The sequence below is a fragment of the Microcebus murinus genome, chromosome 14, assembly GCF_040939455.1.
Source record: "Microcebus murinus isolate Inina chromosome 14, M.murinus_Inina_mat1.0, whole genome shotgun sequence".
Classification (NCBI taxonomy): domain Eukaryota; kingdom Metazoa; phylum Chordata; class Mammalia; order Primates; family Cheirogaleidae; genus Microcebus; species Microcebus murinus.
Genome location: NC_134117.1, coordinates 8,200,675 through 8,341,706, shown reverse-complemented (window position 1 = coordinate 8,341,706; position 141,032 = coordinate 8,200,675). Strand labels below are relative to the sequence as shown.

The 141,032-nt window shown below is 52.6% G+C and overlaps 3 protein-coding genes across 4 annotated transcripts in view; 2 read left to right on the top strand and 1 right to left on the bottom strand.

Moving 5' to 3' along the window:
* The window catches only part of HTRA1 (HtrA serine peptidase 1), a 49,644-nt gene extending 11,550 nt beyond the window's left edge, over positions 1-38,094 (top strand). The window contains exons 2-9 of one of the 2 annotated variants that reach the window (XM_076009728.1): positions 14,388-14,487; positions 14,917-15,121; positions 31,619-31,813; positions 32,306-32,338; positions 33,507-33,621; positions 34,395-34,452; positions 35,856-35,954; positions 37,378-38,094. In XM_076009728.1, the coding sequence (XP_075865843.1) occupies positions 14,388-14,487; positions 14,917-15,121; positions 31,619-31,813; positions 32,306-32,338; positions 33,507-33,621; positions 34,395-34,452; positions 35,856-35,954; positions 37,378-37,546 (974 nt within the window). In that variant the 3' untranslated portion in view covers positions 37,547-38,094. The remainder of the gene's footprint in view (positions 1-14,387; positions 14,488-14,916; positions 15,122-31,618; positions 31,814-32,305; positions 32,339-33,506; positions 33,622-34,394; positions 34,453-35,855; positions 35,955-37,377) is intronic. The other variant, XM_020280748.2, reaches the window with a different exon arrangement.
* On the bottom strand, positions 8,618-9,718 carry LOC105880333 (leucine-rich repeat-containing protein 34-like). Its single transcript, XM_012781290.3, has one exon. The coding sequence runs from the start codon at positions 9,643-9,645 to the stop codon at positions 8,704-8,706; it is 942 nt and encodes a 313-aa protein (XP_012636744.2). The 5' UTR covers positions 9,646-9,718; the 3' UTR covers positions 8,618-8,703.
* A 37,025-nt stretch (positions 38,095-75,119) lies between the features above and the next one.
* LOC105880334 (scavenger receptor cysteine-rich domain-containing protein DMBT1) lies at positions 75,120-131,360 on the top strand. The gene is given in 24 exon segments (XM_076009646.1): positions 75,120-75,180; positions 76,647-76,764; positions 80,407-80,744; positions 82,943-83,207; positions 83,209-83,264; positions 88,040-88,404; positions 90,659-90,683; positions 92,454-92,777; positions 95,980-95,987; positions 96,615-96,642; positions 96,807-97,271; positions 101,715-102,044; positions 102,998-103,042; positions 105,011-105,400; positions 109,348-109,782; positions 112,286-112,663; positions 117,336-117,489; positions 117,922-118,124; positions 118,592-118,957; positions 120,674-120,824; positions 122,064-122,272; positions 123,123-123,307; positions 127,813-128,201; positions 131,042-131,360. Coding segments are annotated over 24 exon segments (5,607 nt in total).
* Positions 131,361-141,032: the final 9,672 nt, after the last annotated feature.

Below are 141,032 nucleotides of genomic sequence, written 5' to 3'. Positions count from 1 at the left end.
ACAGAAGTATAGCAGGAGCCACATATAAAATTCAGTTTTCTAGTAGTCACATTAGAAAGTAAAAAGAAATGAGTGGCATTATTCTTTTTCTTTTTTTTTTATAGTTTTATTGAGATATAATTTACATACTATAAAATTTACCCTTTTAAAGTATACAATTCAGTGTTTTTGTATATTCACAATTGTGCTCCTATCACCACTAATTCTGAAAGATTTTCATCACCCTAAAAGGAAACCCAGTACCCATTAGCAGCCATTCCATACTTCCCCTCTGCTCAGCCCCAGGCAAATGCCAATCTCTTTTCTGTTTCTATGATTTTTGCCTATTCTGGACATTTCATATAAATGGAATCAAACAGTATGTGACTGGTTTCTGCCACTTAGCACGATATTTTCAAGCTTCATCCACATTATAGCATGCTCAGTACTTCCTTCCATTTTATGGCTGAAAAATATCCCTTTGTATGGATGTAGGAAGACCAGACTTTTATTTTTTCTTCACTCTGTGATGGGAAATCCTAAACCCAGCCGGGAAAATCACTTTGCAAGTCTGACTGCTGAAGCAAACCTGATAGGTTCTGTTGGAAGAACCTGGGCCACATGACTCAGGAAGCCGGCGCTAAAATGAGAATGTTCTATACGGATGGGAATCACACACTGAAAGGAAAACATCGGGAAAAGCATCAGATTTATTAAACCATATGGCTTTTCTGGGAGCTGGAGAGGATGTTGGAAACAGTCTAGCCTCCCCGATCTTCTCACCAGTGAGGTAACTGAGGCCCAGAAAGGGGTCCACCTTTCACTTCTTACTTGAGCCAAAGTTTCCTTCTGGCGTCTGTCTCCATTTTAACAAGTTCCTCTCCTTCTCCTCCTCATACCTTGAGATAGCAGTTCATCAGCACGGGGTGCTGGGTACCGCTCGGGAAGCGCTGCCCTCACCTGCTCACCCACCTCTCCCCGCCTTGGATCTGCCTCTCCTTCCCGAAGCCCCAGGCCCTCCTGGGGCTGCCAGACAGACAGACAGACAGACAGACAGGGGCGCAGGCTGCCAGACAGACAGATAGGGGCGCAGGCTGCCGGCCCCTGCTGGAAGCTGGAGGGCTCAGGAGGCTGAGCGGCCCGACAGCTCCAGACATAACAACCAGAGGAGTCGGAGCAGGAAGACAGCCTGGCTGAGAATTCTGCGAAGGTCAGGACCGGAGCCAGATGCTTATCAAGAGGAAAGTTAATAGTGTTTTTGTGAACTGAGCAGTCAGCTGTTTCCCTGAAGATAATAATAGACACATCATGTTGAACCTTCAGGAGACTTCTGGAAAAAAAAATTGTGCAGTGGAATTGATTGGCAACTTTTTTCCTAATATATAAGATAGGCCAGAAAAGACGATCAAATGCAACGAAATGGACCAAACCCAAGCATTCACCACAGGTGTGCAAGAAAGGATTTTTTTCAGTGACAGGCACCTTTAGACATAGACATATTGTTCCAGAAAAGGCACCTTTTCCCAGTAAAACCAAAGCTACAGAACCAGGCTGTGCTTGGGATGGACAGCACAGTTAGGGGTTCGCAGCCAGCTGCCCAGGTGCCCCCTAAAAGCTCGTTCCTAATTCGCTCTATTTGAGAGAGACTGTCTTCGACTTGTTTGTGAGAATCTCCCTCCTTCACTTCACCTGCCGCGGTCTTTTCCAGGCCCCATCAGCTGCAGCCTTGGCCCAGTCCCTGCAAACAGTTACCGCTCGGAGCGCAAGGCTGCGCGGGCTGAGTTAGCAGCCTGAGGTCTGGCGCAGGGCGAGCTTTTCCCACTCGGAGCCGTCTGGGAGACTGTGCCGGAAAGAGAGGGGCTGCCAGCGCTTGGAAGTGCCAATGTGGGCTGGAAATCAAGGCCAGGCTCCCGGCTCCACCGCCTCTTCCTCCTTTATTCATTAAAAGGAAAGAAAGGTCACACGAAATGCTCCTCAATTACATCTCTTTATTTCGATGCAAAAAGACAGAAAGTGTGGTCATCCATCATTCAATTTTTAACCTTTTTTTTTTTTAAAAAAAAACAGCAATGACTCCTTGTGAATTCAGTGCATTTTAACAAGAGCAGGTCTGAGGGCCACTGCTCATGGGAAGTTTGACAAGGGCTGTGTCTTTCCCATTTTGTTCTTCCCTAGACTTGCAGACAGCGCCCCTGACGCTGCACAGAATTTTCAGGTTTACTTTAAACCTCAGGTGGCTGCCCTGGCCACAACTCCGCAATGCCTCTGCCCTCCCCGAGTATTTTCTCTGTAGGGTTCCAAGGAGCCCAGTGGGGCCGTGGCCCTGCACCCATGCCCCCCGGCGCCCGGGAATTTGCAGCTGCAGCAGCGATTAGAATGGGGGTCTGGTTTCCTGGAATGTGCAAGATCTCGCTTCTGTTTCTGCCGCCTCCACACCCTGGACCAGCGCTGAGCCAGACGTTAGGCTAGAGGCGTCGCCGACTAGGTTCCTTGGAATTTAATGGAGTGGGGCAGACAGAATGCAGCCACTCAAACTGAAAACATGGAGAAAATGAGTCTTGCGGGGCATCTTTGCTGCATTCCCTGGGTTTTTTTTTTTTTTTTTTTTTCTTTCCCCCTGGCAACCCTCTTGTCAATAGGTGGCCGCATCCCTTCTCGCTGTATGCCTCATTAGCCGTCAGGAACCAGTGTAAATTGATTTCTCTCCGGACCCTCAGGACGAGAGCGTAATCCAAGTTGCTGGGAGAGGTGGCAGCCTGCAGTTTCCCTGCAGTTCTCGGCTCCTCTAGATGTGGGTACCTGCCTCTCTTCCTCCCTGCTCGGCTCACCTGGCCGTCTCCACTTGTGCTTCTCACGGGTGTTCTCAAAGTCAGCAAGAAACCTCACAAAGGGAATTTTCTTAGGGAAAAATCATTCCCCTTGCCCTCCCTACATGTGGACCCGCACCTCTCCCTGGCTGCGCGGATCAGGTTAGTTAACCGCCTGGCTCCAGGTCCTGTCTGGACGTGCCTACCCACACCTGGGCAGGTGTCCAACTTGGGCCCCAGGTGCCCGTGCTTAGCTAGAGGAGGTGGAGCCAGATTCCAATCCTGACATTGAAGGTCTGGAGTGGGGACCCCACATTCAGCATAAAGATCAAATCCCAGGTCCTCCCTGCCTGTCCTCCCAGCCCCTGGGGGGCTGGCCAGCTGCAGGCACTCGGTGTCGCTGACCTGGGCCCACAGTCCCCAGATTCTCCTGCTCTTTGTCTCTCTGTCATTGTGCCACTGGCCCACCAGAAGTGCGGGCGGGGACCTCCTGCTGGGACAGTGCCATGCTGGGCAGTGGAGGAAGCTTGGAGGAAGGGGGGGCGTCGGATCCAGCCCTGACCCCACCTCTCTAAGGGTGCTGAGCCGTGTGTGGAACAGAGCAGATGAGGTGCCTGGGCTGCCGTTTCCCCTTGAGGGTCCCGTCTGGATTTGGGCCTGCATTTATTTATCTAGCAAGTAGCCTCTTTGTAGTGACCTTTAATGTAGCCACGCTAGGGGCTGAAAGGAATGCCAGGGCAATGGGAAACATGGCCCTGGGACTCCTGGCAAAGATGAGGAAGAGGAGGGCCTCCAGCATACACCCCCTGGCAGCAGTCACGGGCGGTTACTTCTCCTCGCTGTCAGGTGGTTAGGAGGTGGCTTCCTGGCCCTTCCAGGGAGGATGGGAATGAGCTTTCCATTGGCCTTCATTGGCGACCTCTGCTCTGTGCATTTCATGCCCTTGCCTTGGGGAGAGCTCGTATTGCTCCCGTTACTCGCGCCTGGGCCACATGGGAGGGAGGAGGGCGAGCTGCTCCTGACCGCTGCGCCAACCCTCAGCTCATCCCTGCCTCCATCCTGATGAGCAGAGCCTGGCCGAATCCAGCCGTCTTTCTGGCCACGTTTCTTTCTTCATGTCTCCTCCTTCCTCCTGGTGATGGTTGCAACCGGGCTGTGTTCTTATTTGTAGTCTTTAAAGTGTGAATATCTTTGCCAATATTTAAAGTTGAAGAAATGAGGTGAAAAATCACAAATGACCTGAGAGCCAGGAGGGACCTCAGAAGCCACCTGGTTGAGCCCCTTATTGTACGGTTGAGGGATGTTCAGCGTGAAGGGCTTGCCTGGGGCTGCACTGCGGCCCACCGCGGGTGGGCGCCTGGCCTCCGCGCAGGTGGGGCACTGCGTCAGCTCCCGCAGACGGCCCGTGGGCTCCCGAGAGTAAGGCAGCATCTCAGGCAGCACCCAAGCAGCTCCTGAGATGCTTTTTGGTACTTACTCTGGATTTGGGGTTTTAAATCAAATGAATTTGAAATGCAGGCTGGGTGGGCCCCACGGGCATGGCCCTGTGCACTCACACAGTGCCTGTGTTGAGAAGGTCCTGCACCTGTTTTAATGCTCTGCTGTTGCTGTCTTGAGATTCTCAGTAACTTTTGAATAAGAGGCCCTGCATTTTCATTTTGCATTGGGCTCTGAAAATTATTTAGCCGGTCCTGAATGTAGGACAGTGCATTAAAATGCCATTGATTTATTTGATCAATTCACTCTTGCAACTGATTTGAATTTTGGGAACATGCTGTTCCCTGCGAATAAAGGAGGATTCATTTCTTTTCCCTCGAATACACAGTGTTCTGTTTTCCAAATTAGCTTTCCTGATCAGCTCTGCTGAGGAATTGGAAGGCGGGATTGTTCTTGCTGGAAGGGAAAGCAGGGCTGTTAATCCTGCATGCTGGCCCTGATCTCCAGGGTACGAAGTGTGAGGCATGTTCCCACAGTTGTGTGAGCTGCGGGGGGCTGGAGGCTGGCGGAGAGGGCAGGCACCAGGAGGCCGCAGATGCAGAGCCCAGAGCCCAGCTTGGGCGCCAGACAGATGGGGTAGCCTCTTGCCTCAGCAACTTGTCAGCACTGAGGCTTTGCGCAATGTGCTTTATGTCTCTGATCCTCCGTTTTCTCATCTTTCTATAGACAGGGGATAAGATCTAGCCTGCAGGCTTGCAGGAGTAATTACAGATAACATCTGTGCCTAGCACTGTGCTTGACACACAGTGATGCTCTGTAATAAATAAAAGACTATTATTATTCTTATTGGTGTTATGCTATTATTGCCAACATTGAAGGTTGGGTGGGATTTGACTAGCTATGGGGGAGGAGAATGGAGTCTTCCAGGCAGGAAGGAAAATAGTGTGAATGCCAGAGGATGGGGTGCAGGGTAGGATTTTAGAAGCTGGGGGAGGGGTCTACAGGGCTGCGAGTGTGTGCTGAGGAGTCCTGGGAGAGACTTGGGGACTCAGAGTCACGTGATGGAGGACGCTGTGGGCCAGATGGAGATGGCCACGGGGTCCTGCAGGAAGTTCATGCACCCCCACAGTGGCACTGTCAGTTTTGGGGGGATGCAGAAAACAGAAGCCAGATCTGCCTGCGATAGAATGTAGAATGGGATCCTCAGAATCCTCAGAAGTGTGAGAGGAGCCACTTGGAGGTGTTGAAATGCACTCGGGAGGGCCGACCAGGGGCTGGGCTGGGAGCTGGGGGACGATAGCCCAGGAGGGCTCGGCCTGGAGGGCCGGACGTGGGTCGAGTCTTTCTGTGCATTGTTGCACTGTGGTGTTATCTATCTCATGCTACAGAAGGGGAGACTGAGGCTTGAGTAGGGACAGTCACTCCCTGAAGTCACACAGCTGCAGAGGCCAGGTCTGGCTCTGCAGACACTGTGGCGTTAACTAGGAGCCACAATCCACGACCTTTCTCACCCTGGTGGACCCCCGGGAGCATACATGGTTGGAGTTCAATTCAGCATTCCTGTCCATCCCTGCCAATACGAGTTTGTGAACCAGAGTTGCCTGGCAGGGTGGAAGACAGGGTGGGACAGACAGCTCTGCAGGGAGAAGGGGCATGGGATGGAGTCAAGAACGGGGGCGAGCGTCTGGGATCCTATGCAGGGACGACTGTGGGGAAGGGGCCAGCCTAGGAGTCTCCCTGGCTGTCCCGGGAGGGCCACCGCAGTCCGGAGCCCTCTCCTGCTGGCCACGGTGTGCTGGTGACTGAGGGTTCCCACTGGCTGGCTGGCCGAGGCAGTGTGACCTGCCGGTGTGGCTCAGGTGGCAGAGCGGCAGTGGGCCCTGCTACCTGGGCAGGAATTGGTACCTTCCCACTGGCAGGTCCAGGTTTTATGGGATCTGAAACCTGTAACTCGAAATTATGATTATAACCTTAGGTATGAAATGATTATTTATTTAGATTGAAAAAAAAAAGAACTGCCCCAAATTACAAGCTTCAGAAAGTGGGCAAATACCACAACCATCACAAACTCCAGAAAAATAGGATGTTTTTAAAATTAACTGCCAGATACACCTTCACCTTTAAAATACTTTCCCCCCTTATATATTCTGGCCATGGACTCTTTGTTCACCTTTTCATGTGACAATGCTTTTGTATTATTTCCTGTAGAGAAAATAGAATGATTTATTATCATTTTTATTATTTTTATATTATTCTTATGATCAATCCAGCCTTTCTTCTGGCGTATTTCTCCCCTGCCCACATACTCGCCGTCTTCTGTACAAGCTCTGGCCTGCACCAGGGAGTGTGTGGGGTGGGCAGAGGGTGTCCCTGGAAACACACGTGTCTGTGCCAGGACAGGTACAGCAACTCACCTGGACGTGGAAGTGACTTCAGAGCACACAAATGTATCTCATTGAACCCAGACACAACGATTGCCCGGTTTTACTTTCCCCTTAGCTGCATCTCTAAATGCCTGCAGCCACCTGGGCAGGACAGGCAGGTGTGTGACAGAGAGAAGGAGACTGTGGCCTCCACCGGCTGCAGCTGAACTACTTCTCTTCTACAAATTCTCCAAAAGCACCTGACGACAGCGCTTTGCCGAGGCTCCTGGCAAGTGCACGTGGAGGGCTCTAAGCCGAAGCTTTTTGGCCTTCTCTGTAGGTAAATCCACCTCTGCTCTGGATTCTTGCACCTGCGCAGGGATTCAGGCTTCGCCGCTGGAGAGAGCCCAGGGGACATCAGGCAGAGGTCCTCAAACTTTCATGGCTGGTGCACCCTTAGTTAGTGTTGCAGTAATTTTTTCTTGGCACCCCATAAGCCAAAACATTACCCAGTAGTTTCATTTATTAAGTAGTTGGGTCCAAAACAACTTAGTATTTGTGTCCTTACAACATGGGCTTTGAAAAAAGAAAAGAAAAGGAAAAAAAAAGATGTTTTAATTAAATTATTCAATAAGCACAATTATGAATGGTATGTGTGCACCTGTTGGTTGCCACATGACCTTTCAAATCTTGGGATCAGATTGGACACCGCCACCCTTGTTTCCCGTTCAACGTTGATTTTTGTGGTATTTTCTTTTTATCATAACAACTGCCAGAAACCCAGCTTCACAAAGACAAGGACTCACCCAGAGGAATGTAATGTGATCTGATTTTGAAACTGTGAACTGTTCAGAGCTAGTTTACAAGGTGTGCAACAGATATCGAGTATTTCCCCCCAGAAAACTTGAAATACCCTGTGAGTTTGCTGTGGCACTTTGGGGTGCCTTGGGACTATGAGAACCACAGCATTAGGACTATATGGAATTCGACTCCCCTTCTTCTTGCCTCAGATCTAATCTTTACCTGGCATTGTTGCCTTAAAGATGAAAGAAACGCACATTTTGATGTATTTAAAGCACACATTCAATTTTGTGCATATTCTTTGTGAGAAACACATATAAAAAAAATCCATCCTTTGGTTCATACTCCCCTTATAGTGATTTTCATTCTCACTGCAACAGATTTTCTTAAATATGGTAATCATGTCAAATACTTACCCTACCTTGCTGTTTTTGGTAAACGCCATATAATGAATAATAATTATTAAAACTTATCAACACTGTGTGTCTCTCTCCTTCCTCCTAGAAGGAAGTTGTTGAAAGTAGTAAGAAGTATTAGTTGTAAAACTCCAGGGATGATGTGCTCCAAGGAACATTTATGAAGCTGTGCTTGACTAGAAGTTTATACAGAGGAGACATGAGTCATTTGTTATCTTGGGATCGAATCCTGGCAATTTACAAACTCATAAAGTTACAGGAAATGTTGGCTGCTCTTCATGGGCTATTTGTTGTGTTAAAAATCTTTAATGATAAATATTTATTAGGTAAAGTGGAAAGATCCATCTCTGTGAATTGTTGTAACTCATCATTCTACTAAGTGTAGTTATTCAGAATCTTTCTGCTTAAAAACGAAATCACATAGTGTTGTATAAATCATTCACTTTTTTTTTTACCATAGAATGTTATACAAAGTTTAATATAGTCATTATCTTTTACACATTTGAAAAAAGTAACTTGTTTTAATTTATGAAAGAAAACATTTAGTAAGCTTTAATAGGCAAATTTAATTTAAATATTAATCTCTGAAAATAATAAGATAAATGTATGAAAATATCTTAAAGCTTCTTTTTCACATATGTTGACCTACTTGAGTAAGAGCAAAACCTGCATTAGATGAGGGACCATAAGCTTCTCCGTAAGCTGGTGTCCAATAATAATGCTTTTTAAGGCCATTGGAGACCTCTGCAAGATGCACGTGTCCATCCACCACAAAAGGCTCCACATCTGTATTATTTGGTTTTAGACGGCCCATTTGAATCAAGTCTGAATATGCTACACATGTAGCCTCATCAAATTTGTTTCCCCAAATATAGATATGAGAAAATATGGGATTTGTTTTCATTGCTTGTGAAAGTGCAATAAGTCCTCTCCCTCTATTCTGTTGCTCACTACTGACAACGCTTTCAGACTCCTGTTGTGTGAAGTAAGAGTTTCACTGAGATAGTTTGCTCCTGCATTTTCTATTCTGTTAAAAGAAAGATCTATTACTTCCAAGGTAGTGTTGCTTTTCAATACATCAGCCAAATACTCTATTCCATCACGAATTATTTTATTGCAGCTGACATCAAGGTAACGTAGACTAGTGTTCACATACAGTGCATTACATAACCGTTGAAAGCCACAGTTTTTGATACCATGTTTACACATGTGTAGTTCAATAAGATAGTGATTTTCTTTCAACAGATGGCCTAGATGGACTGTGGACTCTTCCTGTTCTCCATATAGTAGAGGTCGGTTAAGGTTTATTCCCTTAATTTCTTGGTTTTGGGTTAGTACTGTAGCAAATGCTATCACACTTTGCATCCCCAGATCACAATCACCCAGATCTAATTTCTGTAAGGATGAATTAATTTGCAGCATTGCAGCAAAAAACATTCCACCCTTATTTTCAATCTTGTTTCCAGTCATTCTTAGGTATTTCAGAGTTGTATTTGTATGTAGTGCTTTAGCAATCAATTTTCCACCTTCGGGCTCAATATCATTAAACATAAGGTTTAAATAAACGAGATTAGGTTGCTTCTGAAGCAGTTTCGCAGCATAGTATGCACCAACATCCTTTAGGAGGTTATATCTAACATCCAAACCATTAATATATAGATGATTCTTTAAAATTTTGGAAACAATCCAAAAATCTTCACCTGTTACTCTTTCTACTGGCACTAAGCGATTGTTACCACCAATGTTTAATGTTATTCCTCCTTCCAGTCCCTTTTGAACTTGTTCATCCACTTCTTGGAGTATATGCAATATAAAAGGATTAACATTCTGGGATTTTTCCATACACAAATTATAATAATCTTCCTGGAGACCAGCAATAGATTCTGGAGCGCGCTCGTCCTCTAGGGTTGGGGCCGGAGAGGGGGGCCCGGCCGGGGCAGGGGCCGGGGCAGGGCCCGCCTTCTCGCTGCTGCCATGGCGACCGCATGCCCAAAAATCATTCACTTTTTATTTTTTGCAGAATTATTTGGGATATTCTAGGCTTTTCACTTTAGCACATACCTTTTAGAAATAGCTTATCCATTTCTACAAAAAATCCTGCTGGGATCTTTCACTTGGAGTATGTTTACAGGTCAATTTGGGAAGAATTTGTAGCTTAACAATAGTGAGTCTTCTCATCTACAACTATGGTACATCTCTCCGTTTCTTTAGGTCTTCTTTATTAGGACTGTGTTTTGTACCTTCCAGTGTACAAGTCTTGCACCTACTTTGTAAAATATTTGATATTTTTAGTGCTATTATAATTGATATTTAAAATTTTTAATTCTACTTGTTGCTAATACATAGAACTACAAATGTGTATATTGACCTGTTCTCCTATGAATTTATAAACTCACTTACTTTAGTAGTGTATTGTAGATTCCTAAGAGTTTCCTATATAGACCATCATATATATCATCTGCAGATAAAGACGGTTTTACGTTTTCCCTTCCGATCTCCCTGCCTTTTCTTTCTTTCCTGTGCCTCATCGTGTGGGGTGTCATTGAGCTGCAGCCAATGCCAGCTTTCTGTACGGTAACGGAGCAGCTATGGGGGCCAGGACTTGACCTTGCACAGGGCTTCCCGTCCTCATTGCTGATTGCTGCCTTGGTTCTAGCCTCTGATATCAGCCCAGGGAGGATGCGAGATCCCTGCCTCCCAGGGGCGTTATGTTTGCTGCCTCCTGGTTGGTTGTGTCCTGGGGTTGAGAGCTCAGCTGGGCTGCGGCTCAGGCTAGATTACCTGCTGCTGGCCCTGCCCCGGCTCCCTTCTTCAGTGGCCATGAGGTAGCCCTGCAAGCTGGGGACAGAGGTCCAGGTTAAGGCCAGAAAAACCGGCCAGCCACACAGCCTCCCCTCGATCGTGCCTCTGCAGTGGTGCCCACGGCGACACTGCTAGGAGGAGCCCGGGTGGGTGAGTGGGTCTGCAGGCACCTCCACCTGTCCCTTAACCGCCGTGATGTGTGAAGTGCTCACACCTGTGCAGAGCTGCCCCCGAGCAGCACCTGGCCAATCCTTTGGGGTTTTTTACTATTTAAATTGTATGCCATGGTTCGATCAAGTTGTTCATATATAGTACAAACGTGCTCATGAGATCAGCATAGAAAACACATTGAAGTAGTGCTTTTATTATTGCATTATGTATGGACTAGGGGCTAAGACTTGGAGGAGTCAGGTGACATATCTAAGGCCACACAGCTAGTGAGCAGCGGGCTGAGCATCACACTGTGGTCCATCTGAGGCCAGAGCCTGTGTCTAGCATTGTCCCCATGCGGAGTGGCCTGGACACTTGCCCTCTGTCCCTCTGTATCCCTGAGAGAGTGGGCTGTGCCAGAGCCGGCCTGGGCTCATCTCTGGGATTCTCCACCCAGATTGGCCACTCTGGGAGGAAGACGATTGACCAGCAGAGGAGATGAGAGCAAACGGGGCCAGCCAGGGCTTCTAGAGACCATCAGGCGGCAGCAGCCCCTCTAGTTTGATGGACAAGCCTTTTAAGCAGAACAGGAATCTGACACTGAGCCAAGCTGCTTTTAGACACACTGTTATTCCTCATTTTGAAGTTACATTTGGACAAACCAAGCATTTCTTCTTCTTTCGTTTTGTCCACTTTGAATGGTTCGTGGATGGTCCTTATGTGTAGTTGTTTCTGCTCTGTTTAATTTGCCTGTTGCCGCTGGTCCACCCGGAGATGGTAACAGAGGTCACTGGTTGCTTTTTCATCTCAGCTGCACAAGGGAGCCTTGCCAGCTGGGCTTCTCACTGTGGTCCATCCTCTGCGTTTCTTTCTGCTCATTCATCTGCCGAACGAGGAGAGTCCTGGGCTCGACCTCAGGTTTCACATGCTCCTTACCTTGCTGCAGCGTGTCGGGGTGAGAGGGAGAGAGAGGGATTAGATCGCAGAATGTTGGAGCTGGAACAGACTTGGAAGCTCATTCTAGAAGCAGTTCATTCCATTGTACAGATGAGGAAATGGAGGCTACTCGGTGGCCCAAGGATGGAGCTGGTCCTTCTAGTGGCCAGACCAGACCCCTCCCTGAGCTCCTGCATTGTTTTTTTTGGTGGACAGGCCCTGGAGCCGCTTTCTCTGGTCCATGGGAGAGACAACTGCTTCTCTTAGCCAGAAAAACCTGTGTTCATTTTCACCCCAATGTGGGCAAATTCTCACACACCTAATCTGGGAAGCCAAAAAGAGGAATGAGTTACTGATCCTTGGTGGCGAGACGCTAGTAATCATCCTTGTGAGGGTCTCAGACGCACCACGCTCTGTCTGGGCTTGCTGGCCTTGCGGGAGTTAAACCTGCTCTTGGCCTCAGCCCAGGAAGCTGGTCCAAGGAGGCCCAGATGCGTTTGTTTACGGCTGTCACTGTCACTGGTGATGTTTGCTAGGCTCTGTGTTCGGGAGTTTCCAGCCCCTTTCTTCTGTCTCGCACTGGAGTGCGATTAATTGGAGTCCCAATTAATCACAGCTACCTGGGAACCCGGGAGGGTGGCAGGTCCATATAGGGCCGGTATTAACGCGGAAAAGTTGTAGATTTGGTGAAACTGTGGGCTTGGGAGGGCTTGCCAAGATTTACCTGTTATTTACACTCTATTAAAAAAAATTAGCGTCCATGGAGAAGTCACTTAAAGTCGGTGAGCCTCTGTTTCCACCAATATAATATGGGAACAATATCTGATTTTCCTATTCCGCAGGAAAGTAGGAAAAACAATAAGATCAGGTAGCATGTGAAAGGGTTTTGAAAACAAAATAATAAAATGGTGCTATCATGAATGTGTTAAATTAGTTTATTTTCCCTAGTAGTTGCAGATCTTTTTCTGCACGTTAGAAAATCATGCTATGAGAAAGAGTTGAGATGCCAATGTTTACATAAAGCAGCGCTCAGGAGCCAGGACAGAGGGGCCCTTTGTCCGTAGGTGCTCTCTCACTTCTGAGAAGGACAGCTTCGGAGAGGCAGGCTGGTCCTTGAGATGTCCCTGTGCCCGTGCTATTGAGAGGGTTACTGTAGTCCCTGGTGGCACAGCAAGGCAGGGACTGAGGGAACAATCCACAGATGCTCTGGTGCCACCAGGGAGTGTGGCTGTGTGGCTGTGATGGGGCTCAGGAGGGCTGGGAAGTCTCACAGCTTCTACGTACAGCCGAGAGCCTGGGAGCTGGGGAGGGAGGTGTGTGTGTGTGTGTGTGTGTGTGTGTATCTGTGTGTATGCATGTGGATGTGTATGTGCATACCCATGAGTGTGAGCACACGTGAATGTGTATGGATGGTGTATATATGTGAATGTGTGTGTTTGTGTGCACATGTGCCTCTGTGAGCATGTGTCCACGTGTGTGTATGTGTTGGGGCGGGCACACAGGCCCTTTGGTAAATAAGAGGCTGGTTTGCAGGTCAGTGGTTTCCTTTTAAACTGCAAACTCCAGCTGCAAACCGCATTGGGCTGTCATGGGGATTGAGAGGTGAGGGGGATACACTGGTGCGTCCTGGGCCAGCTGTGGTGAAGGAACAGGTTCCTTTTCCTTTTATCCATCATGGACCGGTTTTTGTAAAATATGCTAGAAATGAATTACTACCAAAATGCAATAAAAATGACCCAAAATATAACCCCCAATTCATTTTGCTAGAAATGAATTACATGGATCGGTTTTTGTAAAATATGCTAGAAATGAATTACTACCAAAATGCAATAAAAATGACCCAAAATATAACCCCCAATTTTGTTTTATTTTAGTAGATTTAGGGATACAAGTGGTTTTGGTTACATGGTTGAATTGTATAGTGGTGATGTCCAGGTATTTAGTATACTTGTCACCTGAACAGTGCACATTGCACCTAATAGGAAGTTTCTCTTCCATCGTATCACTCTGCATGCCCCCGCATACCTGAAGCTTAGCTCCCACTTATAAGTATTTGGTGTTCCCTTCCTGTCTTCCTTCACTTAGGATAATGGCCTCCAGTTCCATCCAAGTTGCTGCAAAGGCGTTATTTCATTCCTTTCTTTTTATGGCTGAGTAGTATTCCATGGTGTATGTAGTCCATATTTTCTTTATCTACTCCTCAGTTGATGACAAGCCCCAATTTTTAATTTTTCGATGTAAGAGGCATAAGTGTTCTGTGTGAAATTGCTATAAAGGTTTCCAAACACTTCCTGTCAGTTTGTCCCGAGCAGCTGGCAGGGCAGTCCTGGTCCCTGGAGCCCACTTGTGTGACACTGAACCAGCCTGCCCTGAGAAGGGACACAGGCAGAGGGTGATGCCATGGCAAAGTGGCCCCCGGGGTGGCCAGCTTCGTGCAAAGGCTGGTGGCAGGCTGAGGCATTTGCTGGTGCCTCTGCTCAGTGTTTTTGTGGTGAAAGTGTTGAGAGGAGAGCACCCAGGCTAAGAGGTCTTCATTGGAGCTCACCGCCTTCCCTGGGAGCCGGGAGAACCTTTGCTGCCTCCAGACGTCCAGAGACCGCGTGTGCCCTCTGGCTCCCCCGACCGTACCTTTCTCCAGGTGATCACAGCACAAAGCCCAGGGTCCTTAAATCTCTTTTCTTTGCTTTTGTTCTCAGGGCAGGAAGATCCCAACAGTTTGCGCCATAAATACAACTTTATTGCTGACGTGGTGGAGAAGATCGCCCCGGCCGTGGTTCACATTGAATTGTTTCGCAAGTAAAGAGAGCTTCCTTCTTTCCGTCACCTCTGACCCTTTCACCAGTAAACACCGCCATTCACAAATCATCAGAGCCATTTTTGAGACACATTAAAGTGTCATCGAATATGTTCCTACATTAAGATGAGCATTTCTCCCTTACAATGTTTTCCCCTTTCACTATATAAATCTACCTTCTTAACCCTTCTAGATGTTTTAAGAGCCTCTGGCCCTGAAGAGATTCCCAAAGATGCCCAAAAACATTCCCTACGTGGAATGTTTTGATGCATGCAAAAATTGGCATACGTTTAGATTTTTAAGTGTTAAACCCAATATGTAAAGTAACCATTGCCAGGTGTGTGTCATTACTGCAGAGCCAATTGGTCCAGGTGTTGAAATGTTCACTTTAAGGTGTTTCGGGCTGAAGTGTGCACTCCTTTGGGTTCCAGGCTTCCTTTTTCTAAACGCGAGGTGCCAGTGGCTAGCGGGTCCGGTTTTATCGTGTCGGAAGACGGGCTGATCGTGACCAATGCCCACGTGGTGACCAACAAGCACCGGGTCAAAGTTGAGTTGAAGAACGGTGCCACCTACGAAGCCAAAATCAAGGACGTGGATGAGAAAGCAGACATTGCACTTATCAAAATTGACCACCAGGTGAGCGGGTCCCCCAGTCCCGTCTAAGTGTGCTCCTGCCTGTAGGTGCCCTGGGAAAAACCGTGGTAAAACCTAGAAATGGCACAGGCAGCAGAGCTTTGTGATGTCGTGAGAGTCCCAGGGAGTGTGCCAAGCTGGCCCTAACCAGTCAAGTCTGCACCAAACGAGGGCTCTGATGGCATGCTGAGTGTGGCCGGGGGTTGGGGAGGGGGAGGGGCTCAGGGAGGCCTCTAAGAAGCCAGGCTGTCAGATCAGAGAGTTTTAATTAATAAAATAGTGTTTTAAATGCTTATAAAAGAAATCAATAGGTTTGTAAAGAAATTGGTAGGTAAGCGGTGAAAACTGAGTCTTCCTCCCATCCCTGATCCTGAGGCAACTGTTGTTGCAGATTTTTATTCATCCTCCATAGACAGGTCAACTGTTCACAATGTATACAGTATTTATCGAGTTGCAGATCGAGCCATCCTTATCATGTAAGTAGCTGCTTTGAAAACAAAGCAGGTCTTCCAAATCAGGGATTTTGTAGGATTATTAGATGTGTTTTAAAACAATGTCCCATACTCAGAAAGTTTTGGAAAACTTGAATTAAAACAAAGCTAATGGATTTCTTCTTTACAGAACTTGTCGGAGCCTTTAATGTGCTAATGTGCACAAGGAATGCCTACAAATGGGTGTGGTCTCACCACTATTTGCTTAAATTATAATGATCTGAGCAATAAGTTTTTTTAGGTGGGAGGGGCAGAACTGAGAGTGAGCTCAGTTTGGGAAATGCTGTATTTGAAAATGCTTTCTATTTAAATATTCTTCTCATAATCATTTTTGCTCTGTTGATTTGTTTGGCAAAGTCTACATGGTTGGAATGAAATATGGTTCTTATGGGCTCAGAAAAAATCCCCGTTCCTTGGCACATTGATCACGGAGGCTCGGCTTGCTGCGTGGCGTATGCAATAGGAACGAGCCGTGTTTTCTGGATTCTTCACATTCTTATAATTTTCTAGACTTCAGATGGAGGGAAGAATCAGGGTAGGTTGGAATCCTGTGTCTGGCCAAGGAAGAGACCAGACACTGAGCCAGGCGAGGTCTCTTGTCCAGGTCTCTGCCTGCCTCACTTTACCTGGAGATGGCTGTGAGGTCAGACAAGGGGGCACATTGTGTGCTACTGGACAGAACGCTAGATACACCTGCTTCTGGAAACAGCCCTGCATGGACTGCTTGGGCAGTAGAATTCTGGGTTCTGGATTCTGGATCTTCTTCTCCTTCTCCTTCTTCTTTCTGTAATAGCACCAAGTTGCTGCCTGAGCCCAGGCTCCCTCATAGCCAGCATTTTGGAAAACCACCGGCTCACACACCGCCTCCCCTCCTTCCCCGATGTTCCTGTACCCTCTCTGTGGCTCTGTCGCCAGGCACCGGCCGAAGACGCCCAGGGTAGATACGGGCTCTGTGCCTGGTGTGGGCTTTAGTGAGGTCGCAGGTGCGTGTTATTTCTGTTAGGTTACCGTGGAATTTCTAGCAACAGCTAATCTTTTGAAATGTGTTTATTGGTTACAAGATAATTGGGCTGGGCCTTGCCCTCATCTCTAACTTTCACCCAATCTGCAAGATAGCTGTGTTATCCCCATTTTAGAGAGGAAGAAATAGGGGCTCAGAGAACGCTGCTAATCTGTGTGAGGCCGTGCAGCTACACCTCATTCCTCCAGCCCCCCGAGCGAGCCGGGCTGCTGCTGCCCAGGTGCCCAAACCCACGGCCATTGCTGGAGGGGTGTGATGGGACAGCTTGACCTTAAATAGCCCCTGGGAAGGCTGGCACGTCCCCGTTTGGGAACACTCTGCTAGAAAGGTGTCCAGGATGTGGTAGGCTCGCCGGAAGGAGGCCAGCCAGAATAGCACAGCTGTGGCCACACGTGGGGACTTGCCAGCCCCTTGGAGCCCTTGGGAGGCAGCCCGCAGCGGGGACCACGGCCGCGTGTGGCTGGGCGCCGGGCTGGGTCCTGCATGAGCTGCTCCCTCTGAGCAATCCCGCGTCTGGAATGTGTGGGTGCATACCGTGCAACTGCTTCTGGCCCCGGGGTATCCTTTTCCGATTTTGAGCCAAGGTGGAGACTGTCTCCTGGTGTCATCCCTGACATGTCCAGGCAAGATGTGAATGATCTCAGTGGACAAGAAGTTTCGTGGAGTGAGTCTGACGTGGCTCTTGCCTGTCCGGGAGCCTAGCTGTTCAGCCAGCAACATGCTGTTTGACATGTGTTTCGAGCCTGAAGAAAAGGGGGCTTGAAAAGTTGAAATTCACCCCATGTGGCTTTTCAAAATGGAACCGGAAATGAAAGGATATTAAATTGCAGGCACCCGCACAAAAGACTGTTTTTCCACTGACTAAACTGCTTTTTTTTTTTTTTTTTTTTTTTTTGCTGATAGTAGTTGGAAGTAGGCAGAGTGAAAACATCTCTTCCAGCTCTTTCTCCTTTGTTCCCTTGCTTTGGTGACAGGTTATTTGTGGGGAGGGTCCAGTTTGTAACGAGGCTCAGCTTGGACGGAGCCTGCCACCTCGGGAATGGGAGCGTAAAGTCGCCGCTCAGCATGCGATTGAATACGTGTGTCGGGGGCAGTGGCTGGGTATGAGCGTGCCTTGCCCTGTGTCAGCTTGGGACAAGAAAAAGGAAAAAACAGATCAGGAACACTTAAGAGAAGGCAGAACAGAACCAACCAGAACCAGGCGTGAGGCAGGAAAGTCACTCCATATGGGGCCTTGTCATGTGAGACCATGGCCCAGCCACCCCCTGCCCAGGGCCATTTAGGGATAATCTGGGAAGCCGGTGACATTGCCGACCGTGCCCAAGGACCCAGGGACTAAGCTGGTGGCTCCTAATCTGGGCCCAGTTCCTCCCCGGCATCACAGTTCCCCCTGCAGGGTTCTCCGTGAGGCAGACTGCCATTGTCCTGCCTGAATGTGGCATTCTTGACGCTTTTACTGAAGTGGACATGAGCGTGGACATCTGCTGGCGTGTCCGCTTGACATCCGCCTCCCCCTTTGCTGGGAGCAGCAGCACCAGCGTTTCCGTCGGGCATCTATCTCTTTCCCCACCCTCTGAGGACAAGCAGAGGCTCCTGTTGGAGTCACAGGCTGCAGCTGGCGTCACCCCCAGAAAGACTAACCTGGGTGAGGCTGCCGCAGCCCCTGCTGCCACCGAGACCCCGCGCTGCCCGACGCCTGCGCTCTCTGAGCCCAGCGTTGTCTGCTTTTTCTCCCATTCTTGGAGCTCCTCTCCCGTCTCCAGTGGCTTGAGGTTGCCAGAGATGTTTCTGGGCTTGTGACCAAAGGACTCTTCTAGCTTTTCACTGCTGAGCAGACACGTGTGCACGCACTGGGCCTGCTGAATTTTGAGACCCGGAAGAACTTCTGGGAGAAGACGCAGAGAGCAGCCCCCTTGCGGGTTCTGCAGGCCCATCCCTCCAACCCTTTCCTGTGCTTCTGTCCGAATCAGAAACTCCTCTTCCTCTGGCACCCAGGACTGGGGCCGGCCTGGCCTGGGGAGGGGATGGCAGCTGCAGAAAGTCGGGGCCCCGTGCATGTAAACGTTTTAATAGAAAGCAGCTTGGACGCAGACTGTTTCCAAATGTGTTTAACATGAGCCACTGGCTGTGTGCAGAATATTTTTAACTTTTATCCAATGGCAGCATTTTCTCTGTGCAGTTTTTTTTTTTTTTTTCTTGAACAGTTCAGGGAGTGTAGGGAGGGAGAGGGAGAGAGGAAAGTAAAGAGAGAGCTGTTTGGTTCCTGTGGGCCAGAGTTCGGCAGAAATAATGGCATGTATTGAAGAAGGTAGGAGGGGAAGTTCCTTTTGATACAGCTGTTTTTCCAGCTGTGCTGATTAGGAAACATCTTAGAGAAAAGCATCTTTCAGATCATGTCCTTCCCATCCCATACAAAACCCTTTACAAATTCCACAGTTTGTGCAGAGAGATCTGGAAGGCCTGGCCTGATTGGGCCCCCTCCCTCCTGGCCTCCCCTGCCCTGCTGCCCCCCACCCTCCCTGCTCAGTGTCCCCCACACCCTGCCTGCTTCCCTCGTGGCCCTGCCAGGGCGACACTGGGACTGTGGTCCGTGGTAGCTCAAAGCGCTGGTGAGGCAGTGAGGTTTCCTGTGGGTGCTTTTCCCTGACGCCAACAACCAGGTAAATATTTGCAGACGGTCTTGTCGAGGCTTGTGAGATGGTTTTCTTTCCTCCCTGCCCCCAGCAGGCCTGTGCCAATCCCTGGCCACCTTGGGGCAGAGGACACCCGCAGACCTGTTTGAAGTGGCCAGAGAGCGGAACCTCTGGGTGCTGGGGCTGCTTTGTTTGCAGAGGGTCCTTTTACTGCTGAGCTTGCTGGAGGGGCAGGAAGGCTGACACCCCCATCTCCATGAAGTTCAGAGCAGGGTCACTTGGGGGTGCGCCCCGGCGCCTTTCATGTGCATTGTCCCAGAAGCTGCCAAGCAGCCCCTGGTCCGCTCCCAGCCCGTCTCAGAATTTGGCCCTGCACGCAGCAGCGGGTCTGCACTGAGTTATCTGGGCGAGGAGGGTCGGGGAGGGGAGAGGAGTGGTGCTCGGGGTGACTCATGCCGGTTCTCCTGAGGCAACCTAATCGTCAGCCTGCTAAGTTGCATGAGCTTGTCCAAAAGCAGATCAGATAACGCAGAGCCTTTGCTGCCCGTCCTCCTCTGGAGTCTGTCACTCATCCCTGCACAGCGACCAGGAGCCTGGAGTGCAGATTGCAGTGCCCTGGCTACCCTCTGATTTTGTTTCTGTGTTTTTCCATTTTGGATTCTTGCCCCTCTCCCTCTGTACTGCTCTTTCTGTGGTCTCCCTTCTTCTTCCCCCAGAACGCAGGGGGCTACCGTTACGCTTGCGAAAGACGCCGCAGACCCCGTGGCCGCGATGAGGCTTCCATTACCGTATTGATCTGTACCGTTTTTAGCGGGGTGGGAATCGATATTCCATTAGGGAATGTGCACGCAGACGGTGAAGTCGAAGCTGCCTTTTATGCGGTGCCAGCCTCCGCGCAGAGGGGTGGGGACGTGGCTCCTCCCTGCTCCGACTGCAGCTCCCTCTGGCATGAGAAGTATTTCAGTTCCCCAAACTCTCAAGCCTGGAGCCCTTGTGTGTTCTCTGGCCCCGTTTCAAGAATTAGTAGATTGTTAAGGAAATTCTTTGGCTATGTTTTTATCTTAATATGGTAATGCCTTTTTTCACTTTGGCACTCCATTTTCAGGGAATTAGATCAAGGCTATTATTTATGGTTCTGACAAAGCAATTCCCAAGTCATTGGGACTGAGTTTGTGGATGCCCCATTGGGAATGTCTCCTGTTCTCTTCACTGGGGATGGCAAGGGGTGGGTGGGAGGCAGGGGAGGGACATACATTGGTTCTATCTGACAGTTTAGTTTGCAACAGTGTTTAGAGGCCAGGGTTGGCCAGCTACAGCCTGTGGTCCAAATCTGGCCCTCCATCTGTTGTTGCTAAATAAAGTTTTATTGGAACATAGTCAAGCATTCATTTCGGTAGCGTGTATGGCTGCTTTTGCCCTGCAGTAGCAGACCTGAATAGTTGGGATGGAGAGGACCGTATGACCTGTGAAGCCAAAAACATTTGCTTTCTGGCCCTTTGCAGAAAAAGTTTGCCAGCCCCAGTGGTAGGTGCCTGACATCTTGTCCTGAAGAAGTGCAGAGTGGCTGGGAGGTGGATTTGCTCACAAGAACCCAGCGAGGCCAAGTGCTACGTGGCCAAGGGAAGGCAGAGAAGCTGGTTTTGTTTGCGCTTTCTCCTGAGGGAGGTTGTGTTTCTTCCCTGAAGATAAAGCTTCAGTCTTGCTGGAGTGAGCAGCCGGAGGCCTTATTTTTGCCCATTTCTCTGTGATACTGATGGAAAGGAGTTTGCTCGACTTCCAAGATGTTTTATAAATTGCTATCCAATTTTGAGAACCTCATAGACCTTTTAAGGTCTGGTTTGTTCATTCCCAGTTATTCCTTATTCACTCCCCCGTCTATACATGTGCACTGGGCACCTGTCTTGGCCAAACACTGTGTTAGGTGCTGAGGATGCCGTGGCCGTGGGCAGACGTGGGCCTGAGATCTATCAGGAGTGGGGGGTGTGGAAAGTGGACTAAATTCAGTGGTTTAAGTACAGCGCGGGAAGCAAACAGAAGGAGTAAAAGGCTCTGGGGGTCTGAAGACCTCTGCAGTCAGGGTAGGCAGGGAAGCTTATCCGAGGAGGTGACTTCCGAGCTGAGATGGAAGGACAGAGACAGCCAGCGGAGGGGACAAGCGGGAGAATGAGCCTTGCAGGTGGAGTTACCCAGTTTCCCATTTCTGCCCAGCCAGGAGGACCTGAATCTTGGACTCAGTGCAGACTTTCATTTTCCAGGGAGTTTATGAGAACCTTCCAGAACACAAGCCAATGTTTCTGGTTAGCTTGTTTCTCTGTGTACTGTCTACCTTTCTTATAGGCCTTGGTTCTTTGGGGTTCCCGCTCATACTGTGGAAAGCTCCGATGTCTTAAGTAGTCAATCTCCTGAGAGTCCGAAAGTACAAAAGTCCATCATGATCTGGTTACCTCTCATTCACAGCGAGATAGATGTAGAAAACCATAACTGGTTTTCTAAAATCATCCAGACCTGTTTCTATGGCAAGGGAGAAATAAGACCTACTTGTGAATTGAGGACTGATTATTCTAATAAATGTGCTAATTTAACAAGTCACTTTGGTTAAACAAAACACCAGAATCTGATAACAGGAACATGGGACTCGTGGTATTTCCCTCTTTGCTTTATCTACCAGGCAGCTCACAGAAACCATTGGCCCTCCCTTCATCCCTACTTTATGTCATGAATATATATTTAAGTAATGTATTATAATACGCCTCTAGTGGTTGACCATACCGGCTTATTTTTATATAGAGGAAGGTATACATCTTTTAACAATTACTAAATAAATTTTTAAAAAATCCTATCTCCTGGGTAGCTTTAGCTGCATGTGGGGCTCACACCAGCTCTAAGTGGTCTTAGGTAATGAGGACCCAGTGTCTTCAGTCCAGTTCAGCGGACACTGAGCAACCCCTGCGTGCTGCATGCTGAGCCCAGCAAGCAGACCGGGACCACAGCCGTGCCCACCACTGGGAGCCGGTCGATGTGAGCAGCCCTTCCCCTCCCTGAGCCTACAACCTTGCCGACAGCTGCAAACCAGGCCACCTCCAGAGTCACTTACCCAAACTGAAATGCCAGGCCTAGCTAGCCCCAATCATTACCCAGTTTTAAGATCCTGAGGGAGAGTGTTCATTCTTTCATTTCTTCACGTAGTCATTTATTGATTTTGTAAATATTTATTAAGCGTCTGCCATGGCCAGACACAGTATGGCCTCATCTGCCACACCGAGGTCGGTGGATAAAAGGGGACGGATCAGAGCGGCGGGCCTATGGAGAAGACTTGACCCAGACCGTGATTTTTCCCCTCTGAATGCCGCAGGTTATATACAGTCACTGGTCCTTGGGCTCTCATATAGAATTGTTGACATTTTGTGGTTGAAACAACAAGAGTAAGGGAATGCCTGAGACGGCAAACATTTCTTGATACAGCTTAAAGGAGACTAAATATTGTGGTGGTGTTCATAAACAGTGAGGAGGAAGGTGGTTTCCTCTCTTCATTTGTGCGTGCTCTTTTGCTCTCTCTCTGTTTTTGAACAACCGTCCTCTGTTCTCTTTCTCCTTCTCTGTCTCCCCTTTTGTCTCCCACCTAAACCTCTCCCACCCTGCCACCGTCCCATTCGTGCTGTCTCTTCTACTCCCCTCCCTAGACAGCAATGACAACCTGGCAGGTGGGGAAACAGATGATGGCAACTCTGCGCTCACACCCATGTTCTGAGTCTGTGTATGTTGGGATCTTAGTGCCCATGTAGCAGATCCTTCCTGTCCTAACCTTTTGGCTCCTTGCTCTCACCCCTCCACTCACCCTTGACCTTGTCAAGGTCCTATCCTTGCTCTTGTCATCACTGATAACTTTCACCCTCTCTAGCCCGGATCCCAAGCATCTCACTCTAGGGCTACACCCTCCTCCCCTGGTGGGACCGGCTTTACGGGTGTGTGACTTGCATACTCACAGGCCTTCTGCTCCAAGGTCACTGTCCTGATTTTTATCCTTGAATTTCTGTTTTGTAAGTGAAGTTTGATGATATAATGGAACCTGCTCAGGGGGCTGGGAGGCTTAGATCCATCCTCCTACTGTCTTCTCACTCCCTGGTCCCGTAGGACCCCTGGCCCTGCCTGATCTTCCCCACCCTGTCTCTGTGCAGTGGTCGTTGCTACCCTCCATCCCTGGAAGGGGTGCGGGATGCCCGCCCCACAGCATCGTGGTGGTGTGGTGTGTGGCGCAGGGCTTGGGCTGGGCTGATGATGCCATGGGCAGTCTGTGAGTCAGTGGGTGGGGGCAAGCCTCTCCCACCCTGATCCAGGTAACTAATGCGTCTTGGCACAGGGTCATCAATGCCCTGAGGGCCACCCATCCTCCGTGGGTTGGGGTGGTGGGCCCTTAGAAAGGGAGAGACCTGGCCAGACTTCCCCACCTTCAACCAGAGCACAATGCATGGTCTTGTTAGAGTGGGAGGCTGGGAGACACGGCTGAGACTGGGTGCAGGCACTTGCAGGGTGGGTGCAGGTGTTAAAGTCCAACGGAAGGCGGTCGATAACCACAGACAAGAACTGGCTTCAACCGGCTTGCCAGCTGTCTAGCTCACCTTACATGAACCTTGGTTAATTACGATATCATTTGCATTGTGGTTTTTAAATTTCTCCGCCCTTGAAATCACCATGACAGTTCTGAAACACCTATATAAAGTATGAAAATGGGCGGGGGCCCAATTCTAGGAATTACTACCCAAATTCTTAGTAAAAGCCACTCCTTAGTCTTGAATAGTCCTCCCCTCAATTAGTGAGACTTCAAAAGGCCCCAAATCACATCCTCCTGGTGCCACTGCTCTTTTCCAGCCAGCCGCTCCCTCTTGCTGTAGAGAGTGTACTTTTACTTTCAGTGAAAGCTGCTTGCTTTGGCTTACCTGATGCACCCTGAAATTCTTTTCTTCTGACCTGCACCAAGAACCTGAAAGAAGCTCCACTTGGAGGCCGGTAACAGTCTGGAAGAACACAGAGCTGCGAGGCCCCTGGGTGTCTGCACTGACCACGACAATAACTAGCAAATAAAAAACATCATGGCAGGTGGAGAGAGAGCGTGTGGAAGAAAGGAAAAAGCCTTATGTTTTAGTACCTTTCACTGCACTTTTTATCTGCTTTATGAACAAGGGGCCTGCGTTTATATTTCACACTGGCCCCCTGCACGTTGTGTAGCTGGTCCTGCCACCCTAGTGGCAAGTCAGCAAATCTTTGGTTTGTCTGGGTGCCCAGTCCACAGATCTGTCTGTCAACTTTCCACTGCCCTGCTCACGGGCTCACGTGCTTCCTCACCCAGGTGGGGTCACTCTCTCTAGCAGGTCCTTAGGTGGTGACATCCCCATGAACGACTCCTCTTTGGCCTGGCTTCGTTTTCCTCAGGAATCCTGCAAGTTCTACGGCTCTGCTTCTTGCTGGGTTGGGGGATGTGCCATTTTCTCCGTTGCATATTGTTTAAAGAAGATGAAAGCTTAGCATAACTGTTTCCAGAAGGCACACTGAGTCACTCAGTTGAGTCACAGCCAGTTGCTGCAACATTAGCCTTTGCAGCAAACTTCACCCATGGCAGGGCCGGCCTGGGAGCCCCTGCCCAGAACTGAGGGTGCTGGGCAGCCGCGGGTACAGTGGATTGTGCAGATTCAGCAGCAAAACCATTTTTGTAACTTGGGAGCACTTTGTACTTTTCAGAGGAGAGAAAGAAGTCATTGACTTGGCTCATTAGGCTGAAAAACAGTTGCCAATTTTTCGTTTAGTTTTGGTTTTGTTGGTTTGTTTTAATTCTCTTCTCTCCAAGCTTTAGGAAATGAGGTTGACTGAGGTGAGCGCCCGAGGGCTGTTGGGCAAAACCCCTGAACGGAAGCTGAAATACTGATGGGTCATTGGTTTTTGTGTCCTCTCTGGAGCTTTGTTGGCCAAGCCAACACCTGGGGACTTCCAGGAATCCCCCTCTCACCGCCAAGAGGTTTGCAGGGATCAGTCCACCCCATGGGGCTTGCATGGAAAAAGCTTCATTAGGGACCCCAGTGCCTGTTCTGATCTTACCCATTTAACTACTGTCTGCGCGTAGATTTTTTTGAAAATCAACCAGGTCTTCTGGAAAGAACCTTGTGTCAGAGCAGAGAAGAACATCGCCAGGCTCAATTCCCTTATTTTAGAGGCAGTAAAACCGAGACCTAGAGAAGCTTATCAAGTGGCCCATGTCACAGAGTGCGTTAATACAGGACCAAGACTGGCCCCAGGCGTCCTGCTGCCTGGACAGTGTTTTTGCAGCGCATGTGGAGCCTGAGGGGGCAGTGTGTGTGTGTGCGTGTGTGTGTGTGCGTGTGTGTGTGTGTGTGTGCAGGAGCACACGCATGTGTGTTTTGTCGAAGTCGTCACTTCTGCGCCACTTTGGTTGATGTTGGAGAGTCATCCCGGGGCATCACTCAGGACAGGCCCAGCTTTTGTGCCCTGGGGGAGTTCCGGCGATTGTGGTCCAGACGCGGGATGCCGCTCATGGTGCCCTTAAGGCTGAAGCCGTGCACACAGGCCTTCCCCATGCCCTCCCTCGGCGTCCCTCAGGGATGGTCTCTGTTCTGATTTTTCTTAGACTCGCTCATTGCCCTGTTCTGAGTCCTACCCACTCTCGTCCCTGCCCTGTGGGATGATCAGGGGTGCAGAACAGCTCTTTCCTCGCTGCCCGGCCCTGAGCCCTGAGCCCTGAGCACCCGGGTGGTAGGCGCGGGCTGCTGAGCAGAGTCTGGTGTGGAGGCCGGGGCGGTGGGGCTCTAGTCCCAGCAGCAACACCACCCACTGGGGGCCCTTCAGTCCCCTCACCGGCGAACTGGGCATGAAGCTGTCCTGCCTGTGCCACACAGCGGCGGGTTGCGAAAGCCGAGCACGTGGCAGAGCCTGAGGAAGCTGTGTAGACGGAGGGCATGCTCTGCGAGTGGGTTCTTGCCTTGGCCAGGCTCTGCCCCTGGCACTGGAATCTTGCTCTCGCCACCGCGGAACCGTGGAGACCATTGCTTCTCTTTGAGCAGACTTCTCCTCCTGCTCCCACCCCTCGAGGACACTTTGTGAAGGAATAACCCCTACTAGAGTCCTTTCTAGACGTGGTTAGTTGCTGGCATTAGGATCGTCACTTAAAAATGAACCATTTTGCCCACGCTTTGGGGGCCGCCCATGGCCGCCCATTCTACAGCCTTCTTCCCTCCTGGCAGAGCCCTGGGTTTGTTTAGTCCCCCCCGACTCCACCCTATTCCTGAGGGGTGTAAGGCTGTCACGGGGACCATGGTCCCCTCTCCAAAGAGTGGTCAAGGGTGACGCTACGACCCATGGGGGGAGTGTGCCGAGGCACTCCTGGAATTTCCTCGCCCTTCTGAAGAGACACACTTCCGTGGGCACTTCTGTCTTGTCGCGGTGTCTGCAGTGGCGGTGGCCGTCTTGGGACCATGACAACAGGCTCCAGTTGATTGGACAGAAGGAAGGAAGCCTCGTTCTCGAGCCTGCCTTTGAGCCTCGGAAGTTACCCGCCCTGGCACACCCTGCCCTTGGCCAGGTGGATACGTACTCTGTTTCGAGTTGGGTTTTTTGTTACTTGCAGCTAAAAATACCCTAACTGATACACACAAATCATTTTTAGTGCTGTTATGTGTTTAGCCCTTATGGAAGGTTCTGGGCTGAGCTGCCCGTGGCGGAGGGAGGTGGGCTTTGCCTCTTCTTACTGAGTGTCCCGGTGGCTGTGTGTGGCTGTGACCACACACAGAGCAGGGGTGGATTTCCTAGATCTCCTTGTTCCCCACGCCGTGAGCACGGGGGACACGCAGTGAATGTGTTGAGAAAGTTCTCTTTTGCGTAGGCAGGGATGGTGAAAATGAGGCTGCCGGGCCTGTTGTCTTTGTTGGTTTGTTGTAATCTGTTAATGCATGAACCGTAGGAGCCTTCTTTAGTCAAGCTAGGGACCAGCCTCTTCCAAGTTTTAGCATCAAATCTACCACACAATCAGCACAGTGCCTATGGCTGGTATTCAGTAATTTCCACAGACGCGTTAGGTGCGGAGTCCCCTGCAGCCACCCTCCCCCGAGCCGTTTCTGCACCGGCCTGGGCAGCAGTGAGCTCACAACCCGGTGTTAGCGGATTTGCATGTTCTTAAAGTCCTTCTCTCTTTGGCCCTGTTGAGAGGACACCGTTTAACGTCCCTGAGTCACGTGCAGGCTGGGGGGAAGTGGGCATTTCACCCCAGATGTCCCTTCTCTTCTACTGGCCTCCCGGGCTCCCCCTTCCTAAGACCGTGAGAACCGGCGTGTGACGGGCTCAGGCAGAAAGTTGTTGTCCCAGAAGGACCTGGGCCAAACATGAGCTCCGGGATCTCCCGGTGGGGTCTGGTCTGGGGTCTCCGAGTCGTGGAGCCTCAGTGGTTTGCATTTGCCATCTCTCTGCTTTTGTGCCCACGCCCACTTGCATTTTCTTTTCCCCAGCAGTGTAAGAATCTGGCGTGAAGATGGGGACCCGCATGTGGCCTCTCCGCTCCCCTTCCCCTTGGCCTCCTCCTCTGTGATGGAGGATGGGTGTTTGCCCCACCTACTTCTAGGCACACTGGGGGGCTCCCGGGAGGCCCAGAGGAGAGGGGGTGGCACCTTTAGGATGGCCCATAGCTGGTGCCACTTCAAAGCAGACTCAGAGCGTCTGCACCCAGGGCCTGGAGATGCTTTGATGTGGACAGCGGAAAGGGACGCTAGACTAAGAATGAGCAGACCCCGCAGGGTTTCATGGCCTCTGCAAGTCAAGGTCGCTGCACGGCTGTGTGTTTCCAGCCATATCTGCAGTGGATCTCCCCCAGATGCCCCCATGGAGCGGATGTCTAGACAGCTATGCAATTAAGTGCTTAATTACCAAGTAGGAATTTGGCCGGGCCGAGGTATAGCTGCTGAGCAGACAGGCCAGAGCTGGGGCTCACGGCTGAGAAGGAGCACCACTTGGGTCTGGAATGAGCTGACGGGGCGACGCTCCTGCAGCCAGCCGGCACCTGCAGGGAGCTGGGGCCAAGTGGCCCCCCCAAAGGCAATTTGACCTCAGGGACAGCTGTAAATCTGGCCTGGCTGACATCTCTGCAACACGTCACTCCCTTGCAAAGATTTCTGCCTGTAATTAGAATTCCAGGGTGACACGTCCTGGAAGTGCAGGTCCGGGCCCTGGGAAGCCTGTCTTCTTATCTATCCAGGATGCTCAGGGGCTGTAAAAATTCTCTCTGTCTCTGAGCCTCAGTTTCCCCATCTGTAAAAAGGGCAGAAGGAAATATGCCCTAACTCCTAAGATTGTCATGAAAGTGCTTCGTCCTCTGGCAGGCAAAAGGCTTACTCCTGTCTCATAAGTCTGGGGTTTATAGTATAAGACCTTGCCCCTCCATATGTGTCTACTTGCTTCATAACCTGTGAAATATTAGTGTGAATAAAAGCTTAAAGGAGATGACAACTGGAGTTGCCCATCCGTGCAGGCTTAACTAAGTGGCCACTTAGGTGTCCATGTTTCCTCCCCTGTGTTCGGGCGAGGACTGGGTCTTGGGGAGACTCCCTGGGCTTGCGTCACGGGTGTCCACCTTGCCCAAGCCTGTGTGGTCACCCGAGTGTGGCTGGGCCAGGCTCATCCACAGGGTGCTCTGGGCCCCATGGTGGGCGCAGGCAGTGTCCGCTGGGGGCCTGGCCCTCCCAGGGAGCGTGGATGGGCAGCGTGCAGGCCCCCGGGCTCCTCCTCCCTCCTGGGAGTCTGTCCCCTCTGTCCTCACCGCTTCCCCCAAAGTGTTTTCTTTTCCCTCTGAATCCCCTGGGCCCGAGCTCAGACTGTGGAAGAGGAGCACTGCAGGGAGAGTCGCCTTTAGGTCGGAGACACAGAGCCTGCGTCTGGCTCCCTTCCTAGGAGGCGCAGGCAGGTGACAGGGGTGGGAATGAGCTAAGTGCAAATTGAGATCTCCGCAGTGAAGCTGGGCGTGCTGGTCTGCAGTCCCAGCTAGTCAGGAAGCTGTGGTGGGCAGATGGCTTGAACCCAGGAGTGTGAGTCCCGCCTGGACAGCATAGTGAGATCCCATTTCTAAACAACAACAACAACAAAAATCTCTCCATGGCGGGTCCTGCCTCGTAACTTTCTGGCGTGGCTTCCAATCTGTGGCTGGGCAGACGCGGGCTGGGCGTCTTTCCTGGGTCTGGCCTGGCCCTCCAGCCTTGCGTCTTCCTTTCCTGGGCAGCCCTGCAGCCTGTGCCGACTTATCCTGCCCCGCAAGCCCGGCCCTGAGGGACTCAGAGAAAGACACGGCTTTCCAGCCAGCCGGGGCCTGAAGGAACAGCAGTGTCCCCGGCAGACCTCCCCGCGCATGGCCGAGCGCACACGGGCAGCTCTGCCTCCGGCCCCACCCCCACGCTGAGGTCATTCCTGGCAGGGCTGCTGGCACGCGCCCAGGGTCAACACGCCGCGCTCGCGGGTGTGCTGTTGGATGCCGATGAGCTAGGGGAGCATGGGGCTGTGGGGCGCTGCAGGCCTGCACCCCCACCCTCAGCCCTGCACGCTGCAGCCTCCAGTGACCCCAAGGGGAAGGGGTCACTGTCAGGGCAGTGCCTCGCTGGGTGACAGGGACCGGCTCACTGGCCTGTGCCTCACTGGGTGACAGGGACTGGCTCACGCAACCCTGGCTGGCGGGGCTCTGCCCCTGGGTTTGCGCAGGTCTAATCCTGACGGCGCTAACCAGCGCTTGGACGGAGCTGCCACGGGCCAGGCGGTTTGCAAAGAGCTGTTCAGATCTTAAGTCACGGCATTCTCACCGCGGACCAGCGAGACAGGTGTACTGTGTCACTGCCAGATGACAGAACTGGGCACCTGGGCGCTTGCAAGCTGGGCCCCGATCTCAGCTGGCAGCCCGGCCCAGGTCTGCACTCCTGCCCACGCACACGCTCTGCTGGGCCTCCCGCTGGCGGTGAGCCGGGCCGCGTTGCTCTTCCTCGTGCAGTCTCTTAATGTCAGTTTTCGGTCTCGGGCCCTTTCTTCAACATTCCTTTCTCCCTCCATGAGGGAGCATCTTCCCTACCCGTATGTGTTGGGGGAATGTGTGTGGCGTGGCACTATGTAGTGGCTGAGAGAGTCTGGGTTTGGGGTCTTAGTTCCAGGTTTAAACCCCTGCTCTGTCTCGAGCCACCCAGTCTCTTGGAGCCTCAGTTTGCTCATCTGCTCAATGGGCAGAGTGATCGCCTCACCTCATCGGCTGGTGTCTGCTCGAGTAACCCTGGGTCCCGCCCACACTACCCTCCTGGACAAACATGAGCCTCTGGAGTTGCAGCTTGCAGGAGGGCTGGGACGGCAGCTCTCTGCTTTCTGGGCCCAGGCTGTGTTGTTCGGGGCGGCTGCTCGCTGTGACTCTGAACAAAGGCGGAAGGAACCCGGGAGGTTGGCTCGGAGGGAGGCAGGGAGGAGAGCGGGCCCAGCGCCTTCCCTGATGGAAGCGGGGAGGCCCTCGTGTGGTTCTCCCCAGCGTCTCAGCCCCAGCGACTCCAGCTGGCTTCAACTTGTCCCATTTTGTCGCGACGAGCTGTTCGGGGCTCCCCACCGTATCTGGCCTTCGTGGGGTGCCGGGCATCAGGGCTTCTCGAGCTGGTTCATCGGCCTGCCCAGTCTGGGGAGCAGAGGCAGGAGATGAGGGCTCTTTCAGGAGAGGGGAGGCAGCCCACCTCTTGGGGCTTGGTGTCTTGGGTCCTGGAGGCCTCGCTGTCCCCCCCCTCCATCCCCTCCCCTGGCCAGCGTCACCCGGCGCACGGGGGCACGCTGAGCCGCGTGAGTGCGATTCCTGCCCGCAGAGCCCCCAGGTCTCCGGGACTCGGAGCGCTGTGTGTATGAGTGGACGTGTCGGGGCAGGTTGCACCGCCTGCCCCACGGCGCCAGCCGGCCCCAGACCCTTCCCTGGGGCTTTGCTGTCTCAGACCGCCCCAGCAGCCTTGCCCCAAACCCTAGATCCGTTTTATCACCCTGGGTCTCCTGCCTCGAGGCTTCAGGGCAAGTCTGTGCTGACAGATTCAAGATGTGACGAGACCTCGATGTGGCCTCCAGTGACTTCTGCACGGTTTGCTTGGCGTGCGGCTTTGATGTTTGCTTGTGATGTCACAGCGGGTGGGACGAGAAGTTCGGTCCTTGCCCCCAGGAGAGGGATGTTAGTCCTGAGCTGCTTTCCCCGCCAGACCTGGCGTTTCCGAACGGCCCGTCACTGTCCCTGCATGGTGTTCCATGACATCTGTGCCTTTATGCGCCGTGTTCCGTGAAACACGCTCCGCAGCACCGGCCGTTGTGCTTCCAGGGCAAGCTGCCGGTCCTGCTGCTGGGCCGCTCCTCGGAGCTGCGGCCGGGGGAGTTTGTGGTCGCCATCGGAAGCCCGTTTTCCCTTCAAAACACAGTCACCACCGGCATCGTCAGCACCACCCAGCGCGGCGGCAAGGAGCTCGGGCTCCGGAACTCGGACATGGATTACATCCAGACCGACGCCATCATCAACGTGAGCCTCCGTCCCTGTGCCGCCCGCGGGCTGGGGCAGGGTTTAGCCAGGGGAGAGGGGTCGGCAGAGGTTACATTCCCAAGCTTTCTCGCAGTCTGGGGGAAGTAAAGGAACTGTATCAAACCCTGTGCGTGCCAGCGCCAGCAGCAGAGCGGGGGCACACGGCGGGGGTGCAGATCTGAGCTGCCGTGATGGGGGGCCGGGGGCACAACAGCCTTAGGCCAAGAAGCAGAAGTTGCTTTAGGTCCTTCAGAGCAAAACATTTGGCCTCTGGGCTTCAGAGCCAAACATTTCCTGTGTATGGCACATCCAGAACTTTCTGGAAATTGTTAAGGTCATTTTTATCCATCAAATTTAGGCCGGCAGGAACACACCTCAGGGAAGAGCCGTGCCCCTTACTCCAGGCACCGTGCTCAGGATCAGCCAGGTGGGGGAGCAGATTGGACCGTGCCGTGACGCACACCTAACCTTCCCATTTCTGTTTAATTGCAGTACGGAAACTCGGGAGGCCCGTTAGTCAACCTGGTAAGAACCTCCAATACTTATGTTACTTGCTTGTTTTTATCTATGCACATGCTGTCTTTTAAAAAATGTTTTTGCCTTCTTTTCATACATGGGCTTGCCAGAGCACATTATCTAATTCTTTTAAAGTGAGCTCTGTGAATGCACTGCAACCTTGTAAATTCGCCTACTGAGCTATTCTGGAGAGAGTAAGGCCTGCTGGAGTGGAGGATGGAAGTGTCATGCCAGAGGACATCCTGGTGTCTCAGAGTTAACAGGTGAACGCAGTGCAATTCAGGCCCAGCGCAGGGTGGGCAAAGGAGCAGGCCTGCAGGTTGAAGGTGGCAGCAGCGCTGGCCTGTCACAGAAAGCCACCTCGTCCAGATTAGGTCTCCTGGGCTGCTGAGGGAGCTGGCTGGGTTCATCCACACTGTTTCTCTTGGCCAGGAACCCTCCCCGAAGGCCTGGCTGGAATGAGGAGGAGTTACCCACCCACAAAGATTTATCACTTAAGTCTACACGGAAATACTTCAGCATAAAAACCTAAGCCTTGGAGCCAGAGGGCAGCTCGGGGGTCAGTTACAGACAATGACATCAAGGCCATCTTAGCAAGGCCCAGGATGGCGGCACCACCTAGGTGGTCCCTCGGTGCCAGGGACTGAGATCTCGGCGCTTGCTCGCGGGAAGTGTGTGAGGCGAGATTTAGACTCTCTGGCAGCTGGCCCTTCCCAGAGGGAGAATGAGGCGTGATTATGCCACCTGCTCTGCCCCAGGGGCGCTGCCCTTTCCTGGTATCCGAGCACGACTCCCTGAGCTCACGGGTGTTTCTCCCTGACACCAGCAGAGCCATCTCAAGGTCGTTGGAATTGGGAGAAGCAGAGAAGCATAAGGCGTAGACAGCCTCCTTAAACGGAGCAAATAGCGTGTGTTTTGAAACTATCTGTGATTACAGCGAGGTGACCACCGCGTGCTGACCTAGAGCGTGTGTCGATTCCGTGGCTGAGCCTGGCTTACGCGGCCCAAGTGTCCTGAGGCCTCTCACCCTGCTCCCCTGGGACTCTTTCCCTCCAGTCCTCCCTCGTTCTCTGAAATAGCGCCAAGACTTCTTTCCTAGAATCCTCCACTCTCTTTCGGTGCACACCTGCTGGCAAACCTTCACGACTCAGTAAGCCGCTTCCTTCTTGCTTTCCAGGACGGTGAAGTGATTGGCATCAACACTCTGAAAGTGACAGCTGGGATCTCCTTCGCAATCCCATCGGATAAGATTAAAAAGTTCCTGACCGAGTCCCATGACCGACAGGCCAAAGGTAAAAGCAGGTGCACACAGCCTCGGGGGCTCCGGAGGTTCAAGCCTGTGGCTCAGCCGCCCCAGGGGGACTTGGGAGAGGGGAAAAGGACAGCCGTAAGCCAGCCAAGCCGTCTCCTGCCAGGAAGGAGAGGGAATGCACGTGATTAGGCCCCCGTGTCAGGTCACCGATGTGTGACCATTTTTGCCCTCTGATCATGGAAACTTCACGTCCATGATCCCACGTGATTTCTGCATCTGATTTCACTTGAATTATTCATTTATGCCATTTAAAGCCTTTGTCCTATTAGGTAGAAATTATTAGGCCCATTTTTCTGATGAGAAAACTGAGATTCAGGGAGATCATTCATTCTACGAATGTTTACTGACCCATCTGGCAAATCAGGCTGGGGGCTTGGCAGTGGGTGGCTCACCAGGGGCCCTTGCAGGTGTGGCCTTTGTGTTCTGCTGGGGCAGGGGGTGCTGAGAGCAAGCAAACAAATAATACAATATTAGAGAGCAGTCAGTGCCCCCAAGAAAATGGAGCAAGGTGGCTGGCAAGGGAGAGACTGGGGGTGGCTAGTGGAGATGGGGGTGGGGCCGGGAAGCTCCCTCCAAGCTGTGGGCTGATGGAGAAGTAGCCAAGGGCAGTGGACGTGGCAGAGCCCAGACAGCATCAGGCCCTGTGGCCCTGGCCTTACACTGCAGCCTGGCGGACGGGGCCTCTGGCTGCTGGTGTCCCTGGCACACCCACCAACTGGGCTGACCTTCTGTGTTTTTTTGTTGTCACACCAGGAAAAGCCATCACCAAGAAGAAGTATATTGGTATCCGAATGATGTCGCTCACATCCAGGTGGGTAAACAGGATGTGTGTCTGTGTCTTAAATTTAAATAAACCTGAACTTGAGAAGGCGCTCACAGGCACCCATGAAAGAGAAAGTTTATGCCGCCCCAAAACATCTCAGTTTCTGCTTAAAATGCAATAGTACCGGGGAGAGGACAGCTGCAGGCCTTCTGTCTCTGTGAGCTGAGCTGGTTTCCCTTGTTTGCAGCAGGCCCTCCCATCTAGAAGATTCTGCCGTCCTCTTTGAAGACAGGCCCGAATAGTCGGAAGGGGGTGGGTGGCTGGTTCACTCTGGCTCATGCCTTCCTTTCCCCAGTGTTCTGTTGCAACCCACCTTCAGGGCGGGCCCAGCCCCAGAGCACCTGCCTCTCATTAGCTGTGCCGCACGTGGGCCGCGGCTCAGGAATGCCAGGTCAGGCCGGCAGGAGGGAGTGAATGACGGATGGGCTTGTTTTCCCCAAGCTGGTGGAAGCTGGAGCCTGTGGTTGGCAGACTGATGACATCCTGGTGTTTTAACCTGGATGAAAACTCGGGTGTAATCTTATGAGTCCTGGTAATGGACTCAACTGGCATGGCTGAAACTGTCACAGATAAAGAACAGAGTATATAACCGATATATTGATGTGCTAGGCTTTATGATGAATTATTTATTAAGTAATTGTTAAAATATTACTATATTTTGGTACATATTATGAATGGTGCTGCTTTTCTTAGCCCTCCAGAAAATGGGGTGATTTACTAAGACTAAAATGTCATCAGTTATTTGTCTTTGGAACTAGGAGAGACAGAGGTATAGGGTAAGCTGTTAGCCCTGGGTTCTAGTCCCAGCTCTGATACTTCCTGGCTTGTGACCTTGAAAACAACTTGACCTCCTCATGCCTCAGTTTCCTTCTCTCCAGGATGAGGATGACAGTGCAGGCTTTCCTGGTGCGGCCAGGCTCGGCTCAGTGAGTGGTGGCAGTGGTCACTAGCCACCATTTATCACGTGCTTACTCTGGGTCAGGCGCTGGGCCATCTGCCTCGCCGAGATGACCTCATCTGATCCTCACAACAGCCCGTGTTGCAGAGCACTGTTACTATACGGGTGGGCAAATGAAGGCACAGAGAGGTTACGTAACTATCTGAGGTAACACAGCTAGAAGGTGGCAGAGCTGGGGCTGCAGACCAGATGGTAGTTACTATTAATTAACTGATAATAATAATGATTAAAGCACTCCCCTTGCTGTTACCAGGTGAATCTTTGATGTCAGTAGTGCAACAATTTTAAAGTAGAATCAGAACTCCTGGGGCAGTTTTACGTTAGGCTCATGGAGGAGAAGGAGACCGGTGAGGCCTGAGTCTTGGCCAAGGACGGCCCGTTGTCACTTACGCTAATGGGGATGTGTTTCCCTGCCCCCCCCCCCCCCCCCCAGCAGCAAAGCCAAAGAGCTGAAGGACCGGCACCGAGATTTCCCAGACGTGATCTCAGGAGCGTATATCATTGAAGTAATTCCTGACACCCCAGCAGAGGCGTGAGTTAGAGTCATTTTCCCTTTTCCTGATATTCTTGTGGTTCCTGGGGACAGCAGGGGAGGGCGTGGGATCCTTTTATATGGCTGCGGATGACTGTGCTGGTCCTTGACAAACATGGTCAGACGTCTCAGGGCTCCTCGACAGCAGGGCGCTCTCTCTGTCTTCAAACGTCCTCGCTCCGCTAGGGCCATCCAGACGGGAAGCGCAGTGGCAACCTGGTGATGAGTCTCTGGGATGGCCTGGCTGGGGACAAAGGGTTAAGGAGCGGTGTCCCCAAGCCATCCGGCTTTGGGACTCACCTCCTCCTGGAGTCCTCCTGGATTGTGTCTATTACCAGGTAGGCTACACCTGTCAACACCTCTAGAAAAATAACCCAAGTGACATCAAGGTAACATGAGAAGAAGCAGCTCAACCAACCATCAGGGTTTGTCACCTGTATTCACATAATATCTGCAGAGAGGTGTGAGACCGGGGGCCAGCAAATATGCCCGGGGGCTGGATGTGGCCTGCCGCCTGCTTTTGTAGGACCCTGGGGCTAAGAATAGTTCTTGCATTTTCAAATGGTTGGAAAAAACTCCAAAATAAGAATAGTGTTTTCGTGACAAGAAAATTATATGAAATTAAAATTTCAGTGTCCACTGAAATATTGTCTATGATATATTGTCTGTGGCAGCATTTGTACCACGACCTCAGAGTAGAATAGCTCCAACAGAGCCCATATGGTTTGCAAAGGCCAAAATATTTCCTCTCTGGCCCCATACAGAAAACAATTTGCAGATCCTGTGCTAGACCTCACGACGGTGTATTGACGCTGTCCTATATGAGAGCTAAAGTTAGAGAGGCAGCCCAGCCAAAGGAAGTGTCTCCTATCAGAGGCGTTCCACCCATGCTGGTGGGAACTGCCGTCGGAGATGTGCTACCTGCTACCTGCAGGCCGGCCACAGTCACACTGCAGGGCAGATGGTCCCTGGCATATTACCCCCTATAGGGTCACTCTGTCATAAGGAAGGCCACACAAGTGCTGGCAGACATTTCTGCGGTGGACACAGTGGACGATTTAGCCTACAAATCTCAAAAGGAAATGCAGCCCGCCGATGGTTTCCAGGGCTGGGGAACCTACAGCCTTCTATTTTAATACAATTTAATTTTTTAATTTTAATACCTCTTAATTTTTTAATGCATTTTTGTTCGTCTTTTACATTTTCATTTTATTTTTTAAAATAAATCTAGGATCTGTTCTGTAAAATTTGGATTAGGTCAAAAGGCCGCACTGAGGGACCTAGAAAGGCCACTTTAAACCATTCTCACCTAAGTTTGACCCTGTCTGCTCTGGACTTCAGGCTTTAAACTGTGCTTCTGCCCACGTAGAGTCAGAGCAGGGGGAACGGGAACCTGACCGTTGTGTGTCCCCTTGTGTTGCAGGGGTGGTCTCAAGGAAAACGATGTCATCATCAGCATCAACGGGCAGTCGGTGGTCTCCGCCAATGACGTCAGTGACGTCATCAAAAAGGAAAGCACCCTGAACATGGTCGTCCGCAGGGGCAACGAAGACATTATGATCACCGTGATCCCCGAGGAAATCGACCCCTAGGCAGAGGCATGGGCTGGACTCCATGTTCCCCTCAAAGACTCCCCGGTGGGCGGCGCTCGAGGACTCTGGCTGGTGGCGCAGGACACCCAAGACTTCCGGCCGCCAGTTTGCTTGTTCGGCGGAAACTGCCCGGCCAGCAGAACCCTTCTCGATAGTTTGCAGGCACGACACGTGTAGGGTCGCAGGGCCGCAGGCAGAAGCTCTGCCCTCCCGTAACCTATGTACGCAGCGTGCTTTCCCTTGCCAGCTGGGGCTGTCCCTGCTTAGACAGCCGACGTTTGCCTCTTCCTTTAACTGCGCCATCATCTTAGTCCGGCTAATGCAGCTGCTGCAACGCGTAGACGAGAAGGAGGCCCCGTGGGAGCGGAGCGGGGCCGGGCGTCTGTGCTCTCCCCCGAGGCAGCACCCAGGGGCGGCGGCTGCGCGGAGACCACGGGCGGTGAACGCTGGCTTCCGAGAAGGCCAAAGTCGCCTCTTTTAGCAACCTCTTCGGAACTGGGAGCACGATGACCTTGAGTTTGAGCTATTAAAATACTTCTTCATATGTTTCTTTCTGGTGTGTTTCTTTTCCTTTCCTGCCAACAGCTGGTTGCAGTCCTTTAGAAATGGTCGTGATGTCAGTGGGGCTCCTCGCTAACGCACATCGTCCATGCAGGGTTGAGCTCTGAGTCTTAGGGGCTGTCTCAGAATCATCTTAGGGGACTCACCAGTGTTATGAGCAACTGTGCTAGGCCACCCAGGCTCTATGAAATAGGGTTTGAGAACAGTTGCGCTTGCATCCAGAGCAGCCTGTCGACCCCATATATCACGCAGTGAGACAACAAAGATTTTCCTGGGCCTCTGCGCCGCGCCAGCACTGCTAAGTGTGTGGGCCAGTTGGAGTAGGACAGACGCGGGCCCGCCCTCCCCAGAGCTTCAGTCAAGAAGCCAGTCTCTTTCTGAAAAGGGGACAGCTCGGGGGGAGACCAGGACGTGATCCAAGAACGGGCCTGTTCCAAGTCCCCAGGAGGCACAAGGCTGCAGCTGGTCTCAATTACCCCGGGTCCTGACATGAGAAACGGGCCTCAAGCCTCGGAGAGTTTAGAGCAGACTCCCTTCGACGTGTTCTTGCACAGGTGCAGCCTGAAGCAGCTGTAGGCACCTTTATCTCCGTGAAAACTTTCCAAGGGTTTGGGAAGTTAGACCCAAGAAGACTGTTGCAAAACTTTAGCTTGGAAGTTTGCACAGGCCGGGGTCCCTGGGGGAGCACACACCCAAAAGAGGGGGCTGTGTATGCCAAGAGCAGTGGGTCATAGGCTTTCCAACTGTCAGCAGTTAAAAAAAAAGGAGAGCCTTGGGCAGGATGGAGGTTCAGTTCTCCAGCCTGAGACCTTAATCTTCCTCGTCCAGTAGAGAGGTAACGTCCAACTCGTACCTGGAGCAGCGGTGGAAGGCCCGGGTTACATGCATGAGCATGTAATGAGCATGCATGAGCAATCCGGTTCAGCAGAGCCCTTGTCGGTATCGCTGCTGGACAGCCTGTGGCTTGTTGCAACCCTGGCGTGTCCCTTTGCTCTCAGGTTGAATGACCTACTAGAGTCAGAGAGGAGCCAGTGAGTCCATTGGCTCTTGGAGTATGTTTTGCCTTCCCTCCCTTTTCCATGAAAGACGATGACTCAGGATGGCCTGTGGCTTCAGGAGCCCACCCCGAGTGCAGCCTCAGTGTTCTGCACATGGGCCTGCTCCCCTGGGTGGTGCCCGGGGCTGAGGGGCTGCCACAGCTGCAGAGGATGCCTGGGTGGTGTTGAGGCCAGAGCCAGCCCCAGCCTGATCCCATCTGTCTTCAGCCTGTCGAGCATCTGTGAGGTCACAGATGGTTCTAGAAGGAATCAGGCTGGTGGCCAAAAAGCTGAGTCCTCTGTAAACACTCAGCAATATTGCCTTGAGGGTCTGCAGGACCCTGGGTGGGTTGGAGTTTTGCCTTTGTGTGTGGTCACATACAGGACCACAGAACTGGCAGCTTGGCACATTTTTTGGCATAGTATATATTCGGTTACATGGCTGCACTGACCCATGGGTCCCTGTATTGCGTGGGAGTTGCTCATCTTGGCACCCCCATACTTGCACTCAAAGTCTGTCATTAGACCTTCCTCTCCTACTTGCTTTGGGCTGTGAGGGAGGTTTTGCAACATGTATTATCCTTAAAGCCTGGAGGCAGGGCACTGAGTTGAAGGAGCTTAGCTTTTGGAGCTAGATGGACTTGGATTTAAATTCAGGATCTACATCTTAATGGCTGTGTGACCTTGAGCAACTTACTTAACCTCTCTGTGCCTATTTCCCAGCTGTAAAATGGGGATAATAATAGCACCTACTTCCTTCAGCTGTTGCGGGGAGTAAATGAGTTAATATATAGTGTACATACATAAGTAAATATCAGCAGCATGTGTGTTAAGTAGCATCTTTGAGCCTCAGCCTTCCCCTATGATGAGGGCTGGCACAATACCTAACATCTATTGGGCACTTCCTGTGTGTCAAACACCATCCTGAACAGTTTACATTTATTAGCTCATTTAACTCTCAGATGGGCCTGGGGTGGATGCTATAGGCACCCCCTTTGACAGGGGGAGAAACTGACACTCAGAAATAATGCATCTTGCTCCAGTCACGAAGCTAATAAGGGGGGACAGCCTGAGCCTGGGGGGTTGGAGCCCGAGGCCTCTGCACGGAGCCGTCCGGCCCATCCTCACCTTCCTGGGGCCGAGGCTCCTGGTCCCCGGCAAACATTCAGGGCGTCCCTGCCCCGGGTCCGTCTCTGGCCCTGTGGGGGCGATGGTGGGGCCTGCAGCCCAGCTCGGTTTCCGGTCCCTCCTGGCCTGTTCAGTCCCTCCACGCTCCCTTTGCCAGCCCTCGGGCTGGTGCGCCAGCGGCTGCCGCTGTCCTGTCTCCCGGGGGGCAGCTCCTGCGCACCAGCGTGGCACTGAGGCCTTCTCCAGCCCTGCTCCCGCGCCTGTCCCGGGCCTCCGCAAACCCGCAAGGCCGCCACGAGGCTGCGCTTTGTCAGCACATTTGCGTCGCTCGGCTGGTCCCCGGCCAGCCCTGCCAGGCGCTTCTCTGGACACACTGGCCGGGAGAGAGGCCCCCGAGTGTGGGGTCCCTGTGCTGTCCCTGCCAGGCCCGGCTGGTGGGCCTGAGCTGGAGGGTCCCATACAGGGTCCTCTCTTTTCTGAGTCCGTTTCCCCAGCTGAGAGTGTGGCAGAACGCTCCTGTCTGGTGCTCGTCTCCTTCTGGTTAACGCTTTAGACAGGCCTGAGCTCCAGCAGGGGCGCGCGGCCCATTTTGGCAAATGCCGCTGAAGCCGGGGCCGAGCCTCGCCGAGGTGTGGACGTGGGTCTGGGTGAATGGGCCAGGCCAGTTCAAGGTTACGCCTCTGAAAGTGGCCATAGATGAGCTCAGAGGGATGACAGCACCAGAGTGGCTTAGTGCCAGGAGGGCAGATCGGTTTCCACTGTCTGTCCTGACAATGCTGGTCAGGTGGCAGGGCCCCTGGGGTGCTGGGCGAAAGATTGTGAGACCCAGTGCCAAGCGGCTTTGAAGGACACCTGCTGCCTGGGTCTCCCTCTCAGCCTTCTGGCAAGGTCATTGTCGTTGTTCTGGGTGTGGCCTGGCATCGGGCTCCCTGGGCCAGTCCAGGAGGCAGGCTGGCGGGAGCAGGTGGGCCGCTCTCATCCTGCTGTCTTGGCTGTACCACCCCACTGCCAGGGCAGACTCGGCTTAGGAGAGGGGACTGTTTGCCACCCTGGATCTGGAGCGCCAGATGCTAGATGCTTGCTCGGAGAGCCGTCCTCTCTGGAGCCCATGTTGTCGGGGACATTCACGAACGTTCTAGCCTTGTGAGCCCTGCTCGCCATTGCTCTAGGTGGGACAGGTGTTGCACTGAGGAGCATTCTGGGAGCCCCGGCAGGTGGGGCTTACTTGTGTGAAGGGAGGGCCAGGGAGGGCCATGTCTGCCAGCCGCACCCAGGGATAGGGATGCAGTGTCACAGTGTCAGTGCTGCTACAGAGCGAATGTGGACATGGGGTGTGATGGACAGACGTGTGGCAGCAGCACTATTGCTACGAATCGCTGTGCCAAGCACAGTGCATGTATTTTACATGCACATCTCATTTAAGCCCCTCAATAACTCTAGGGAATAGAAACTATTACTATCCCATTTTACAGAAGGGGAAATTAAGGCTCAGAGAGAATAAGCAACTTGCACGAGCTTGCCTAGCCAGTCACTGGTGGAAGTGGGATGTGGGGAAGATGGGGGCAGGGAGCAGAGCAGGACAGTGGGGGTCCCAGGCCTCTGGCCCGGTGTGTCTGATTAGAGAACAGTGTCCGGGACAGGGTTGGGAGCACACGGCAGAGCCCTGCCTGGCCCCCAGGTCCTTGGGAGTGAGTCGAAACACCTTTCTGGGACACTTCCTTCACTTCCAATCTCACCTCTCCTTCCCTTCCCGGACTCGACACCTCTGTGGTGTGGAATTGGACGGGCTGTTCCTTCTCTCCTCTGCGAAGCACAGTCTCCTCCTCCTGCTGGCTCTTCACCCGCCTGGTCCTTGAGGAGCCCCTGCCCCCTGCCCGACTACGCTCCCCTGCCAGGGGCTGGCAGCACTGGACTCGTGCTATTGTGACCGCATGTCCCCTTGTCAGGGCGCTGTGGGGCTGCAGTTCCGCAGGGCCGAGTCCATCAGCCATGCCCACTGTTGGGAGCAGAGGACCTGGCACAGGCCGACAAGCAGGTGTCGGTCACCTGGACGAGCTGCCGGTGACGTGGGCCGGCACCGCCCCAGATGTGAAATCTTCTGCAAGCTCAGGGAAGAAGGATCTTGGCGTGCCCTCTGTCACCGAACACATCTTTCCGAGTGGCCACAGTGCACCCAGGACTGTGCTGGGAGCGGCCTGGACTCGCTTGAAGCCTGTGGGGTGTCCGGGGCCGGTGTGTGAGGGGCCCACAGCAGGACCTATGAAGGCCTCGGACACTGGCCGTGGACGGGAGGGTGGCCTCGGGGTGGGGCTGAGGGGACCTTCATGTCTTCACGCCGTGCCAGCGATTCCCTCCTACAGCTGCTGCTTTCAAAAACATTCCCAGCAAGGCCCACTGCAGGGAGTATCCCTAAAATCATGGGTTCAAATCCCAGCCCTGGGTTTCACCAACCGTGAGACCGGGGCCAAGTCCCTTAGTTCCTCCTCTGTAAAAAGTGGCCGGCAGCCGGCGTGGGCAGCTCCTCAGGCCTGGGGAGCCGGGGAAGGCCGCGTGCAGCGCCGGCCGCACACTCACGCTCTGCCGTGACCAGCACCGTCACTGCCACCTTCTTGTGCCTCTTGGGTAAATACAGATGCTGCTCGACTCAGGATGGGCTTGTGTCCCGATAAACCCACCATAAACTGAAAATGCCGTGAGTCGGAAATGCATCTCACACTGTAACCCGCCAGGCATCACAGCTTAGCCTCGCCGGCTCTAAACGCGCTCAGAACACTTGCATTAGCCACCGTCCGGCAAGACCGTCTAACACAAAGCCTATTTCACTGTAAAGCGATGAAAGCTAATGCAATTTATCGAATACTGCACCGGAAGTGAAAAACAGAAAGGTGTGTGGGGCCTCAGAGTGCGGTTTCTACCGAAAGCGTATCACTGCCACACCAGAGCCATCGGAAGTCGGGGCCGTCTGAACTTGGCATGCAGCACTTGTTTTAGCACTTGGGGAAAAAGAAGTGCCCAGAACTAGTAAGAGGATGGGCCGGATTCGATCCCACACTCACCTCTGTCTACTCTCCTAATAATTATTCTCTAGCTCCCGGGCTCCACGGAACAAGGAAGGTAACGGTCATTTGAGGTTTAAAAGCTGCTGATTTGTGGGTGGCCATGAGACTCTTTAAAGTCTGACACTACGTTGTCTCCCCTCTCTTTCTCAGGCTGCCGGAGGCATTATCTGGTCCGACAGGGCAGCCTTCCATCAGAGATGTCCCCGAAAAAGGTCCCCAAATCACCCTGTGGAGTGTCTGGACGTAGATGGTACTCCTCACGCCCCTCGCTCTCAGCCATGCGGAGGGGGGGTCTCAGGTGGGCCGGCTCCCCTGTCACTTTGAGGCTTTGGGAGATGCCAGAGGGGTGACGTCACTTAGTCAGGGCTTGCAAGGAGGAATCTGGCTGCAGAGCTGGTTGCCAGCTCTAGGAGTCAGCTCACGTCCCCCACACCCTGGAAACCCATCAGAGGGGCCCCAGCCTTTTCAGGCCGCTGTGCCTGGTTCTGGGGGCACCCACCTGGGCCGCTCGCCCCCTCTGCATCCCACCTGGGCCCAGTTGTCTGCGCTGTCCGTGCGGCTCCCAACCGGGAGGCCGAGGGCCCCGTGCTTCCAGCAGGGTGTGGGCGGGGCACACGGAGGAGGCCTTTCTGCCCTGGGAACTTCTAAAAGTGACTGCCTGGTGTAGAGTCCCTGGCAAGAATCAGCAAAGATCAAATGAAATGCATAAACAATGCAGTTTTAGTTTAAAGAAAAGGATAAAAAATGGCTCAAACTCCTTCTGGAAAGAGCTGTTAACCGTGTCTCAGCAGGTCAGGCAAGTGCTTGCACGTAACCCACGTCTCCTCCTCCCGGTCCGCCACCATCGTCACCACCAACCACTGCGACAGCATGCCGAGTGCGCCTTATTTCACACACACGGCAGGTGTTGTTAGGGGCCCCATTTTGCAGATGAGGACATTGAGGCCCATAGCGGTGAAGTAACCAGCCTGAGGTCACACAGCGAGGAGGGGGGCTACGTTGGAGCCTAGGGTGTCTGGAACACTCTCTCTTAACCCCCCAGCCATTACCCCTTTGTTTGACACCCGATGACATTTCTAACTGAAGACCCACTTTCGACTGTGGTGTCGTTTTTCGCGGGCTCTTCTCTGGTGCGGTAAAGTCGGCCTGACACAAGCTCGGCGGCTGGTTTGTGAGGATGAGCTTGCAAGACTGAAAAGGTCACACCCTGTGCCACAGGCGTCGCCTCCCGCGAAAGGTCACACACGTGGTGGGCGGCGAGGGAGCGAGCCTGCGGGTGGACGCCTCTGTCCCCATCACGGATGCCTGGGTCCCACGGGTGCCGGGCCCGTCGTAGCCTTCCTCTGTGTTCTCCTCCGATGAGTCATTAGATCTGGACCACCAAGTCTGGAACGACACCCAGAGCGAAAAGCAGGCTTTGTCGTCAAAGGCCTTGCGCTGGTGCTGAGCACAGAGGACGCACTCCGGAAAGCTCGAGTTGCAGATCCCAGACAGGTGTCCTGGGCGAAGGTGAGCAGAGAGGGCTCTTCAGAGAAGAACTTCTCAAAGGAAGAGACTCTCCCGGCAGGTTCAAGCCTGCAGCGTTAAGCCTGAAACGAAAGTGGAAAATCCTATTGCGATTGCCAGAAGCCTGGCAGATGGCTCCCACGTGGCTCCCAGATGGCTCCAAGCTGCATTCCTCCCGCCTGCCCTGCTGGCGCTTCCCGACCCCGTCCTTTTCCCAGGAGAGAAACTTGTGTTCCCAGGAAGGAAAATCTGTTCTTGGCTAATGAGGCCTGGAGGTTTGTGACGAGATAGACACAGGCACTGTGCCTTGGCTGGCGTGGCCCCGTGAAGTGCACCAGGTAGGCCCCTTCCTGTGTGTTCCTACACCCGGGGTACACAGACCCCTCTCCTGTGGTCGGGTGTGGGGCAGTGGCCTGTCCTTGTGGTAAAGGCCAGAGCTGCCTCTCCTCCACGCAGCTGCCATAACCAACGCCCCTGCCCGCTTCTTGGGCGGTGCATCTTGCCCCTGGGCACTGTCTGCTCGCCCCAGGTGCACCTGCCTGGCTGACAAGTCCTGCTCCCTTCCTTGGTTCACCCCACCGAGCCCTGTCAGTGATGCTCGGGCTGCTAAATCTGGTACAACCTGGTCCCTGCTCACACAGAGCCCCTCCTCCCACCAGTTCATGTTGTAACCCACCACCTACTCTTTATCTGTGGGTGTGGTGGTTAATTTTATGTGTCAGCTTGACTGGGCTAAGGGTTGCCCAGATAGCTGGCAAAACATTATTTCTGGATGTGCCTGTGAGGGTGTTTTTGCAGGAAATTAGCATTGGAATCAGTAGAGCAAAGAGGATGCACCCTCATCCCTGCAGGTGGGCCTCACCTAGAGAGAACAAAGAGAACAAAAAGGCAAAGGAGAGGGCAAATTTTCTGTTTCTGCTTGAGCTGGGACATCCATCTCCTGCCCTCCAACATCAGCATTCCTGGTGCCTCAGGTTTGGAGTGGAGCGACACCAGGTTTTCCTGGGCCTCCAGCTTGTGGATGGCAGATCGTGGGACTTCTCGGCTTCCATAATCACGTGAGCCAAGTCCTATAATAAATCTCTTTCTGTGTGTTTATATATATCCTATTGGCTCTGTTTCTCTGAAAAATCTGACTAGTACAATTGCATTTGAGGACCAGAACACTTAAATTATTAATTATTAGGCTAGCAGAGAAGGAAAGAGCTTCTTAAAATTGAGACCGTAGGCCAGGCACAGTGGCTCACGCCTATAATCCTGGCGCTTTGGGAGGCCAAGGCAGGAGGATCGCTTGATCTCAAGAGTTTGAGACCAGCCTGGGCAAACATCTTGAGACTTCACCTCTTCCAAAAATTTTAAAAAATTAGCCAAGTGTGGCGGCACTCACCTGTAGTCCTAGCTTCTCTGGAGGCTGAGGCAGGAGGCTCACTTGAGCCCAGGAATTTGAGGCTGCTGAGTGCAGTGAGCTATGATCATGCCGCTGCACTTTAGCTTGGGTGACAGAGCAAGACTCAGTCTAAAAAAAAAAAAATTGTGACTGTAATGATGGCAGAGATATGTCCACCAGGGGGTGACCTGGCCTTATGAAACTCCAGGGAGGTGTCAGTGGACCTGGGTGTGAGAGGGAAACAACCTAGGGAGGAGTGATGTGCGAAGAAGCCGCTGGCAGGAGTGGGCAGCTTCCTCCAGCCAGACTGAGGGAGGCGGACCAGAGCCCGCCTGCACTCTCTTCCCTCTGTGCCCCGGCCACACCCAGCCCTCCTGTACTCAGCAGCCTCCTTGCCTTCCTTGTGCATTGCTTATTTCTCCCACTAAAATATAAGCCGCGTGAGAGCAGGGACCTTGTGCACAGACTCTCCAGGGGCCTGTACAAGGCACAGACTCTCCGGGGGCCTGTACAAGGCGGGCAGGCAGTGGGACATGAACGCTGAGGAATGAATGGAAGGTGAGCGGCCGTGGAGAGATGTCTACAGACACCCTCGGGCCTCCGCACAACCCTGCTTGTTCTGCGGAAGCACCTGCTGCCTCTGGCTTCGTATGATTTAAAATGTGGGGCTATTGTGGACCTAACGGGCAGGGGAGCATCACTTAGGACCAGGCGCACCTCTCCGATCTTTAATTTGGGTGGCTTCTGTCCTCTTCCGCTGTACTTATCTTCCCTGGTCACAGTTCTCTGGCCTTGCTAAGCATTTCTCCCAGTTGTGGTGTTTACCAGTTTTGATACTCTCCCTCGTGGCACCGGGCTGTGATCTGGTTCAAACCACGGTTCGTCTGTCCACAAGGACCCCTCCGCCGAGGATCCCTGCCCACCCAGCCCCAGCCGGGGCAGAGCCCCGGAGCCTGCGTGTTAAGAGGCACTGTGACTCCGAGGCGCTCAGGCTCGAAAACCCCTGCCTGGAAGATCAGATCTCTTTCCACCGCAAGCTGGGCCCCTTCTTACCAGCTGGGGACTGGAGGTGACAAGCCAGTCTTCTCCAGGACGGCAAGAAGGTTAATGTGCAGCCACCTCTCCCTCCTCTGTTCCCAGCTCTGCCAGGCTCCAGCACTTTCTCGGGTTCTGGTGTGAGTCACTCCTCCTGGGGATGCTGAGCAAGCGGTTCGCCTTTCCTAGACGGCTTGAGCCATCCCTGTCATTAAACATTGAAGCTGCTGGGGTCCCAGGGGTGAGGGAAGGCAGTGAGGAGGGGGCGGCCCAGCATGGTGCTCAGATCCAGCGCGGGGCAGCCCTGGGGAGCGTGTGCACAGCCTGGCGAGTGCATGGGCTGCACACTGCATCCTGGGCAATGGTGAACACGTTGTTCATGGGGCCTCAGGTTGCTTTTGCCCATCTAACCAGATTCTACCATTCCCACTTTGTTACTAATATATCTACTTTTTCATAAGTAAAAAAGAAAGGTCCTTTGATTTCCTCCACCCAATCCCATTCTTCCTGCCCCCTTACCCCAGTGGCAACCGTTGATATTAATTTAATGTTATTTTTTCATACATTTACACATTACATATACATCCATGGGCAGTATGTACTGTTTTATGCGGGCTTTAAGGACCTCATAGATGATACCATGGTGTGATATCATGCATGAGGCAAAGATCTCCACCGGTCGAGGTTTATCAAGCCGAAGTTCGAGGCCGCACTAGGGAAAAGCACAAACCACACACGCATCTGTGACCAGTGCTCTCTGAAGAGGGGCCTGGGGACTCAGTGCTTCTGGGGAGGGGCATACAGAAAGAGGAAGCAGGAGGGGAGTGGGCAGGAGGCAAATGGTTACATTCTCATGAGGCTCTAATTAGTGCCCTTTTTTACCTGAGGGCTCCTGTTAAGTTTCTTCTTCTTGCAACCACAGGAGTCTTGATTCATGCAGATGTGGAGCCACACCAACTCGATGGCTAAGTGGCCTCCTGGCCCCTCCTGTTCCCTCATGCTCTGCCCCCACCCCGCCTCTATGCTGGTGTCCTCAAATGCCCATTTTTGTAATGTGTTTTTATCCTAAGCCACCTCCGTTGACTTGGAAGGCAGCAAGACACAGCACTGGAATCAATAAAACACAGGAGTCACAGGGGAAGCTGGACCAGGAGCTAAGTGAGGTCAAGTCATCGCCTTGTTACCAGGGGTCACTCTGGACTTTGTTAGGGACCCTGTTCCACTCTGTCAGCTGGTCTAGAGAGAAGAAAATCAGCTCTCAGAGGGAAACACCTGTGTTTGTAAGTGATCTTGCAGTTTATGCAACCAGGAGAACGCAAGGCTTCAGGAGCTGCTTCCATCAGTGCTATCCAATTGCTGGAAAAATCGTGTCACTCGAGAGGGAAGTCCATTCCACTTCCTGCCCCACCTCCAGCAGCCCCGTGTGACCACCAAAAGGGCACTGGCAGATTCGGCATCTGGTGAGGGACCTCATCCCGGTTCACAGATGCTGCCTTTTCTGTCCTCCAAGGGCGAGGGATCTCTCTGGGGTCCCTTTTGTTAGGGTGGAAAACCTGGTAGGTGCTCCCGGAGGGTAGAGAAAGATTTCTCACACAGAGATCAAGATATATAAGTAAAACTTATCTTATCCTTTAGAAGGACAGAGAGAATGGGATTGGGGCAGGGGAAGAGCAGAGAGACAGCCTGGCATCCCAAAGAAAGAAGGGCCAGGTGGCTTGCTGGTTTTATGGGGACAGAGAGAAAACTAGTAATTGTTGTGAAGCCATTAGCAGGCAGTCAGGAGACGTCAAGCTGTCCGTCTTTCTTGTTTCTTCTGTTCCTGGAGACTGGGTTGTCTCTGAGATGTAGTCAGGCCTATCACAGGGGATGTGATTTGGGGCAAGAAACAAAAACCTGGAGTTTACCCCCTGCGGTCTGATCTGGGAGCTTCTCAGGAACACCTTTAGGCACAGAAACAAATTCTAAAGGCTGTGAGCTGGTGACTATGTAAAGGGAAAGATTTGCATTTCCTTTATTTTGGCTCTTTTTGGGCGTTCGTGAAAACAGAGTCCCAGCAGATCGCCTGCCAGCTTGGGACAGAAACAGCAAGGAATAAGGAAAATTCAAGATTGATCTTTAGCTGTTCTTAGAAAACTGGGAGATTCGAAGCCACCCTAATGCCTTTCATAAGGACATTAATCCCAACTAATCACTTCCCAAAAGCCCCACCTCCAAGCACGATCACATTGGGGGTTAGGATTCAATGTGTAAACTTTGGGGGGACACAAACATTTGGTACATAGCAGCACCAAACCCCAACAAGGACACAAACATTTGGTCCAGAGCAGCACTGAACCCCAACAAGGACACGCACATTTGGTCCAGAGCAGCACTGAACCCCAACAAGGGCACGCACATTTGGTCCGTAGCAGCACCGAACCCCAGCCCCAACCCTCGCCAGCCTTGCATATTTAGGGGGCAGTCGCCTAGCGGCACGCATGGTCCAAGCAGCTGTCCACCCCAGGATCACAACCAACAGCTGGTCCCTGTCAGACTTATTTTTCTCCCTAACCCAACCCAGGGTTCTAAAAGGGAACCTTGTCTGAGGAAACCCGAGGAGGGAGCATTTCCCTCGCCACAGTGAGGACAATGGCCAGTTCCCCGGGGCCGGACCAAGATGGCCACTGCCCAGCTGTAGGGCGGGGCTGGTTGCCACGGAGACGGCTTCCGGCCGGGGCCACGGGCATTTCCTTTGGCTGGACTGCGGCCCCAGCTTTTTTTGATTCTGAATGGAAATAGCCAAGTAATTTGGCAGGAGACCCTGACCACTGGTTGTGGAACTTACAACTTCTGGGAAGGGGAATGGCACGAAGTTTGTTTTCATGGTCACTCTTAGGATGCTGCTTGTTCCCCTGGCAGTTTCTCCTTTGCTGTGTCCTTTCAGCTTTGGGGGGAATAGTCTGAAACGAGCAGTTAAGCTGGCCATCGTCTCTGATGTCTCTGAAGTCCTCTGTCTTCCTGTGTCCTACATATTAGTCACATGGCATACTCACCATACGCCAAGCACTGTGCATACATTTTCCTATTTAATTCTCCCAATAACCCCATAAAATAGCTATTATGCTAATCCAGATGTAAGGTAACCTAGGCTTCAGGTTGCCTGACTCCAAAACGTATGCTCTTAAACCACCACGCTTGACCCGTCCCTCATGGCTTGGCTAGAAATCTTTTCTTCCAGAAAGCCAGCCCCTACCACGCCTACCTAAGGGGCTTTCCCTTCTAGAACCCTGGTTTCTGTGCTTGCCTGGGAAAAAAATTATAGGTTCATATAAAGCATTGAGTTATCCAGCTTGCCTTCCCCTAAATCCTCGCAAATTTTAGCAAGGCTGACACAGTTAATGTTAATAAAAATGTTTCCTTCATCATTATCATGGTCAACTTTGCTCTGATAGCATTTGCCAAATCCATAATTTATTTGTTGTTGATTTTTTGGTCAAGAACACAATATCCACCTGTAAAAATCAATAGCATTTCCATTCTCTAAAAATGAACTATCTGAAAAAAAATCATGACAATGATCACATTTACAATAGCTACAAAAAGTAAAATACTTAGGAATAAACTTAACCCAAGGAGTAAAAGACCTGTGCACTGAAAACTATAAAACGCTGGTGAAAGAAATTGAAGAAAACATAAATAAATGGAAATCCCCTCCCAGAGGTCTTCATCCTACTTCCTGGACCCCATGAATGTTACCTTATATGGCAAAAGGACTTTGCAGGTATAGTTAAATTAAGGCTTCTGAGATAGGGAGATTGATCTGGATTGTGTGTCTGGTGCACCCAGTGTAATCCCAAGGATCCTTCAGAGAAGGAAGCAGGAAGATCAGAAGGAAAAGCAGATGTGAAGATGGAAGCTGACATTGGAGTGACGGGCTTTTCAAATTTAATTTAGCTTCATATGAAGAAAAAGAAGAGGAGGCAGCTGGAGCCCAGGAGAGGTGGAGGAAAGGGAGAGTTGCCAAGAGGCTAGAAGAGGAAATGAGACAAAGACTGTCGATGCCAAGGGGCTGGGAGTTTCTGGGATGAGGAGTGACTTGGTGAACTCTTCTAATCATGCCAGCCGTGAGTCAAACCCGCTTATCCTCGCCTTTGAATGGCTAAGCAAACAAATTAGCCACATTCCTCAAGGCTATAGTGGCATTTATCATTATAGTTTAGCTCTTGTCTCTGAGAAGGAGAGTGGAGAGCAAGAGCTGGAACTGTTAGAATTACTGTTCCCTGCACCAGGGTGCGGGTGAGTCCCAGGGCATTGCAGATAGGCGTCCTGCCAGGGGAGGGATTGCCTTGTACCGAGATATGGCAACTACATCTCTTTCATGTGCAGTTCTCAAAACCCACCTGAATTAGAATTACCTGTGCAAGTTTTAGGAATCCTAACCCTATCCAAGACCCCTTGACTCTGATGTCACCCAAAATTTTAGAACAGGGTAGCTTTTCTCTTTATTGGACAAAAGTTTTTCAAAATAGCAACATTCTTAGGCATTTTATGAACTTAATTAGCATGAAGTTTAGGGGCTTTGTACACCCATGTTGCACCAACTGATTCTTGTGATTGATTTTTCTTTTACATTTCTATAGAGTACAGAACAGTCTAGATAAAAGGTTATCTCATAATTGCCCTCTATTAACAATTATTGGGCGTAACAATGGTAGCCTTTTATGGCATCTCCAGCATATATCAATTTCAGTGAATTAAACTTTATTATTCTACCTGTTCAACACATCAGATCTTTTGCAATACCTGGTACACTGTAACTTGATAGTGTGTGACTCCCAGGAACCTGATGTTTGAAAGATAGAGGATGGTGGACTTTGCCTAGCAAGCTTTTGGGAATCAGAGTTATCCATAATAATAAAGTAACTCTTGGGACAAGGCATTTCCCAGTAATGCAAGTGCTTGATAACCTAAGTGTCAGCAATATGGTAGTTTTATAACATAATGGAGCTGTGAAAACTAATCTTTCTGGCAGATCATTTTTATGCTATATGTTACTGGCATCGTTGAAGCTGTGAAGAAACGTGGTAATGATTAACTGTGGTGTAAAGATGGGCACACTAGATAATGTCCCCGTGTTGGATGGGAGGAAGCGGGTACGAGTTTTCATGCTCATTTTTGCACTAGGGAAACCAGCTAGATTGGCAAAGTGTTCCACAAGTCCCGACGAGGGAGGCTTCTGGAACATTAGGCCTGTGCTTGTGGTTGAAGATAGGACTTGCACATGAACAAGTGAACAGTAGGCCTCTTAAAAATGACATCGAAAAGGATGGTTGGTGTGCAAACTTTAACCCTTCTGAGATCGTGGATCCATAGCGCATGGTGCTCAAATCTAGAATTAAAATGTATTTCTTATGTCACTATTTTGAGTGTGCTTCTCAGAAGACCAAGTAGATCAAAGAGATAAACTAGGGACTGCTTCCACCTTACAGGAAAGCGTTCTCAGCAGGGGCCGTGGGAAGCAGGAAGGGCTCTCCAGACGGTGAGACCTGGGTTCAAGCTCTGGCTCAGCCTCTTGGTTATTAGCTACGTGCAATATTCTCAATTCTATTTCATCTGTAAAATGGGCCAATAAAACCTACTTCATGGAATTGTTGTAAGATTTTGAGGCACTGCATATAACACACCAGGCCCAATATTGTCATTGTTACCATTCTTCAATGAGACCCCTTAGAAACCTTTAGAGCAGTGATTTGCACGCAATGTTCAGGACCATCTCAATTACACACAAAGTGCCCTGCATCCATATTTCTTGCCAGGAAGGACATGTGAGATGTTTTATTCATCTTTGTGACCATTCCCCCTCCCAAGGTGCCTGGGGGCCTTTTGCCTTGTAGGTAATAGGTGCTGCACAGATTATGGTTGAGTTGAGTTGAATTATAAGCTTTGGCAAAGCAATCCTGACAGGCGGTGGGGAATGTGGATTTTTCACCTTTGAGCAGACCATAATTAAGTGGCTAGATTTGAAAAGAGTCAACAGGGCCTATTATACCCATCTATTTACCTGTAATTCAGGTGCACAATGGTTCTTTGAAATACACACATACCACAGGTCAGGGCTCCCTCCTACCATAGTAAGATCTTGAGAACTCATCTGGATTTCCTTTCTGTTTCTTTTTTTAACTCAGATTTTACCAGAGATACCCTTGGGACCTTCTAGTCCCAGGCTTTGGACTTGATTTTGACAGCAAAGTGGGTAGTTAGAGGCTCTTTGTAATAATCGTGCTCGTTGGTTCCTATAAGGGATAGCAAGTGCTTCTAGCCACAGAGAGAGGCTAAGCAGGTGGCCCTGCCATCAGTTAGAACTGGGATTGAATCCAAATTCTATTATTTATTAGTTGTGATAATAGACTAGTTACTTAACTTTCCTAAGCCTCAGTTTCCTCATCTGTAAAGTGGGTTTGATAATATTAGTACTTTTATAAGCTATGGGAAGGAAAAATGAATTAAGGCAGCCAAGGTGCTCAGCACAACACATGCAGCCAGAGAAAGCTCATTGCTGTCATTGTCGCCTGGTTCTCCCTAGGTGGGGTGAGTGCCCTCCCGTGGCAGTTGGGCCACAGCTACAGAACATGGAGTCACTGCTCTGCTTTCTGCACTTGGGCCTTTGCTCATAATGGACAGTTAGATGAGAGTGTTGACCTCTAAAGCTCAGACTCTTCTGAGAAGTGGATCAAAGCCATGAACTCTGTATGCACAAATGCACACACACTCCTGCATTTTAAGGGTTCATGGAGCCCTGGAGCCCACATGTCTGTGGGACCAGGGCTTGGAAGCTCTGATTCAGGAAATTAACAATAAAGGAATTATGGAGCATGTACAGTGCACCGTGCTTGAAGTTGAGCAGGGTGCAAAACCTCACAGACGCTTGCTACTTCTCACTTGCCCTTCACTCTGGAAGCGGGGTGTCCAGTGGGTGACCCCTGTCTTCTTCCTTGAGACGAAGTCCTTCCAGGGTCATACTCTAGGTCGTAGGTGGAGGGGAGCACCTTTCAGCTGTCTTCCCAGCAATCTGGTGGAAGGCCTGGATGCTCAGATTCAAATACACATAGTAATGAGAGTGGCCTCACGGCTCTTAACTCAAGTGAGAGGCACTTCCGTGGTCAAGTTGGAGCAAGCCAGCCCACCAAGACCCTTAAAGGAAAGGAGGAGTCACATCCTGAATAGCTTGCACTGTTCTTTTCTGGTGGTCATTAAATAAATCTAAGTAAGTAACTTGGGGGACTAAAATCAAATCAGAGAGGCTACAAGGAGAAACGTTAGTTCATTCCCTCTTCATCCATGTTTGCTTGCTTAATTGCTCCTCTGGCTTCGTGTGATTTAAAATGTGGGGCTATTTTAAACCTAAGGGGCAGGGGAGCATCACTTAGGACCAGGCGCACCTGTCTGATCTTTAATTTGGGTGGTTTCTGTCCTCTTCCGCTGTATTCGCCTTCACACGTGGGTCAGCACGTCCCGGGACTGGGGGTTCCTTCTCCACGGCAGCCCCTGGAGGCGTCCACACGGCAGAAAACGCCTTCCCAGAGCGTGCGGTATTTTGTCTTCCAGAAACATCCCTCCCGTGTTACTTCTAATTCTCCACTCTGGAGCAAGGAGGATCAATTCCCTTTCCTCAGAACGTCCTCCAAAGCCTTTGGGACTTCATCTTCCTCCTGCCTTTTCTTGGCGTTTGCTCCTGAGAGCCAGAGCAGGAACCTCCACATCGTGGCCTTTGCAGCAGTTCCTGCTTCTTACGTCTCTGTCTTGGTCTTCCTCTCTTCCTCCCGTGCCTCCTCCCCGCCACCCACTAAGCACACACACCCTGATCTTCATAATGACTTCTCTTTTTGTACTCATAGCTCTCTGTCCTCCTGGGGCTTGCCCAGGCTCTGAAGTATTCAGGGGAAAAACAACAAACAACAACAAAAACAATGCATCCAACTATGGCATCCTTTTAATGAGTTTCTTGGTTATTTTGCATTTAAAAACTTTAACGACTATTTTCATCATGAATGTATTTTATGCATATGCAAGAGATTTGCACAATGGTACCCTTTATATTGTAAAAGGGGAAGGTCCCATTGTACATTTGCATTGCCATTTTCAGAGGTGAATGTTCTTCCTATCTTGCTGTTCTGGGGGGATCCAGCCGGTGGTGGGTGTCAGCATTTGCATCTTGGAAGTGGAGGGGGAGCCAGCATGAAATAGTCTGAATCTTGCAATGAGGAAATGAGCCCTTGCCAGTTCTCCCAGCTCCCCTCTGTCTGTTAGGTCAAGACGTCTCAGTTTGGTGCCAGCCTTTCACACTCTCCAATAACCAAGGTTTTTAACAACCATACAGTGGGACTCAGGTTCTGATCCATGTTAGCCCAGCTGGCTTTTTGGACTGCAGAGTGTCTATTGAGGAGCACATTCCTTGCCTCTGGAAGCTTACAATTTGGCATAGGAGATGAGAAGTGAACATACGGGAAGAAGTTTGACAATGCAAGGTGGCACATGTGAAACGCCATATTATTGGGCACTTTCTCATGCTCCACCAAAGGGGGCAGATTGACTTGAGTCTCAGAGGGAGTATGAGGCTGCAGAGGGTGAGCTGGGCTGTTGTAAACAAGTGAAAAGAGCAGAGAAGGGTTGAGTCCTGTTTTTAGGGCACAGGTGGGCCAGGAGGAGAAAGTTTGCAGAGAGGCGGGAAGATTGCATGGAGTTGGTGGAAGGCTTTCAATGTCAAACTTGGGAGTCTGTGCTATAGGCCATGGGCATTGAAGGCTTCTGGAAGATTCTTTTCATAGCAGCTGCAAACAGAGGTCAAAAGGATAAAAAGTTGATTCAAAGGCCAAAAAGGTGGGCTATTCTCGGCCTCCAGAACCATGAAGAATTGCTGCAGAGAGGAAGCCAAGCCTCGTTGCAAGGCCGGCGTGTGAGCCTGTCCTTGTTCAGATGTGCACACAAGGCCGCACCTGGCTCCTGCAGCCTCCCCTCTCACCACTCACCTCCTCCCGCTTTATGATGCACTGGTCACCCCCACCCCTGCCTCCTTACTGCCTACTCCTTTTTCTTGACTTGGCCCAGCTACTTTATGACTTGATGCTTTTACTAAGGGGCCTCTCCCAGGTGACCTGGTGGCCTCCTTGGTCACTTACTGCACTGTATTGTTATTGCTCCCTCGTGCAGGTCTACCCATCACATCACGGGCTCTTCAAGAGCAGGGACTATATCTTAGTCACACTAAATCCCGATACCTGGCCCAGGACCTGACATGGAGTAGGGACTCTACAATTATTATTGGATGGATGATGCAGATTAACTATTCATCCTTTTTCTTCCAAGAACTAGCTTAAACAAAAGGAAAATGTTCTTTGTGGTGAAGGATGTAAGGATGGTGGCAGCCTAGAGGAGTGGCTCTCAAGTGTTGTAGTGTTGTGCCATGGCACCTTGTTGCGTTGTGAGCTCTTCTCGAGAGGGTCAGTGGATTTGGGTCAACGCTTAAGAGACATTTTTGTTATTAATAAAAGGGGGATTTTGTTATGGCAGTGTTGATCCCAGCTCACAGAACTAAGCAGGGCGTTTGAAGTGATCTTCCCTGAACTTTCTCAGAGGAAGAGTTAAGAGGCTCGGTATACAACTAAGTCAGAGCAAGATGTGGACGTGAGTGTATGCAAGAATACAGAAAGAGCAATAAGCATTCCAGGTCAGAATTGTGGTTATAAAAGGCAATGAAAAAAAATTAGTGCATTCACTGTGGATGCTTTTATAGGTAGCATGAAAATTCTGTTGTAATCTTTGGTGTTATCTTTTATTCTTTAAGTTCCTATAAAAACTCAAGGTGGGGACCCCTGCCCTAGAAGGAGTTCCTGGTAGAACAAGCCACCAGTCAGTAGGTGACAAGTCTTGTTAGTGGCCTTGTTTGTTTCCTAAGCCTGATGCCATTTTTTCAAACGGATGATAAAAAATCGAGCACTGCTTTTCTCTCATTTTTATCAAATTGTCACCCTTTGGCAAGTTTTATAAATGTGTCTTGTACTCCAGGTTATTTAATCATTTCCCAGGAGCAATGAATTTTCAGTCACGCTATTCAAGGGGAAATGATTTTCAGATTGATGAGAGAAAGGACTCTGACAGTAGAACCACAGTGCGAAATGATCTGCCTTTTATAATTTACCTAAAGTTTCATCAGTGGCTGGATTTTAACCGTGAGTTGGCGAATATTTTCCTTTCATACACAGCTCATCTGCATTCTTACCAATTTTGTGCCTGTTTGATCCGTGGTGTTTGAGCTAAAATCCCCTATGATGGTTGTGGTTTTATTAATTTTTCCTTTTAGTTGTGTCACTTTTCCTCAAGATTATTTTGGTAGATGCAACCAAATTTTGGTGGAATATTTCTTTTATCACCATGTAATATTTCTCTTTACCTCTCTTTATGATTTTTACTATAAATTATGTAATATTTACTATAATTTAATACAATCATGCAAACGTTTATTTAGGATTTGCATGATGTATCTTTTTCTGATCTTCCTATGTCATTTTGTTTTAGGTGTGACTTTTATAGACAAGGCACAGCTTTATTTTTTAATAAATATATATATGGATAGTCTTGTTTCTTTTCAAAAGTTAGTTTAATCTATTTACATTTAGTGTAATTTTTTATATATTTGTACTTACTTTAAACATCTTCTTTTATATTTTCTGCTTACTATCTTTGTTGTTTGCATTTTTTTCCTTCCTGCCTTTATGGATGAATTTTATTAGTGTTCCCCTTTTCTCCTTCGCTGATGTGGAAGCTATAAATTGTGCACTTATTTTAATTCTTGCCTTTAAATTTCTTAACATAGTACTTAACTCTAACTTTTTCTAGAGAAAATTAAAGTTATCCAGTATCTATATTCTATCCTCTTACTGTAATAGCTATTGACATTCTTTTTTTTTTTTTTGAGGCAGAGCCTCACTGTTTCCCGGGCTAGAGTGCCGTGGCATCAGCCTAGTTCACAGCAACCTCAAATTTCTGGGCTCAAGAAATCCTCCTGCCTCAGCCTCCTGAGTAGCTGGGACTACAGACATGTGCCATTACACCTGACTAATTTTTTCTATTTTCAGATGGAGTCTCGCTCTTGCTCAGGCTGGTCTCCAACTCCTGCCTTAAGCAATCCTCCTGCCTCGGCCTCCCAGAGTGCTAGGATTGCAGGAGTGAGCCACCATGCCTGGACTAACAACTTCTTTTCAATGTATTTATCATGTATAAACATGTCCTCAGGCAGTGATGTTATCGTAGCTAATTACACCTACACACAGACTTACAAATACTTTACTGTGGGTGTCTGTTATTTTGAACATTTTATCTTCAGTTCTTTTGAGAATAGCTTTCCTACTGCATAATTGAAAAATGCTTGATCCATTTGACTGGACATTGCCATGTTCTTGGAGATGCCACAACTGGCCTTAGATTAGGGGTCCTCAAACTACGGCCCATAGGCCACATGCGGCCTGCCGAGGACATTTATCCAGCCCGCCGGGTGTTTTTGCTGCTGCTGCCTGTCCTGCTTAGCAGCTGACTCATCCCGGGCCCACAGTGCGCATGTACTTTCCAACAGCCCTCCGACGGTCTGAGGAATGGTGGACTGGCCCCCTGTTTAAAAAGTTTGAGGACCCCTGCCAGATGATTGGCTCAGGGATAAGCATGTGACCTAAATTGGACCAGTCAGAGTCCTTCCCTGATATTTTTGAATAGGAACAGAAAACAGAGGGCTTGTCCTCCCTAATCACAGGCACTATGCTGTACGGCACGAACACCGTGAGCACTCTTCCTCCCATCCACGGTGGAAGACAACGAAGAAAACAGCAAAAGTCCCCCAAAAGGCAAATGACCGAATGCCACTAGGCTCTTTAGGGAAGGGGCCAAGAGAAAGCGCGGAGACTCGCAGGCGGCTGTGTGAGCAGAAGGACCTAGGTGATCGCGTGGAACGTACTATACTGCCTCTAGGTGGGGAAGAGCACACGTGACTTCCACTTTTCTGTGAGGACCTGCAGAAGGACTTTCAGAATCGTCACCATTGCTTCTTAAGCAACGTCGGGACTGGGCATGGTCAGGAAGTTACAACGCAGCTCATGCACGCAGGTATGCCACTATCTGAAGACAGACAAAGGAAGAAACTTTGGGATAGAAAGATGAAGCTGGAGCGGAATTGGAGAAAAGTTCATAAAATCAGGAAAGGTGAAATGAGAAGACAGTTATTCTTTGAAGCCCACGTAAATGGTTCATTCAGAACAAGGAAAGGGAACACGAAGCATGTTATCTGGCAGGAGGTAAATTCGTAGAATACGTGAGTGAACCTCAGCGACGCTACTGCTGAAATGTGAAGTTCAAAGTGAATTTTGTAAAGATTCTGAATGACAGCCTTAATTCCATATTTGGCTTCCGCCTGAATCTCTTCTGGTTGTCTGAGTGTGTTTGTGCATGTGCACAGGTGCACAGAGCTTAGTTAGGGGAGAGGCCAGGTACCATGAGGAAGTGCGAATCCAAGCCGTCCCGCCCAACCCCGCGTCCGCAGGCCTCGGAGGACAACAGGGAACATCACCCCTGCCGTGCAGGGCAGAGGGAGACGGTGTTTTCCCTTCCTCACTGGGCCAGTGGTCAACAACTTTTATTCTCATGACTTTTGTGCTTTGTTTCCCATGAGTGACTAAGCATGGTGGAACTTTGTTTTGTGAACGTCTGAAAACATGTCGGTTTTGCCATCTGGGGGTGGTTCAAAGAGGTATTTTAACTGGGAGACTGAGGGGTGGATGAGGTGAGTATTTATCTCCACTGCATGTGATGAAGATACAAATGTATCATCCGTCTTAAAAACATTCGTCTGGCTTCTTAGCGAGTCCCTTCTTGTCAAGAGATCCCCGGATATCACACAGACATGCTGGACGATGAAGACGGTCGTGGCCGGCAAGGCCTCGCCAAGTGCTCTAAGGGAGAGCATCGAAACACACCTCGCTGGGCTGTGTTATTGCACAAGCACGTGGTGACAGACGGCTGCAAGATTCTGGACACGACCCAGACGCAGAGAGAAACAGAGCGGGAGCGGCACACGAAGGCCGTGGAAGAGGCACCTGGGGAGGGTTACCTGCTCCAGGTGTGCCAACAGGAAAGCGATTAGGGCAGAGACGGAGCAAGGGAGGTCTCAGGCCCTGCAGCTGTGCCAGGGACAAGATGCCCAAGCCTGAATTCTGTGCCAAGGCAGCCCAGGCGTGGCATAAGCTGGTGAGGGGCTAAGCGAGAAGGCCCTGGAAGGAAGCCGGGCGAAGGGGAGGTGAGGGCATCTGCTGCTTTGGCTGCAGAAGTGCATGGCAGAAAGAAAAGAGGGAGACTGACCAGGAAGAAGGTGGGAAGAGATGAAGGCCTGGCAGCGTGGAACAACAAGCCTTAGGCACTGACACTGTGAAGTGACAGAGCCGATTGGCAGCAGGAGCAGGAAGCTGCCCCTGACTCCAGCAACCTCTGTCACAGTGACTGCCCCACAAAGAGAGCTGAGATAATCTGCCCCTTGTACCAGGGTTTCCGGGGTGTGGTGGGGCCTGCAGTGGGTACTTATTAATAGGCAGACAGTTGGCTCAGCCTTCTTCCAGAACATAGTCACCCTGTGGCCCCTCGCACAGGGTGGAGGCTGGGTGAGATGCCGGTCCCCGTGGTGGCCTCGCATTTCTCCCCCAGCCCCTTCCCTCCAGCACGTCCCCCGCAGAACGGTCGCTGCAGAGCTCCCCGGTATGATCCTAGGAGGCAGGAGGCCCCCCGAGGAATGATGGACGTCGGCCTCCCCATCAACATCCGGGAATGGGAGGCTATGGGCAGGTTCGACTGGATTAAGAAAAATGAACATGGAACTTCTTCCACCTGAGTATTTAATCTCCATTGCCTGTGATAAAAATGCAAATGTATCATCCTTCTTAAAAACATGTACCTGGAAGGGGTCTTTGACACCAAATGCTAAGCGAAAGTGAATCTCTATACAGATATATTTTGTCCTGTTTAATATAATGAAACATTTTACCCTTTTTAAAAAATTAGACTTTTTCTTCCATTATAGAATTTGAAGTGACCTGGAAGTTAAATTTTGACCCCTTGCGGTAGCAATTTGTTGGAGAGACGATTTAAAATCCAAGCGCTCAGGTAACCCTCGGCCCAGGTTATGCCCCATCGTAACTCACACTGGCTGCTGTTCCGCCAGCACAGTGGAATTTTCTGAAGTGGGTTGTGGTCACGCGCTGCCAAGATCTGGGGGCGAGTCTCCCAGCCACCGGCAGAATCACCTTGACAGCGCCTCGGGGGGCCCAGCAGGAGCCCTAAGTGCTCTGTGAAGTCCCGTCTGACCGGCACAGCCGCCCTGCAGGGGCCACCTCCAGAGGCGGCACCAACAACCTGGGTTCTCTTACCCATTTTAGTTTTACCTTTTCAATAAAAAAAATATTTATGCAAGTAATCATTCAAAAACAATCAGCGATTTTCTATTAAAAAAATAACAAAGTAATACATAAGACAGATGAAGATTTGTTTTTATAAATGTCTAGATACTGCGAGGTACCATCTCATAAATCTTTCACTGTTATCTAACGCCTATCTGCTCCTTAAATTCAAGCTTAGGGAGGTCTCTGATTTCATCTAAGTCTCATTTCTTAAAGTCAATTGTCTTTTGAGGTCTATGGGACATGTCTCTCGTGCCAGTTCTGACTCATGGGTCTTGAAATGGTTGAGCGGTTTTCACTGGTTATTTTCTGGCGCACCAGAGACTTTTCTCCCAGCTGAACTGTAAGTTCCGTCGGGCAAGCATTCTTTTCTTCTTCCCAGGAGCTCTGCAGCCCCCGGCACAGCGTGCGGGGTCTGGCTCCCTCGCGACGAATGTGAGCATCTGCATGCGTCCCAGCGCCGACGCACCGGCATTTCTTGCTTTGGCTTTGGTCTTTATAAAATGCACCTCTCTCACCACTCTCCTCCTCAAAAACCTGCCAGAGCTCCCCATTTCCCCCTGAATTACATGCAGTCTTCTGTGAGACCATTTCCTGGTAGCCCACACTTCTTGCTGCTGTTCCCAAACGTATCTGTTGCTGCACCGATTTCAATTTCCTTCCGGGTTCACGGCCAAGCGGGCGCGCTCACAGTCTCAGTGCCCACACCTGGCTGTTCATCACAATCGTTCAGGAATTGTGCATCTTTTACCACAATTTAAGAAAAAAAAAAAATCACCTGGAAGTGAAAGCAAGAAAATCTGCGGTCCCTTTATCAGACTTGGCGTGTGGGGAGTGTGGGGCGCGAGGCCTGGGCATTCACAGTGTAGACCAGGCTGCCGGGCGATCCTCACGGACCACCCAGCACGGTGTGGTGGCGCCTGAATTTGGAGTCAGTCCTGAGCAATCTCGTAGGTCTGCCCCTGCATTTAGCAAACATAGAGAAACCAAACACGTGGCCCGGGAAGGGGGACGCAGGTGGGGTGGCAGCAAGTCCTACGGCTGCGTCGGCCTCTGGCCACGGCAGGTGCATCGGACGCAGCCAGGCCAGAGAGTTGTGCGAGACCATGAGCATGGTGTGCCGAAGACAGCTCTCTGCAACTCCTGCCAGGAACCTGCAAACAAATACATCCAGTGCGATCCTATTGTCACCTCGATGAATGCTATTTTATGCAAATTGAATGCTAATGCAAATGCAATGATATTTTATGTCTGGCCTACAGGGATATTCTCTTCGATACTGAAATACATCTCCATGGAAAACTCTGCAGGTTTTGCATACCTGGGCTGGTGGCAGCTTCAAGATTCCAACCAGAACGCTGCCCCTGGCGACTTGATCAGGTATGCTAAGGAGTGGGATTTCTATAGAACGTTTGCCACTGCTTCTTTAGGCCATTAGAGTGGTCTACACATCCACCGAAAGCTCCCCTTGTTGGCCATCTTGAGCGGCTTCCTGCTGGGAAGCGCCTTGGTCTACTTCTTCCAGACGCCGGAGTGGGGCGTCGGAAGTGATTGTTCCATCTACAAATCTCAGGACTCCTGAAGAGTTTTCTTCTTGACTGTCTGTGGCCTGACCAGCTGCAGCTGAGAAAGCGAAGACGTGAGATATAAACCAAGCTCCTCATTTCTGATGAGTGAGTAGAATGAGGCAAAGATTTGGAAATCCTTCCTGGAAAAAGAAGCAATGATGGCAGCCGTGCACACCCCGCCCCACTCGCCTACCCACATGCACGCGTGCAGGAGACAGCTGAGCCAGTGACATGCCGATACACACGGACACACGGAGACACGCTCGGGCACAGACACGAGGACAGTCGCCGCAGGGACTGACAGTGGTCACGGGTGCAGGTTCACGTTATAGCCGCCCCCAGGGAAGCACCTCTCGTTCCCTTGCAGTAAAAGGTCTACGTTCCGTTCCTCAGACGTGTCTATATCTTTTTGATGGAAATGTCGTTACTGGCTTAAAATAATAATATTTTGTGTTCTTACAGCAATAGAAACACTTTTAAGAGAAAGTCTTTCAGAGTAAAAAAAAAGAAAGAAAGAAAAAGAAACTTTCAGTGGGAGGCTACCCTGTGTGAATGTCTATGTTCTATTGAGACAGCGTCCACGAGGCTTGAAGAAAGTGGGTTCGAGTCTCCGCATCCCCAGGGAGGGTCCTCCTAACCTTTGGGCCACTGGCAGTGGAAGGTAAGGAGGCTCCCTGTCCCACCAGGAAGCCAGCAGCAGAAAAATCTGCCTCTCTCTGCGTCTGCCTGTCTTATCTCAACGTATGTAGCTGCAAGCTTCACAGCTGCGGCTAGGGCAGGGCCTTGTCCAGCAGGTACAGGGTGACACATCACACATCTCAGGCAGCAGGTGGGACGGGGGAACTTTAACTAGGTGGCGGAAGGCATGTCACCTTTCGGGGCTCAATTTCCTCATGAGAAGATAAGGGGCATTGATGAGGGGGCCTCTAAATTCTTTTTTTTTTTTTTTAGTTGGCAAGAAATATCACAAGACAGCCCTTTTAATACACGTATTTTATTGATTCTAACATGCCCTTTTTTGTCCTATTTTTTTACATCTCTGAAACTGGGAATTGTCTCACTATTGAGTCACTGTTAATGTGCTGTTTCTTCCTTCTTCCTCTCTCACCGCGGTGATTAATCGAACAACAAGTCTGCTACAGGGTTTGTGGCACACTCTGCTCGAGAACATGTAGGGGATTTTATGCGGGGACAGTAGCTTTGCGTCCCGGTTGAGTGTTTCCCGTTTTCCTCTCCTTCTTGTGTCTGAGGAGAGAGGAGAAAAAGGCTCTGCAGGAGAATTCCAGAGAGAATAGCAATGTCGGGAGAAAAGCTACCCTCGGGGCGGGGCTTGGTCCGGCCGAGTGTGGCTCACGAGGGTCGAGGGTCGCTGGGGCTGCTCAGAGGAGGAGGAAAAGACAGAGACGGCGCCTGCCACACCGGGGCTTCTGGCGCCTGGTTGAGAGCTTGGCTGGCACAGGAAAGAAGAAGGTTCCCGGGGGTCTTGGGTGCTAGAAAATGAACAGAAAAGATTTTTAACAAAGCGGCCGTGCATTGGAAGAGCAGCTGCTGGGCTGTGGGTGCACAGGGTGTGATGGCCTTCCAGGTGCTACTCAGCAAGGAGGAGCTGCTCTGTTGGAGCTGAGGTTGGTGGGGGGGAGGAGGGCGCAGGTGCAGAGCCAAGCCCCTCAGCCCCCTCTTAGTCATTCCCATCACCTCGGGGATGTGAGAACATGGCTTGAAAGCCACAGCCCTTCTCCCGGGTAAGCTTCCACGAGCCCATGTGGGAAGCATTCTTTTCATACCTTAGAAACAAAGGAAGTAATGTCTCTAAGAACAGCATCTTAGGATCTTATGAACACTAATCTGATTTTCTTCTTTGCTTTGGCTGTTAGGAAGCTTGGAGGCACAATTCTAGTGGATCTCCAACAGCTAAGTCCCTCTAGTGGAGGACTTTTTGGTATTCCTCAATTTTGTGTTCTAATGTTACCCTTGTTTTGTTTTCCCAGTTTACTATTATTTTTCTATTTATGGGGTCTGCCAGACCACTTCTTTCTGTGCTGTCGCATTTTGTGTGGTATTGAAAATTGCATCTAATTGTTTTGGAGCAAGGCAGGCTGCAAACGATGATCAGAATACCATGTTCAATCAAGGAATCTCTGCCAAGAAGAGCAGGTTGTATCGTCAAGGAGAAGAGAGGATCTGAGTCGTTCATGGGTTCCTGTCTGGGCCCCGCCCCGCCCTCCTCACTTATTCACCATGACCCTGGGAATAATCACTTCCCCTCCTTGAGCCTCAGTGTCTTCATCTGTAAAATGGGGATAGAGCGGTTGTGTTGCTACTACCTGGGTCTTACCTGGACAGAGCACATGGCGCTTTGTTGTAAAGTGCAGGGTGCTGAGTGTAACCGTGTTTGCAAGGGTTCTCAGGTGCCGTCAAGATCTTGCTGGTGTGCAGTGCTAGGGGGGTCAAACCTGTGGTCCCTGAATTTCCAAGGAGGACGCAGGCTGGGTGCACAGATGATTAGGGACCAGCCCCGGATGGTGTGTGAGCTAGAGGGAGGGTGAAGGTGAGCAGGCAAGCTCTGCTGGGGCCCTTGGGAGGAAAGGCTTGGCGGAGGGAGGCAGGGGCACGACTCTGGCTTTCAGAGAGGGGAGAGGCTCTGGACAAGTATATTCTGCTTGGGCAAGAAAGGGTTCAAGGCCTCCCAAAGCCCTGGCATGCCTCCCCTTCCAGAGCTCCTCTGCAGAGCCCAAGCTGCGGCTGTCTTGGAGGTGACTCCAGAGGCTGGGGAGGGTGTGGCTGCTCCGTCCCAACTTCCTCCCATGGGGCTGCCCCCCCCAAGCTCCCTGCTGTGCTGGCCCCCCAGGTGTGGGTGGTGCGGTCAACACCACCAGCGGGCAGCCTTGGAGGTGATGAACAGACGTGTTTGTCCAATTACATCCGCCTCGATGGGTGTGTGCTACGCATCTGCCGTGGGTGCCTGCCCGCGTTCCAGTGCCCGTGTGTGCACGTACGCACACGTGCACATTCCCGCACGTGCGCACCACCCGCCACACACACACATGTACATGCACCTGTGCACACACAGGCGTGGGCTCTTTCGCCTGGTGTTATAACCAGGAAGAAGGAAACATAAATGAAATGTTTCCCTCTCCAGGAACTGGTTCAAGTGTCAGTGACAGCTGTATGGAGGCCACTTGTGGTTTCCCTCCTCACTGGTCATGCATAAGGACCCCATTGTGGCTGTGCTGCCCTTCAGCTTTGGCGACACCAGTGGCACTTTTGCTTTCTTTGGTTTGGCTGAGTGTTACATGCTTGTCATTGTCATGTACGCACATAAAACTCTTCCTTTGTTCCCATTTCCTTGGAGTATCTGTGGTTTTCAACACCACCTGCCAAGCCCACGACAAAGGCTGACTTAGGAGCTGCTGGTGAGCAGATCGGTGGAGCTGAGCCATTGCCTTAAACTTGGCGTGAACCGGCTCTCTATGGAGGGGCTGTGGCCGTGACTTCTGGGTCCCCAGGGCCACACCTGCCACTGAGCTCACTGTGGGCCTGTGGTGGGCTCTTTAGCCAATGTGGGCCATAGATTAGTGCCCCTCCTTTTTTATAAGGCTTTCTTCTTGGGTGATGGGCGTCCTCTGGGCTGCTCGGCTTGGCCGTTTTGCTTGCGGTGGACGGCCAGGGCCGCTGTCCTCAGAGTCCTCAGTGTCCTCGGAGCGAGGAGCTGGCGGAGACAGAGACGGCACCTCCGAGACTGGGGGGAGGGGTGCAGGCAGAGGCCCCGCTGGGTTGCTGCTCGGACTGGCACCCTCGTGCCTCTCCTCCAATCCTGGGGCACCGTGGCGTGTGGAGGCTACAGCACCATTTGTCACCGGTGTCCCCTGCCTTCTGTTGCTCATATTGTCTCCCTCCTCTGTCCGCGTGTGGTTTCACAGGCTCAGAGGGCCCAGGGGCTGGGCTGAAGGAGAGACAGGGAGGTGGGCAGAGCAGAGCGTTCCAGCCCTGAGGGGAAGGCAGGCCAGCCTGGCGGGAGGTCAGAGGGCAGGAGGACAGTGACAGGGGCCAGAGGTGTACAGGGGATGGCCTTGGGGAGGGGGCCACATCATCTCACTCCAACCCAACGCCCTTACTCATGTAAGGGGAAGGGGCTCCGGCAATCACTGACCTGGGGTGATTGTAGGTCCTCATTGTAGGACTGAGGTCCCCCCTGGGAGGCTCTGCCGGACCCCGGTCTCCGCGTGCAGCACACCGTGCGCCGCTGCGGGGTTGAATTAGGCAGGACAACATCGGGATCTGGGTGGTGTCTTTTAAAGCCACTCTAGCTGCTGTGTGGCTGACACACTGGACGGGGACAGTCGGGTTGCAGGGCCAGGACAGGCCAAAGAGAAGCAGCTACAACGCTCTGTCCCCAGCTCGTGCGGTGGGGAGAGCAGCCCTCACAGGCCGTGCCCTGGCCCTCCTGGCTGGGGACGTCCCCGTCACGGCCCCCGGTGCTGGTTTGCAGACAGCACCAGCAGGATGAAGACGGACCAGCATGTGGCCCAACAAGGGCCCTCTCGACAAGGACTGTCCTCAACTCTGAACTTGCAAGGTTCCCACCTCTTTTTGTCTAAATGCCCATGAGCGTACGGGACGGTGATGAACACGGGTCCTAGGAATGTCTTCCTTCACCCAGTAACGGACGGCAGCCTTGCACTGCTCTCAGACACGAAATCCACCTTTGCAGGTGGATTGAAAATCCACAGTTTGCAGGTCCTCGAAGTGTGGACCCTGGAAAGGCCTCTCAGTTCTCCCATCTCCTGTGCCCAGTGACCTTTGTTCCACGTCGTCCCCTTAGCCCCAGGCCACACGGTGACCCTGGCAACTTCTAGGTCCGCAGCCTGGTGTGCCAGGCCCCACTCTCGGCCCAGGGCCCAGGCCTCTCCTGCCCTGATTCGACCCCGCAGCTGTCGGCAGAACCACACTCCTCTCCCTGGTGTCCCCGTCACACCTGTGCCCCTCTGTTTCACCCGCGGCCCAGACGCCCGGCCTGGAACCAGCCAGCGCTGCTTTCTCCTAACCCGGGGAGGGCAGCTGGGCGCGGCTGCGGAAGGCACCGCAGCCGGGAGGCGTGGCCCTCTTGTCTGTGGCCCAGTCCCGGCTCCCGTGGGGCTGCTTGCCGGGCCCTCGATGTTCCTGTGGTCAGGGCCCCCTCCACCCCTCCAGGGCTAAACCCGGAATGCGCGAGTTATGTTTTCATTCAGGTGGAGACGACCAGCAGGGAGTTAGGGGGTTGACGGGGAGGTGGGGACCAGGTGGAGAGAGTGGGGTCTGTGGGAGTAGGGGGTCCCTGTGAAGGCGGGGAGGGGAAGAGGGCTGTGGCAGAGCAATGGGGACACTCATTGTCCTTGGTGCTCACTCTTCTTCCCTGGCCCATGGGGTGGCAACCTGCAGTTGGTGGCAGTGACTCAAACCAGAGCTGGGGTCACTCTAGGCTCCTTGGTCTCCTTTGTTCCTACTCTGCTGACATCCAGTGGCCCCATCTGGTTGACTACAGCTTCCCCACGGCTCCGCTTCGTCCCTGGGTGCAGGGCCGTGACTCGCTCCTCCTCGTGCCCCACCCTGGGGCAGCAGCCCAGCGTGGAGTGTCCCTTCCAGGTTTGCCTAGTGCAGGTGTCCTCCACGTTGAGCAGGCCTCAGAGCCACCTGCGAGGCTTGTTAGAACACAGATTGCTGTGGCCCACACAGCGACCTCCGGCTTTATAGGTCTAACAACTTCTCAGGTGCACCTGCTGCTGGTGGCCTGGGGCCCACCTTTGAGGACCGGTGGTCTGGTGCACGGAGTGACTGGCCGCAGCCACACTGGTACCCCAGGGGAGGTCTGGTCCACCCAGAGGGAAGTGTCTCCCCTCACTCAGGGCCCCATGCAGCAATGACGACACCCTTAGGGCCATCTGTGTTTGGTGGTAACCTTATTCCCCGAGACTTCCAGTCAATTCCAGGAAACTGTAACCCTATAGTTGTTTTCACACATGCTTGGTGAAACCCACCCACCGCCCCCACCGCCCAGGCACCGTGCACTTGTTTGTTAGATGCCTGGGCAGCTCTGGTTTGGGGTCCAATTGGTCCCATCTGGCCTGGCCCGTCGTTTTGATCTTTCTAGATTGGCATGCGCCGAGAGTATCTTTGGCTTCCTCTTAATCCCCCCCTTTCTGTCATTTCCCAGTCTTGGGTAACGGTGTGGAAGGGGAAGAGGGAATGTCCCACAGCTGGGGACACCCTCTGGCTAGACATTGACTCATCACCAGCCCCCTTTGGACCACAAGGTTTCTCTTAAAGGAACTGACCCCCAGTCTCTTAATTTAGCAAAAAGACCAGCAAAGGCCCCCCTCTGAAGCAACTGGAATTGAACACCAACCACACTGGCTGTGGCCCGAGCTCGTCGGTGCTGTGGCTGGGAGGTGGCCCGTTTAGGAGTCTCCGTGCGTCTTCTGTACCTGGGCTTTGTGTCTGGGATCTGGGAGGCCAGCATGACAGCGAGCCCCGAGAGGCGCCCAGAACAGTGGTTTATGCAGAAACTTCCCAAGGAAGGACAGTGACAGGCCCCATTATCTCGGTAAGTGTTTCTTTTGGACACTACCCAGCTTCCTTGTTCTCGTTCCTTGCTCCCCAAGCGAACTACTGGTATACAATTTGGTCTCTCGAGCAGGGTGACTCTGGAGCCAAAGTATACGCCTATTGTTAATCAGTGAATTGGCCTCCTGGCTTACCACTTAGTGTCTGGGGAGTGCAATTAGTGTGTCTGGGTTTCCTGGAAACTGATCGCCCGGGGGGGAGTCGAGTTGCTTGGCTGCCGCTCCATGGCCTGTGCGTCCCTCGCTCTGTCCTTGGACCTTCACTCTTGGGGTTTAGCTGCTTGGTCACAACCGCCCCGTGCAGAGGTCTCCACCGGGCTCAGCTGCCGAGCGGGAAAGAGTTGTTCAATAACTCGGGGAGGGTGGTGATGGTTGTTGAGGGAGGAATGGCTCTTGGGATCTGGGAGTGGGGGAGAGAAAGAAAACCTGGGGTACAGAGAGGGACTGGGGAGCCACAGCTTCCATCTTCTTTTATTTTCCCCCTTAGCCGCAGTTGACCCTGGGTTGCAAGAGGACATGGCTCAGTCGCGTTAGACTAGACCTAGTGTGGCTGTCACAAATACCCTCCCTTCACTTTTTCGGGATTAGGCAACTTGGACTCTTTTGTAGGGTCTATGTCAAAAACATCTGTACTCGGTCCGATACCCTTAGAGCCAGTGTTCCTTCCCTCCCCGTTCCTTTGAAGGTTTCTGAATAGCAAGATGTCCTGCAGTGGAAGCGACTCAGGCTCACCATTTGAACGGAAACAGTCTTTTGGGAGGAATGGGAAGGATTCAGGATCTAGTGGGAAAATACCAGGCTTTGGAGTTAGACTCCGAATCAAGCTCTTGCTCTGCCACTTTCTAGCTGTGTGACTTTGAGTAAGTTACTTAACCTCTCTGAGCCTCATATTCCTCATACTTGAGACAGTTATTCAGTTAATGTGATGTGCTGACTGCCCTATCCAAGCAGTTCTCCCCACAACAGGTATGCTCTATCTATCACCTTGTTCTTTTCCTTTATAATTCCTATCGCAGTCGGAAACACTTCTCCCTACTTATTGAATTTTTGTCTGGTGTCTGTGTTGCCCCAGTGTGTAAGCTCCCTGCGGCGGGGCTCGTGTCTGCCGGGCTCTGGGCTGCAGCCCCACTACCTGCAGCGGCGTCTGGCACGTGGAAGGCACCAGCGCGTGTTGGCTGAATGAGCAGAGGAACGCCAGCCTAACCCTTCCTGTGGCTGGCACTCAGTGCGGAACTTGCCAGCACCGTCTGCGCGGAGAGGCCTGGTTCTCGCTTCCAGCTCTGCCCATGTCCGTCCAGTCAAATCAGTCTGCAGAGACTTCTGCGGCATCTCCTTCGTGCCACACATTGCTCTAGGTTCTGGGGAGATAGCAAGACACAGAACGGACAAAACTCCCGCCTTGTGGAGCTTGCATTCTGGTGGGGGCAGACAGGCAGAAGAATAAAGCCGTAAAATAGAAGGAGGCCAGGTGGCGGGAGTGCCGTGGGAAGAGGTGGCCAGGAAGGGGCTGGGAGTGCAGGCGGCAGGGGCGGGTGGTCAGCAAGCTGCCTGGAGGAGATGCTAAGTTAGAAACGTCTGCAGGAGCGCAGGGAGCCAGCCTCTAGCCATCTGGGGAAGAGATTGCAGGCAGAGGGAGCGGCCGTGCAAAGGCCCTGGGGCTGGACTGCGGTTAGAGTGGGCAGGGGAGACAGGGGCTGTGGGATCTGGCTTGCAGGGCCTTCTAAACCAGGGGACGGCTTTCAGCCTTACTCTGAGAGAGATGGGAGCTTTCTGACATGCGACTGGAATTCTGTGTGTCCGGGGTCACCAGGGGGCCTCTGCGGCTGCCGGAGGGGTCTGTGGCTGGACTGTATCCCGTCCCAGCTCTTTGTGGCACTTCCCCTCCGCAGACCTGGGCGCCTGGCTGGAGGCTGCGCGTGGGAGACGCTGGAACGGGGCAGGCTGCTCTGGACGCCGGCCTTAGGGACCACGCCACTGCGCGGGGCGCCGCGATGGCAGAGGGGCAGCAACGGGCGCTGGGACTCGGTTGGTCCTCAGAGCATGGTGGGGATGGCGGCGTGGGGTGGGGCCGGGGTCCCTTTTAACCCGGGTAGGAAGACTGGCTCTCTGAGGACAAGAACGAGTGACATTGCAGGTGCCAGACACACAAGGTCAAAGGATTGTTACAGCGGTAACAATGGCTGTACAATTATGGTGCTGCTCGGGAGGGTAAAATTAGAGTTTGGGGTCAAACTGACACCTGGAGGGGGGCCTGGTCACCCGGACTTCTGGGGTGCAGTGACTGGAAGCCAAGGGTGGCTGCAGGAAGGTGCCACAGCCCCCACCCCTCCCCCGCCGCCAGGGCTCCCAGCCCTCAGCTCTGTGCCCCTGGGCTGTCCAGTCCCGGGCTCCTGGGACGTGGGAGGGGGCCCGGGGCTGCCTCTAGACTCTCTCCTTCCTCCAGCCTGCCAGGGCACCCGTCTGTGGGTGGCGACAATCTTTAGAGGGAGGAGATCGGCTGCTCTGGGAGTCAGCCTGGGACCCCGGCTCAGCTTCAGGACAGAAGTGTGCCCGGCAGCCCCTGTCCTAGGGGAGAAGGGCTTGGCCTCCGTGAGGGAACCCTCGACCCTGCCCTGGGGAAGGCCGCAGGCAGGGGACGCCCCTGCCACAGTCAGAGTCTCCTGCTGACCTGTTTTATATTTGGGGGCTTCTCTGTGAATTTCTATTTAGGAAAGGTTCTGTCACTTAGAAAAAAGAGAGAGAGAGAAAGCCACATGTGTCCCCTGAAGGGGGCTGTCCTGTGAGGACCATGCTGGGATGCAAGTGCTGGGTTGTCCCTTCTGGAGCTCTCTGGGAGTGTCACCTCCCTGGAGTGTCACCTCCCTAGCGAGCTGCTCACATATGCCTGGGGAAGGGGCTTTACTAGCCGGGCCTGGGGCCAAGCCTCGGAGCTTTGGTGGCTTTCTGTTTCTTCCTGTTCTCCACGGCGGAGTCGTGGTTAGCTAATGGAACGTCCCTCCGCGGCTCTCCACCCGGACGTGCTGAGCCCTCCTCGCCGCAGAGGAGAAGACCTCTCTGGACAGGGTCTTGTGACCTGCAAAAGGGCCCTGGGACAAAATGGGGAAGCCTGAGGACCCTCATGGTGGTGGCGGGTGGCCCGTGGCCCTGTCATGTTCTGCCCAGGTGCCCGGGACCCCACACCCGAACTGCTCCACTGACGTCACCCACTTCCCGCCCGGGACGCCAGCCGGGCTGGCTTTGAGCTGACAGCTAGGCTTTCCCTCGCCCTCCGTCCTGGGGTCTGCCGCCCTGGTCTCAGGATGGGTGCTGCTCACCGCCGCGGGGAAAGGACGGGGTCACCGAACGACACAAGCTGGGAAGCCGTGGGGCTCCCCAGAGGGCACCGAGGTCCCAAGCAGGATGCTCCTGGGGAGCTGGGTACTGACGAGACCCCGTGGTCTCCTGAAGGGGGCGGCGCTCTGTCCCCGTCCCTACCCAGTCTCGCCTTGTTCCTCGCCGACGCTTCTCACTCCTGTGCGCGGCGGCTGACCCCCGCTTGCGTTTTAAGACTCTGTTTAGGTGCCACCTTCTCTGAGAAACTGCCCCTGCCGTGGGATCTAGATGCTTTCTCCGTATGTTCTCGCAGCAACGTGCATCGATGCTGACCTCCCTGCGGTGACCGTCACCATGCATGTCCGTCTCCGAGACCGGGCAGTGTGCTTTCCTGTGGGAAGGACACTTGACCTCTTGACCCACTTGACCCACGACAGACATTTCGTGTTCCTGCCGGCACCCCCCCTGCTGTGCTCACGACAGACACTGCTCATCCGTCGCCGCACTCGTTGGTGACCCCAGACCCGGCTTCACAATCATTCTCAGCCCAGCTCTCCAGGAACCCGAGGGCCACAATGCCCTTGTCGGAGAGGGTCTTGGGGATTCCCTGGTAGATGTGCGGCCCTGTTCTCCTGTCACCTGGCGCGTATCAAGTGTCAGGGTGACAGCAGGAGAGTGAAACACAGTGAGCCCATTCTGAGTCTGTTCTCAAGGGGAGAAGGGGAACTTGGGAGTGGCAGGAAGGGTTGTAGGATTAAACAAGAAAACAAAGCTTGAATGTAACTTTCACCTAGATGAAGCCAAATGTGGGCTTCCAGGCCCGCATGCAGATTGGTGGCTGACAAAGGGCATGGGTTCATGGTATCCTTCTAGAAGGAAGCACAGAGACTACCAGTTAACAGCACACAGCAAGGAAGCCACGTGTCACCCGGCAGCCTTAGTGTCTCAGCTGAAAGGCAGAACCCTGCTGGCCCAGGCCAGGATAACGGAGGCAAGTCCTGCAAAGCTGTCTGCTTCTAGCCGAGAGTTACCAACCACCAAGAACGTCTTGATGAAAACAAACGCCTGGCGAGCTTGGTGGGGTATGACAGGGTTGTCAGAGGCTGGTGATAGAAACTGAGGATCTGAAAGAGTGAAGTGACAGTTACGTAACAAACCCGAGGAGAGGGGTTGTGTGCACGTAGGTGGAGGTTGGGGCAGGTATTGTGGGTTTGCCAAACTCCACGCGTCATACAATGTGAATGCCAAGGGCAAGAAATCCAAGCCGTGTGCAATGGTTGGAGGTGGTTCAGTTAAGGTCACAAATTTCTCAGCTTCTGTGTCAAGAAATTAGTGTGAACCCCGAAGACGGTGGCCAAAGCTAGTGTGGGCCACGGTCTCCATGAACCACCCCTTAAGCCTTCTACTTTCTGGTCATACCTGCACTAACATGACTCAAAGGTGAGGTTACGTGCACAAGGGCCAACGAGAGGCTGTCCTGCCAGGACAAACCACCCCAAAGAGATGCTTTCCCCCTTGGCACCTGCCCTGTGTTTGCCTAGCAGCCCACATCCTGCTCTGCCCCAAACTTTGGGGCAGACTTCCCACAGGTCAATTCAAACTCTCCAAGATTAAAATCAAGTCCATATTCAGGAAGCTCTTGGGAATCTTCGTTTGAGGTTCACCTAGAAGGAAGTTGGAAATTGTATTACTAATGTCAGTGATTTCGCAGTTGGGTGATAGCCAGATTGTTCACATGGCAATTAATCAAACACAACCAAGTTGTTCCCACAGATTAGCCACTGACTGTTAGCAAAGTTCCTTTATATTGATTTATGGCAGCAGGAGAAATATACCACCCTGGAGGACACGCCTCCTTTTTAGCTGGGACCTATAAATGTCAAGGAATTTTATTCAATTGAGAAGAACCCAGCAAAATGGGGATCTCCACGCTCATCCTTGAAATGTGCCTTTTACTGGGTCCAGTTCTACCTACAGGTATTATGTCTAATTTTTATATTCATTAATTTCACTCCTGCACACCCAGTTGGGGCGAATTCTATCTTCTACTTCCCTTCCCAAGGGAAGTTTTGCATCAAGGGAGGGGCAGTTCTCTGCTGATGATTGTGATTGTTTGCATGCATATAGAAGGAAGGGATCTTTTCTTTGTTTTGCTTCTGGCTAAGAAATACAGATGTTTGCAGTTAGAACACGCTAATAATCCTGCTAGGGTTTTCAGTAAGTCATTCAACTAAGGAAATGGTTGGTCGGTCTTAGAAAAATCCCTGAAGTTCAGGAGAGGTGTATGTGTATTATTAAAAAGTCCCCAAACTTTGCCATAATTGGTTAAACACGTGATTTTCGTACTTTGAAAATAGGCAGAAAAGATTTCCTCTGTAAATACTCATTCCTTGACTGCTTTCTGCAGCTGTGTGTGCCTTGATAGCCTCATTTTGCTCAGCAAACGTTAGCTGAGTAACAACACAGACGAGATCGTTAAGATTCTAAGTGATTCTAAGTGTGTGTCTGTCACACACTGCTTTAGATAAGTGTGGGAGGCTCAGTCACTCAAGCGTGGCTGTGCGTTCTTAGAGTGTCAAATGATAAACATGAAAGAGCCTCGGCAAATCGCTGTGACTGTTACATCTCAGTGTCACTTCTCCAGACACCAACAGAACAAGGTGATTCGCCAGTCTGCATAATCTGCCTCTGTCTCTCTCTGTTTCTCTCTCTCTCTTTCTCTTTCTGTCTCTCTATCTCTCTGCCTCTGCCTCTGTCTCTCTGTCTCTCTCTGCCTCTCTCTCTGACTCTGTCTCTCTCTCTCTCTCATCTGTCTGGCACCTATTATCTCTTTACCTCTTTTCCTCTCCCTCTGTTTTCCCCTTCTTTTCCCCATCCTTCCTTCTCCTCCTTCTTTCTTTCCCTCATTTCTTCCTTACTTCTTTTTCATCTCGCCCCCACCACCCCGCATTTGTTTTCTCTGGTGTCACCTTTTGCTAGATGCATGGATTTCAGGAGACAGGGTAAAAGTCACCTAATTTTCAGATGACTTCTAGAACTCTCGCTCTCCCCGCAGGCTCAGTGGGGGGACTCTGAGGATGAAGGTTTATTTGGGAGATAGCTTTGGTGAAAGCAGCACCCCAAAACCAAGCCCTGGCGGCCCAGTGACGGGGAGCGGGCCCACCGCAGGCGATGGGGTGGGCGAGGTGTGGAGAGGCTGGCAAGGGAGACCACATGGCGTCATCTGGACTGTGTTGAACGGCAGAGTCGTGTCCTTGAGTGTGGGCGCAGGGACGGTATGTCAGAAATGGGGGGGGGTGTGCTGGTGCGGATAGATGCTCCCCAGCCCGCTGTCTCTGTTGATGGAATTCTCCGGCTTCCTGTTTCCCTTGTGAATTGCTTGATCATTTTGGGGGGGCGTGGCCTCAGTGGCCCTCTTCCTAAGCCATGGACTGCCCTCGCAGCAGGGCAGGTGGAGGAGCCCACTGTGGACCTCACATTGGAGCCCGTGAGGAAGGCGAGGCCCTTCTGTGGCATGTACAGCAAGTCCTCGCACTGGCCCGCGTCTTCTGTTGGAGACACGTGAACCTCTGCACTGTCACTGCTGTGCGCGGCAGGCCTGCATTTAAAAGGAATCCAAGAAGTTTATCAAATGCCTCAAGCCTCCTTATACCAGGAAATAAGAAAAAAAAAGGGGGGGGAGAGAGACCATCATGAAAGCAAGTATATTAGAAAATTTAACAAGAATATTTAAACATAGCAGACTCCTTTTTATCAGATAGATTTTGGCATATAAATGTCATGAAAGACGAAAGGGGACCACCACGTGCCTTTCTAGTAAAAGGCGATGTTCTAAGTTCTTGCTGCAACATACCGTGTGATGAAATCCTTCCCACTGAAGTGAGTGAGAGCGCCATGTTTTATTTTCATTTTTAGAATTATATTACTGACTCCTTGATTCTTGAATTTGAGAAATCCCTCTAGGACATCATCATCTGAAGACTCGTAGTCTGAGGTTTCGGCTGTGTGGTTAGTGTCCAGAGTGCTGCCCCCCCGTCTCTTAGCGTTTCTCCTGTTTCCTCTGATTATTGCAGAACATTTTCCTTTGTCAATTTTCTTCCCTTTGTCATCATAAATAGAGAATGAAAAATTCTGAATTCTGCACTGTGCTCAGTGAAAGCTTAAGACAGGCCACAAAGACAGTGTCTCCGGTCTTTTTTATAATACCCTCTTGAAGGATAATACAATGTTTTGGGCCCTGGAAGATTATAACTTATTTCAGTATTTATTCTTCCTTCTAAGCGATTCTATCATTCTTCCATCTTCTTATTATTTAACAATTGAGGAGTAATGATGAAATAATTCCTTGAGTAATGAAATAGTAAAATGTTTTAAGATATGGGAAAAATAAAATTACTAAGAGCCCATAATGTATCTTGGATCTAGAAAAGGATCCAATGAGTCTATATGGCCATTACAAAACACAATGAGTTTTCTTCTGTCTTTTCAATGGATAAATATTCTCTTGGTTCTTTGGAAGACCTCTAAAAATGTATAAAAGTTATGAAATATCAATCCTCAAAAATATAGTTAGAGCAGCCCATAAAGAAACTCAAAAACTAAAATTGAGTCCAGTGGACCTTGTCTGGCATCACTGACAATGAAGAGCCAGGGTTCTCTGGATTTGGGGGCTGCTTCAAGACGGAATAAAAATTGCTCAGGGCATGGGTCAGAAGAAATAGGATATCTCACACCAAAATATTGTCTTATTTAGGGGGCCTCCAAGTGGCTGCTGTCAATGCTGACTATCCTCAAATTTTAGACTGGAGGGTGGATTCAACTGCCCACCCCGAATCATGGACAACAACCAGTTCCAGCTGTCTTCTCTGGTCTAGCCCTTCTTCCCGAGCACATAGTACGTCCTTCCTGTGACTATAAACCGTAGTGTCAGGGGTCCCAGTAAAGAGATGTGCTTTATTATATCTAAAATTATTGAGCACCTCATAATCCAACCCACCTACTTTAATTTGCTACAAAAGAACTCATTTTAGCAAGGATGCTGCGGCGCACAAACCCAAGATTGAAGCACAGCGCCCCCTGGTGTGATTGTAACGGGAAGCGGAAGCCAGTTTCTGTGACTGGAACATCAGTTCTAAACAGAGGAACCTCTTTTTAAAGGATGAATCTGGTTTCCTTCCAGGTGAATTAGACCAATATACTACAGTCCATGGTAAGACCTTTTGTCTTTACTTTCTTCCAGGGGTTTTGCTTAGTGGCCGGGCTGGCCAGTTCTGCTCTGCTGGCTGTTTGAGGCTGAGTATGGCCCTGGCGACAGAGCAGGTGCCTGCCTTCCAGAATGCAGGATGCAGGAGAGAGAGAAGAGATGTGGGTGCCAAGACCCTGGGCACGTCCCAGGCGCTCGCTTGGCCAATCCCATTTGTCCGTCTCCTCCTCTTTGTCTCTCAGTCATTCATTGGTTGAGATCAGCTTTAGCTTGGTATGAAGAGAGATAGTTGTACAAAAAATCAGTGCCTTTTCTCATTAATAATGACCGTTATCTTGAAGGTAACTAACATTCACTTAAGCACTTGTTATGTATCTCGCACAAAATTATCTTCATATACTAGATAAGTTGATATATGAAAACATGGAAAATATTGCCTGGCACACAATAAGTGCTCAACTAATGTACATAGTAAGTGCTATTTTAATGCAATTGTCCCAGAAACACTTTGAGGTAGGTATTAAGATTACACCCATTTTGCAGATGGGAAAACCAGGGCACAGTTGGGTAATTTGCCAATACTTCTATGTCTAATGTCGCATGGCTGGTAAGTGGCAGGGCAGAGATTGGACAGGTGCCTTTTCCTGTTGTCTATCACTCTTACTAAATGCACCGTCTCTCCTTACTTTCTGCAGTGAGAGAGAGAGTATACAGACCTTTGTGCCCAAGTTTGAGATATCAGAGTCATCTGTGTGCTTTGGGGGCACTGGCATTATTGAGGTTGATCCCTCCCCTTCTACATGCCCTGCTCTCATTTCATCCAGAAATGGCCTGGGGGACTTGAGGGGCAGCTTTCTGACTGGCACCCAGCAAGGGGCAGGCTGAGGCAGGGAGGCTGAGCTCTTCTGGAGGGAACATTCATAGGGCTGAGCAGGAGGGGCAGCAGGAAGGCCCGAGGAGGCCCAGAATGCACATCAGACATGCCCCGCAAATGGTCCCTTCCTCCCTCTTTCCCTGAACCGCACCCCCACCCCAGCGACAATAGCAACCTGCCCCTTCCCTTGTATCCCATTCCGAGCTTTCACTCCCTGACCACAAATTTCTCATAACCTCACACTGACCATTGAAAAGCTACACCCAGGATTCAACTCCTGCTGTTAGGAGTCTGCTGCCTATTTTCCTTGCATAATCAGGGCAGCTTTTCCCTTGCAGGTGACCTAGTGGCATTATGCCAGGCAGGAACGTGGTGCCTACTGGCTCCCAGTGTGGTCTTCTTCCCGGGAGAGGAGGTGGAGGGGTAGGTTGAGGCCACTCCTGGACGAATGCCATCTTGGACTTGATCCCAGGGGGAGTGGACAGTACACTGAAGTGTTTTGAGCAGGGAAGTGAGTTCAGTAGACCTGCATTTTGTAAAGATCACTTACAAAGAACCACTAAAGATAGATGGATCCTCTTAGCACGGAGTAAGCTCGCCATAAACGCTGTTGAATCCTTGAATGTGGGTGGATTAGAGGACAGAGGGGCCAGGACAGAGAGATCAACTGGGAGCAGGCCGGGTTCAAGAGGATGCCGAGGGTCTAACCTAGTGAAATGGCCTGGGAGACGAGGGGGATATGAGACGTCAGAAGGAGGAATCAGACACGATGCCACATTTCCAGTGCAGGTGACGAGGAGCACGGGGACACCATGGATTCCAGTGGAGGAGCGAGGCTGTGCTGAGTCTGGGGCGGTGGGGGCGGAGGTCCAGAAGGCCATGGGATTGCCGGTCTAGCACTCAGGGCTTGTCAGAGTCGGGTCAGGACCGGAGAGGTGGATTTGGGGATGCTCTCTGGAAAGTTCTTAGAGTACAAGGGGTTCTCTTGGGGAGAAGATAGAGTGGGAAGAGGGCACAGACAGTGCTTGGGCTAGCGGTGATAGTTAAGGTCCTTCAGGGAGGAGAGTCAGTCGGGGAGATGGAGCAGGGTGGGTGGTAGGAGGGGCCAGGGAGCCCCAAGACCCAGGGCGCCCTGCTGCGTCAATGCGGATTTGCCGCTGAGGCTGGTGAACGGAAGTGACCGGTGGGAGGGCCGAGTGGAGGTCCTGCACAAAGGCTCCCGGGACACCGTGAGTGACGCCAACTGGGACACTTGGGACGCAGATGTAGTCTGTCGGCAGCTCGGCTGTGGCCGTTGCGTGTCAGCCCTGGGCGGGGCCCACTTTGGTCAGGGCTCGGGACAAATTCCCTTTGGTGATGTGGACTGCATTGGATTGGAGCGCTACCTGTCGAGGTGTCCCCACAGCGGGTGGTCCCACATGGAACGTGGCCACAGGGACGATGGCAGTGTTGTGTGCGCAGGCGGTGTGTATGTCACCCCCTTGTGCTGTTACGAGAGCAACTGATACAGACTCAGAGTCAGTGTCACGGCACAGGCGTGTGTCTGTGTGTGCTAGCACTTTGCAGTTTACCTGCTCTGCGGTAAGCCACGCCTTATCTGATGTTGGAGGACAGGTACTACTGTCCCTTTTCACAGAGGATGCAAGGCTCAGGGAGGCTGAGGGGCCTGCCTGGCGTCGTCCCCAGGCGGGTTTCCGTCCCAGCCCCTCCCGCTGCTGCACTCGCTCTGTGGGCCGGTTCCCACAAACAGCAGCACGGCCAGCCTGGCCTGGGTGACCCATGAATATCTTCCTAGGTGGCGGTTCCTCCTCCTTTAAAGGCAGAGGAGGATGGGGAACCTGCTGGTCTTTAACGCTTAAATGCATGCCAGATCAAATTGAGAAATAACTAGTATGTTCTCTTTATTGGGGATTAAGTGACAAGCAAAAGATACTTACTTATCCCCTCTGTGGAAAAGAGAAATTCTCCCTGACCCGACCCGGCAAATCCCAGCGCTGCCTTGGCCACGTGCTCACATTGCGCTGGGCTGTGTGCAGACTCCGGGGGCTCCTTTAATCCACGAAGAAACCTCCAAGGATGCTGGCCCCTTGCGTGTCCCCCGAAGAGGAGTTTCTAGGCAAACTGCCCATTTTTAGGGCAACCTCAGGCATTTGCTATGTGGATTGGACTGTGCACACGCCACCAAGCCCAAGATGTGACCATGATGATCCAGCCACCTCTCGAGGTTGGGATCCCCAAGTGAGAGTGTGCTCCATGCAGCCGCCCTGCCAGCGGGTATATTTTGGCATTCTGGGATCCACCATTCCTTTTGGTTGGGGCCACCTTCTCAGAAATATCCCAGTGATGGAAATATTTGTCACTTGAGGGTGTGTTTGAGCTGTAGAGACAGCTAGATGTCATTTAGAGTCTGATCTTGTGACAAGGGTGGGGCTGTTAATGAACTGGGTGACCTTTTTGATGGAGTGTGTGGCAGCAGAGGAGGCAGGAGGAGGGTGACAGGAGCAAAGGATGTGTCCACGGCAACCAGCCCTGCAGGAGGGCGGCACAGTGTCAGAGACTGGCATTTGGTGGCACAGGATCTGTGCTCCCAGCCCTTGCTTCAGAGCTGAGAGAAGCAGGGGCCAACCCTGCTGCTGGCCCCGAGTGCGCTCTCCCTCTCTCCTCCTCCAGTCTGCAGCTTCTGTGTCTGCCAGAGGCAGAACCCCTGCTACCAACTGCAGCGCCCGGTATGTCAGGTGTCTGTCACCTGGGGTCCCGGTGGGCTTGTTACTGCACTATACTCATAGGTTCCTCTCTGATCCAAAAGATGTGCAGATGGCGCAGGAGTTGGGGGAGCTTGGCTGACCAGGGGTCCCTTCTGAAAAAGGCCTCAGGCCTGAACAGGCATCTCTTTCACGGATCATGTCCCTGAGACTGCAGAGGAACCAACTTGAAGAAGGAGCTCCATGGCGGAGCCTGGTGTCTGTTCCGAGGGGTCCTATTGCCCATGCTCAGTGCCGGCCCTGGGGTCCTCACTAACCCACACTGACCCCTGGCCAACCCAGGGTGCTGGATCTGTGGTTGCAGGGCTGGGAGAGGTAGGTGCTAACCAGCATAGGCAGCCCAACTGCTGGGGCCGCATCCTTGCCCACGCACTTTCCCTGAGCCCGTATCGGGCCAGCCTGGTTCCTTCTCGGCACGGAGGAATCACGATCCTGCAGCCTGTGGGTGTCAGAGGCCCTGCACTTCCCCCCAGGGCACCTCCAGCGACAGACCTCAGAGTCACAGTCAATATAGCCTGAGGCTCTGGTAGCCTGGGCTTTGGAAGGGGAGTCACTTGCCATTTCCCATGGCGGGGGCATCATGGGTCTCCTGTCTGCGGAATCAGGCCTCTCCCATGGTCTTCCTAGAAGGATCACGTGGATGATCTCTAGGACCCTTCCAGGGTGCAAACTGGGCAGAGCAGTTCTTGCCACCTAAACCTCTAGAGGCTTGGGTGTGGGCAGAGCAGCCACTGTCCTTGTGCCCATGAAACACTCTAATTCAAGATGTATTAAAGCCTAGCTCAGTTGGAGATGCTCTCAGAGATCTTTGCCCACCGGGAAGGCTCTGAATGCCCTACAGGCCTTGAGATCTTGTCCCTAAGTTGGAACACACAGGAAAAATGCTGTGCCTTCTTCTAGGATCTGATTCTCGTTTGGCCCTGAGGCTGGTGGATGGAGGTGACCAGTGTCAGGGCCAGGTGGAGGTCCTGTACCGAGGCTCCTGGGGCACCGTGTGTGACGACAGCTGGGACGCCAGTGATGCCACCATGGTCTGCAGGCATCTGGGCTGTGGCTGGGCCATGTCAGCCCCGGGAAATGCCCAGTTGGGCCAGGGCTCAGGGCCGATTGTCTTGGGCGATGCCCAGTGCTCAGGGCGCGAGTCCTCCCCGTGGAGCTGCCCCCACAGGCTGGCTCTCCCGTAACTGTGGACACCACGAGGATGCTGGTGTCATCTGCTCAGGTGGGCCAGACCCCTGGGCCTCCCTCTCGGGTATGGACTCTGATTAGGGGCCCTGGTCCTGCTCGCAAAACTTCATTTATGTGCCTCTGACCTGGGGTTGTGGCAGCTGCTACTCTGCCCTAAGACAGACAGACGGTGCCTGCAGATGGGCGTTGGGGGGCTCAGTGACCCGGGTCCACACTCAGGCTCAATCCCGGAAAGGAAACTCTGGGCCACTTAACTCTGCCCTAGGGCTTCAGGAGGTGCCCTCTTCACAATCCCACCCTAGGAACGTCATTGTTGCACCTGGCGTTTTCCCTCTTCCCCCCTGAGCTTGTTCACCCTTTGAATCCATTTGTGAGAGCCACTCCGTGACATGCCCATGCCTAATGTTACTTTCTCTTTCCCCCAACAGCTCAGACCCAATCCACACCCGGCCTCGGTAAGTCTGGCAGCACTTTCACTCGCCTATCCCTTCTGGCCAAATTACACCTTTTCCCGTAGGTTTGCAGAACCAAGGAAAGTTAAATAAGCTTTCTCTTGGTAACATTTTCCCCTGGTGACCCTGGAATGTGTTAATCATGCCAGCTCAGTTGCCAACACACTGATTAGTTCAATGTACATGACAGCCTTAGGTCACCTGGCCCATAGATGTGTCTCACCAAGACTCTCAGAGCTGCTGGGAGAAGAAGGTAGTTCTGTTCCTGGGTAATTCTCATCCAAGATGCAAAGTTCAGAGATTCTGAGTGAAGGGAGAAGAGAAATCTTCATGCACTTGGGGCGGGGAGGGGGTGGCCAAGTGATGCTTTTCTACAGAGGGTTGAAGTGGGAGGCCCATGACTGGTCTTTGTGGATCTGCCCCCACCCCCAGGGACTGGCAGGGCACAGTGGGGGCATTTTCTGAGTGGTGACTCTGCTTATTCCAAGATGCTCTTAAAATGACGCCATCTGTCCCCCAGTGGTGGCAGGAGTGAGAGCTCCTTCTGTGGACAGCTCTGTCTCCACAGCCTCAGCCATCTCTGGGCAAGGGAGCCTCGGATCTCCGCTGGCACAGGTCACCAGGCCCCCCGCTGACGCCAAGCCCCTGCCAGCTCCTTCCTAACGTTGCTTTGTCTCTCTCCCCTGCAGGTTGGCAGTACCCAACAACCGTGATCTATGGTAAGCTCCATTTCGTTTGGGCTACCCCTTGGGCCTGGCTATCTCCACATCCAGGTGTGCAGCTGCAGGCTCTGTGCTCAGAACCCCTGAATCCCCAGTCTAGGATGCGGGGGTCGTGGGGGAAGCAGGGAAAGCCCCCTCTGCATACATTCGAAATCCAGCTGGCGTTTCCATTCCCCGAGTGTGGGGGAGGGCCTTATGGCAGCACACCTTTCCATTAAGACTCTCGTGTCCGTGACTATCCTGCCTTGGTGTTTTAAAATTTACATTGAAAGCTTTAAGTTTACCCTTAACACCATTTTTCTTACAAATTTGGCAGGCATATTTTTGTCTTCAAATTGGCTATTGGTTATTTGCTCTCTTTCTTGGTTTTATGGAATCAGGTCTTTACAGCGAGACCTGTCCCTTCGGGGACAGTGTGTGAAGTGGGGACAGGGTGAGGGCGAAGGAGGGAAGGACGGAGAATAGTTGGGCCCTTCCTCCCCCAAGAACCAGAACTGTGTTCCCCCTTCCCTCCCAAAAGGGCGTTGCCTTTCTGGGAAGAAGGTTCCTTAGGGAAGAGCCGGAGCCTATGGGACTTGCTGACTGTCTCATCTTGTTCAGTTTGGGCTTTGAAATGAGAATCAAAATTTTTGGAACTAAAAGTGATTCTGGCGGCCACTCCACCCCCACCACACAGGGGCACAGTCCTGAGGAACGAGGTGCTCAGACCATGGCAAAAGCCTCGGCAGAGTTTACAGTGCCCCCTTTTATCTGTGGGGGTCTATGTTCCAAGACCCCCAGTGGATGCCTGACACCACAGATCGTACCGAATCCTATATACACTATGTTTATTTCCCCTATACACACATACCTATGATAAAATTTAATTTATAAATTAGGCACAGTAAGAGATTAACCACAATAACTAATAACAAAATAGAATAATTATGAAAATATGCCAGCATCACTACTCTTGTGCTTTGGGGCCATTATTAAGTAAAATAAGGGTGACTTGAACCCAAGCACTGTGACACCACGACAGTCAGCCTGATGGCCCAGATGGCTACTAAGTGACCAGCGGCCGGGTTGCATCTACAGTGTGGACATTGGACAAAAAGGACGACTCACATCCCAAGCCAGACGGAGCGGGATGGTATGCGATTTCATCACGCTACTCAGAACAGTGTGCAATTTAAAACTTACAAATTGTTTATTTCTGGAAATTTTCCATTTAATATTTTCAGACCGTAGGTAACTGAAACTGTGGAAAACACAACTGTGGATGAGGCGGGACTAGTGTATTTGGTTTTGAACACTTTGGGTGCCAATGGCGGGTTAGCATCAGCACAGTCCAGGTGGCCAGCTGTGACAAGCCTGCAGTTCTGTAGTGTGCCGTCAGTGCAGACAGCCACGGAGCATGCTGAGCTGAACAGACCCGGCGCCTGGGATGAGAAGCAGGAGCTTTGTTTGTAGTTAAACACTGACCTGTTTAACTACTGGTCAGTGACCTGTGAAAGAAGTTCTGAGTGAACTTTCAGACCCTTCTGGATAAGGGCCCGTGAGCGCCGTTGCCAAAGGACCCTGGGGATTTCTCTTCCCCTAGAAGACTCATCGTCCTGTTCCTCCTGGTTTGTCTTACACCAGGGCATTTATTTCCACCTGGGCCTGGGTGCAGAGACACTCCCTGCTGGAGTCTCATTCGAATGGCCTGAGCCCTGCTGAGGGCCGGCTCCTAACTTCTTTGCCCTGCGAAGCAGAAGGGGGCTGGTGTTAACTCCTTTTTGTTGGGAAGAGTGGCATCCTGGTTGGGTGAGGTGGGACAGGATTTCTGCTCTGGCAAACACACACAGGCCACCCTGTGTCCCCTGCAGCCATGCCAGACAGCTCAGGGCTCTTCCCCTTTAACCCTTTCGCAGCTACCGTAGTGGCTGCACACACAGGCACATTCACGATTTCGCTCCCTTGGGTGTTCAATGCGATCGTGTTTCTGCCCACCGTGAAACAGAATATTATGTTTTTAACCTTCAAAGGGGAATTTTGGAACAGTGTTTCCATAAATGGGTCCCATTTCCATTGGAGAACAAGGTCCTGTATGGTGCCCACGATTTATAATGGCCCTGTGATTCGTAGTCAGGATGCCCGAGTTCGAGTTTTAGCTCTGCATTTGAAGTATAGATTTGAGAGCTTTAAGAGCTCGGACATTTTCCTGACTCCTCTGAGGCTGGGCTCTTGATCTTTAGTCTGTAGCCTGTGAAAACGGGTGCCCGGGTGGCGGTGAGGGACAAGGCAGTGCGCAGGCATGAGGAACGCGGCCGGCTGCAGGAGTCGACACAGCCGCTGACGACGGCTGTCATCCATCCCTCAGACGGCAGGAGTCTCCGCTGAAAGGATTTTAGGGATCAGAGAAGAAAAGTCAAGGCAGAGAAAGGAGGAGCCCAGCGTGCCTGCTCAGGCATTCAGGCTCAATTTTTAAAACGCTATGGGGTCAAAACCAAAACATGCCCGCACGTGGGATTCTGCCCCTGAGATCTAGCCGCAAACCTCGCTAAGGGACAAGGGAGGTGGCTGCAGGGACTCTCCTACCTGCTTCCATCAGAGGACACTTCCCAGTGGCGTGGGTGAGGCCTCTTCAGAAAAGACGGACCTGCCAGAGAAGTCATGAAAACCCAGGTGTGTGATGACAGAGACTGAGGTCGCCTAGCCGTGCCTCTGGGGACCGCAGTTTGCTGACCACTCACAGATGGCCAACAGCACAGAGCCCTCAGAGGGCTGCCTGGGCTCCAGGCCATGGCAGGGCTACAAAAGAAGGCCCACACGGGCTAATTCAGAAAATGTCACAGCCTCTGAGACTGCAGTGACATCTGTGAGAGGGTCTCGCCACTCACTGTCTCTCTGAGCTCGCTGATGAGAAGAGCTGTCCAGCACCTGCCAGGGGCCACAGTTCAGACCCAAACGAGCGGCCGTGCTGCCCAGTCCGGGCCCGCAGGCAGGGGCACCTTCCCCAGCGGGGCACCCACACAAGCTCTCTCTTTTCTGCCTCCCGCAGATCCCTCTGCTGCCACAGAAGTGTCCACGCAGGAAACAGGTACCTTCCCCACCCCTGCCTCTGTCGGTCACAAAACTCCATGCTCAAGGGGTACCGTTGAGTGAGGGGAAACTTGGGAGACAGAAGGCTTAGTATAAAACGACCGTCCAGAGAGGTCCTGAGGCACGTAGTGGGACCGGTGTCCTGTTTCACAAGGTGCTGCTCTCAGTGGTCTTCCCAAGCCCTCGGGGTCCCGGGGCTCCAGGACAACGTGCCATTTGCACTCCCAGGCTGTGGTTGCAAGGTGACAGGAGGGGTATTGGATGGGGAGCCGTCCTTGTCCAGAGCATAGCACTGAGCACAGCAGAGGCCGTCCTGGTGTCAGCGGCTCTGTCTCACCCTGGACCTGGTGAGGACATCTGGACAAGGGGGACGGACTCAGGCGTCAGGGCTGTGTCCCTACAGACCAGGGCCATGGTGCGAGAAGCGGGGAGATCACCTTCCATTGCTCAGTGTGGACATGAATCTGCATGAGGAAGCTTGGCTACTAGGAAGGGGTCATGGCCACACATAAACTATACAACCTTCACTGGACCCAGAAAAAAATGACAAATAATTCTATCTCTTCTAGCAACGGATTATCACTTAGCTTTGAGGCTAGTGAATGGAGGTGACCGGTGTCAGGGCCGGGTGGAAGTCCTGTACCAAGGCTCCTGGGGCACCGTGTGTGATGACAGCTGGGACACCAATGACGCCAACGTGGTCTGCAGGCAGCTGGAATGTGGCTGGGCCAGGTCGGCCCCAGGAAGTGCCCGGTTTGGCCAGGGCTCAGGGCCCATTGTCCTGGATGACGTGAGCTGCTCAGGGCACGAGTCCTACCTGTGGAGCTGCCCCCACAGAGGCTGGCTCTCCCATAACTGTGGCCATAGTGAGGACGCCAGTGTCATCTGCTCAGGTGGGCATGGAAGATCACTGGGCCCATTCATGGGGCAGACTGTATTCAGAGAAAACAAGTTTCTCACCTCAGAGTCCCACCCCAGACCTGTCAATGTTACCTGGAAGCCCTAGATGACCTGGGGACAGCTGGCCCAGAGGTGTAATGTCAGGATCCTAGTCAAGGACACAGCCTAGTGTGTTCATGTCCCCCAGCTGCAAGCAGTGGCCGGCTTTGGCTTGGAGGCAACTGGGTAGCAGCCTTCAGCCATAGGGTCCAGTTCACCGAGGGCAGAAACAATGAGCTTTCATTTGCTACAGGAACACCCGCCACCTCCCACCCCCAATGTTACCTGAGGCTGCATCTCAGGGACTGCAACTTTGGGATCTGGTTGGTACATTGTCCCCTGTCCTTGGAGACTGCAGTACTCTGAGTTCTCCCGGCTACTGAGGCAGAGGACAGGACTCAAGTGCCAAAGCTCAATCAGGACAGTCGTGAAGGGCGGTAGGGACCAGAGGTCAGGGTGGCTGGATGGCAGGAAGGTAACAATGGATTGCTCACAAGGGAAGTGGACAGTGGGTTGCAGATTGTGACCACATGGAGGGTGTTCCAGAATTATCCTCCAACTTCCAGATCATGGACCTAGCAGGTGGATACAGGGGGTCTGTGCAGTCATAGCTCTGGGTTGCTGTCGCTGCTCACTGGGTTGATGCAGAGGCTCCTCTGGTCCGTCCCAGATGAAGCAGTGGCCTTCGTATCTCTCAAGAGGGAGTCTCTCAGGCCCAGGGGTGCAGGCTCCTGCCCTGTGTGGGGCTCTCAGTTCAGGCACTAGTAAGGAGGTGTCAGAGTGGAGGCACCTGGGCTGGGCACAGACAGGTGTGTGTGCCCGTCCTGCCTGGGGCTGCAAGGCCTGAGTCTGGTACTGGGGCTCCCTCTGAGAGCTGCTCTGTGTGGCCCCTGCGCCTAGTCTGCTGTGGGAAGGGGGCCCCTGGTGGCCTGCGGACAGAACCCCGGTACAGCTGGGTCCAGGGCTGGAGGAGCACTCCTAGGATGGGCCTGGCGCTGGCCTCCTGAGGCTCCCTGACTGGGTCAACCTCTAAGCCTGCAGGGAGAGGGTTGGTTCGGGGTGAAGCCGCTCTGCACATCCTGACACAGTCAGTCACCTTGATTTAGAAATGGTCAGTAGGACCTGCCTGGGCCACTCCCGAGGGACATCTTTGCATGGGTTTGGATGACAAGGCCACAGCCTACGAGGCAGGGAACAAGCGTGGGCTGTGTGTTTCCCGGCTCCGTGTCCCCACCCTTGTCCTTGTCTTGCTGCCACCTGTGCAGTGTATCTGATGTGCCCTCCTCATTCTCACAGGTGTCTCGTCCACGACCGGGCCAGGTGAGTCCTGCTGTCCCCACCTGTCAGGTGTCTCCTCCTTCCCTGCTCCTCTCCCCAGGCCCAGGTCAGCAGCTGCATGAGGCCTCTGCAGACTCCTGCCGCTGCCCAGAACATTCCCTGATCTTTTAGGGTGTGTGGGGAGTGCAGCTGAGCTCACAGCAGGTAGATGCTCCTTTGCGGGTGGGAGATGAGAACCTTCTGGCTGCGGAGGGGGTTGCCGCACGGGGCTCACTGGGCCGTTGTGTTGGGAGAAGGAGGTTCTGTCCTGGGTCACAGGTGCTGGAAATCATCCTCTGTTCCCCGGGTGGCTGACCAGGGTAGTACACAGTTTTTTCTTGTCCTTAATCCTGAGCAAACACTGACTGGTGCTTGTACCAGCAAACCATCTGTCAGGAGAGAAGTGTCATTGTCCTTTGGGGAATGTGACGCCTGTTTCCCTGGTCGTGGAGATTCAAGGCCATGGCCTTGCTCACTGCAGGCTCCCTAGAAGGGTCTTCTTTCTCCCCTAGCCCCAGAGCTTCTGTGTGTCCACTGTCCCAGCTCAAAATCACAGGTCACTAGACCCCGCCTGGTTACCATGCCCCTTCCTCTCTAATCTTGCTGTGTCTTTCCTGCAGGGTGGTGGCCCACAACAGCTCCTTCCCATGGTAAGTGTCTTTGCGTCCTGCCAAACATCAGCCTGCAGCTCTGCACTCTGCAGGCCTAGGGGACATCCCTGGGTTTTGCCTGAAGCCTCTGGCTGCTCTGGACATCCCCTAGTGAGGAGGGTTCCCTTTCGCCCCGGTTGTGAATTGTGCTGGTAGGAGAATGGATTAGCCAGGATGCTGCTGTTTGCAAGGTACAGGAACACAAGTCAAACTGTCTTAGGCGAGAATGGAATTCATTGGCTCATTAATCTAGAAAGTTTAGTAATTGATCTGGAGCTTCAGGTACAGCTGTATCCAGCAGTCGTGAGTCTACTCCCCTACGCTTCTCCAATCCCTACCCTGTGATCTGTGTGGGCGTCCCTGTTTGCTTGCTTTTTACACTTGGGGAAAGGGCAGCAGTTGTCAGCCCCAAGTCTATATCCCTGAAGGAGTAAGAGTCACTCCGGGCCAAGACCTGTGGGTGACAATTCTGCCTTCTAGGAAACAAGGGCTTTCTCGCACCCATGTCCACCCCCAGGAGGGAACTGTCCCTGTGCCTGGGTGTCGTCCCCTGTAGGTTCTCTGCTCTGGCACTGCCCTCTGTGGCCGGGGTCAGGGTCTGAGCCTGGGTCCTGGGTCCCTGAGGTTTCTGGACCAAGTGTCAGAGTGTGGGCGATGTTGTCAGAGGGTCGGCCAGTGCATGGTGAGTGGAAGGAGGGAGCAAAGGCTTTCAACTGCATGGGGACATGGCAGGTGAGAGAGCTGGACATCCAGCACGGTCTCTGTGCAGGATGAGCTTGTGGGCGGGAGACCTGGGCACACTCAGGGGTGCATGTGGCAGGACCCAGAAGGGGCATTGTTTTCACCATATCAGTGACAACCTATAACAAAAGACACTAGACAAAGTGATTTCTAAATATGTAGCGTTGAATTGGGCATGGAAAGAAGCATTATAGTTCAGAATGTGAGAAATGGCAAGCCACTGGGGAATTCAGTGAGGGAAGAGGAAGGGGCTTTTCTTTTTTTTTTTCTCTTTGTCTTCTTTTTTAGTAGCAACGTTAGGTTTACTTAAGATGCTTAGAAGCAGAGTTCACAGGTTGCAGAGGATCAGAGCCAGAGCGGTTTTCAATCCCTTGGCGGAGATGGTCCTACGGGCAGGTGTTCTTCCCTGGATGGCAGCCATCCTGGGCAGTGTCTGTATGTCAGCCTGAGGAAGCAGGACATGTGACAAGGACCAGAGGGGATCTAGGAAGTCCATGGAACAGTTCAGGGCTCTGATGCTTAAGGATGAGCTACTGCTCCCTCTGTCTGGGGCTGACAAGAGTGATTTCCACCTGGTATCTGCTACGTCCCCATCAACCTGGTCCTGACGTGCCTTGATTCCTGGTCTTTTCTCCTTTGAGTCTGACTCTAGTCTTCCCTGTTGTTGCCATTTACAGACACCTCGCCTGGGACTGCTGAAGCGGAAACAGGTAAATAACCCTGCTTCCATACCCAGCCGCGCTGTCCCTCTGCATGAACTGTGTATTTGAAGGTGGGAGGAAAAGGCCCAAGGCGGGCCCTTCCTCATACATGGCATCCTGTCCCAGGTGCTCAGGGCAAGCCCTGGGGACTCCCTAAGCCTCCTGGGAGCTTGGTGCTGGCCTCAGGGCAGGGACAGCAGGACGGGAGGAGTGGGTGAGATGGGGGCAGCTGCACGTGTCTGGCCCAGGTCCTGTCATCGCTGCCTCATTGGCAGAACCCAGAGAGGCTCATGCAGGTGCTACCAACCTCCTGAGACAAGGAAGGTCCCAGCCCGACTCTTGTAGCTATTGGGCTCCATTCTGAGTGGGGTGACAGTGCGGAGCTGGGATAGGGGCGGACCTACCTGTCACCTCCTCTGGGTCCCCGAGCTTCTACATAACTGGAGCATCCTTGGGCCTGACACTGCAGGGTGTCACTGTTTCATTCAGTGTGATGAATTCCCCTCTGGCCATGTTGAGAGGTCCCTGGCTGCACAGGTGACTGGGCCCATTAGCGAGATACCTGAGTGTGGAGCATGTCTTAGTTCCTTGTCCTCAGGACAGGCATTGACAAATGGCTCCGTGTCCCCCTCTAGTATCTGATACTGGTTTGGCCCTGAGGCTGGTGAATGGAGGTGACCGGTGTCAGGGCCGGGTGGAAGTCCTGTACCGAGGCTCCTGGGGCACCGTGTGTGACGACAGCTGGGACACCAATGATGCCAACGTGGTCTGCAGGCAGCTGGGCTGTGGCTGGGCCGTGTCGGCCCCAGGAAGTGCCCGGTTTGGCCAGGGCTCAGGCCCCATTGTCCTGGATGACGTGAGCTGCTCAGGGCACGAGTCCTACCTGTGGAGCTGCTCCCACAGAGGCTGGCTCTCCCATAACTGCCAGCACAGTGAGGACGCCGGTGTCATCTGCTCAGGTGGGCATAGAAGATCACTGGGCCCATATTGGGACAATGTCTGGGAGAAGATATTTCAAACCCCAGTGTTTCTGCCTAGGCACCCCAGGTTACCTGGAGTCTCTGAATACTGGCTGGGGTCAGGTGGCTTGGAGGCGCCAAGTCAGAGATCCAAGTCAGGAAATAGCAGAGTGTGTACTGGTCCCCAAAGTGCAAGCAGCGTCAGGCATTGGCTTGCCATTAGCTGGTCACTGGCCTTAGGGCCCAGGGTCCAGGTCTCTGAGGGCAGAAACAATGAGCCTTTCATTTGCTACAGGAACATCTGCCACCTCCCATCCCCAATGTTACCTGAGGCTGCATCTCAGGGACAGCAGCATTGGGATCCGGTTGGCACAGCGCCCCCTGTCCTTGGAGACTGTAGTACTCTGAGTATTCCCAGCTGCTGAGACAGAGGATGGGACTCAGGTGCCAATAGCTGACTCAGGAAAGTGGTGTAGGGCCTTAGGGACAGGAGGTCAGGGTGGCTGGATGGCAGGAAGGTACCAAACCCAGTGCTCACGAGGGAGGTATGCGGTGGATTGCAGATTTCTATCACATAGAGGCTATTCTGGAATTATCCTCCAACTTCCGGATCATGGACCGATAGGGTGGATACTGGGGGTTGGTGCAGTCATTGCTCTGGGTTGCTGTCGCTGCTCCCTGGGTTGATGCAGAGGCTCCCGTGGCCCGTCCAAGACAAAGCAGTGGCCTTCGTATCTCTCAAGAGGGAGTCTCAGGTCCAGGAGTGCAGGCTCCTGCCTGTGTGGGGCTCTCAGCTCAGGCCCCAGTAAGGAGGTGTCAGAGTGGAGGCACCTGGGCTGGGCATGCAGACAGGTGTGTGTGCTTGTCCTGCCTGGGGCTGCGAGGCCCGCATCTGGGACTGGGGCTACTTCTGAGAGCTGCGCCATGTTACCCCTGCACCTAGTCGGCTGTGGGAAGGGCGTCCCCTGGTGGCTTGCGGGCAGAGCCCGGGTATAGTTGGGTCCGGGGCTGGAGGAGCACTCCTAGGATGGGCCTGGCGCTGGCCTCCTGAGGCTCCCTGACTGGGTCAACCGCTAAGCCTGCAGGGAGAGGGTTGGTTCAGGGTGAAGCCGCTCTGCACATCCTGACCAGTCAGTCACCTTGATTTAGAAATGGTCAGTAGGACCTGCCAGGGCCACTCCCCAGGGACATCTTTGCATGGGCTTGGATGACAAGGCCAAGGCCTACGAGGCAGGGAACAAGCGTGGGCTGAGTGTTTCCCGGCTCCGTGTCCCCACCCTTGTCCTCGTCTTGCTGCCACCTGTGCAGTGTATCTGATGTGCCCTCCTCTTTCTCACAGGTGTCTCGTCCACGACCGGGCCAGGTGAGTCCTGCTGTCCCCACCTGTCAGGTGTCTCCTCCTTCCCTGCTCCTCTCCCCAGGCCCAGGTCAGCAGCTGCATGAGGCCTCTGCACACTCCTGCCGCTGCCCAGAACATTCCCTGATCTTTTAGGGTGTGTGGGGAGTGCAGCTGAGCTCACAGCAGGTAGATGCTCCTATGTGGGTGGGATAATGAGAACCCTCTGGCTGCGGAGGGGGTTGCCGTACGGTGCTTACTAGGCCGTTGTGTTGAGAGAAGGAGGTTCTGTCCTGGGTCACAGGTCCTGGAAATCATCCTTGTCCCCCGGTGGCTCACCAGGGTAGTACACAGTTTTTTCTTGTCCTTAAGCCCGAGCAAACACTGACTGGTGCTTGTACCAGCAAACCATCTGTCAGGAGAGAAGTGTCATTGTCCTTTGGGGAATGTGACGCCTGTTTCCCTGGTCATGGACATTCAAGGCAATGGCCTTGCTCACTGCAGGCTTCCTAGAAGGGTCCTCTTTCTCCCCTAGCCCCAGAGCTTCTGTGTGTCCACTGTCCCAGCTCAAAATCACAAGTCACCAGAACCTGCCTGGTCACCATGCCCCTTCCTCTCTAATCTTGCTGTGTCTTTCCTGCAGGTTGGTGGCCCACGACATCTCCTTTCCATGGTAAGTGTCTTTGCGTCCTGCCAAACATCAGCCTGCAGCTCTGCACTCTGCAGGCCTAGGGGACATCCCTGGGTTTTGCCTGAAGCCTCTGGCTGCTCTGGACATCCCCTAGTGAGGAGGGTTCCCTTTCTCCCCGGTTGTGAATTGTGCTGGTAGGCCAATGGATTAGCCAGGATGCTGCTGTTTGCAAAGACCAGGAACACAAGTCAAACTGTCTTAGGCTAGAATGGAATTCATTGGCTCATGAATCTAGAAAGTTTAGTAATTGATCTGGAGCTTCAGGTACAGCTGTATCCAGCAGTCGTGAGTCTACTCCCCTACGCTTCTCCAATCCCTACCCTGTGATCTGTGTGGGTGTCCCTGTTTGCTTGCTTTTTACACTTGGGGAAAGGGCAGCAGTTGTCAGCCCCAAGTCTATATCCCTGAAGGAGTAAGAGTCAGTCTGTGCCAAGACCTGTGGGTGACAATTCTGCCTTCTCAGAAACAAGCTCTTTCTCCCATCCATGTCCACCCCCAGGAAGGAACTGTCCCTGTGCCTAGGTGTCGTCTCCTGTAGGTTCTCTGCTCTGGCACTGCCCTCTGTGGCCGAGGTCAGGGTCTGAGCCTGGGTCCCTGGTTCTCTTTGGTTTCTGGACCAAGTGTCAGAGTGTGGGCGATGTTGTCAGTGGGTCGCCAGTGCATGGTGAGTGGAAGGAGAAAGCAAAAGCTTTCAACGGCATGGGGACATGGCAGGTGAGAGAGCTGGACGTCCAGCACGGCCTCTGTGCAGGATGAGCTTGTGGGCGGGAGACGTGGGCACACTCCGGGGTGCCTGTGGCAGGACCCAGTAGGGGCATTGTTTTCACTGTCCCCGGGACAACCTACAACAAAAGACACTAGACGAAGTGATTTCTAAATATGTAGCGTTGAATTGGGCATGGAAGGAAGCATTATAGTTCGGAATGTGAGAAATGGCAAGCCACCGGGGAATTCCGTGAGGGAAGAGGAAGGGGCATTTCTTTTTTTTCTCTTTGTCTTCTTTTTCAGTAGCAACGTTAGGTTTACTTAAGGTGCTTAGAAGCAGAGTTCACAGGTTGCAGAGGCTCAGAGGCAGAGCGGTTTTGAATCCCTTGGCGGAGATGGTCCTACGGGCAGGTGTTCTTCCCTGGATGGCGGCCATCCTGGGCAGTGTCTGTATGTCAGCCTTAGGAAAGCAGGACATGTGACAAGGACCAGAAGGGATCTAGGAAGTCCATGGAACAGTTCAGGGCTCTGATGCTTAAGGATGAGCTACTGCTCCCTCTGTCTGGGGCTGACAAGAGTGATTTCCACCTGGTATCTGCTACGTCCCCATCAACCTGGTCCTGACGTGCCTTGATTCCTGGTCTTTTCTCCTCTGAGTCTGACTCTAGTCTTCCCTGTTGTTGCCATTTACAGACACCTCGCCTGTGACTGCTGAAGTGGAAACAGGTAAATAACCCTGCTTCGCATACCCAGCCACGCTGTCCCTCTGCATGAACTCTGTATTTGAAGGTGGGAGGAGAAGGCCCAAGGCGCGCCCTTCCTCATACCTGGCATCCTGTCCCAGGTGCTCAGGGCAAGCCCTGGGGACTCCCTCCTGGGAGCTTGGTCCTGGGCTCAGGGCAGGGACAGCAGACCGGGGAGGAGTGGGTGAGAGTGTGGGCAGCTGCACGTGTCTGGCCCAGGTCCTGTCATCGCTGCCTCATTGGCAGAACCCAGAGAGGCCCATGCAGGTGCTACCAACCTCCTGAACCAAGGGACTTCCCAGCTGACTCCTGTAGCTATGGGGCTCCATTCTGAGTGGGGTGACAGTGGGGAGCTGGGAGAGGGGTGGACCTACCCGTCACCTCCTCTGGGTCCCCGAGCTTCTACATAACTGGAGCATCCTTGGGCCTGACACTGCAGGGTGTCACTGTTTCATTCAGTGTGATGAATTCCCCTCTGGCCATGTTGAGAGGTCCCTGGCTGCACAGGTGACTGGGCCCATTAGCGAGATACCTGAGTGTGGAGCATGTCTTAGTTCCTTGTCTTCAGGACAGGCATTGACAAATGGCTCCGTGTCCCCCTCTAGTATCTGATGCTGGTTTGGCCCTGAGGCTGGTGAATGGAGGTGACCGGTGTCAGGGCCGGGTGGAGGTCCTGTACCAAGGCTCCTGGGGCACCGTGTGTGACGACAGCTGGGACACCAATGACGCCAACGTGGTCTGCAGGCAGCTGGGCTGTGGCTGGGCCAGGTCGGCCCCAGGAAGTGCCCGGTTTGGCCAGGGCTCAGGGCCCATTGTCCTGGATGACGTGAGCTGCTCAGGGCACGAGTCCTACCTGTGGAGCTGCCCCCACAGAGGCTGGCTCTCCCATAACTGCCAGCACAGTGAGGACGCCGGTGTCATCTGCTCAGGTGGGCATGGAAGATCACTGGGGCCCATTCGTGGGACAATGCCTGGGAGAAGATATTTCAAAACCCCAGTGTTCCTGCTAGGCACCCCAGGTTACCTGGAGTCTCTGAAGACTGGCTGGGGTCAGGTGGCTTGGTGGCGCCAAGTCAGAGATCCAAGTCAGGAAACAGCAGAGTGTACTGGTCCCCAAAGTGCAAGCAGTATCCGACATTGGCTTGCCATTAACTGGTCTCTGGCCTTAGGACCCAAGGTCCAGGTCACTGAGGGCAGAAACAATGAGCCTTTCATTTGCTACAGGAACATGTGCCACCTCCCACCCCCAATGTTACCTGAGGCTGCATCTCAGGGACAGCAACTTTTGGATCTGGTTGGCACAGCGCCCCCTGTCGTGGAGACTGTAGTACTCTGAGTATTCCCAGCTGCTGAGACAGAGGACAGGACTCAGGTGCCAATAGCTGACTCAGGAAAGTGGTGTAGGGCCTTAGGGACAGGAGGTCAGGATGGCTGGATGGCAGGAAGGTACCAAACCCAGTGCTCACGAGGGAGGTATGCAGTGGATTGCAGATTTCTATCACATAGAGGCTGTTCTGGAATTATCCTCCAACTTCCGGATCATGGATCTAGAGGGTGGATACTGGTGTTGGTGCAGTCATTGCTCTGGGTTGCTGTCGCTGCTCCCTGGGTAGATGCAGAGGCTCCCGTGGCCCGTCCCGGAGGAAGCAGTAGCCTTCATGTCTCGCAAGAGGGAGTCTCAGTCCCAGGAATGCAGGCTCCTGCCCTGTGTGGGGCTCTCATCTCAGGCACTTGTAAGGAGGTGTCAGAGTGGAGGCACCTGGGCAGGGCATGCAGACAGGTGTGTGTGCCCATCCTGTCTGGGGCAGCAGGTCCTGTGTCTGGTACTGAGGCTCCCTCTGAGAGCTGCGCCATGTTGCCCCTGCACCTAGTCTGCTGTGGGAAGGGGGCCCCTGGTGGCCTGCGGGCAGATCCCAGGTACAGTTTTGTCCTGGGCTGGAGGAGCACTCCTAGGATAGGCCTGGCGCTGGCCTCCTGAGGCTTCCTGACTGGGTCAACCGCTAAGCCTGCAGGGAGAGGGTTGGTTCAGGGTGAAGCCGCTCTGCACATCCTGACACAGTCAGTCACCTTGATTTAGAAATGGTCAGTAGGACCTGCCTGGCCACTCCCCAGGGACATCTTTGCATGGGTTTGGATGACAAGGCCACAGCCTACGAGGCAGGGAACAAGCGTGGGCTGAGTGTTTCCCGGCTCCGTGTCCCCACCCTTGTCCTCGTCTTGCTGCCACCTGTGCAGTGTGTCTGATGTGCCCTCCTCTTTCTCACAGGTGTCTCGTCCACGACCGGGCCAGGTGAGTCTTGCTGTCCCCACCTGTCGGGTGTCTCCTCTTTCCCTGCTCCTCTGCCAAGCCCAGGTCAGCAGCTGCATGAGGCTTCTGGGCACTCCTGCCGCTGCCCAGAACATTCCCTGATCTTTTAGGGTGGGTGGGGAGTGCAGCTGAGCTCACAGCAGGTAGATGCTCCTTTGTCGGTGGGTAAATGAGAAACTTCTGGCTGGGGAGGGGGTTGCCGCACGGGGCTCACTGGGCCGTTGTGTTGGGAGAAGGAGGTTCTGTCCTGGGTCACAGGTCCTGGAAATCATCCTCTGTCCCCCGGGTGGCTGACCAGGGTAGTACACAGTTTTTTCTTGTCCTTAATCCTGAGCAAATACTGACTGGTGCTTGTACCAGCAAACCATCTGTCAGGAGAGAAGTGTCATTGTCCTTTGGGGAATGTGACGCCTGTTTCCCTGGTCATGGACATTCAAGGCCAAGGCCTTGCTCACTGCAGGCTCCCTAGAAGGGTCCTCTTCCTCCCCCAGCCCCAGAGCTTCTTTGTGTCCACTGTCCCAGCTCAAAATCACAAGTCACTAGACCCCGCCTGGTTACCATGCCCCTTCCTCTCTAATCTTGCTGTGTCTTTCCTGCAGGGTGGTGGCCCACGACATCTCCTTTCCATGGTAAGTGTCTTTGCGTCCTGCCAAACATCAGCCTGCAGCTCTGCACTCTGCAGGCCTAGGGGACATCCCTGGGTTTTGCCTGAAGCCTCTGGCTGCTCTGGACATCCCCTAGTGAGGAGGGTTCCCTTTCTCACTGGTTGTGAATTGTGCTGGTAGGCAAATGGATTAGCCAGGATGCTGCTGTTTGCAAGGACCAGGAACACAAGTCAAACTGTCTTAGGCTAGAATGGAATTCATTGGTTCATGAATCTAGAATGTTTAGTAATTGATCTGGAGCTTCAGGTACAGCTGTATCCAGCAGTCGTGAGTCTACTCCCCTAGGCTTCTCCAATCCCTACCCTGTGATCTGTGTGGGCGTCCCTGTTTGCTTGCTTTTTACACTTGGGGAGAAGGCAGCAGTTGTCAGCCCCAAGTCTATATCCCTGAAGGAGTAAGAGTCAGTCTGTGCCAAGACCTGTGGGTGACAATTCTGCCTTCTCGGAAACAAGTGCTTTCTCCCACCCCATGTCCACCCCCAGGAGGGACTGTCCCTGTCCCTGGGTGTCAACCCCTGTGGTTCTCTGCTCTGGCGCTGCCCTCTGTGGCCGGGGTCAGGGTCTGAGCTGTCAGTGCAGAGTCCGTGGGGGACTGAGGGGCTTCCATATGCCCATCAAGGCTGTTGCCGTCTTCCTCTGGGACGGCAGGAGTCACAGCTCTTCCTCACTGTGGCCCTGCCGTGAGACCAGGATCCGGGACTCAGTGAGTCAGCACAGGGGAACACACGCATTTCCTGAGCTTTCCCCACGCTTCTGGGAGAGCATTGCCAGCGTTGGGCTTTGCTAGTTCTCAGACCAGACCCAACATCAGGAGAGCCACCGCCTGCGGGGAGAAATGCCCCAGGTAGCAGCGAAACACCCTCAGCCATCCCTTTGCCTCGTGGGCCAGGGCTGGTGATGAGCACGGTTTGCCAGCCAGCTAGGCCGCCGGAATTGTCCATGTCAGAGAACAGACGCCGCAGGAGGGATGTTCATGGGCTCATATGATCAGCTTGTCTAGGGGTCGATTTTTTTAAGTCCTCAAAAAGATTTTTAGTTCTTATTCATCTGAAATTACAAATCAGCTGCATGTATTTGACTGTGTGTGTGTGTGTGTATTTAGTGGAGTCCTCATTAATAATATTTCCCTCTTTTATTGTGATGAAATGTGCAAGGATAAATAAAATTTATCCTTATAGCAATTTTAATGTGCACGTCTCAGTGGGATTAATGACATTCACAGTGTTGTTCAGTCGTCACCACCATCTATTTCCTGTTTCTCAATCATCCCATACTGAACAAGCACACGCAGTAACCATCACACCCCATCCTCCTTTCCCCAGTTCCCAGCAACCGCTAATCTGCTTTCTGTCTATCTGGATTTCCCTGTTCTGGACATTTCCTTTGCAATGGGACCATTGTGTTTGCGTCTGGCTTCTTTCCCTTAGTGTCAGTGACACTGAACAGGTGTCACGGCAGCTGCACCACTCACCTTCCCTCCTGCGCTGCCTGGGGGCTCTGCTGTGTCCCCATCCCCACCGGCACTTGCATCACGTGTCTGTCCCTTCGGCCACACTGGGGTGCATTAGGTGGCATGTCTTTTGATTTTGGGTTGCATTTCCCCAAATTGCTAATGATTTGAGCATCTTGTCATGTGCTTGCGGCCTTTTGCATATGTTATGGAAGACCACAGGCCTCACTTGATAGATGCTACACCTGAGGCCAGAGGAAGCACAGCACGGTCAGTCACTTAGGCCGGCTCACAGGCCTACCAGGGCGGGGTCCACGGGGGCACCGAGCGTCGCAGCACCTGCTGCAGTGGTGCATCTGGCATGCGACCTTCCTGCCTGGAGGCCTAACTCTGTTATTTTCTTCTTTTCTTACACTCTCAGGCCATGGTCACCTCTAAGTAGGTATAGCAAAGTGTCAGTAACAGGTCCTTCTGCACTGTGTCCCTGAAGTTCATGGTTGTCAGTGGGTGCAGGCTTTGTTTCAGATTCAGGTGAAGATTTTGATTTGAAAGTGACATGTGATCAACCCTCAGGTCCACTGGAGTGTTCCCTTAGCCCCGGGTCAGTTGCCCTAGGTGGAGTCAGAGAACCAGGTCCTAGGGGTGCTCCTCGGGTGCGGCTGGAAACCTGTCTGTGGTGTCACCTGCCCCAGGGACACAGCTAGAGCCCAGCAGTCACTGGGGATCCAGGCTCGGGGCTTTCCCCTGCTCCCCTGTATGTGGGGGCCTGGCTAGGCCATGGAGTTGCTGGGCACTGGGCTCACTCAGTGACAGAACATGCACAGCTGAGTCCCCAGCCAGGGCTGGAAACGCACCCTTGAAGGTGACACGATGATGCACCACTGGCTTCGGCCAGTCAGGCACCGCCTACGCTGCTAGAGACCATTAACCCGAGACCTAGGTGCCCTGCCCTGCTGGGAAAAATCCCAATCCTACTCTGACCTAAGGACATGTTGCTTCAGGGGACACTGGTCAGACTGAGTTTTCCTATCTCCCCCTAGGAACTGATGGCGGTTTGGCCCTGAGGCTGGTGAATGGAGGTGACCGGTGTCAGGGCCGGGTGGAGGTCCTGTACCGAGGCTCCTGGGGCACCGTGTGTGACGACGGCTGGAACATTAATGACGCCAACGTGGTCTGCAGGCAGCTGGAATGTGGCTGGGCCGTGTCGGCCCCAGGAAATGCCCGGTTTGGCCAGGGCTCAGGCCCCATTGTCCTGGATGACGTGAGCTGCTCAGGGCACGAGTCCTACCTGTGGAGCTGCCCCCACAGAGGCTGGCTCTCCCATAACTGTGGCCATAGTGAGGACGCCGGTGTCATCTGCTCAGGTTGGCATTGAAGATCACTGGGGCCGATTCCTGCGACAGACTGTATTCAGAGAAAACAAGTTTCTCACCTCAGAGTCCCACCCCCAGACCTGTCAAAGTTACTTGGAAGCCCTAGAGATGACCTGGGGACAGCTGGCCCAGAGGTGTAATGTCAGGAGCCTAGTCAAGGACACAGCCTGGGGTGTTCATGTCCCCCAGCTGCAAGCAGTGGCCGGCTTTGGCTTGCCGGTAACTGGTCACTGGCCTTAGGACCCAGGGTCCAGGTCACCGAGGGCAGAAACCATGAGCCTTTCATTTGCTACAGGAACACCGGCCACCTTCCACCCCAATGTTACCTGAGGCAGCATCTCAGGGACAGCAGCTTTGGGATCCCGTTGGTACATTGTCCCCCGTCCTTGGAGACTGCACTACTGTGAGTGCTCCCAGCTGCTGAGGCAGAGGACAGGACTCAAGTGCCAATAGCTTCCTCAGGACAGCCAGGAAGGGCAGTAGGGCCTGGGGTGAGGGTTGCAGGATGGCAGGTTGGTAACAAACCCAGTGCTCATCAGGGACGTGGACAGTGGGTTCCAGAGTGTGATCACATGAAGGGTATTCCAATTTCCCCATCCAGCCTCAGGATCACGGCCATGGAGGGTGCAAAGTCGCATCTTTGCGCAGTCATTGCCAAGGGTCACGGCTACTGCCGCTCCCTGGTGTGACCCAGCTCTGTGGCCTGTCCTGGGCTTAGCAGTGGCCTTTGTGTTTCTGAAGGGCAAGTGTCAGGTCCAGGGGTGCAGCCTGCGGGTGGTGATGTGGGGAGCAGCTCTGTGAGGCCTAGGGGTGACAATGGGCACCGGCACGCACGTGTCAGCCCATAGGAAACAAGCCTCAGCTCAGCGTGTGACCCCCAAGGCTCTTCAGCCTGCGGTTCTAGCTGAGGCCCAGAGTGCTGTGTGTGACCCTCCCTCTCTTTTTTCCACAGGCTCGTCCCAGTCCCCGACCACGGACCTGCCAGGTGAGCCCCAGTGTCGTCCCTGAGACGCCCCTTCCCTTTCCCACACTCACCCCTGCCTGCCAGTCCACAGACCCACCTGCCCTCCATGCAGATCCTCTGGAGCATGTTATGTCCCCCACTGCACCAGTGACAGTCACAGGCATTAGGGTCCAGAGGGCTTCTGCCTTCCTGTCGTCCACCTCCGTGTGCAGTACGGACAGCGACACTGGCCCGTGGACACGTCTTCTGGTTCAGAAAAGTGGCCACATGTTCAAGGAGCTTTGGCCCTTTCCCCTTTAGGGCTGAAATGACCTACTGAGTTGTTATGTCCGTGCGCTCTGACCCTGCGTTGAAGGCAAAGTCAGTGCAGGCTGATGCTTCCGGCCTCACTCCTGGAAACAGCCCCGCCTGTGCAGGGCCCCGTCTGCCTCCAAGAGACGCTGGGCAGTGCCTGGGGAGACTGAGCACCAGTAAATGTCAGTGGTGCTCTGGTCACCGGAGACCTGATGGAGCCCTGGGTGGCTCGCTGGGTCCCTGAGATTTCCGGGCCAAGTGTCAGAGAGTGGGCGATGTTGTCAGAGGGTCGGCCAGTGCGTGGTGAGTGGAAGGAGGGAGCAAAGGCTTTCAACTGCATGGGGACATCGCAGGTGGAGAGAGCAGGGCGTCCAGCACGGTCTCTGTGCAGGTTGAGCTTGTGGGGTGGGAGACGTGGGCACACTCAGGGGTGCATGTGGCAGGAGCCAGAGGGGCATTGTTTTCACCATATCAGTGACAACCTACAACAAAAGACACTACACAAAGCGATTTCTAAATATGTAGCGTTGAATTGGGTATGGAAAGAAGCATTATAGTTCGGAATGTGAGAAATGGCAAGCCACCGGGGAATTCAGTGAGGGAAGAAGAAGGGGCTTTTCTTTTTTTTTTCCTCTTTGTCTTCTTTTTTAGTAGCAACATTAGGTTTACTTAAGGTGCTTAGAAGCAGAGTTCACAGGTTGCAGAGGCTCAGAGCCAGAGCGGTTTTCAATCCCTTGGCGGAGATGGTCCTACAGGCAGGTGTTCTTGCCTGGATGGCGGCCATCCTGGGCAGTGTCTGTATGTCAGCCTTAGGAAAGCAGGACAGATGACAAGGACCAGAAGGGATCTAGGAAGTTCATGGAACAGTTCAGGGCTCTGATGCTTAAGGATGAGCTACTGCTCCCTCTCTCTGGGGCTGACAAGAGTGATTTCCACCTGGTATCTGCTACGTCCCCATCAACCTGGTCCTGACGTGCCTTGATTCCTGGTCTTTTGTCCTCTGAGTCTGACTCTAGTCTTCCCTGTTGTTGCCATTTGCAGACACCTCGCCTGCGACTGCTGAAGCGGAAACAGGTAAATAACCCTGCTTCGCATACCCAGCCCGCGCTGTCCCTCTGCATGAACTTTGTATTTGAAGGTGGGAGGAGAAGGCCCAAGGCGGGCCCTTCCTCATACATGGCATCCTGTCCCAGGTGCTCAGCGCAAGCCCTGGGGACTCCCTAAGCCTCCTGGGAGCTTGGTGCTGGGCTCAGGGCAGGGACAGCAGGCCCGGGGAGGAGTGGGTGAGAGTGGGGGCAGCTGTACATGTCTGGCCCAGGTCCTGTCATCGCTGCCTCATTGGCAGAACCCAGAGAGGCCCATGCAGGTGCCATCAAGCTCCTGAACCAAGGGACGTCCCAGCCTGACTCCTGTAGCTATGGGGCTCCATTCTGAGTGGGGTGACAGTGGGGAGCTGGGAGAGGGGCGGACCTACCCGTCACCTCCTCTGGGTCCCCGAGCTTCTACATAACTGGAGCATCCTTGGGCCTGACACTGCAGGGTGTCACTGTTTCATTCAGTGTGATGAATTCCCCTCTGGCCATGTTGAGAGGTCCCCGGCTGCACAGGTGACTGGGGCCATTAGCGAGATACCTGAGTGTGGAGCATGTCTTAGTTCCTTGTCCTCAGGACAGGCATTGACAAATGGCTCCGTGTCCCCCTCTAGTATCTGACGCTGGTTTGTCCCTGAGGCTGGTGAATGGAGGTGACCGGTGTCAGGGCCGGGTGGAGGTCCTGTACCGAGGCTCCTGGGGCACCGTGTGTGACGACAGCTGGGACACCAATGATGCCAACGTGGTCTGCAGGCAGCTGGGCTGTGGCTGGGCCAGGTCGGCCCCAGGAAATGCCCGGTTTGGCCAGGGCTCAGGGCCCATTGTCCTGGATGACGTGAGCTGCTCAGGGCACGAGTCCTACCTGTGGAGCTGCCCCCACAGAGGCTGGCTCTCCCATAACTGCCAGCATAGTGAGGACGCCGGTGTCATCTGCTCAGGTGGGCATGGAAGATCACTGGGCCCATTCGTGGGACAATGCCTGGGAGAAGATATTTCAAACCCCAGTGTTTCTGCCTAGGCACCCCAGGTTACCTGAGTCTCTGAAGACTGGCTGGGGTCAGGTGGCTTGGAGGCGCCAAGTCAGAGATCCTAGTCAGGAAACAGCAGAGTGTGTACTGGTCCCCAAAGTGCAAGCAGTGTCTGTCATTGGCTTGCCATTAACTGGTCACTGGCCTTAGGACCCAGGGTCCAGGTCACTGAGGGCAGAAACAATGAGCTTTCATTTGCTACAGGAACATGTGCCACCTCCCACCCTCAATGTTACCTGAGGCTGCATCTCAGGGACAGCAACTTTGGGATCTGGTTGGTACAGCGCCCCCTGTCCTTGGAGACTGCAGTACTCTGAGTATTCCCAGCTGGTGAGGCAGAGGAAAGGACTCAAGTGCCAATAGCTCACTCAGGAAAGTGGTATAAGGCCTTAGGGACAGGAGGTCAGGATGGCTAGATGGCAGGAAGGTACCAAATCCAGTGCTCATGAGGGAGGTATGCGGTGGATTGCAGATTTCTATCACATAGAGGCTGTTCTGGAATTATCCTCCAACTTCTGGATCATGGACCTAGCGGGTGGATACTGGGGGTTGGTGCAGTCATTGCTCTGGGTTGCTGTCGCTGCTCCCTAGGTTGATGCAGAGGCTCCCGTGGCCCGTCACGGACGAAGCAGTGGCCTTCGTATCTCGAAAGAGGGAGTCTCAGGCCCAGGGGTGCAGGCTCCTGCCCTGCGTGGGACTCTGATCTCAGGCACTAGTAAGGAGGTGTCAGAGTGGAGGCACCTGGGCTGGGCATGCAGACAGGTGTGTGTGCCCATCCTGCCTGGGGCTGCAAGGCCTGAGTCTGGTACTGGGGCTCCCTCTGAGAGCTGCGCTGTGTTGCCCCTGCACCTAGTCTGCTGTGGGAAGGGGGCCCTTGGTGGCCTGCGGTCAGAGCCTGGGTACAGCCGGGGGGGAGGGGGGGGCTGGAAGAGCACTCCTATCATGGGCCTGGCACTGGCCTCTTGAGGCTTCCTGACTGGTTCAACCGCTAAGCCTGCAGGGAGAGGGTTGGTTCGGGGTGAAGCCGCTCTTCACATCCTGACAGAGTTAGTCACCTTGATTTAGAAATGGTCTGTAGGACCTGCCTGGGCCACTCCCCAGGGACAATTTGCATGGGTTGGGATGACAAGGCCACAGCCTACGAGGCAGGGAACAAGCGTGGGCTGAGTGTTTCCCAGCTCCGTGTCCCTACCCTTGTCCTCCTCTTGCCACCACCTGTGCAGTGTGTCTGATGTTCCCTCCTCTTTCTCACAGGTGTCTCGTCCACGACTGGGCCAGGTGAGTCCTGCTGTCCCCACCTGTCGGGTGTCTCCTCCTTCCCTGCTCCTCTCCCCAGCCCCAGGTCAGCAGGTGCATGAGGCCTCTGGGCACTCCTGCCGCTGCCCAGAACATTCCCTGATCTTTTAGGGTGGGTGGTGGGTGCAGCTGAGCTCACAGCAGGTAGATGCTCCTTTGCAGGTGGGGGATGAGAACCTTCTGGCTGCGGAGGGGGTTGCCGCACGGGGCTCACTGGGCAGTTGTGTTGGGAGAAGGAGGTTCTGTCCTGGGTCACAGGTCCTGGAAATCATCCTCTGTCCCCCGGGTGGCTGACCAGGGTAGTACACAGTTTTTTCTTGTCCTTAAGCCCAAACAAACAGTGACTGGTGCTTGTACCAGCAAACCATCTGTCAGGAGAGAAGTGTCATTGTCCTTTGGGGAATGTGCCGCCTGTTTCCCTGGTCGTGGACATTCAAGGCCATGGCCTTGCTCACTGCAGGCTCCCTAGAAGGGTCCTCTTCCTCCCCCAGCCCCAGAGCTTCTGTGTGTCTACTGTCCCAGCTCAAAATCACAGGTCACTAGACCCAGCCTGGTCACCATGCCCCTTCCTCTCTAATCTTGCTGTGTCTTTCCTGTAGGGTGGTGGCCCACGACATCTCCTTCCCATGGTAAGTGTCTTTGCGTCCTGCCAAACATCAGCCTGCAGCTCTGCACTCTGCAGGCCAGGGGGACATCCCTGGGTTTTGCCTGAAGCCTCTGGCTGCTCAGGACATCCCCCAGTGAGGAGGGTTCCCTTTCGCCTGGTTGTGAATTGTGCTGGTAGGAGAATGGATTAGCCAGGATGCTGCTGTTTGCAAGGACCAGGAACACAAGTCAAACTGTCTCAGGCTAGAATGGAATTCATTGGCTCATGAATCTAGAATGTTCAGTAATTGATCTGGAGCTTCAGGTACAGCTGTATCCAGCAGTCGTGAGTCTACTCCCCTACGCTTCTCCAATCCCTACCCTGTGATCTGTGTGGGCGTCCCTGTTTGCTTGCTTTTTACACTTGGGGAAAGGGCAGCAGTTGTCAGCCCCAAGTCTATATCCCTGAAGGAGTAAGAGTCAGTCTGTGCCAAGACCTGTGGGTGACAATTCTGCCTTCTGGGGAACAAGCTCTTTCTCCCATCCATGTCCACCCCCAGGAAGGAACTGTCCCTGTGCCTAGGTGTCATCCCCTGTAGGTTCTCTGCTCTGGCACTGCCCTCTGTGGCTGGATCAGGGTCTGAGCCTGGGCCCCTGGGTATCTTTGGTTTCCGGGCCAAGTGTCAGAGTGTGGGCGATGTTGTCAGAGGGTCGGCCAGTGCATGGTGAGTGGAAGGAGGGAGCAAAGGCTTTCAACTGCATGGGGACATGGCAGGTGAAGAGAGCTGGACATCCAGCACGGTCTCTGTGCAGGATGAGCTTGTGGGCGGGAGACGTGGGCACACTCCGGGGTGCCTGTGGCAGGACCCAGAAGGGGCATTGTTTTCACTGTCCCCGGGACAACCTACAAAAAAAGACACTAGATGAAGTGATTTCTAAATATGTAGCGTTTAATTGGGCATGGAAGGAAGGATTATAGTTCGGAATGTGAGAAATGGCAAGCCACCGGGGAATTCAGTGAGGGAAGAGGAAGGGGCTTTTCTTTTTTTTCTCTTTGTCTTCTTTTTCAGTAGCAACATTAGGTTTACTTAAGGTGCTTAGAAGCAGAGTTCACAGGTTGCAGAGGATCAGAGCCAGAGCGGTTTTCAATCCCTTGGCGGAGATGGTCCTACAGGCAGGTGTTCTTCCCTGGATGGCGGCCATCCTGGGCAGTGTCTGTATGTCAGCCTGAGGAAGCAGGACAGGTGACAAGGACCAGAAGGGATCTAGGAAGTCCATGGAACAGTTCACGGCTCTGATGCTTAAGGATGAGCTACTGCTCCCTCTCTCTGGGGCTGACAAGAGTGATTTCCACCTGGTATCTGCTACGTCCCCATCAACCTGGTCCTGACGTGCCTTGATTCCTGGTCTTTTCTCCTCTGAGTCTGACTCTAGTCTTCCCTGTTGTTGCCATTTGCAGACACCTCGCCTGCGACTGCTGAAGCGGAAACTGGTAAATAATCCAGCTTCTCATACCCAGCCAGCGCTGTCCCTCTGCATGAACTTTGTATTTGAAGGTGGGAGGAAAAGGCCCAAGGCGGGCCCTTCCTCATACATGGCATCCTGTCCCAGGTGCTCAGCGCAAGCCCCGGGGACTCCCTTAGCCTCCTGGGAGCTTGGTGCTGGGCTCAGGGCAGGGACAGCAGGCCCGGGGAGGAGTGGGTGAGTGTGGGGGCAGCAGTACCTGTCTGGCCCAGGTCCTGTCATCGCTGCCTCATTGGCAGAACCCAGAGAGGCCCATGCAGGTGCTACCAACCTCCTGAACCAAGGGACGTCCCAGCCTGACTCCTGTAGCTATGGGGCTCCATTCTGTGTGGGGTCACAGTGGGGAGCTGGGAGAGGGGCGGACCTACCCGTCACCTCCTCTGGGTCCCCAAGCTTCTACATAACTGGAGCATCCTTGGGCCTGACACTGCAGGGTGTCACTGTTTCATTCAGTGTGATGAATTCACCTCTGGCCATGTTGAGAGGTCCCTGGCTGCACAGGTGACTGGGGCCATTAGCAAGATACCTGAGTGTGGAACATGTCTTAGTTCCTTGTCCTCAGGACAGGCATTGACAAATGGCTCCGTGTCCCCCTCTAGTATCTGACGCTGGTTTGGCCCTGAGGCTGGTGAATGGAGGTGACCGGTGTCAGGGCCGGGTGGAAGTCCTGTACCGAGGCTCCTGGGGCACCGTGTGTGACGACAGCTGGGACACCAATGACGCCAACGTGGTCTGCAGGCAGTTGGGCTGTGGCTGGGCCAGGTTGGCCCCAGGAAGTGCCCGGTTTGGCCAGGGCTCAGGGCCCATTGTCCTGGATGACGTGAGCTGCTCAGGGCACGAGTCCTACCTGTGGAGCTGCCCCCACAGAGGCTGGCTCTCCCATAACTGCCAGCACAGTGAGGACGCCGGTGTCATCTGCTCAGGTGGGCATGGAAGATCATTGGGGCCCATTCGTGGGACAATGTCTGGGAGAAGATATTTCGAGCCCCAGTGTTGCTGTCTAGGCATCCTAGGTTACTTGGAGTCTCTGAAGACTGTCTGGGGTCAGGTGGCTTGGAGGCACCAAGTGAGAGATCCAAGTCAGGGAAACAGCAGAGTGTGTACTGGTCCCCAAAGTGCAAGCAGTATCCAGCACTGGCTTGCCATTAACTGGTCACTGGCCTTAGGACCCAGGGTCCAGGTCACTGAGGGCAGAAACAATGAGCCTTTCATTTGCTACAGGAACATGTGCCACCTCCCACCCCCAATGTTACCTGAGGCTGCATCTCAGGGACAGCAACTTTGGGATCTGGTTGGTACAGCGCCCCCTGTCGTGGAGACTGTAGTACTCTCAGTATTCCCTGCTGGTAAAGCAGAGGACAGGACTGCATTGCCAATAGCTCACTCAGGAAAGTGGTGAAGGGGCTTAGGGACAGGAGGCCAGGGTGGCTGGATGGTAGGAAGGTACCAAACCCAGTACTCACGAGGGAGGTAGGCAGTGGATTGCAGATTTCGATCATGTAGAGGCTGTTCTGGAATTATCCTCCAACTTCCAGATCATGGACCTGGAGGGTGGATACTGGGGTTTTGTGCAGTCATTGCTCAGGGTTGCTGTCGCTGCTCCCTGGGTTGATGCAGAGTCTCCTGGGGCCTGTCCTGGATGAAGCAGTGGCCCTCATGTTTCCTAATAGGGAGTCTCAGGCCCAGGGGTACAGTCTCTTTCTTTGTGTGGAGGTGTCACCCCAGAGGCACCTGCACTGGGCATGCAGACAGGTGTGTGTGCCCGTCCTGCCTGGGGCTGCAAGGCCAGAGTCTGGGACTGAGGCTCCCTCTGAGAGCTGCGCTGTGTTGCCCCTGCGCCTAGTCTGCTGGAGGAAGGAGGCCCCTGGTGGCCTGCGGGCAGAGCCCGGGTATATTGGGGCGGGGGGCTGGAGGAGCACTCCTAGGATGGGCCTAGCGCTGGCCTCCTGAGGCTTCCTGACTTGGTCAACTGCTAAGCCTGCAGGGAGAGGGTTGGCTTCTGGTGAAGCCGCTCTGCACATCCAGACACAGTTAATCACCTTGATTTAGAAATGTTCTGTAGGACCTGCCTGGGCCACTCCCAAGGGACATCTTTGCATGGGTTTGCATGACAAGGCCCCAGCCCAGGAGGCAGGGAACAAGCGTGAGCTGAGTGTTTTCCCAACTCCGTGTCCCCACCCTTGTCCTAGTCTTGCCGCCTCCTGTGCAGTGTGTCTGATGTGCCCTCCTGTTTCTCACAGGTGTCTCGTCCACGACCGGGCCAGGTGAGTCCTGCTTTTCCACACCTGTCGGGTGTCTCCTCCTTCCTTGCTCCTCTCCCCAGCCCAGATCAGCAGGTGCATGAGGCCTCTGTGCACTCCTGCCGCTGCCCAGAACATTCCCTGATATTTTAGGGTGGGTGGGGGGTGCAGCTGAGCTCACAGCAGGTAGATGCTCCTTTATGGGTGGGGGCATGAGAACCTTCTGGTTCCTGATGAGGGTTGCTTCATGGTGCTCACTCAGCAGTTGTGTTGGGAGAAAGAGGTTCTGTCCTGGGTCACAGGTGCTAGAAAGCATCGTCTGTTCCCTGGGTAACCTGCCTGGACAGAACATAGATATTTTTGTCCTGACCTTTGGCAAAGACTGAGTGATGCTTCTATCAGCAAACCTTCTGTCAGGAGAGAAATGTCATTGGCCTTTGGGAATGTGCCTCCCGTGTGCCTTGTCGTGGCCCTTCAAGGCCATGGCCTTGCTCACTGCAGGCTCCCTAGAAGGGTCCTCTTTCTTGCCCAGCCCCAGAGTTTGCCTGTGTTCACTGTCCCTGCTCACAATCACAGGTCACTAGATCCCACCTGGGTTCCCCACCCCTTCATTTCTAACCCTGCTGTGTCTTCCTTGCAGGGTGGTGGCCCACAACATCTCCTTCCCATGGTAAGTGTCTTTGCGTCCTGCCAAAGCATCAGCCTGCAGCTCTGCAGTCTGCAGGCCGGGGGGACATCCCTGGGTCTTGCGTGAAGCCTCAGGCTGCTCCCCACCTTCCCCAGTGAGGAAGGTCCCCTCCTTTGCCCCAGATGTGAATTATGGCTATAAGGAGAATTAATTAATCAGGATGCTGTTGTTTGCAAGGGACAGGAACCCAAGGCAAACTCTCTTAGCCTCCTTGGGGGGAAGTTAGGTACCTGTTTGTGGTGGCACCTACCCCAGGGGCACAGCTAGACCCCAGCAGTCACTGGGGATCCAGGTGATGACTCTCCCCTTCTCCCTGCATGTGGGGGCCTGGCTGGGCCGTCGAGTTGCTGGGCACTGGGCTCACTCAGTGACAGAACATGCACAGCTGAGTCCCCAGCCAGGGCTGGAACGAACCCCTGAACACGAGATAGCAATCAACTGACTTCAGTTAGTCAGTCACTGCCATGCTGCTGGAGACCCAGAGGCCTTGGCCTGCTGGGAGAAATCTGAACCCTACTGTCACCTGAGGACATGTTCCTTCAGGGGACACTGGTGAGAGTGAGTTTTCCTGTCTCCCTCTAGGAACGGATGCCGGTTTGGCCCTGAGGCTGGTGAATGGAGGTGACCGGTGTCAGGGCCGGGTGGAGGTCCTGTACCGAGGTTCCTGGGGCACCGTGTGTGACGACGGCTGGGACACTAATGACGCTAACGTGGTCTGCAGGCAGCTGGGCTGTGGCTGGGCCAGGTCGGCCCCAGGAAATGCCCGGTTTGGCCAGGGCTCAGGCCCCATTGTCCTGGATGACGTGAGCTGCTCAGGGCACGAGTCCTACCTGTGGAGCTGCCCCCACAGAGGCTGGCTCTCCCATAACTGCCAGCACAGTGAGGACGCCGGTGTCATCTGCTCAGGTGGGCCTGCAAGACATTGGGCTTCTATGTTCCTGTGTGGTTTTCTTCATAAAAAGGCTCCTGTACCCACAGGGCTCCTCTCTCCCTGAGCTTCTTTGCAAGATGGGCAGTTTTCCTGATACCTTAACAGGGCCATAGCAACCCTCAAATGTTTTTGGTGTCTTTGAATTTCTCTGGGTGGGCCTGTGCTCTTTCCTTATGTAGGTCCCTACTGCAAGCATGGTTCTATCTGCTTTAGGGTTGTAAGAATAAATTCCCCCAATACCTTTTTTTAGACTAACCCTTGTAGTTATATGGACTACTTGAGTGTTCTGGACAGCTCTCGGGATGGCTCTCAGTGATAAGGAGGGAACAGACACTCGGCGTGTCTCTCCGCCACCATCCCGGGACTGACGGATGTTTCCTTCTTTTTCTTGCAGACGCCTCAGTAGACCCTACTACTTCAGGTGAGTCCATTTTACCCCAGCTGACGATATTCCTCTTGTGTCCAGAAGTGGGAGGAGTAGGGCAGGTTCCTCCTGAGGAGGGATTTCTCCCTGAGGACTCTGGAATTTGTTAAGGTGACAAGCTGAGTTCATGGTCCCATCATGTCTAGCTCAGCCTCCAGAGCCCCTGTGGCCATCACCTGCTGACAGAGCTTATTCCGAGCTGCTGCTGGGGGAAGGAGGTATTGGTCCTCTTGTCATTTCTGATGCAAATAATTGTGTAAATCACCCATGGAGAACTGTGACCTTCATGTTAGAAAGATGGCCAAGTAATACTTCTACACGTGTTTGTCTAATAAAGAATTCTAGCCAGGGGCAGTGGCTCATGCCTGTAATTCTAGTAGTGTGGCAGGCCTAGGTAGGTGGATTGCTTGAAGCTGGGAGTTCAAGACCAGCCTGGGCAACATAACAAGACCCCATCTCTACAAAAAAAAAAAATTTTTTTTAAATTAGCTGGGTGTGGTGGCACATGCCTGTAGTCCTAGCTACTCAATAGGCTGAAGTGGGGAGGATCACTTGAGCCCAGAAGTTTGAGGCTGCAGTGAGCTACGATTGTGCCATTGCACTCCAGCCTGGGCAACAGAGAAACCCTGTCTTAAAAACAAACAAGGCAAACAAACAAAAAAACCAGTAAGAAGAATTCTTTCACATTGAGGGAGCAATCTGTGAAGTGTTCTTTGTGCCACAATGAAAATGGAAATTTGTTGGGCCAAATATGTTGGGAAACACTACATACACACTGTAACCCTTAGTGGCCATTAACAGTGCAAAGTGAAATGGCCAAGGCTCTGAGCAGTCCTGCACTACGAAAAAGAATTTAACTTTGTCCATCAAACATGTGACAATGGAATTGGAAAATTATCTGTAAAGTCCTAAAACAGCTTCACTTTCTTCCTAGATTGGTGGCACCCAACAACTGCAACCACTGTGGGTAAGTACCGTGTTTTCCACTTACACCACAGGACATGGATTGCTTATCCCCAAGCTTGGCTATCCATAAAGTGGACCCCCCACCTTCCTCAGTCTGCACACACAGCCTACCCCTGGACCGTCCCCCTCTACCCTACACCCCACCTGGACACTCACACCCTTCACATTTCTCCTGCTGGGAAGATGCCTTTTGTTTGAACTAAAGAGTTCTATTTCCTCTTTGTGTGAACCAATGAGCTAAGTATTCCTAAAAGAATATACTTAAAGGCCTTTATTTTTTTTGAGTATCTCCAAAGCTTTGAGAGGAAAAAGGGAGACAAATAAATGGATAATTTCACAAGTCATCATGCTTTTCCATGTACTTTTTATGTCATGATACAAGTATGTTTCAATATTTTTCCATTGCTCTTAAAAAGTGATACAGCTACTTTCCTGTGTCATTAACTATTTTCTCACCATTATTTTAAATACCTGAATTTTATCCTGTTGTACAGCTAGGCCATGAATTATTTAACTGATTCCAGTTGCTGGACATCTAAGTTGTTTATATTTCTTCATTGGTATAAACAATTCTGTGATGAAGAATATTTTTATAGATAAATCTTTGCATCTCTCACCAATTTTTGTCTTTAGGATGGAAATAGATTTAGTGGACTAAAGTAAACAGTGCCTGGCATATAGAATGCACATGATAAATATTAATTCTTACTATGTTAAGTATTTGAAGATCTTGCTGCGTGTATGGTCAAACTATCATCGAGAATGGTTGTAAAATTACAGAATGATGAAAAAGACAACTCATCTCCTACCTCAGAGCTCACAGTATTAAATGTTTAATACACAGTTAACTACAGAATTACAGTTGTGACTAGATGGTGTTCTTCATGGAAGTGTTACTTAAGCTGGGACTTATGAGAGCAACAGGTTCATTCACTGAAATATCTTTTAGCCAGAAGGAATGTTTCGAAGGTCTTGAGGTGGGAGGGAGCTTGGCTCTTTGAAGGAGGGAGGGCTGGAGCAAGAATGCCTGCAGGGGAGCTGGTGAGGGCCAGTAGAAACACGGGGAGTTAAGACTCTCGGACTTTATCCTAAAGAAAGTGGGAGCTGTTTAAAAGTTTTAAGCTGAGGAATTACACAATTGGAAGTGTATTTGCAAAAAATCATGCTTATCTTTCCTGCCAAACTGTGTGTTTCCTGCAGGTAGAGGCCATGTCTGCCTTTTTCATAATGTGTTCTTATTACATAGCGTTACATCTGCCATTCAAGACATGTTTGTTAAAACAATAAGTGAATGAATAGATATATGAATGAATGAATAAGTATATAACTACTAATGGCATTTTGGCATACTTTATACACACACACAGTATAACATGCTTCATACTCCATTTAATAATATCTATTTTCCATTTATTGAAACCTTAAAATCTGTACCCCCATAATATGCCGAAAAAAAAAATCTATTTTCACTTAAGTATACATAACAAATACTTTTTTTCATGACTTTAAAATCAGCATTTAATGGCATTGAAATTACTTCTATACAGTAAGGTTGAATGACTGCACAATTTTCCATTGTACACATGTACCATAATTTAGTTAAACAATTACTAATTCTAGAGCAAGAAGATTGTTTCTAATTATATTTTGTGATCTTAACTATATACAATAACATATTTCATTTTATTTTATAACTGTTTCTATTCTAAGAAATCTGTAGTTCACATCCTTGTCTCTAAAACTTAGACTTTATCCATAATTATTTCTCAGTATACAAATAGAACTTCTAGGTAGGCACATTTTAGAGGCCAAAAACACTGTTTTCCCACAAAATGGGAGAAAATATTTGTAAATCATATGTCTGATAAGGAACATGTACGCAGAATATATAAGTAACTCTTTTTAGTCAATAACATAAAATTAAATAACCCAATTCATTTATTCTTTATTGCCAAATGATATTCCATTTGAGAAAATTCATGTATTGCCAAATGAGAAATGGCCAAATGAGAAACCCATTGAGAAATGGGCAAAAGCTCTTAATAGATACACAAATGGCCAACAAACACATGAAAATATGCTCAGCATCGTTAGCTATGAGGGAGATGCAAATCAAAACCATAATGAGATACCACTGCACACACCGTAGATTGGCTGTGATCAAAAAGTCAGACTGGTGAGGATGTGGAGAAATTGGAGCCCTCCTACACTGCTGGTGGAAATGTCAAACGGTGCTTTAAAAAACGGTCCTTAGAAAGTTAAACCTGAAGTTACCATATGATCCAGCAATTATAGTCTTAGGCATATGCCCAGGAGAAATGAAAGCTATGTCTACAGGGAAACTTGTACATGAATGTTCAAAGCAGCATTATTTATAATAGCCAAAAGTGAAAAAGACATAAATGTTCATCATAGTGAATGGATAAACAAATGTGGTGCATTCACAGGATGGAATATCATTTGGCAATAAATGAATTTAATACTGATTCATACTACAACGTGGATGACCTTTGAATGCTAAATGTTTTCAAAGAAGTCAGTCAAAAAAGACTACCTATTATACAATTCCATTTACATAAAGTGTCCAGAATAGGCAAATCTACAGAGACAGAAAAAATAGATCAGTGGATGCCTGGGACTGAGGGTGTTGAGGGGAAATGGAGAGAGACTACTAATGGGTTTGGGGTTTCTTTCTGGGGTGATGAAAATATTTCAAAATTGACTTACAGTGGTGGTTGCAGAGCTCTAAATAGACTATCAACCATTGAATTATACACTTTGGAAAAAGTAAACAAAGTTATGAAAAAGAAAAAAAGACAAGTTGCTCAATATCACAGAGCTGATGGAGACAGAGTCAAGAGGCAAACCCAGGATTCCTGCTGCAGAAACCCTTCCCCTGTCCCCACTTTGCACTGCTTGCCAAGTAGCAGAATCCTGTGCTCAGCTGGTATCATCCCTCGTCCCTCTCTGTAGTTGACCGAACGATGACAATAGTCCCTTTTTTGGTTTCTCAGCATTTTTGCTACTGGGTGACAGAGACTTGCTGTCCATGCCCAAAGGGGTAAGCAGAGGCTCAAGTCAAGGCTGCTAATGGCGGGCAGCCTAGAACCAGCCCCGATGCTTATATGGGAAAAAATAGATCATGTTATAAGGTGTAGAGGAGGACACCGGGAGGACTCTTGCCCAGAAGATGATCGCTTGTCACGAAATGCCTGAAGATCTGCCACAGTGGAGATACCCCTCTCTTTCCTCTGTAGGACACTCTTCAAGTTATGGTGGCTTCTTAACCAATGCTAGTGGGACATTCACCAGCCCCTTCTACCCTGGATACTACCCCAACAATGCTAACTATGTCTGGGAAATAGAAGTGCGTCATGGTTATCGCATAAACCTGGGTTTCAACAAACTGCAGTAAGTAATGCCAGGTCACCTGGGGAGGGCGAGGCCTCACCAGCACACCAGTGGTTCAGGCCGTGCCCTGGGCTGGGGGCTTTCTGTCCTCAGGTGCTGTGCACAAGCTTTGGGTGGCTTTGATCCCTTCCAGGAAGCATCAGGCAATATTGGGAAGCCCTTTGATTTGATTGAGGAAGAGTTACTAATAGAAGAAAACCACATTCAATTAGCCAAGCGCGGTGGCTGCACCTGTAGCCCCAGCTACTCAGGCGGCTGAGGATCGCTTGAGCCCAGAGTTGGAGAGTTTGAGGTTGCCGTGGGCTATGATGATGACGCTGTACTCTAGCCCGGGCAACAGAATGAGACCTTGCTCATCATAGTCCAGACGATCTATAAAATAAGGCAGTAGGAATTTTGATGTTGACTTTAATACATTTTTTTCTCACGCAGGTTGGAGGCACACAGCAGTTGCAGTTTTGATTATGTTGAGATATTTGATGGCTCACTGAATAGCAGTAATTTGCTGGCGAAAATCTGTAATGACACCAGGCAAATATTCACATCTTCTTACAACCGAATGACCATTCGTTTTCGAAGTGACGTCAGTTTCCAAAACACTGGCTTTTTTGCTTGGTATAACTCCTTTCCGGGAGGTAAGTGCAACCCAGACCTGGCCTGTGAGGCTTGGGGGATTTATGTCGCCCCTCCGTGGGTGCGTCGTGGCTCCCAGGGAAAAGCAGAGAAGGGCTTCAGTGCTGTGTTGTCCATCCTCGGTCTCCCACGGTTGACCGTGTGAGCCTGGGCGCGGCAGGTCCTTGGCAGAGGCAGCCAGGTGTGCACACCGGGAGACACACCTGGCCTTGGGTCTGCTACCTACTTCCTGGGGGGACTCGGGAACTCTCCCTGCCCCGCCAGTCCCTCCCCATCTGGAGCTGAGGGGGTCCGAGTTCTGTGACATCTGGAGTCTCTTCCCGCCCTGCATGGAGCAGTCCAGCCTCCACCCCATGCTTGGACATTTCCGTTCGGTGACTTTGGGGGTGGGGAAAGGCCTGGGGGTCACTGGGCCTTTGAGATTTGTTATGGGATGTGGCCATCACCTTTTACTGCATGTGTCTTTCAGACGCCAGACTGAGATTGGTTGGTTCAAACTCCTCCTACGGCGGGTGTGCCGGGCGCGTGGAAATTTACCACGGTGGCAGGTGGGGGACTGTTTGTGATGACTCCTGGAACATTCACGCTGCCCAGGTGGTCTGCAGACAGCTGCAGTGTGGACAGGCGATCTCTGCCCTGGGAAATGCCTATTTTGGCCCTGGCTCGGACCCCATCACCCTGGACGACGTGGTGTGCTCAGGGGCAGAATCCACACTCTGGCAGTGCCAGAACCGCGGCTGGTTCTCCCATAACTGTGGCCACCATGAAGACGCTAGTGTCATCTGCTCAGGTATGGCAGGGCATCACGGAGGCCCCATTTCACCTGTCACCTGCTGTAAAGTGAAAGCTGAAGGCCAGAGGCAAATGGGGTTTATGGCTCAGTTTTAGAGCTGGGGCGGGCAGAAACTGGCCACCTTGTCCCCTTGGCCCGTCCACTGCAGAACACCGATGCAGGGGCCCACTTTGTCTCTGTCCGGTTTCTGCACCCAGGCCCTTTCTGCCGGACACGGGGCTTTATGACCCGTAGCAACGATTTAACTTTTCTAAGCTTCGGTTTCCGCGTTTCACTGGGGCCCCTCACGATGGTACTTGCTGCCAATGACAGCTGGGATGATTTTAGAACCATTCTGGGCAAGTAGGAGGAGTCGGTCATGGTGACCGTGGCTGTGGTGCTGTGACCCAGATGATGACGGGGCTGAGGGAGCTGCAGGGAACCCACTTGGGCTCTCGACAGACACCACTCGGTGGGCCACGGTGCACCCCCAGCGAGGGTCGGACGATGAGTCACCTGGGGTGTCTCTCCCTCATTCTGGCCACTCCTCCCAGCCCCGCGTGGGTAACCCCTGCTTTTCTTCTATCTCTTTCTAGGAAACCCCGTAACATCCAGTGAGTACCCGGCATTCCCTCCACTTCCCGGTGTTCAGGCCTCCCCGCGGCTGTCGCCCAGACTGCGAAGGGCACGTTGCCCGCGTCTAAGGAGTCCCCTGCTGAGCCTTCCCAGCCGGCTGCATCCCCTGCAGCTGGAGTCCCCACCCCTGGGGAGCCGGGCCTCTCTCTGTCCTTCAGGGGCCTGGCCCGCCTGAGGTTCGGGTCTACGGCCTGTTTCCCCGACACCAGACCCTTGCCCGCGTGGGCCCGATGGGGCCTGCGACCCCCGAGCCGGGCACGGGTGGGCTGCCGCTCCTCAGGGCTGCTCCCGGTGTCCCCAGCACCCGCCCTCTGCCCTCCCCTGCACCTCTGCCTCCCCTCGGCTCCCGCTTCCCACGGCAGCCGCCGCTGCAGGCCTCCTCTCCGTCCAGTCTCCAGGGCTGGTTAGGTCAGCACGGCCTCAGCACCCTTCAAGTGACTCCGCAGGGCCTCCTGCGTGCAGGTGCCCCCTCAGCATGCTCCTGGGGCTCCCCATGGTCACTCCCTTTGTCTGCATGGAGCTCACTCTCCCCTCCCTGCCCCGTCTATGCAGAGGTTCCCAAACCTCTCGCGCCTGGGTACCTGTGGGCATGCCGTTCCCGCTCCGGGAGCTCCGCTTCCTACCCCTCTGCAGCCCCCAGATCACCTGCCCTCTTTCCCCAGCACGGTCTGGGCCAGGAGCAAACCTCCGAGCTCCCACGCTGCCCCTGCCTCCCTCAATCTCGCCCCCATGCCACCAGCTCAGCCCCGCCCTGCCGCCCTGTAGCCTCAGGGTTGCCTGCACTTGGGTCGAGGATGCCGGAAAGCTGATCGTGGCCTTTTCTCTTTGTCCACAGCTGCTGCTACTGCTACCGTCACCCGCCCAAACAGTAAGTTCTGAGCTCCCCGACACGTCTGTGGCAGGGATGCCTGGGAATGCCCTTCCCTCCCCCTCAGTGGCACCGTGGCGGGACGACAGGACGACGAGGAGATGGCCTCCCTGCGCGTGGCCTCCCCCCAACCCCCAGGGGACGGTCCAGATCTAGGCCATGTCTTCTTGGGTTTCTGTCTGGGGAATTGTGGGAAGAATCCCTCCCACCCCCCGCCCCAGGTGACTGTGCAGTGTGCTCTGGGGGTCTTCAGCATTTCCATTTTGTCACGACAGCAAATTATTCCTGCGGAGGCTTCCTGTCCCAACCGTCAGGGAGGTTTTCCAGCCCATTCTATCCTGGGAACTATCCGAACAACGCCAGGTGTCTGTGGGACATCGAGGTCAGATACAACTACCGTGTGACTGTCGTCTTCAGCAACGTCCAGTGAGTGTGTGGGTGCAAAGCAGAAAGCACCGGGGACCTCGCACGCAGACGTTTTAAGAGGGAGCAAAGGGTACTCAGGGCGTCAGGAGAGAAGTCTGCCAGGCGACAGTTTCTATTATGGGCTCAGTTTCTGACCTAGCACAGAGGCAGCTCTTGGAGGGTAGAGCGGACCAGAGCTGTGGTTTGAAGTCCCAGGGATGTCACTAACTTGCTGTGTGGCCATAGGAAGTCACTCAACATTCCCGAGCCTCAGTCAAATGAGAGGAAGAAAATACCTGCTTTCCTCACCTCATTCATTACTGAGCAGGTCACAAGAGAGAAAGATGTCACGAACATACCTGGAAAATGGTATCCAGTGGAAGAGACGGCTGTCAGGAGCGATGACAGTAATCATAACGCACAGGATTCCGTTAACCGCGCACCCGCCTTGTGGAGCCCGTTTCTCCCCACCCCCTCTTTCTCCACCTGAGTCCCCGAGCGCCAGGCAGAGGTGGAGAAACCGCCACTGCGTAGGCAAGGTTATCTGCGTCCAGTCACAAGTGGAAACCAGAGACGTCACCAAAGCACATTAGTGCACGAGTTACCCAAGGAGCGGGGTGGCCAAACTGACCGCGAAGAGGTCCCAGTATTTTGTCGTGTCCTAGACCAGGGGCTGCCGCGATTTCCTCTCTGACGGCCATCGCTGAGCAAAGTGCTAATAGTTCTCCCTCCTGATTTCTGTTCGCAGTGGCCTTGTCAGTCTCTGCCTTAATACTTCCTTTGGGATCTTGCGACAGAGACATTATGTTAATCTCTTTGTCCTTACAATACAATGCCTGCACATAAAGCTCCTGATACACTATGAGAAAAGTTGATCGTGATCGGTTCTTTCACCAGTGCCTTGATAACAAAGACCGTTACCCTCCATGACATTTTATATTCTGTGGGGCAACCTGGGGACTTTTTGGTAGAAGAAAAATGGTCTAAATGAGGACGTGAGCCCTTCATTTCATGACGTACAGGGCTTTCAGGAGCAGGGCTGTAAATTTCACATTCGTGACCCCAAAAGGCAGGACTTAGACCCAGGTGCAGAGACCATGGGAGCCGAACCTCCCCTTTTCTACGAAAATCTGTTATTTTCGAGGGTGAACTTTGTCAGAGTTTCTGGCGCAGAGGCGTGACGCCCTCCCTGAGATCTGATCGCCCTGCCTCAGTGCTGGGTATGACAGGGAGCCCAAACCGTGTGTCCTCTCTCCGCAGGCTGGAAGGTGGCTGCAACTATGATTACATCGAGGTGTTCGACGGCCCCCACGACAGCTCTCCCCTCATTGCTCGGGTTTGTGACGGGTCCAGTGGCTCCTTCACTTCGTCATCGAATTTCATGTCGATTCGCTTCGTCAGCGATGGCAGCGTCACCAGGAGAGGGTTCCAGGCCGAGTACTTCTCCAGCCCTTCCAACGACAGCACCAGTAAGTCCCCTTGAGGGAATGCTTGGTTAGGAGCGGGCACAGCCTGAGAGCCGGCTGCTGCTCAGCTGTCCCCTGGCTGTGGAATAAGAAATTACAGTGGCCTTGTCAGGCCTCCAAGGCTGAGGTTCGTGCTGCACGAGGCCAGGGGCTGAGGTCCTGGGGGCTCTGGCTGGTGGGCAGCGTGCTGGCCTCACTGTGGGCGGCAGAGGCTGAGTGGAAAGTGCAAGATGATGCGCTCAGCAGATAGTGAGACGTCAGTGCCAAAGGCAGGGAGGGACACCACCTGGCCTGAAGCCGTGTGACCTTCCCACAGTGCAGGACCCTAGGGCCATGTCCTGAGACCTGGCACACTTGGCTTCTGTCTGAAGACGGACTGAGCTGGTCACTCGGCCCTTTCCCACCAAGGCTGTGAGGCCACAACGGGGTTATTACATGGACTGATATATAGACCGGCCAAGGGCCGGCAAGGTGCCGTCCAAGGTCTCACGTGCAGTCAGGATTCAAAGCTTTGACCTGCTCCATGGCTAAAAGGCCTTATTTCATGACATCTCCACAGAGTAACTGTAGAGTTACTTTACTCTATGGATAAATGGTGAGTGGGCAAAACATTCCCCTAACTTAAAATCCTGTCTCCAAGTCTCCGTCAGAGAAATTCTGAGTCCGTGTGCCCTCCCTGGGCTTTCCTGAGGAGGGGGCGGGTTTGGGGGATGTGGCAAGGTCTCTTCTTTGCAAACATGTCCCATCTTTGTCAGCCATCGCCATCCGTGCACCTGTAAGTGGGAAGAGCGCCTAGTAGGACCGGTGGGGTTTGGAGCACTGACTGAGTGTGTTATCTGCCCTTGTCCGTCAGGCCTGCTTTGTCTGCCAAATTACATGGAAGCCAGCGTGAGCAGGGCCTACCTCCAATCCTTGGGCTATTCTGCCAGGGACCTTGTCATTTCCAACTGGAACGGGAGCCACCAGTGTCGGCCCCAGATCATGCCGAGCAAGGTGGTATTCACAATTCCCTACTCGGGCTGTGGCACCGTCAAGCAGGTAAGCCTGGGACTTCCCGCTCTGTTTCCTATAGGGCAAGATGTCTTATGGTGGGAGGTGCTGTGCTGCTTGAATCCCAAGGATCCGGAAGCTAGGACGATGGTGTAATCAGGGCATAACTGGGGCCGGGCGCGGTGGCTCACGCCTGCAATCCTAGCACTCTGGGAGGCCGAGGTGGGTGGATCGCTCGAGGTCAGAAGTTCGAAACCAGCCTGAGCAAGAGCAAGACCCCGTCTCTACTAAAAATAGAAAGAAAATAATTAGCCAACTAAAAATATATAGAAAAAAATTAGCCGGGCATGGTGGCGCATGCCTGTAGCCCCAGCTTCTCAGGAGGCCGAGGCAGAAGGATTGCTTGAGTCCAGGAGTTTGAGGTTGCTGTGAGCTAGGCTGACGCCACAGTGCTCTAGCCTGGGAAACAGAGTGAGACTCTGTCTCAAAAAAAAAAAAAAAAAAGGAACATAATTGGAGTAAAGGAAGATATAGGTCTCGGTGCCATGATGTCGCTGCAGCCACTCCCCAGTGGGATGTCGGAGGAGGAAGGAAGCTTGGCAGGCAGTTTCCCCACCCATGTCCAGCAGAGAGGTGCCTGGCAGGCTGCCACTCACATCAGCAGTGACAGCAGCAGCAGCTCTAGGTTTTGTAGGGCCTACAGCTTACATAGTTTGGCTTGGGGTGGGTGAGAGGGTCAGGGGCCTCATTAAGCTAAAGAATGCAAATATATCTCATGTTTATAAATTTGGCAAAAACGTATTTGGTGCAAACACATTGTTAGGCCTTAGAGGCAGCTTGTGCACTGGCTTTGTAGGGGGAGGGGACAGAGATGTTTAAGCTTAAGCCTCACAGTAAGTTGGCCTCTGCAGCTACCATTTGTTGAGCTGTCACCGTCTGGGGTGACTAACCGTCTTCGTTTGTCTGGCACTTTGCAGATTTTAGCATAGCAAGTCCCACGCCCCAGGAAACCCCTCAATCACTCCTAGGCAAACGGGGACAGTTGGTCACCCTACAAGTGGCAGACACTGTGACTAGTCTGTGCTATATTCCCCAAGTTCTCATCAAGTATTCTCTTATTGTCACCCCCACTGTGAAAACGGGGGAGACTGAGCCGACAGGGGTCAAGCAGTTTGCCCTGGACCACTCAGCCAGGAAGTGTAGAATCTGAGAATCTCAAAAGCTTTATGCTGAGCAAAGGAAGCCAGGCCCAGAAGAGTGGGTGCCCCCCGATTCCATTGCCATTGCCATTTGGAAACAGAGAGTGAGTGTGCAGTGATGAGGCTGGTGACTGCGGATGGCAGAGGGGCAGCGGGGCTCTGCTTGGGCAGGAGCTGTCGTCCTGCTTCTCACTGTGGCGGCAATCCCAGTGTCAAACTGGTGGCACGTTTATCATGGGTGCACTTAATTGTATGTAAACTTATTTTAAATCAGCCATTCCACGTTCTAGATTTTCATCTGACCCCTAAATAATTATTTCAAGATTTTGCCAGTCAAGGACAAAAAAGAGCCAGTGCTTTTATTTGGCTTAGGACTGCAGTAAACACACAGCATGAAAAGCTCAGATGCACGCACGGCGCGTGCAGCGCACACACGGTCAGGCGGCTTCAGTGTGTCAGGCACTTTCGTTCACCAAAGACACATGGAGCGCTCGCCGCCTGCTGGGCACTGGGCCAGGTGCCGAGAGCATGGTGTTCACCATCCGGCAAAGTCGGCCCGCTCTTCGGCACGCAGGAAACACCGAGAGAGGAGGGGGTACCCATTTAGCCACCCGGGCAGGCCCGTGGGCCACAACGCCTGTCTGTGTCCAAGGGCCTGGGGTGCCCTGTGATCACCCCGCCTGCTCGGCCAGACCCCAACACCAGGCCTCCTTCAGAGAGGAGCTCAGCGAATTTAGTGGGGCAGGTGGACTGACTGGCAGGGACAGGCACGTAGCGCTCACGCCACGCAAGCCTTCTATTCAATGTGGCTTTCCTAGTTCCCTCTGTAAGTCAGTCCTGTTGGGTTCTGCTTTGTCGTGAGTTTGGTCAGTGGGAGTCAGTCGCCTGGTGCCGCTGGCATCTCAGCGACCCCACTGGTGGGCCTTCACCCCCATTCGAAGGGCCAAACAATGCACCAAACCTGTGTCTTCTGACTCGGCTGGTCACGGTCAGCACACGCCACACTCTCATGCCTCCGTCTATTGAAACTGCCACACGCCTACCAGCGAATGCCGGAGGCTTTATCGTAGTATCATTAACAGCTAGTATGCATGCCAGGCGCTGCACTAAGCGTTCTCCGTGACTTTTAAAATCCTGGGGAGAATTTTATTCCCACTGCATCTTGAGGCAATGGAGGCTTGCGGAAGGTATGCCGCTTGCCTAGGACCACAAGGTCATGAGCGCGAGGCCAGGACGCAAAGGCAGGGCTGTGCGACCCATATAGCCGGAGCCTCCCACACCGCCACCAGGCTGCCCCGTTTGGCGGGTGTGTCGCGCATGTTTGCTGGTGTGGCTGAGTTAGATGACATCCTCCTGCCTCGAGAAGGATCCCAGGGCAGGAAGAGTCCGAGTCTCCATGGAAATATCAGTGGACTTATCCGCAGGACTTTCCATGGCATACCAAGTTGACTTCCTTCCAAACTGATCAGATGCCTAGTTATGAATTTTAGTCTAAAATAAGAACTGCTTCTTCTGACCAAGAAATGAATCTGCACTCCACGTTCCTTGTTGGGAGTGGATTCAGAATGTAGCTCAACCATAGAAACCCCAGACAAGTGTGAATTCTGTGAACATGTTCGTGTTCACATACAGAGTGAAATGGAAAGCACTTGAGCTTGTCTTTGAAAGAGTGAGAAGGTGACAAAAATCCCATAGTTTATTATGGCAACTGTTGGTGCTGAAATGTAAAGCAAGAGAAAAACTTGAAGAAAATTTGAAGGCAGAAAATGTAATGTGCTAAGAGCAGGTGGGGAACACAGAGCCTGTTCCTGTGATTCTCGCCAGAGCTGGGCCCAGAGTGTGGGCTCTGGCATCTCCTGCCGGCCAAAGTGACCGGCCCAGGCTCCTGGTCAGTCTGGGAAAAGGGAACCGAGAGAACGGAGAAAGGGAATGGTCCCAGAGGCGGCAGAAACCACTTTACGTTTCTTGTTAAGCTTTTCTCTTTTCACAAGTTTGGTCTGGAAGGCGCATACCCAGAGCAGAGCTCTGCGACCACAGACTGGACATAGCGGACTCTCCAGCATGCTCCATTCTTGAGACTGCTTGTGTTTGAGTTGTGTTACGTGTTGGCTTCAGAAGGGACCTTGTCTAATGTCCCAACCAGCCAGGAATGGAGTTTTGCCTTTGACAGTGTACATGGCTAACATGGCAAAGGACTTCTGCTTAGGTCACCGTGGTGTTATTTTCATTCCCATTCCTGCAAAAGCACCGGTGGTGTGCTGGGGTTCTCACTGTACTGGGCTGGGAGGGGGAGAATTCCCTGCGGTCTCCAGCCTGGAGATGGCTCAGGTGTGCTCACCTCACCTGGGGGCCGGAGGATCATGACCCCGGAGCATCAGGGGGCCTTGTTCACTTGCATCATCTTGGCTGCTGGGACAGATGGCTCCTGGCCCTGTCCTCCTCCACTCATCACTGCATTCATGTTGGGCCACTGGCCCCCATACCTTTCATTTATTGTACAGATACTTAGAGGTGCCACTCATGCTATTGTGGCACTGTGCCACGCCCTGGGGAAAGAGGTGCTTAGGTGCCATCCTTTCCCTCAGATGCTCACAGGCCCGCAGGGGTAAGCCTCTCATCTCCAGAAAGGTCTCCCTCAAGACATCCAGCGCACACCAGAGGCACGAGAGACCAACATTCTTATGAGTTTGCTGCTTAGTGAAAAGCACAGTAGGAGATGGTCCCTTGCTACAGGGAGGTGAAAAAGCAGCAGGGCACAGGAACTGTTCCCGTGTTGCCATGGCCCACCCAATTGTCCACGTGAGCCTCTGGGAAGTCCCTGTCCCAGAGGTCAACACCAGCTCCCACAGGATCAGACACCAGGCTGCAATAGCCACCAGTCAGTCAATCAAAACAGAAAACAATTAAGACCGATCCCACCAGGTCTCCTCCCAGAAGTATGTGACCCACCCGCCCGTACCCCCAGCAACAGTGAGAATGAACTAGAACAAGCAAGAAGGGCCCAAGTCACACGGTCAAGACACAGCTAGTTATAAGGCAGGATACGAGGCACCCAGACCCACCTCTTGCCACGAGGAGGAGCACCCCGCGGCCCCAACAGCTGGCCCACACTGTGGTCCTCACACGTGGTAGAGGAAGGGGGAAGAGGTGAAAGGAGCAGAGTCGTGCTAGGTGAGCTGGACGTCCAGCCCAGGGAATAGCAGCCATGGGGCGACATGTGCCATCTTCATGTGGTTCTGGGAGGGTTTGGGGGTCTGGTTGAGTCACTTCCTTCTCCTTCCAACCCAAATCAGCAGTGAGATTGGCTTGGCAGGTGACATTGCCTGACTCTGCTCTCCCGCCTGCCCCTCCCAGGTAGAAAACGACACCATCAACTATTTCAACTTCCTCAAAGCAGCTGTGTCAAGTGGCGTCATCAAAAGGAAGAAGGACCTTCACATTCACGTCAGCTGCAAGATGCTGCAGAACACCTGGGTCAACACGATGTACATCGCTAATGACACCATCGAGGTCGAGGAAGTCCAGTACGGCAATTTCGACGTGAACATTTCCTTCTATACATCGTCCTCGTTCTTATATCCCGTGACCAGCAGCCCGTACTATGTGGACCTGGACCAGAATCTGTACCTCCAGGCTGAAATCCGCCACTCCGATGCCTCGCTGGCCTTGTTTGTGGACACCTGTGTGGCCTCCCCGTACTCCAGTGACTTCACGTCTCTGACCTACGATCTGATCCGGAGCGGGTAAGGACTGTCTTCGTGGAACAGACTCAGACCCTTACCTGACCACTCAAACAGGAGCAGCTCAGAAGGCTGAGGAAGGCAGATCTGGGTTCACCCCAGTTCCTCGTAGCCCAAGCGTAACCAGATTCCTTTCTACGGGCACTGACATCCTGCGGCTTTTACCTTCTGAGGTGCTTTCACGCTGCGCCCTGGGCCACAGCCCTGGTGGGAAGGGCAGGGGGATCACGTGTTGCCTTTAGTTCGCCTGTGGGGAGAGTGGAGCAACTCACCAGGGGTCACCCAGCAGGTTAGCCATAAACTGGGATTAGACCCCAGGTGACCGAACTCCAGCCTTAGGCTTAAAAACCCCCTGCGCGTAGCGGGAACAGCAGTGATTTTGGAGCAGACCAAGGTTGAAACACCAGCTCTGTCCCATGCCAGCTGTGTGGCTCTGGGCCAGCAAATGCACCTCTCTGGGCCAGATCCTCCCCTGTCAACTGGGGATGTTGGTGCCCACGTCATAAGTTTGTTGGGAGGATTGGGTGGGAAGGAGTGGATGGGGTGCGGGTGCAGCAGGTCCTTATTCCTCCTACGGACCCGGGAGTGAAAGTTCTAAGAGTCCAGGCTTTCCATCAAGCTCAAGAGGAGCAGAGGTCAGGCCAGGGGTTCCCAGGCTGGCTCAGATGGTGCCCAGGCCAGGCCACTCTACCATAGTCCAGCTTCCCTGGATGGCTGCACTGTGCTGAGGTGGGCTTCACTCTTCTGCGCTCGTGAAGATGTCCCAAGACACCAGGGTGTGCAGGGTGCAACTCTGGTAGCCTCGGTAGCCGCTGCCTCCCAAGAGAACTAGGGGTGGAGGGGCTAAATTTCACACCTCCGCGAGATACCTGACAACATCTCTTTTTTTTTTTTTTGAGACAGAGTCTCGCTTTGTTGCCCAGGCTAGAGTGAGTGCCGTGGCATCAGCCTAGCTCACAGCAACCTCAAACTCCTGGGCTCGAGTGATCCTACTGCCTCAGCTTCCCGGGTAGCTGGGACTACAGGCATGCGCCACCATGCCCGGCTAATTTTTTGTATATATATTAGTTGGCCAATTAATTTCTTTCTATTTATAGTAGAGACGGGGTCTCGCTCTTGCTCAGGCTGGTTTCGAACTCCTGACCTTGAGCAATCCGCCCGCCTCGGCCTCCCAAGAGCTAGGATTACAGGCGTGAGCCACAGCGCCCGGCCGACAACATCTCTTTTTAGGCACAGTCTGAATATGTGTCAGTTCAGTCAACAGGTGTTGCGGCTCATATGTGCACAGTCTATGCAGTTAGTTCAATTCACAGCAGTCCCCTTGGCAGCCGAGATGGGCAGGAAAGCTTAACAGATTCCCTTCTGCAAAAGGCAAGATTCCCTTCTACAAATCGTCATAAGGTGCTACTCGAATTTGTGTGAAATGATTGAAAGTGACACAAAGGATCGAGTGATTTGGTTCTTCCCTGCCAACGGATTCTTTCTGGTCAAATTCTGCCATGTATCTATGATAATGCTGTGGGCATGGGGAGGGGATAGGTGTGCCCTGATGGCACAATGACTCATTGGCCACACCTGGCCATCAGCAGATCGCCCACCTGGATGCCCATTGGAATAACCTGGGGCTTCAAACACACCCTGCCTGGGCCCCACCCACACACTCTCTTTATTTGGCCTGCTGGGGCTCTGGTATCTTGTATTTTTAAAAATACCCGCAGGTGATTCTGAGGTAGGTGCAGCCCAGACTGCGGTGCTCCAGCCCCGCAGAGCCCCTGCCTGGCAGGGTTTTATGGGAAATGCAATTATTGCCCAGGCAGCTCCTGAGTTACACCGACCTTTTTTTATAAACGCCTCTTCCCTGGCCTCTGGGGGTGTTTCCTCCCCTACCTTCACTGCAAAGGGAGCCGCTTGAAAAGTGGAAGAAAGAAAGAAAGAAAATCTTAGTATGGAAGAGAATCTGAGTTGGAAGTGGAGGAAGGAAGCTCCAGGAGGCAGAAGGAGGAGGGCGGGCAGGCCGGGCCCGGGCCCCAGGCAGAGCCAGGCTGCCCTGCAGACCTGCCCACCCGCTCCTACACCCCAGCGGCTGGCTCTCCTTGCCCTCCTCTTTCCACATCCCTCAAAATCCTAAATGCCCACTAATGTGGACTTTAACAGGTAAGCTGCTTCCTTACCTGTAGGATCTTGTGAAGGTGCGTCCTCATCCGTATCTCAGTAACGTTCCCTTAAGCGTGTTCTTAGGTTACTTTGCCTCTAACGCCAGCTGAGGCCGTTGGTATTGGAGTGGGGGCTCCTGGAGGGTGCTCGGGCCAGCGTAGGAGGTACAGCTGCTCGGGGCTCAGGGCAGGCTGGGGGGGTCAGGAGAGAGAGGTCCTGAGAAAGGAGTGTTGGGAAGGGCAGGGCCACCGACATATCCAGAGTGCAGCCTCATGTCACCTTGCCTGGCCCTGAGACCAGGGAACAGGAGAGAAGTCATTGTCTTTTCTGGCCTGTCTCTGGGCCCTGCTCCCGGGATCCAGACTTGAGCTCCTCCCCGGCCCACCTGGCTTCCCCCGGACGCTGAGCACGTGGTCCTCACGGTTTGTGCCCCAACTCACTGTGCCATGTGGGGCCTGCTTGTCAGCCTGAAAACTCTGGGAGACTTGCTGCTTAAAGAGGCTGGTGGTACCCCAGAGTGGCCAGGACTTTCCTGCACACCCAGCGGCGAGTGTCGGTTCTGCACGGACACAGAGAAGGTGGGGCTGGGCGGCGAGGACAGGCCGTGGAGTTCCGCGCCTGGCGCCACTGGGTCGGGAAGAAGGCAGGGTGTTGATGGGAGCTAATGTGTTGCTCCTCTCTCCTTCCAGGTGCGTGAAGGATGAGACCTACCACTCCTACGCCCAGCCGTCCCCCCGCATCGCCCGCTTCCAATTCAACGCCTTCCACTTCCTGAACCGCTTCCCCTCCGTGTACCTGCAGTGCAAGATGGTGGTGTGCAGGGCGCACGACTACTCTTCCCGCTGCTACAGGGGCTGCGTGGTGAGGTCCAAGAGGGACCTGGGCTCCTACCAGGGGAAGGTGAACGTCGTCCTGGGGCCTGTCCAGCTGCAGACACCCCAGGCAGAGAAGAGCCTCGGCGGGGGGTCATCCTCGGACCCCACTGCCCACCAGGGCGCAGACCCGTGACCACCGGGGACTTGGGATGTTTCTGTTGGTGCCATGTCCTAACTGAAATTGAGCACCTACTGTATGCCAGGCCCACTGTGCTACGCCTCCCCTCAAGGTTCCTGGTATAGGGCTTGGCTCCCAGAGTTCTGCCTGGGCAGTGATGGACCTGGCACCTTTGTCCTCTGGGTTCTCACCTGTGAAATGAAAATGTCAATACTCGCCTCTTAGCTCTGTTGAGAGGGTTACATAAAGTAATGTTGATTAAACTGCCTCGGCTCTGCCTGGTACAGGTCATTGGGTGCCTGGTGCATGGGAGTTCCTGTTACCATTGTTGTCACCCACGTTGACAACATGAGTGATAACGCTATTCCTCATGACGATAACCACAAACTGTAACGCCAGACGCACTGCAATTTGTCCCGACTGCTGGCAGGGTTCAGCCCAGCGCAGGCCATTTTCATTTTCCTCACTCGGCACAGCGACTGTGACTTCTGCCGTGCTGCTTTGGTGTGGACGAGGACATGTTCGCAGAGGGTTCCCAGGATTTCTGGCCCAGGCTGGGGTCAGGTCCACAGTTATGGTGGCTGTGCCGTTGGGGACAGACTGGGGCCACCGTAGCTGTCACAAGCCCTCCCCTGTCAGGGCACGACCATGGGGCACCTTTGACGGCTGTCTCTCCTCCTGTGCCCTGTTCCGGCAGTCTCCACGTCCCGCAGATTCTATGCTCTTTCCTCAAGTCTTCATTCATTCAACCAATATTGCAGGCCTACTATGTACCAGGAAGCAAATAAATGAACAGACATAGCTCAAACTCCCCGCCCTTGAGGAGCTGACACTCCAGTGAGGGGGGGTGCAATTCAGAGCAGGTCCTGTGCTGTATCTCTCGGCGGAACAAGGGGCAACGGACAGCAGGGCGGATGAAGGGCCCACGGGGACAGGGCTCACCTTTCTCCTTCCTTCTGGTCCCTGCAGCTGCTGTGGCAGCTCAGGTCCTGGGACCCCTTGCCTGTGACTCTCGTAACCATTCCTCAATCGGTCTGAAGGCCCAACTCTCTGCCCTCCCACCCACCTGCAGCCTCAGGCCAGATGTGCTCTCCCAAAGCCCAGCTCCGAGTTCCTGCACAAGAAACCGTCCCTGACTCCTCTTGACTGATGAGAGAATGTGAAATCTTTCTAGTCTGGCACTCAGCTGCCGTTGGGGGCTGGCCTCAGTTTCCCTCCCGGCATTTCCCCTTGCCATTTCCTTTCTCTTCCTACCAAATGGTAGGAAGAGATTGCTTTTGCTCCATCCTGGGGACTACAGCCTTTCCTGGTCTCCCTTCTCCTCTGCTGGGCTCTGTCCTGGTCCCAACTCTATTGCTGTAGTCTCCTCTCCTTCCCAGACCTGTCGGTGGCTGACGTGGAGGAGCTGGCAAGCTCCCGGAGGAGTTATCACAGCTCTGCTGTCGCTGCTGGGCTCTCCCTGCCTGGGGTCCTGGCCGTGGCAGCTTCACGCTGGGGAGTAGGACCCGCGCCGCCAGCGGCTGGCCTCTGAGCTGCAGGATGTGAAGCCAGGAGAGGATGCTCAGACGGTGGCCACATGGGCCCAGGCACCTGAAAGGATGGAAGGAATGAAGGGACAGAGCTTGGCACCCAGCAGGTCTCAAGCTCTGTTTACCGTGGCACAGGTGTATGGGGGGGTGGTTAGAGGTGAGAGTGAAGAAAGGTGGGGGCCAGGTTTCCCCCAGGTCCACAGGCTCAGTGCTGGGGCAAAAGGTAAACAGGCACTGACAGGTAAAACCCTGCACGCAACTGTGAGCCACACGCTAGCAGCCGCAGAGCTCCCTCTAGGTAGAATTTTTCTGACCGTTTCCAAACCAGCTTCTCAGGCCTGTGGCATAAATCTCAGCCTTTCCTTATGACAGGGCAAGCTGAATCATGGACCTTTTTCAAAGCGCGGGTCAGTTGGGCCGGTGTTTCCAGCGGCTCACCCAAGTTCTGGATCCCTTCGAGTGGAGCAGACAGGTGGGGGATGGCAGAAAGAGCGACGCAGGGCAGTGCCTGTGTCTCCCCAGCGGCAGGGCAGGACAAAGGCTGAGAAAGGTGAGAATGCTAACTGCCTCGTAACTGGTAGTGCTTGTGATTTGCAATCAAAGACAGTTGGCTCCAGGCATGCAGGAATCTGCCTGTTTTGGTTTCCGACACCATCTCTGAAACTGTGGGCTGGGCAGGCTCTAGGGAGGGCAGCAAACCGTCAGGGCCCCGAGGACAGGAGTCCTGCTTGCATGAGCTTTCCAGGGAGAAGGGGATTGACAGGTGACCCCCAGGAGCTCACAAGCAACAAAGGGATGAGGTGGGTTCAAAGGAGGCAGCGAATTTGCCAGAAATTAGAAGAGAAGCCAGACCCGGGGCCCCTAGGCCAGGCTTGGTAGGAATGGGAGCTTTTGTGTACTGCCCCAGCAATGCCAAGGTTTGCCCCGTGGAACCAGGCTGAGGACCCCTGCTCCAAGAGGGGAGAGCTAAGACGAGCCTAACTGCGGAAGTGTGACTTGAGCTGGCAGCAGCTGCAGACCCCAGGATGAGGGCCAGAGAATTGCAACCGAGACTCGCCTAGGGCTGACCGAGAGCTGCCACCACCAGCTACAGTGCAGCCCCCTCAGCCTCCGTGGGGTGCAGGGTGGGCCCCTGAGCCTTACTAGGTGTCAGAGGAGCTGGGGCCCCAGGGACAGTCCCTTGCAGGTTTCCAGTCTACCCACCATCACCCCCATGCCCACACTTACCCTCCCAGTCCAGGGTGGTCAAGGAAAGCCTTGAGGGTCACCCCATGATGGCAAGTCTACCCTGAAAGCAATGGCAAAGAACTGAAATGCAGACAGCAGCCGGGACTGGGTCTGCAAAAGCAGCAGCAATGTGGAGCGGTGTGCAGATTTGAGACCTATCAGAGGAGCAAAGTGGCAAGTCACACATCCAGGAACTGAAAAAAGGACAGGACTCTGGAACCCAACCTGGAAGCCAGACCCTGTCCATTCACTCCTCCCTCCATCCCAGTGGGTGCCAGCCCCCAACTGGGCTCTGGACTCGGCCGTGGATGTGGAGAGTGTCGCAGACGGCCCCACATTCATCCAGGAGAAATTCGTTTCCACCAGACTCCTCTGGAGCCTCCTCGTCCCTGGGAAATAGCCCCTTGGAGCCAGGCATTCCTCATAGGTGACCACTGGGTCCAGACTCTCGCTTAGCCAACTTGGAAGCCCCTCGAGGGAGGAGGTAATGGCCCCTTTGTCAGCAGGGCCCAGCCAGGTGGGTGGCTACTGGAGACAGATGAGTTTGGGCGTGAGAAGCAGTGAGGTCCAAGAGACGGGCAGAGCAGAGGACATGCTGCTGGTGACAGGGTCTCTGGACTGAAGCTGTCAGTGTGACCAAGGCTCCAGTCACAGAGGACACAGAGAAGCAGGCTTGGCTGGGAGCAGGGACACACCATCCCCACGACACTCGGGGGAAGATGAGGCTGTGATCTCCAGCAACTGAGGCTGTGGCTTAAGGCAGGGATGCTCAACTCTGGCTGCACGAGACAACGACCTGGGTACTTCTAAACCTTCCACTGTCAGGCTGCACCCAAACCAGTTAGATCAGAATCTCTGGGTCTGGGCCTGAGAGCAGTGACCCGAGAGCTCCAGGTTGTCCCAAGATCAAGAACTGCTGGGTTAGGGCTGCTTAGACCCCACCCTGGGTCACCAGTCAATCCCCTTCTCCCTGGAAAGCTCATGCAAGCAGGACTCCTGTCCTCAGGGCCCTGAGGCTTTGCTTCCTTCCCTGGAGCCCACAGCTGTGGAGACGATGTCAGAAATGTCACAAGCGTCTCATGCTTGTGCCCTGTGCATGAGAAGGAGCAGTGGAGGCTATGGGTCCCCGCTATAAAGATGGGGTGACTCAGGGCATGGGGCCTAGCAGACTTGCCCCCAGTGGATCTAAAGGGTCCACTTTCCATTTGCTATTGGATTCATGTCCCAAAAGGCCATCTCACAATATCACTTGCCTAAAGTACCTCATTTCTGCTAATTCACATTGCCCCAACCTCTGCTGTTCAGGAGGATTTGCCATGGAGGAAATGGTAATTAAGCATCTCCTGCCAGGAGCACCTCTGACATGTCGTGAATCTAAACCTCCTGACAGCAGTGTGGCCACGTGTCACCACTCTCACCTGGCAGGGATGAAGGCCTGGGTCAGAGAGGTGCAGTGACACACAGTACACGCAGGATTTGGGGCAGAGAGTGGCAGAGCTGGGGTTGGAGTCAGCTTCCCTGAGTCCTGGTGCCTGGTCTTCCTCCTCTTTCATGGGCCCACGGGCACCCTGCACCCAGGAGGCCTGGCCGCGTGCTGGGTTCTCACACAGCACTGCACCGACACCCTGGCTGCAGCTCGTCTGCGGGACGTGGGACCAGATGCCAAAGGAGGGGTTCGCAGCACCACTGTGCCATCTCCACCACATCGTTGCCAACCTGGCCCCGTGGCACTGTTCACTTTACCTGGTGGGGGCTCCTCCAGCTCCCTGAATAGCCAGGCCCTGCTAAAAGCACAGTGACTCTGCCCCAGGCTCCGCCCTCAACAGCGTAACTGACACGCCGACACTGTGTCTCAGGGGGCCAGAACTGCAAGGCCCTGTCACATGGCACCTGTCCCGAGTTGTCTTCTGTTTCCTGTGGGGACAGAGATGACCAGCCATTTGGGTGACCAGCATCTCTCCCACCACCCCCCTGCCATCCACCTGCTGACACCAGAGGGCGCTGTGGCACAACCTTGGGGACTTGTGTTCACAAGGAGCCTGCTACTTTGTTTCTTTGGGGGCCATTAGTTGTCCAGTATAGGAGAGGGCTCCCGGGAGTTTGGCTCTAACAAAGGACCCTTGCAAAAGCCTGCCACGGCCCCCATTCGTTACTTTAAAGAGTCAGGATCTGATTCCAGTCTCTGACAGCAGAGTGGCTGCCTTGTCCCCACCCCAGGGTGAAGGCAGCTGCCCTGAGGCACTCCAAGATCTGTCCCCTCCAGCCCTGTCCTGGGCTCCAAAACCCTGCAATGGCCTTCACTGGGTTTTGCCCAGAGCAGGGCCTCAATCCCCCACAGCGTTGATGACACCAGGGTGGCTTCAGGTGGGCACTACTCAGGGACAGCCTCAGCTCGTGGTCATTTTCTCCAGGGGGAAGATGGGCGTGACCTCAGACTCACCTCCCCACTGATTGTTAGTTTAGGAGACGGCGTCAGTGTGAGTGGGCCGCAGCTCTGCTTAGGTGGACACCGGGCATTCCCACGTGCCCCATCGGGGCAGGGCATTCAGCCTCAGGGACTGAAGGGCATCGACCGACCCTACAAGCTAAGGCTGAGGAAATCCTTCTCCTGATCACAGGGACACCGCTGAGCAGGTGCTGCTCAGGTGCTCCTGATCTCTGAGCAGGCCTGCGCTTTGTCCAGGGCAGCTGCGGGCAGCCCCGAAGGTGCTGGGCTGTGGCCCCAGGAGAGAGCCCCGTGGACACCCCTGAGAAGGTCCAAGAGCAGGAGGGGAGGGCATGGGCTGGGAGCTGGGGGAAGGGACACAGGGCGATTCAGGACTGAACACCTCCCTCCCAAATGGGCCACTAAGTCAACTTTACAAAACAGGTGATGAATCAAATGATAAGATGCTAGCCAGCAAAATCAACAATCCAAACAGAAGCTCCCATGGAATTCATTTGTTTTGTAATTTTTTTTAATTGAGGTGAGACTCACATAGCATAAAACAACCGTTTCAAAGTATAGATTTCAGTAGCATTTAGTAAATTCACAAATTGTACAACCACCTGTATAACAGATTGAAAACATCCCTGTAGCTCCTCATAAAACCCCATACCCACGAGGTAGTCACTCCATGGCCCTCTACCCAGGGCCCTGGATTCCACCAGCCTGTCTTGTGGGTCAGGCCAGATATCTACCTGCTCCAGATTAATAGTAAAGAACCTTCCTGCAGAGACTGAAGGAAGAATGTTGCAAATGACCGAAGGTCTCACTGAAGGCATAATGTCAGCCGCACTTTCCAAACTCCAGACTTACGGAATCGTTGCAAGAACGGCCCAGAGAACTCCCAGACTCAGCCCAGGCAGAGTCCTCTGTTGGCCTCTCACTGCGTTTGCCCCATGGCCTGCTCCCATCTCCAGTTGATCCCCTTTGCCTTGGTCTGATTCTGAAACACCGAGAATAAGCCGCAGACCAGGCACCCCGTCACCCCTGCATGGGCCAGCAGGCATTTCCCCAAACAAGGACACCTTCCTGCTTCACCACCAATCCCAGAAGCCAGCTCTGAGAAGACCCTCTGCTCCAGGCCACAGACCCCATGCAGATTTTGAAAACTGTCCCAGGATGTCTCTTTGCTGTGACAGTGCAGGATTCCAGTGAGAAACACACTCTGCATCTGGTTACCAGGCCTCTTTGGTGTCTGCCAGTGTGATGCGTCCTCAGTCTGTCCCTGACCCGTGTCCTTGGTAGCTGTAAAGACTGCAGGCCGTGCTGCCAGTGGCATGCCCCTCGTCTCTGTCCATCTGATATTTCCTCCTGATGCGTCAGGGCTTGCATCCTTGGCAGGAATGTCACAGGGATGACGCCGTGCTCTTTCAGGGACACAGGACGTCCACCATCCCAGCCGTGGTGACTTCAGCCTTGACCGCCTGCTCAGGGCGGTGCCTTCGCTTCTCTCCATGGCAAACTCACCATCTGTCCCTTCGTAATGGGGTAGCATTTGGGGATTTTGCCAACATCTTTTTCTGCTGAAATCTCCTCCCATGTGCAAGAGCTTCTCCTGGCAAAATTCCTCTTGAGTCGAGACAACTCCTGTTTGAATATCTCTATCTCACACACCAAAGACAGTTCCGAAATCGGGATTTTCTATTCTGTCATTTCTTTCACACTTGTGCTTTGGCCTCCACTGTAGAGATGTGCATTCTCTGCTGTTTTATTGATCATTATTAACTTTTTTGTTTCTATCAACATGGACACATGGATTCCTGTTTAACTCAGTAGGTTGCAATCCATTCTGGTCATTTATCTGAGTGTTCAGTTTGTCCCATATTCGGCCTATGGGGGCTCCTTCAAGGTGGCTCCTGTGTCCTTCTGACATATTCTCATCATTCCTTGTGCACTTCTTATGTTGTGGTACCAGACGATCTTCCAGGCTCTTCTTATACACTCCTGCCTCAGCTCTTGGATTCAGCCATTTTTCCAAAAATCTTTGTTGCTGTATTAGAGCATGGTACTTATTAACCCATACCTGGGGCCTGTTGTATTCATTGCTACTATGCCACATTGCTTCTGTGCCTTCTCAGCTGGCAGAGTGAGAACATATATATGTAGATATGTACTTTACACACTTACCTACACATGCGTATCACTATTTCTATTACATATTATACATATAAACCCATAAATGTGTATACATTTATGTCACTATGACAAATTTAAGTCTATTTCAGTTCTTTCTCTTCTTTCCCCATTTCAGTGCCTTTGGTTTTCATTCATCTCAAAGTATTTACGTACTTGCCTAGTCCATTCGCTTATTCACATAACGTTCCGATTTCCCAACAACATGAACTTTCCAGCTGCCGTCAGAGGCCCTCAGCTCCAGCAGCCCTGTTCCTGAGGGCCCACAGGCATACTGCTTCCATGCCTCTGCAGGGCTCCCTTCTCCTTCGCCCCATCCTTGGTGCTGATGGGCACAGTGCTTCAGTGCCTCTCCATGCTACCCCTCCCCCTCCTCCCTAACTACGCATCATAGGGCTACCTCTGACTCCTGGCACACCAGGAAGGAAAGAGAAGGAAAGGAATGGTAATTACAAGGGGAGAAATACCTACAGGCTTTATATTGAAAGAAAAAATAAATTGCAAAACATCAGCATCAGAAGTCAAGTACGAACCCGTGGTTATGTAACAGAACCAATTAGAAATGTCAAAATTGAAAAGTATACTCACTGAAGTGAAAAGTGGAATAAGGACATATAGTCTATGTTTCACATGGGCCAAAACCAAATTATGACTTAGTGGATACTTTGGAACTAAACTACTAATGAAGTACTGAAAGAGAAAGAGATCATTTTCATGTTGAGGCGTATGGATTGAGAGACAGCAAGAGTTTTTAGTGGGAACCCCTAATACATAGGGGAATGAAATAGCAGACAAAAATATCTGATGGCTTCATTGACAAGAATTTCACAGAATAGATGAAAGTCATGAGTCTGCAGGTTGAAGACACTCAGAATAGGCAAAGTTAGAATAAATAAGAATAAATCCACAGCCAGATGCACTGCATTGTATCTGAAAAGCTAGCAGGGTAAAGGCACAGATTATTTACACAGGAATGCTGGTTAAGTGGACAGTAAACTTTTTATCAGCAACAAAAGGATCCAGATGACAAGGAACAACACTTTCAAAATGCAAGAAAAGATAACCAGGAAGTTAGAAACTGAAACCCAATCAAACAACATTACCTATAAAGGAACAAAGATGAGAATTATACCCAACTTTTATTCCGGAACCTTGCAAACAAGAAGAAAGCAGAGTGAAATATTTAAAGGGTTGAAAGGGGGGAAAAAACACCCCAGCAACTTAAGTTTCTGTATACTATAAAATTATTCTTTCAAAATAAAGGAGAAATAAAGGCTTTCTAATACATATAATAGTTGAGGGATTTTGTTATCACTACACCCACCATGTAAGAAAAGTCAAAAGAAGTTTTTTAGAGAGAATGAAAAAAACAGAATTTAGCATTACATAAGAAATTAAGAGAATCAAAGAAGTAATAAGTGAAGGTAAAATAAAAACATTAGTATTCTTGTACTTCCATTAGTTGTAAATATATATTGCAAACTCTAGGGCAACCACTTAAAAAAGATAAAGAAAGAACAATAATTAATATGCTACGAAAGGAGAGAGAATGGACTCCTATAAAATGCCCATGCCCAGTTAAACCCATGATAGTGGAAGGCAAAAATAGGAACAACAAACATGGGTAACAAATAGAGGGCAGTAGTATTGATGCAAATATATCAATAATCACTTTGATCATCAGTGGCCTAAGCACAACAATTGAAAGACAGAGATTGTCTAAGTGGTTAAAAAAAAAAAAATGACCCAAATATATGTTGTCTATAAGAATCCCACTTTACACATAAAGACACATATAGATTAAATGAATATAAAAGGGTAGAGAAAAATATACCATGGTAACACAAATACAAAGAAAGCTAAGCAGCTCTATTAATTTCAGACACAGCAGACTTCAAAACAAGGGAAGTTCTCAGGGTTAAAGAATGTCAATATATAATCATAAAGAGGTCAATTTTCCAAGAAGAAATAATGATCCTTAATAGGTATGCACCTAACGACATGGCATCAAGGTATGTGAGGCAAAAACTTAAGGACCTACAAGATGACATAGTTGAATACACTATCATAGTTGGAGACATCAATAGATGTGGTTTTAATTTGTATTTCCCTGATGACTAGAGACGTTGACTGTTTTTTATATGTGTATTGGCCATTTGTGTATCTTCTTTTGAAAAACTTGTGTTCATGTCTTTTGCTCACTTTCTAATGGGGTTCTTTGTTTTTTTTTTTGCTGATTTGTTTGAGTTCTTTGTAGATTTTTGGATATTAGCCATTTGTCAGATGTATAGTTTGGAGAATTGCTTCCCATTC

Coding starts and splice junctions, on each gene's coding strand:
- LOC105880333 (XM_012781290.3), bottom strand. CDS start 9,645: ATGGAAAAATCCCAGAATGTTAATCCTTTTATATTGCATATACTCCAA.